Source organism: Candoia aspera, chromosome 17 (genome assembly GCF_035149785.1).
Source record: "Candoia aspera isolate rCanAsp1 chromosome 17, rCanAsp1.hap2, whole genome shotgun sequence".
Taxonomy (NCBI): Eukaryota; Metazoa; Chordata; class Lepidosauria; order Squamata; family Boidae; genus Candoia; species Candoia aspera.
Window position 1 is genome coordinate 2,380,579 of NC_086169.1, and position 135,645 is coordinate 2,516,223.

Genomic DNA, 135,645 nt, shown 5'->3' on the forward strand with positions numbered 1-135,645 from the left:
CCCTTGGGCTGGGCTGGGCCGGGCGGAGGGGGGCAGGGACAAAAGGCCCTTTAATCCCCTTAGGAGCTGGCTTGCTTGCAGCCTCCTGGGCCGCGGGCCACCCCCATCTCCAAGTGAAACTCTGCCAGCGACAATAGCCCTGGGTGGGGGCGGGGAACCCGGGATTGTCCCCTCTGCGGCGACGTCTTGATGGATGCTGCGTTTCAGCCTGGGCTTAGCAACTGGAAGGCGGGCAAGGGAGGCCCCGTGGCGGGGCTGTCGAGAAGCCTCGCGGGGGGTGAAGGGGACGGACAATGCGAGGGGTCAGGAGATGCGAAGGGAGCCTTATTTGTCCCCTCGGTGGCACAATGGAGCCCACCTCCCTCAGCCCATCTGCCCGGCCACGTGACGCGCTCGGGGTGAGGTTCCCATGCCTCGCCCCATCACTCAAGCCCGCTGCCCCCCACCCAGCACCTTCACCTCCAGCCGTCCATCCATCATGATGCCGTTCCTGCCCCCCGGCCGGGCCAAGGGGAGCCGTGACCCCAGACCCCTCTCCCCTCCGCCCCGTCCCTGGGCCGCCTTTGTACTTGGCCCCGGGTTCAGTCGCTGGTGAAACGGAGCCCGGGTCCTGGATGGGGGGACCCAAGCATTTGGCCTGGGTGGAAACCGGGTGACTTGGGGGGCTGAGAACCCCAGCGGGATTCCTTCAGTGGCTGTCCCCAACCCGAAACCCCCTCAAACTCAGGTCCCCAAAGCAGCTTGGGGCAGGAGTTCTCCCTTGCCCAGCCCTGAAGGAGATTTGCAAACAGGCCCCACGGTTGTCTTCCTTCTTTGAAAACCTAGGATGTGGGTCGAGCCACAAGCCAAGTTCGCCTCCCTAGACCCTTTCCAGAGAAACTTCAGATGCTCCAGAAGAAGAGAAGTTCAACTCCAAGGTGCTTCAAGACAAGGAGCAATTCTGAGATCAAAGCATTGCCCTGTCGAACTTTTCCCTTGCAACCCATACTAGGTAGCTGCCTTGTCGGGTAACGAAAGAGGTCCATTCCTTGTCCTCCCCCAAACACCACCCTCTGCCCAATAAAATTCTCCAACAAGGAAACCCTAGGACTTTTCTCCCCAATTCTGTATCTCTCCAACCTCCTTTTCCCTGTCCTTACAGCCCAGGAAACACACCATTGCCAGCCAACATGATTTCCCCAAGCCTCCAGGCTAAATGCAACGAACACCAGTGTTCCTCAGCTTCCCAAGACCACCTAACATCTCCCAAGTGCCCCCAAAGAAGACTGGGGGGGAAAGACTGCCCATTAATTCTTCCTTGGAGAGCAACAGCTAACCCACATAAGGCCACGAGAACCAATGAAGAGAGAACAAAACCATGGTTTCCCTTAAATAGATGTTCTCCCCATCACGGATGGTCCATACCATCTTGACGACCATGCAGGGAAAGCTTGTCACTCGCGTCTTCTGATTTTTTTTATGCCCTACCACTCATGTGGAATGACACCCCCCTGGAGGGATGCCCACAGCCTTATCTCCTGCGTACGGGCCATTCCCTCCTTGGGGAACAATTTTACTGAAAAAGCAGAAGACATTTCTGATGGCTGCTCTCACATGGGGGTGGCATTGAGGACACGACATTTTGGTGCTGGCAAATCTGTGTTGGTGTCCTGGAAGAGGCACATATTAGCCTGAAATGTACATTCCTTTCATGGATTTAGAACTTGACTGGGGCTTCACAAAAAGGTTTGGATCTCCACTCCCCATTATCCTCACTGGGCGGGGATGATGGGAGCTGGAGTCTAACAGATGTCAACTTAATGTTAGCTTGTAATAGGGTTAAAGTTTTTGAGAACTGAGCCCGTTGCACAAATGCAGTCAGCCAGTGGCAAATCCAGAAACTGGGTTTATTGCAACCCTGAGGGGCCAGTAACAATGGCTAGTTTTCTGCAACAACTCCATGCAACTTTCTCTAATTCAGAGTTTGCAAAACTGGCCTAAACCAAAAGCAGGTGCCAATTTTAAGTTATTTTAAATAACTTCTACCTTATTCCATTTATTTATTTGCTTCCTCCCTGCATTTCTATAGTCCCCTTTCTTATTCTCTTGCAGGAAATTGGGGCATCCTTCCGCCATTCATTCCTGTAATGTGTGGTGTGTTTTTTTTAATGTGTATTTATTTTTTCTGGGACGCTGTTTTTTTCCAGTTTTGGAATGGAATAAGAAGTCCATCTATTAAAATTAGGATGGGGCAAAATTTCTTGCATTTCAAAGGCTGGAGTGGGTGGACCTGAGTTCAAGCCATCTCAGCCACGGAAACTCATTCGGTCCAACCTACCTCGCAGGGTCGTTGTGTGGGGCTCGAAAGGAGATCCCAGCATAACTTGGAGTTTCTAAAGAAAACTGACCATATGAATCAGATATTCAGACTACCAGATATTTTAAAAATTAGATTAGTTACACAGGGAGTAAAATAAGTGATTTAAGCATATTCAGCAAAACAAACGATGACAAATCAGTTTTGTTGGAATTGGGCTTCATGTGCGGAATAAACTCAGGGAGTTGTGGCTTACAGCAAACTATGGTTAGTTAAACTGTGGCCTAAAGCAGTGTGCAAACTCAGTCTAACTCCACGTGGACACCAAGAATCCTCGCCCAAATTAATTCTCCCCTGCAACTCTCTACGCTTTGCCGAGCAGACCAGGCATCTGGTCTCCCAAGTCCGTAAAGCCTGAAAGCGACAACCAGGGATGGGATGGGGCTCCCCTTTTTCAAGCCAGCTTTTCGCAGAAACTTTTCCACCGGCGGATTCGTTTATTTTATTTCTTTATTTATGGAACAAATTCGTAGGGCCGCCCAACTCGCACGCGGTGACTCTGGGCGGCTTGCAAAATTAAAATCCGCAATAGAAAAACCCGTCAATTTAGGGGCCAATAAGGAATTGCGGAGAAGGCACCATCTCAGCTTCTGAGATGGAAAGAGGAAGCACCGATGCTTTGCTGTCTTGCTTCCACATTAAAATATCCAAGCAGGCTTGTTTTAAAAGCCCTCCGAAAGGTGATTAAGGGGTTTCTCTTTGGCCTCGTGAGCTATTTGCAGCCTCCTTGGATCGGGCGAGGAACTGCCGACCTGGAAATTGTTTTAAAGAGCTTTGCTGCAGCCAGACCAAATTCTGATTTGATCCCTCTTTCAAAGAGGGTACAAGAATTGGAGTGCGGGAGTTTAACACCCTGGGATATCATCATCAGCTTTATTTTAATTTTTTTCTGCATATTGACGAAATTTCTCAGTTGCTAGGAAGGAAAAGAAAACACATGCAAGAGAAAATCACTCTTTGTTGATGACTGCTAATGGTTTTTTAAAATATAGGGCTTCCCAGATCACCCAGGACACTAAGCCACAGTTCAGCAAATCTTGGTTCCTTGAATAATTTACAAACCCTGATTATAACCTTGATTTCTTGAATAACTTGCCAACCACAATTATGAACGTGCCACCTCCAACAGACAACGCACCAGCTTCATGCTGTAGTTTAAGCCAAATAACTAAGCTAAAAATTCACATTTGTGAATGGCACACACACGTGCAGAAACACACAAATGCAACATTGTCAACTGAAACACACACCGATTTTTATTTTTATTTTTGCTTCTTAGGGCACGCAGCCCAGAATATTCTGAACCTGCCAACTTCAACGGTTCCTCTGGAATTATTCGGGTTGAAAACCCAGAACGAAAAGCCAAACTCCGATCCAAACGGGAGGACAGCCTTCGATTTGAACACTAGGATATTATCCTGCTGGATTTGTTCAAAGCCGGCCCGTCAGTGGATCCCATTGATTCCGAAAACTTCCCCAAAGCAAGATTTTTCGCTTGGGAGCCCATCCCAAAGGGGAATTAGATCTGAGATCTGCCCAGGAATGTTTTTTAATCTTGTCCCGCTGGCTGCCACGTCTTTCGCTCAACTGTATCTCTGGTCAAAACCCGGTTAGAGCACCGTGTCCCTCCCCAAATCCATTAGACCGACATTGATGAACAATAACAGTGTGTCTGAATTGAACTTCTCAATTTTTCTACATTCTGCATTCAGGGTGAGCCAAGATCTCATGCTAGCTCATGATGAAGATGAAGTTGAAGTTGAAGAAGGTGAAGTTGAAGATGAAGATGCACTTACCCCATCCTTGCAGAAACAGCCCTAGGACCATCCAGGATTTCCACGGCAGCATCGCCCGCCAACAGCTGGGCAAAAGCACCCCGAACCCACTCTCAGTTTTGCTTCCCAAACGCAACCAGGACCCCGACTCGCCCTCGCCCACCACCCGCAAACTTTCTGGTGGTCGTCCGGCTAATCCCCCAGAAGAAAAGAGGCCTTTCTCTTTGCCAAGCAGGCCCCCCTCCCCGCCTGCTACTCCCCCAAGACGACAAAAATAATAATTCTTTGGCCTGAACTTTTTTCCCACTCAGCTGTGATCGTGTCCCCCGCTTTTGTGGACACCCTCCCCCCAGTTTGGGGACCCTCCTCAATCCTGCAGGGATCTAAGTTTGCTGGCAGAGAATTCCCATTGTTTGCCCTCTGCGACCGGCCGAGTCATTGATATAATCGGGGTAGGGTGCAAGGAGGTGGGTGGAGGGAGGCCCGGGTGTGTGTGGGAGGGAGGGTGTGAGTGTGTGTGTGTGTGTGTGTGTGAAAGGCAGATGGGAAAAGCTACCCAATTGCATTGGGCTCAGGGGCTGCTCCCTCCCTCCTCTCTCCCTCCCCCTCCCTGGAATTCACTGATGTGTCCAGCAGGTCCTTCTTCTTTCCAACATCGCCAGGCTGGACCAATGAGTCCTGATGTGCAAACTGGGTTCCTTCGCGTCGCACTGCAAAGCTCACCTGGCCTCCCATCTGTGCATTATTCATGCTCAGAAAAAATGGGGGTTCGGGGGCTCGGGCAGCAGAGCAAAGTAGCTCTCAAAACGGGCAACCAGGTCATGACCTGATCCACCCCGACAAAGTTTAGGTTGCTCTTATGCGCAGGCCACTCATGAGGACTATAAGCTTAGGGATGGAACCCCCTTATTTAAATTGTAATTAATCTACTTTATATGAATACATCATCATATTGTGATTAATCTACTTTATATTTACATGATTAAATTGTAAACAACATACCTTATATTAATACGTCATTAAATTGTATTTTTATAGTAATACAGTATTGTAATCAATCCCTATATAAATACCTAATTAAATTTTAATCAATATACTTTACATTAATACATCATCAGATTGTAATTAATCTACTTTACATGAATACATGATTAAATTGTAATTAATCTATATTATACATATTAAACTGTAATCGATATACTTTATATTAATACATTTTAATTATATATATTTACATATATATATATAATTACATTATATATACATATGTATACATATATAATTAAATGTTTTACATATAATTGAATTTTACATATTCATATACTTTATATTAGTGTATCTTTAATGTATGTATAATATGCATACAACTTCCAAGTATCAGATTTTGTTTGACTTGTGCCATCGTTCCCCAAAGGAACCAACTTTTCAGGGAATGAGGAGGGGAATGTAATTTGAATCAGATGGTTGTTATATAAATCAGATAGATAGATAGATATTGATAGACGATAGATATAGATATAGATCAATAATAAACTGTGCTAAGATTGAGGTTGGCTTGTTTCTGGCTGAGCCAAAGAAAAACTACATTGGGTTGGCCATGTTTTCCTGTTTCTATTGATGGTGGTAAGGATAGGAATTGATTTCCCAGTTTTCCAGTTGTTTTCATGAGGACTAGCCTCTTTAAAAAAAAAAAGAAGAGTAACTTAACCTATTCAAAATCCACCCCCCCACCAAACCAAGTCAAAGTAACTCTGGAGGTTTTTAAATCAGCAAAATGAGTGAGGTCTAATTTAATTTGTACCTACAAATCCTTCCTGGATGTATTTTTTTAAGGGCAGCATAAGCTTTACAAGCAATCTCAGATTGGACGAATTGAATTGAAAACAGAACAACCCCCTTTTAAGGTGTCCAGAGATTATGACAATGATGATGATGATGATGATAATAATAATACAGTTTAAAACCAAATAGCCACAAAAAAACACCCATCCATCTGCTCAGTCTTATGGGGTCGTGGGACATTTATTTTAAAAAGGCAAATTGCATCTCCATTCAGTGATCGATTGATCTCAACCTATTGAGCCTTGCAAAGGATTAAAAAACTGGAAACCAATTGGAAGCTGGTATAATTGTATTAAACAGCAGTCTGTTCCTGCTTGCTGCATTTCCAGCACACTCTTCAAGGCCAGCGCCACGCCAAGGGTGCTGAAGCAGTCCAGCAGGATGTTGGACTTTATTAAATCATTATTTTATTAAATGGTTAAATCAAAGAGAAATCTTGCTCCAGCCAAAATTAAATGTGGCTTTTCTTGAATGCTGTTGCAACTACTGAATCCCAACTCTGTGAGGCTGAGCCTGGAAAGACATGGATTTTTCTGTTTGTCGAGCCTTGAGATGGGTTTAAACGCCAAACCAGTTTGTTTATTTATTGAATTTATATTTATCTAAAGCATCAATCAAAACAGGCAACTTTTCAAAGCAAACAACATCAAAATGCCAGACTTTGGGGCCAACTGAATGGAGTAGGTGGTTTGTCAGCAATTCTTTCTTTTATTGATAATTATTTTGATCACCACATTGCTATCTCCGGCAATGCCTTTGTTTGCTGAGGCTTGTGAGCGGCTGAGAGTTGAACGCCGGAAGGGGCAGGAAAGAATTTGTAATAAATAAATATGTCAGCACTTCCATTTTCAGCTAAGTTGCAGGGGAGTCATGAAGATGGGAATTGCTCAATCACCCAAGCGTCTTCGCCAGCTGCCCTGGATTTGCCCAGTGGACACCCCCCATCCAAAAATAATATGCATGTGGAACAGGTTTTTTGATACCCTGATCAGCTCCAGGGCCCTAATTGGGCCATTTTGTCATGAAGCACCAAGCGAGATTAACCCTGGCCCAGCTTTGCAAATTGCAAATAATTGCAAATAATCATTGCAAATAATTGCAAATTGCAAACTTCAGCGGCAAGGTCTTTCGCCAACCTGGGTTAGCGTGTCCTGGGAACACAGCCATTCTTGCTGCCACGTGTTTAAGCTTCTGAACATTTGGGGATAACCCCAGGGGATGGGGAGGCCCCCCCCCCACTTAGCAGGAGGGAGATAACGTAAAGGGGCTGTGATAGATCCCCAAATTTAAGCAGTGGGCAGACCAGGCCCTTCCCATCCCTTCCACCTCGCCTTCCCTGACACCCCCTCCTTTCTTCTTTCAGTTCTTCCTATCCAGTTAACTGCAATTAAAAGCCCCTGTGGTTACCCAGGTTTGGGGGGGGGGGGAAGAGGCTGTGTCCTCTTTTCTGCCTTCCTGAATCCATTCATGGTGTCACTTACACAAGCCGATAGCCCTATTCTCTACGCACAATGGGGCACCCAGCCCCTGCCCTCTCTTTATGGTGAGGGGAGAGGGGGGGTTGGAAGACAATAGCAAAAGAGGGGGAGGCAGGAAGAGACCCAGTTTCTTTCCTTGCACCCCAAAATTGCAAATTGGGGGGGGAGAGAAATGGAGAAGAATGATGTGCCAGGGAGCCACCTCCTGCTTTTAAGCCAGCAAACCAAGTTCATCCTGAAAGGTCTTGATCCCTGCACGCCTGCAAAATTAGGCTACAGCGTGAATAATCAGGGCAAGTTGCAATAATGGGAATCAACCACCGCTTAGCACCGATTTGCACCCAATTTCGAGGGCTGGGAGGCCTGCTGCCTTCAAAATGCCCCCTTTCGGCCAGGCAGCAGACGGCAAATTCGCACCCACGACCCCCCCTTGAAGGTGGGCCCCCCCAAGGGGGGTCAAGCTGGCCCAGATCACCAAGGAATTTTGTCACCTTGTTTTGATCTGGGAGGCCGCCTCCATCTCTTCAATCGATCCATCAGTCAACCGATCGACTGGGTCCCAGAGCGGACTCTTTCGCGGTGTGCCTTTTGCCATCCCCTTGCATTTTTTTTTTTTTTTTTTAAAAAGGCGTTTGGCAGAATTTCTGTTGCACAAAATAAAAATAAAAATAAAATAAAGCATAATAAAAACAACAAAACATGATGTGGCGTATGACATATGATATGCAACGCAAAGGAAAGGGATTCAATGACACATGAAGTATTCCCCAAGCATGCTAGCTGAACGAGATCAGCGTCTCTCAAACTCAAACAAGGTTTTAAGTGTTTGTTTATAGATAAGTGAAGATTGTTGTGTTTTAAGCAAGTGTTGTTAAAATTGTTCGTAGTTGGGATGAAGGGGGAAGTTACTTCTTGATATATTTTTCTTTTCCTTTGCTATATTATTTTTTCCCTTTTCTATTTTTTCGTATTATTCTCTTTTTTTCTGCACTATCTCCTCTTTTCATTCCTTTATTTTTGGCTGCTTGCGTGAGGTTTTTATTTGCATGACTGTAAGGCTTAATAAAACTATCTCGATCCAGAGCTTTAAAAAGAAAAGGGGTTCCTCAAACCTGGCAACCTTTAAGACATGTGGACTTCAACTCCCAGAAATCCCCAGCCAGCAGTGCTGGCTTCTGGGAGTTGAAGTCCACCCATCTTAAAGGTGCCAAGGTTGAGAAACACTGATCTGGATGGCCCATCCACCTGGGTCAAAAGATCCACCCAAGGGATCTATTTTCCAGCCTCTCTGAGCCTAACACCCCAAAACAAGGAAAGGAAGTCAAGAGCTGAAGAACGGGGTCCGCCTTACTCTCCCCAAGAAGAACAGGCACCAGGCTGACAAAACCTTTTTATTGGATCCAAGTACCCCAAAACAAAATAAGAATTCCCAATTTTCACCAGCACCATCCCACCCTCAAAACAGTACAGCTGATTTTCAGGGCCCGATTTCCCCCCAATTCAGGCAGAACGGAAGCCGATTCATCCCCATCCAAGCCGCCACGGCAAGCAGGCTCTGGATCCATTTATCTGGCTTGTCTCTGCAAGAGAAAACTCGCTTTGTGAGGTAGGCCAGGGATGGTTTTTTTGAGGTGGGGGGAGAAAACGGTGGTTGCGTCAGGCCCCAGAGTGCAAAAGCGCTGGTCGCATCAGCCAGATCCCGGGACCGACTCTTGCATAGCTATTAAGAGAAAATAAATCACAGAAAACAAATCCACACACCAAATTATACAGTTGGCTAAGTATGGAACAATCCATCAGCAATAATGGACCCCTTAGCTTATGTCACCTCTCTGGGCCTCAGTTTTCCCAGCCTCTAAAATGGGACCAGCCTTGAGCCAACCGACCCGACCATCGCCTATAATCTGTTTGCTCCCCAAAACTGATTCTTGGGCCCCGCGCCTTTGATCCAAACCATCGGAACATCCCAATCAGGAATTTAATGCGGACAGTGGAATCGAGCGGGTTACGAACCTTCCCGGCTCCTGCTTTAATTTATCGAAACGGGGATTTCCAGCATCCAGAGAGAACCCCCTCCCAAGTCCAGAGGAAGTTCGTGCCCTTTTGGGGCAGATGTGGGGGGGGTCGTACGAAAAAGGAAGATGCATAGATTTTTAAATGCCTTGCAGCAAAAATGAATATATATCAGGGAATAATCCGGCCCTGTGTTGTAAGAAACCTTGCAAGGCACTACAAGGAAGGTATTCCACCGGAGGAGCGTGTGAGAATGGAGGTAGAAGGGTCGAGGAAGGAGTTACACACCGGGCAGAGGGGAGGGGGCCATCTGGGCACGACTACGCCCCCCTCCCCACCACCACCCGGGGCAGCCGAGGCGTGGTTTGACTCTGCAATGGGAGGGAGCGTGTCGGTTACAGCCGGACCTCCCCCGCGATAATCCTCTTCCACACGGCGGGGGTCAAAGGCACGTAGGACTTGGCCACCACATCCAGGAAGAAGAGGGGGTCCGGGATCTGGGTGGGGTCAAACCCTTCGGCCACGAGGCGAAGCCTCTTCCGCTTGAAGGTCTCGGTCATCTCCAGCTGATCCTGAGCAGAAGAAAGTCAGCCCGTGAGCAGGGGCCAAGGTCTGGGCATCTGCTTGGCTGCAAAGCCCGCCCTGGCTTACCTTGCAGGGGTGTTGCGAGGAGCAAAGGGGCTCTTGCAGTCTCATGCTCTTAGGTCTGGGTTTTTGCTTGGCTGCAAAGCCCGCCCTGGCCTACCTCGTAGGGGTGTTGCAAGGAGCAAAGGGACTCTTGTGGTCTCATGCTCTTAGGTCTGGGCATCTGCTTGTCTGCGAAGCCCGCCCTGGCCCACCTCGCAGGGGTGTTGCGAGGAGCAAAGAGGGACTCTTACGTCTCACGCTCTTAGAGAAAAAGCAGAATCAAGCCGGGCCCCTACCTGGACGCGCAGGAAGCGAGGCCAGGCGTAGGGCGGAAGGAACTCGGCCACGTGGTTGAAGACTCGGGTGCCATCGAAGTCCTGGTCCGGCTGCAGGGCCACCGTGGCCATTCCTGCCCGGCCTTCGTGCCCTAGAAGAGGACGGGCAAGGTGGCGATTTAAACCCCCCAGGGCAAAAAGCAGAAAGAGGAAGGCGCCAGCAGAAATAGAATCCGACCATCCAATGAAAGACAAAGCCAAAAATGTGAAATGAAAAATTAAGATTAACACCAGCAACTGGCCTGGGTGTTAATTCGTATTATCCACCCCCTGAAGGGGTAGAAAAGAAGGACGGGAATCTTTTCCATCATAAAAGTAATTCTTTTCCCCTCTCCACAAAGTGACCAAGCTCCTGAATACCTCCAGGAAGCTACTTCATCAAACCCTCACGAATCCCAGGAACGACGAACCGCACATTTTCTTGGAAAAAATGAAAGACAAAACTGAAAAAAAGGCCAATCTGAAAGAGGTTCATAGGGATTATTTTTTTTTAAAGAAGTTTTATGTTTGCGACTTGGCTCTCCAAAGCAAAATTCAAGAGCAAACGCAGGGAAATAGACACTTCACTTAAAGAAACCCTTCTTCAAATATAATTTCAAAATATAATTATATTTTATAATGTAATTATACATATATAATTTTATAATACAATTTACTATAATATTAAAATATAATTATACACGTATATAATTTGATTCACAATTTTCAGAAAGGAGATGAAAAACCAACAGCATCTCATCGAGGCTGAGAAAAAGAAAAGAAGAAAAAAGAATGCAAAGAGCGCGCAGAAAGCTCAAGAAAAAAAAGGAGAAAGAGAAAAGACAGAGAAAAGATCTTCCTTACAGCTGTCTGAAGAACTGGAGAAAGATGGAGAGTGCCGGATCAGGATTCGGAGATGCTTCCTGCCCACGAACCACCCAAACTTTGGCATCTGTCCTTTTTGGCGGCTTACCTGGGACGGCCACTCCGTAAACTGTGACTTCCCGCAGACTGTCCAGCGTGTTCAGGATCTCGCTGACTTCCGTTGTGGCGACATTTTCGCCTTTCCACCTACGGGAGAGGAAGTCAGGGAAGACCTTGCAAAGCCAGGAGGGAAGAAACGATGGTCTAAAGCCGTTTTCTAGTTCTGTACGCTGCCCAGAAGCCACTGGAGGTGGGTGGCCGATCAATTTCTACCCATCGACCAGTCTGTGGGGAGTTTGTGGCTTGCCCCGCCTTTTCCGAAGCAAAGAAAATCTCCCTGAGATCTTTTTGGAAAAATCAAATCGAATCGAATCAAATCAAACCCAGGGAAAACTTTCTTTAGGGAAGGGCGCCCTCGTGTGGTCGATGTGGAGTGTGACGCACGCCAGGAATCAAAAGGGGGAACGGATGACATTTCCACAGGCGCGGCAATGTTTTCCTGGACAAAAAATCTTGTGCCCTCCCTAGGCGCTAGATCACAAAGCCCATCATCCTTGCCCACCAGAAGTCTGAACCATCTTCTGGATGCCGACCGTCCCAATTTCCAATCCAGTAGCTTAATCCTGGTATGTTAACATTCCGGGAAAAAGAAATGTGACCCATCTCTCGCTCCAAAAACACGTTTGTCTGCTGGGGTCCTCCCGGCATGCCATCGGCCCCACTTGGGGCTCAAAGCTCCTCGCAGGCTGAGCGGAGTGGAAATTCTCACATCGGCCCTATTGCAAGTGCTCCGACGCGTTGCCACGCCTTCGCTTACAATCAGTAGTAGCCCAGCCGTACAATCGGGGTGGCTAAGCGCAAAGCAGGATTACGCCTCGCCCGAGCGCAAAGCAGTCATACCGGAAGGTGTCTCCCGTACGGTCCCAGAAGCTGATAAACCCTTCGGCATCTTGCACCATCAAGTCCCCGGAGTTAAAATAAACGTCTCCGTCGGCAAAGACGCCACGCAGCAGCTTCGCCTCGGACAGTTCGCGCCCACCGGCGTATCCGAGGAAGGGGCTTCGAGATGTCACCGGAGCGATCAGAAGTCCGGGTTCCCCTACCAGAAAAAAAAGAAGATTGGTGACTAACTGGAAAACATCAACTGGCGATGCACACGGGGTGGAATGGAGAAATGCCACCCTGGAAAAATTCATTTGTCACCTGGATCCACGCGCTGGCATCGGCCGGCCTTGTCTCTTAGTGGACCCCCTTGGACGGCGTCGAAACGAACCAACTCAAAAGGGCTAAAGCACTGCAGGGAGACAGAAACCACCATTCAGACAATTAAAAAATATTTTTTTCTCTCCCGCCTTTCCTTCCAGGAATGACGTACAAATGAGTTACATTTCATTTTTGCTCTTCTCTTTTTATCAAGTGCCCCTCTTTTCATGATAGTCCTTGCTTAACGACCACAGAATTGGGACCAGAATTTTGGTTGCTAAGCAAAGCAGTCATTAAGTGGATCTGACCTGATTTTATGACCGTTTTTGCAGTGGTTGTTAAGCAAATCACCTGGCCATTAAGTGAATCACGTAGTTCCATTGATTTTGCTTGCCGGAAGCTGGCCAGGAAGGTCGAAAATGGCCATCACATGACCACGAGGACGCTGCAACAGCTGCAAGTGTGAGGATCAGCCGTCACTTTTTTCAGCACTGTCGTAAGTCTGGACCATCACTAAATGAATGGTTGTTAAGCGAGGACTGCCTGTATTTTAATTTCCACCATGCGTGGTCTTTGGTGACTGATGACCAGACGTCCTTTATGATAAAAGACAGTCCGTTCTTTCTAAAAGCCGTCCTGGAGACGCATTTGATTGAATTATTTATTTTCTTGGTTTGGCTCTTGAATATGGAAAGCAAGTTATAAACACAAACAATTTATTCTTTTTCTTTTTTTTTAATCCTTAGGAACCTCTTCCAGGTTTGCTCCTTTTTCAGGTTGGTTCTTGACTTTTTCCCAAGACAATAGGGTCACCGTACCAATGACAGGCTTGGAACAACATAACCCTCGATCCCCACCTTGTAAATCCAAGAGGCACGCCCCACGGCCCCCACGGTGCCAGTGTAGTTGAAGAGGCTGACGTTGCCTTCCGTCATGCCATACGTTTCGACCACCCGCACGTCTCCGAACCGACGGAGGAACGCGCGCCAGACATCTGGACGCATCCCGCTGCCCACGGCCATGCGCAAGCAATGCTCTCGGTCGCCAGGGCTCTGCGGGAAAGAAAGGGAAATGCAGTGGCCCCAACAGGCTTGGCAACGGACGGGCTGCTTCGGCCAGCCAGGCGGAAGGGAAGAGGAACGTCTGGGGAACCGTAAGCATTTGAAGCCCGGGAAATTGTCGCATTATGGAAGCTCAGCCGAGTCATTTCGGGCCACCCGTGGTTAGCAGAAGTCACCCTGGCTTTGGGTGGTGGTAGATCTGCAGGGATTCTGGAGAGGTTTATAGGGGAGATGGACAATGCTGGGGCGGGGGGGGGGGTGTTCCCCTCCCAGCATGGCGCAGAAGCAAATTTGCCTGCAACGGCTGCGTTTTGCTCAGCAAACCGGCGTTCCGCAAAATCAAACAGCACCTTCCAGCTTCGTGCAACCAGGCTTGTAAACTTTATTCAGGAATCTAGCCCAAGGGGGTTTATTCAAAAACCCAGTTTTCTGGTGTGGGGGTGAGGTCCGGATTGAGAAAATTGGGAGGGTAGGAAAAAGCGAATCAGCATCACCGTAAGGGATCGTGGAAAAAGTGGGTTCTCCGCAGAAATTCCAGCGGCAATGCCAGCTGCGGCCACAAGAGGGAGACATACAGACACACCTTCTCCCGCACTTACCTGTGGCTGGTTGACCAGGTAGCGGCAGAGCTCCCCGATGTATTGGAAGATGGTCACCCCGTAAGTCCGACAGTCCGGCCAAAACTGGCTGGCTGAGAACTTTTTCTTCAGCACACAGGTGCCCCCTGGAGAGAAAGAAATGGCAACCCTTTTCCTTTTTCAAGGAAGCTAAGCAAGTTTCTAGTCCTCATGACTGAGCAAGCCACACCTTTTCCTCCCTCCCTGTCAGCAGCCAGGGGGGTTCACATCCTTGGAGGGGACCAACTTGAGATCAGACCTGCCCCTTCCCCAAATAGCAGCACTATTTACTACCGCAAAGTGGGTATTTGCTACGGTGAGAAACGGCAAGGGATGCTGCCCGGGGATGTGACAAAAGCAGCAGTTAGTCAGTGGCTATGAAGCATGAACACTAAGCGGAGCCTCCAAAGTCAAGAGCAGTATACCCCGAATACCAGAGGGGAGAAGCAGCAAGGGAAGGGAGACGCTTCTCTGCTTTGCCTGACGGGGTCTCCTTGGAGGGCTGACTGGGCTCCTTTCGCATCAAGCTGGCAGCAGCGCCCCTGAACCTACCAAGGCCGAACGTGCCAAGGATGCCCAAAAGGCTGCCGGACATGTGATACAGGGGCAGCGCCAGGTAGATGACGTCTGAGCTGGAAGCTCCCACCAGCTTGTAGAATCCTAAGCAGAGGATGGCTTTGAGGTGGCTGATGCGGGCAGCCTTGGGGAGTCCTGGAAGGAAGGAAGGAAGGAAGGAAGGGAGGGAGGGAGGGAGGGAGGGAAGAAAAGATAGAGAAGGGAGGGAGGGAAGGGTGTCATTTTTTCAACATCACTAACTGCTATGTTGTATCTGGACAAATTCAGCGCAAACCACGCCTTAAAGTAGCAGAGCGATCAAGGAAACACAGATGCGATTGTTGCTTTGAAATGTTACTCTTCGGCCTAGACGGATTTCTTCCCGCAGAAGAGCAGCTGAGCTCCTGACCACCCCCCTTCCCACCGATCCTGAAGTCGCTCAGAAACCGGAGACCCCCCCACCAACCGCCCAGCACGGCCAACTCTTAGCTGCCACCTGTAGTCCCCGAAGTGAAGATGTACAGGCAGGTATCCATCAGGTTGCCGGGGGTCGAGAGGTCCTCGGGAACGGGGTCTTCCGAAGCTGCCTCCAGGAGATCCTGAAGGCCGGTCACACCCGGCGGATACGGCCCCTTTCCCATCACCCAGACTGCGACGCCCGTTTCCTCCAGGCTGGGAAGGATCGGCTGCACGGCTTCGAAGAGTTCTGCGGGGACGGGCGGGACGGACGGAGCCGTGAAGCAGCCGGCCTGGCAGCAGGGAGACCGCCTGGGGCAACTCTGGGCGGGTTGTGCTCTTGTTCTCAGGGCTTGGCCTACCTCGCTGGGTTGTTGTGGTAGAGGAGGGAAAAATAGGATGACCGGCCAGGGAATTCTGGGAGTTGAAGGCCCCCCATCTTCAAGTTGCCAAGGCTGAGAAACCGGTTTACGGGAAACGTCGGTGGCAAGATCAGCCCCCCACCATCCCCACTCCCCTCGCTGCTTCTCCCCCACCCGCACCTTTGGCGGGGAACCTGGCCGGACGGGGACACTGGGCAGGGCCGGGGCTGGTCGACGGGTGGAGAGGAGGCCACGAGGAAAGGCGGGGGCCGGAGGGTCGGAGGGCGTCCCCCGAGAACCCACTTCTGCAAACCGCCTGCTGAGCTGCCCTCGAGGCCGTCGGGGCACCTCGGCGCGCGGCAGGGAGATTTGAGCGCAACCCGTGCGCGTCCTTCCGACGATCCCGCTCGCGGCGGCGCCTGCAGAGCGGCGCGGCATCCCGGGGTGCGGGTGGGGGGGGAGGCCCCGGGCCCATCATCCCCTCCCCGCCCCCTCCCTCCCCCCCTCCACTCACCGTCGGAGGCCAGCAGCGCCCGGGCGCCGCACGCGCGCAGGCAGTGGAGCAGCGCCGCCGGGCGCAGCGCGGTGCCCAGGAAGGCCGGGCGGGCGCCCAGCTTGGCCAGCCCGATCCAGGCCCAGACGAAGGCCGGCTCGTTGCCCGCCAGCAGCGCCACCGTCTGCCCGGGCAGCAGCGCGCGCCGGAGCGCCTGGGCCACGCGGTTGCTCTCGCGCTCGGCCCGCCCGTAGCTGAAGCTGCGCCCCTCGAAGCGCAGGAAGGGCCGCCCCGGCCGGGCGGCCGCCAGCCGGCCGAAGCGCTGCGCCACGCTGCGCCGCCCCGCCCGCCCGCGCAGCAGCCGCCCGCCGCAGCCCAGCGCGCGCCCCAGGAAGGCCAGGTCGCTCCGCGCGTGCCGCCACCGCCGCCGCCACCGCGGGGCCGCCAGCAGCGCCAGCAGCGCCAGCAGCAGCAGCAGCGCCAGCCCGGCGGCGGCGGCCCCCATGGCGGAGCGAGGGGCGGGCGCGGCGCCGGAGCGCGCACGGCCGGAGCTCGCCCGCTGCTGCTGCGCGGAGGCGGCGCCGGGGGCGGGGGCGCGAAGGGGGCGTGCAAGACACACGCACGCGCCACACACACGCACACACCCCGCCTTCAGGCCGGCCTGCCAACTTTACGCCCCCTCCAGGGCAGGAGAAGAGCCCCGCCCAGACCGAGCCGGAGAGAGGCAAACTCGGTGCCGACCGAGAAGAGGGGCGCCGGGCGGGGGGGGGTCGGGATGGCACTGCCACCTGGTCCCGATCCGAGGCGGGGCCCGGCGGCTTGGCTGCGCATCCTCGAGGAGCCGCGCACGCCTTGCACCGACCGACCGACCGATCACGGTGGTAGACCAGCACAAGCAGAGTGCTCCGCGGCGATAGGTGGATGATAGGTCAGACAGACAGACCAGATAGACACAGACAGACAGACGAAATAAAACTAAAGACACGCCTCGTGCCGAAACGTGGCTTGTTTTGACCCCGGTGGGGCGAGGAAGGGCCCCTGGCCAGGTTCGGGTCCCCTTCGCCAGCCCGCCTGGGAGTCCGAATAGCGCCGCGCGCCGCGGCTTGCTTTGGATCGCGGCCGGCTGAGCGCCCGGTCCGCTGCGGCTTGAAGCGCTTCGCGTCGGGGCCCTGCGAGGAACCGAGAGGCTCGACTTCTCATTCACAGGCTGGGAGGATTTTGCCTATTTTCTTAGCCTAATTCTCCCGTGCCAGAAAGAGTCCAGAGGGGGCTGTAAATCCCCCGCTTTCCTGGCTAACTTTCCCCTATTTGCCTGATGCGCGAACGCAGCTGCTCCTCAATTCCGGCCAACTCCGCCGCCATCCCAACCTTTTCCCCACTTCGCCTGGCGGGGTTTCCCGTCGCCTATCCAGAGCAGCTTTTCAAGCCTAGGAATCGCAGATGTTTGAGAGAAGAAACGGGAATGGTTGGCAGCCAACCAGCCTTTCCGCCGCCTGCCAGGCGAGGAGGGCTCCGCAGCATTCCTCCCCGGGGCGAGAACAGGATTCCAGAAATGCTCAGGACGGGACCAAAACATGTGGGCTCAACAGCTGAAAAACTCCCTTTTCCCTTCAAATAGTAAAAATCCAGCCTTCAGAGAAAAACATTCTAGATACAGGCAGTCCTCACTTAACAACCGCAAATCGGGACCAGAATTTCCATCGCTAAGCAAAGCAGTCACTAAGCGAACCCAACCTGATTTCATGACCTTTTTTGCAGCGGCTGCTAAGCAAACCACGTGGTCGTTAAGTGAGTCATGCAGTGCCCGGTTGATTTTGCTTGCCATGGGACGCTGCAACAGTCATAAATGTGAACTGGTTGCCAAGCGGCCAAATCACGATCCCGTGACCACGAGGATGCTGTGACGGTTGTAAGTGTAAAGACCAGCCACAAGCTGGTCTTTTCAGCACCCAAGTTTGAAGTGTCACTAAACAAATGGCTGTTAAGCGAGGACTACCTGAACAGCCGCTGGGCTAAACAAGAACAAACCTTAAAGTGATGTTGGTTAGGATGGGGGGGAGGGTTCAGCCTTGCAACAGAACCAAATGTTCTGCAAAGCTAGATTGGCCCCGGGGGAAATCTTGCAAATAAAACACTAGAAGCGATTGATAGTTTAGGGGTAGACTGCCTCTGATGCTAGGTGCTCCATTGATCTCGCCAACTTAGAGCTGTTCCCCAAAAGAGGCAGCCGATCTCAAAGGCCTGAGTTATGCCTCTTATTGGATGGCTGTTAATGTCGCTACGTCCTGTAATTATTAGTAAGCTGGGTTCTCTACAAATCAGCGCCGTTGGCTTCTTTCCCGCAGGGACAGACCTGGAACGTGGCAGTTGGCCTGCACTTCTACTAAGGAATTTTCTCTGTCTAGGACTGCAAATTCACCCCAACAGCGCTTCGCTAGACCGCTCGCCAGCCACTTACAAGATCCCCCTTTTCTTTCCTTCCCAAAAGGTGCACATTTTTTTTCTAATCTGGATTGACTTCCCCAGTTTGATCGCGGTTTCCAACGATGGCTCGTGAAACCTTTCCGGTGGGACTAAGCCCGAGGAGACTGAACTGAATCCTAAGGGAGCCTGTTAAGTTTATTCATTGCCCCCCCGGCAATATTGCTTTTACCTTGATAGCAACATCGTCAATCTGCCCCTTCACTTTTCCCCTTTTGAAAAGACGGTCGCACAGCCAGTTCAATTCATCTTGGGACAGCCGCAGCAGCCCTCAAGCGGTTGCGAAAGAAACAGAAATGGAGCTGAACTAATGATGAAATAATAATAGTAATAATGATAATGATAATGATAATAATAATGATGATGATGATGATGAAAAAAATACCACCAAGCAAAACTCAAAAGGATTTTTTTTTTTTAAAAGGACATCCCACCCGTTTCCAGCCCAGCCTGGTCCACAAACACAAGACGAACCCGGTGGTTTTTACAAAAAAACAAGTTGCCAGTTTTTATTGTCTCTTTTAAAAACCACTTAAAAATGATAATCTCTTGCGGAGCAGACGGGGCATTAAAAATAGGGCTATCTCATTCGCTTCTCCTTCCTCGGCCCGGTTCCTCGGTTCTTCTCAATGGATTTGGGGGCAGGGGCAACCCGATGCGTCGGGAAGGCGGTCAAGGGTCACGAGTTGCACCCGCGAGGCTGGTTTTCTGAGGCCGTGGCGGGGATGGGGGCACTTGGGGGCAACTCGGCTGGTCATCCGCGGCTCAAAGGAAGTGCTGCAGCCGGGCAGGGGAGGGGAGAGCCGGACGCAAGAACGAAACCGACCGGATCTTCGCCCCTTTATTTGGAACCCAGCACGACGTTTGGAAACAATCTGGGGATAGCAGGAAACGCCTGGCCTGGCTGGGGAGACCCCCCCCCCAAGGCCACCCCCGGGTTTTCCTTAGGAGAAGCACCCAGCTGGGGAGCGCAGAAGTTCACACCGTTTATTTACATTTCCGAAACAGGAGAGAGGCGGGTTCCTCTTCTCGTTCTGTGTGCAAAAGCCAGCCGGCAGGCCCGGCGAGGGTGCGATGCCCAGGGGCAGAGTGCCGCTGCTGTGGCAGGGCGCGAGCCCGCCCGGGGGAGCCACCTCCCGTCCAGCATTGCTCCGAGGTTCGTCCTCGCCGGCGGTTGCACCCGCCCGACTGGGCCAGGCCGGATCCGATCCGGGCCTCGGCAGCCCCTCGCCCCGAGGCAGAGCGGTGGCAAGGGGGGGATGCAGCGGTGGGCCATGCCGCAGGGGCCCCCCGCCCCTCTCAGTCGCTGTCTGAGCCAACGGCCGAGGACCCTTTCCGTTTCCGCTTGGTTGGCTTTGGCTTGGCGTCTTCCTCCTCCTACGGGGCAGAGAAAAGGCCGGTATGGGCTGGATCGAAGGGGTCCACGCGGCACCCCCTTCCCCAAAGTCCAATGTCCGCGAAAGAGCCAACCCAGGGTGCTCAGGTGAAGCCAGGGAAAGACCCAGCATCCTTCCGCAAACGGGGGCGTCGGGGATGATGGGAGCTGATGTCCAAGACCCTCGGAGAGGGCCAGATGGGAACCCCCCACCCGTCCCCCAGGCTGTCTTCCCCAACTCACTTCTCTTCCGAGGGGCTCCGCATCTTGGGTCACCAAGCCGAAGGTCCCCTCTCCCGCGCCCCCGCCCCAGCCCCACGCCGCCACCCGTGGCCCTGCACCCCTCGGCCAGGGGGGGGTCTCCGGAGGCCCCCGCTGCCCTCGGCTCACCGAAGCACTGCTGGAGGCCGACTCCTCCTCGTTGGCCGGCTGCTGGGCCGCGTTCTTGCGGCTGCGGGGGCTCGACGCGGCGGCCTTCCGGCGGCTCTTGGGGACCTTGCTGGAGGAGTCTTCGTACTCCTCGGCCAGGGAGAAGAGGTCGCTGAACCTGGACGGGGAGAGGGACACCTGGGTCAGGCCTCCCCAGACCCGCCCCGGGCCTGCTCCGCTGGGGGAGCGCGCGAAAAGCGCTTACTCACTTCATCTTGTGGGCTTCGTCGCAGCTGCACTGGACGTGCTGCAAGGACTGGAGGATCGGGGGCTGGCTGAAAACTACAAGGAGAGCGAAGGTCACGGGGGGGGGACGCCAGGGCGTTCCTGCCATTAACCCCCCCAGGGAGGAAAAGGATGGAATTGCAGAAAATCCCTCTGGAACATCATCCCGCTCCGTCACCACCACCCCGAGATCTGCATGGCTGGTGATGTCCAGAAAGTCCCTGGAAACCCGGCTGTCCTCCCAGGCCTTGCGGTGGGGCCGTTCTCAGACCCCCGCCCAGCATTTTTTAACTGGCTGTGTAGTTGCCCTCTTACACGCATCAAATCTGAGTTCTTCGACTCCCGTTTCTTGCTCTGCGAGCTGCAGGCCGCCCAGAGCCATCCGGCCTCGGGATTACAACAGCAAGCAAGCTCCAGGGAATCTTAGTCCCGGCTTTGAAAGGAAAACACTCTAGTCCTCATGAGGGGGCTGTGGAAGCGGAGGAATTTTTTGGTCTGGTGGACCCCTTTTTTTTGGGGGGGGGGTGTCTTATCACTGCCACCTTGTCCCACTGCTCACTGGCGGAAACCTGGAGGCTAAATTTAGCGTTATCTAGGGGGAGTGGGAGGGGGCTCACTGGCAAAGGATCCAGGTTTAAACTGGGCCACTCCCTGTCCCCAAAGAAAAGGTTCCCCAAAGCCTTGCGTGAACTGTTTGCCAGTGGAACTGGCTGCCACATGAAGCGGGGGGCTCTCCTTCACTGGCGGCCTTCCGGGACTGGGTGGTCAGATGTCAGAGATACGGAACTGGGGTTGGACTGGATGACCTCTCAAGTTCCTCCCAACTCTACGACTCTATGACTCTCCCGAGACAGCCGTGACCCATCCCGGTAAGTCACGCCCCCAGGGGTTGCTGAACTACAACTCCCAGCATCCCTCCCTCCATCGGTGGTTCTCGCTAGGGCTGCTGGGAACTGAAGTTTACTGCACGGCAGGCCCTTTCTCCAAGGTCAGACATCTCCCTAATTTCCGCCGGGGGGGGGTGTCACGTTGAAACCGAGGCCCGGGCGGGGGGCTCGACCTACAGCTTTGCTTGGTGTTGGTCAGATTCAGGCGCAAATTATCAAGGTGTTCCAAAATCTGCTCCAAGGTCAGCTGGGCGAGCTTGCTGCTCGAGCTGCGCAGGCTGAAAGCAGAGGGAGAGACGTGTTACGATTTTAGCATCGCCCCTTCCTTGCTTCCCCCCCACAGCTTCCTGATTTTTTTCTTTTTTTTTAAATACATACGATTTTTATTAAAAGAAATTTTTAAAAGAATAAAAACAATACAAATTAGAAAGGAGAGGAGAGGAGAGGAGAGGAATAAGGGGGGGGGGAAAGTACAAAGAAAGAAGTAGAGAAAAGAAAAAAGAAAAGAAGAAAAGAGAAGAAAAAGTTATAAAGCAGCAGCAGCAGCTCCCAGTCTTCTTAACAGCAGCTGCAAGTACGTTTATATTTTACCCTGTCTCTCTGAGGTTACAACGTAATTCCTGATTTTTTCCCCCCAAAGGCCAAGTATCTAGTCCTCAAGAAGGCATGCATTTAAAATGATGCACCCCCTGCGAACAAGACTAGGGACAGAGGGGAACGAAGCACAGGCACGCAACGGAGTCGAAAGAGACCAAGATGGAGCTGCAGACCAGAAAAAGGTTTACCGCCAGATGTCCTTGCTGTTCTGTTGCTGGAAACGAAGCGCAGACCTGCCAGACCGAGCGACTCCACGCCTGGGGCCTGCCCCCCCCCCGTGTCTGTCCAGCTGGAGATTGGCTCCCTGGCGCTTGGAGAAATTTCTTTGCAAAGGGGAGGGAGCCTGGGAAACTCCCTCGAAGCTTGCTTGGGCATTTCTTGTTTTTCCCACACTGAAGGAATTATACCTCTGGAGGTGACCCACACCCCCCCTTCATCTGGAGCCTGGAAGCGCTGAGCACTGTCGTCATATTAATCACCCCCCCAAATATATATATATATATATATATAAACGCCTCGCCTTTGAAATCTGTCGGGGTCCCTTCCTTCCACTGGCGCTGCTGAAAAGCGAAGCTGGGCACCGGAGTCCTCCAGGCCGTCAAAAAGATAAAAGTCTCTTCCCAGCTCCACAATTCGGGGAAGAGCCAAATTTTGTCTGTCACTCACAGCTCCAGGTTCAAAGGGGGGAGGGGGGAGGGGGAAGCACCCCATTTGCATGTGCGTGCATGCAGAGAGAAGCATTTTTTCCCCCTGCAAGTAGAGCAGGGAAGGGCTGGGATTCCTCTGATGTAATTTTAAAAATCCAGAAAAATTAACCCGCTTCGCTTTATAAGTGGGTAGGCCTGCTGGCCTTCATCCTTATTTATTGGATTTATACCCCTCTTTCCTGCTCTTTCCTATCTAAGGTCTTCCCCGCTTGGCTTTTTAATCCTTGCATGCGGAAATCTAGCTTCTGAGACTCTGCTTGGCCTCCTTTCTTCGCGTGCTAAGTTTCTAGGGGCGGGGAGCTGTGTCTTCGGAGGGTTGTTCTGAACTGCATGCATGAAGCCCAGCCTACAAGAAGGGATGCTATTTGGAAAAAGGATTTTAAATGCCCGATTCTACCTCACCTTTGGCGTTTCCGGGGCAGGCTATTATTCTTGATCAGCAGAGACTTGATGTGCTCTATTAAGTGATTCTCGTGTTTGATGCACCAGTGCCGGAGAATGCTCGTGGTGAACTGGTCGTCCGGATGACACGGCCGGCTCAGCACCATTTTCACCATTTCTTCTGTCGGCCTGTGGCAAATTATGGCTTTGGTTATAGTTTTCAAACCCAAGGAACAAGCAGATGGGGATAGAAGTGGGGGAGAGGGGGAAAAAACCTCTAATAAGACAATCTTAGGTTTAAAGCTCCACCCTCTTCCCCATTTAGCCACGTCTTCCATCTCTGTCCATACCTCATCATGAAAGGAGCCGATATGCTTTTCACCCTCCTCTGCTTTCTCCTTTCATTGCATCTCTAACATTCCTCTGGGCGTGCCTCCTAGCATCAGCCTGTTTTCCGTTAACTCCTGGAATTTCCCCCAGTGACATCCCTCCAACCATCCATCAACCTTCCCCAACAGGGAAGCCTGCAGGGTCCTGGGACTTCAATTCCCATAATCCCCAACCCTACCAGCAAGTGGGGGGGGGGACAACTTAACAACCTCTGCTATTTTGGTCCAAAAGCAGGGATGCAGAAAAAAAAACTTGGCCAGCACAATCGCCGACCACAAGGTGCATAAAAGAAATGGTAAAATTTAGCATGTTGGGCTGAAGAACCGGACCTAAAAGCTGTAGCTGAGCTGCGCAACACCTTAATCACTACACTGCAATAGATAGGCATCACGGCAGGGATGCAGCCCCAGAATGGTGAAAAGCACGCTGGCCTCTCCCCAAGACCATCTGGGAAGCAATTTCTGGGCGGCGCGTTGCAAAAAAACGCCAAGGGGCGAACACAGAAGGATGCGATTCTGCTTGCCGACATCCATTTCTTAACTACCAGAAGTCTCCATTCACTAGCAAAATGGATGCCTTGCCAGCCTGTGGTTTCTCCCCAGCTCCAGGAAGAACGGCAGGCAGAGGATTTCAGACACGTACTTTTCCCGTCTCAGCTGCAACAGTAAGCAGGAAAGGGCCTCAGGGTGTTCTGCAAGGGAAAAGCAAGTTTTTTTAAAAAAAAAATCCAGGCTCTGCACTACCTAGGCCAAGTCAGAGCTCAGAAATAAAAAGGTGTTCTTATGATGCTGGCTGTAAGGAAATGAAATAATAGTAAGAAAACCTGCATGCAGAAAAGCAGCATGTCAGGAAAGAGGAACGGAGAATGGAATCCTTGAGAGGCTAGCTATCCACATGCGTATTTCGGTACATGCACAGGTTTTGAAAAAAATCAAAGCAACGTAAGGATGCCACTGTTTTTTGCCCCCTTTCTGTGCCAGAGCCTAGTGGCTGGCGGGCATCCCTAACCAGCTCACCTTTGTACTTGAGGTGCTGCAGGATGGGGATGATGGTTTCCAAGGGAATGTTGTGTGCCAGAAAGAGCTGCCAGGTGCAGTACTGCTCAAAGGTCTCCCACTCCAGGCTTTGAACTGGGGAAAGAGACCCCCAGAAAGGAAGCCGGTTGCTGAAGACGCAACTCGTCCCAAAATACCCGGCTTCGTCTCTTGGTTCACCCCCCCCGCCGACCCCGCCCATCCGGGGGACTAGAACCACACTTCTTGGGCCAAGAGGGGGACCAAAGGATTCTGGGAGCTGTAGTCCAACACCTCCAAAGGCATCAAATCCCTTCCTCTGCCCCCTTGGAGAAAACGACGCTTTTCCGGCTGACCGCAACTCACTCAGGATATTTAGGACCGAGTCTTTACGAAACATCACCAAATTCCCCATCATGACGTGGCACACCAATTCCTGGAGCTGCAAAAAATAAATAAATAAAGGAAAGTAAATATATAATTAAGAGAAAGAAGAAAGAAAGAAAGAAAGAAAGAAAGAAAGAAAGAAAGAAAGAAAGAGGGGGGAAGGAAGGAAGGAAGGAAGGAAGGAAGGAAGGAAGGAAGGAAGGAAGGAAGGAAGGAAGGAGCAAGCACCAGTGGTAAGAACTTCGCAAGGAAGCCAAACCGTCAATGACGGTTCTACTGCCTTCGGCCAACGTTTCTGAGTTCATTCGTTTAACTACCCCGGTCTTTGACTGTAATTAAAATTGGGAGGAGAGGTGGGGAAACCAGGGGAGTTAGCAGACCCATATTTAAAATTATTGTGATTTGTCTCTGTGCGGAAAGTTAGCATGCCCAGGCAAACTTAAGGAAATCAGCCCTTAATCTGAGTGTCAGATGCACCAGGGAGATTTTATTTATTTATGTATTTACGTATGTACCTATTAAATTCATACACCGCCCCTATAAAAGCCACTCTACAATGCAACTTCTCTGGGGTTTTGGACCCAGGAATAACCCAGTTTTGCAAAGCCTCCGGACACCGGAAGCTCGAGAAAGATTTGCGTGAACCAAAATCTCTTTTTGGCCTTCGCTCCAATCCGGATTTGTAAAAGGAAACCAATCTCGTCTTCCTGGCCCTGATCAACGGGATTCTCCACAAGGAAGGTCTCCCAGAGCCGAGCCCGAGATTTGAAAACGCCCAGGAGAAATACGTTCTCCTCACCCCGATTCCCAACCAGGATAGCGACTGCCGTCGGCTTGGAAAAAACGAGGGGGGAAAGAGAGGGGGTTGAACGGGGACTCTCCACGGTGCATCAAAAGCTGGGCTATTCTTAGCCACGATAGTATCTCGAAGCCGGCCTGCCTGCCAAGGAAAACTCCGGGAGAGGGACCCAGACAGCCCAAATCAGGCGTGGGAAGAGGATGTTTGAGGCATAAGCGGGTTTGATATATGGGGGGAAATGGACAGGTTTATCTGCTAAGCCCCCCCACCTTCCGGCCGACTTGGGGGCTCTGAATTCTCCGGAGGCTCTGCTGGTGGAGACCAAACGGAGGAGAAAGGGCAGAACAGGAGGGGAAGAGAAAGGCCCTCTGCGCATGCTCAAAAGTCCTCCCTTCTTTCGTGTTTTCTAGGGTGCCGAAGTCTGACCCCATTCAGCCCCAAAGGATGACGGTTCCTCTCCGATGGCCTGACGGGAAGCCGCTCGGAAAGGAACTGTTCGCGTGGCGAGGCGGGGGGGGTCTTACCTGAGCCGAGTCGATGACGGCGACAATCATGTTTAACAGCTCCCCACTTCGGAGGGTCTCGTCGGGGAACTGGGAGGGGAGAGGAGGGAAGAGGAGAGTGACGGCAATGCCCACGGGATTTATGTCCGTTTGTCATAAATAAACCCTCAATCTCAGAAATTTGACACGGGGGGGGGGGGGCACAGGTGCTATTTCCTCATTTTGGAGACAAATTTTCTTATTTTCTTAGGAGGAGGAGGAGGAGGAGGAGGAGAAGACAAGAAGGGAGAAGTAAAGATGCGGGAGGAGGAGGAAGATGGTGGTCCAGGAGGAGGAGGAAAGGGGGAGGATGAAGGGGAAGAGGAAGAGGATTCAGGAAGAGGAGGAAGAGAGCACAGAGGAGGCACAGCAGCAGCAGCGTCATCAGAGGTTCAAGCGTGTGCCGGTCCCCCGGACTTGCGCCAGCAGTTGGCACCAAAGCCCAAGGCCGGGCTTCAGCGGGACAGAAACCCCAACCCTCAAAATCGAGACAACAGCTCAGGCGGGGAAGGGACAGACAGAGTGAAGAAGGGCCAGTAGCAATTTGGGGTTCCCCCCCACCCCCGGCTTTCCCTCCGAAGCTGATGGGACCAAAGGAAGTCCTTTTTTCGTCGGGGCAAGCTAAACAATCACAGGGGATTTGTCCCCCTCCCCACCAGCCTAATCCTCCCTTGTCTGGGAGTGGGGTAGGGGCGGGGTGGAGAGACCAAAAACAAAAGAAAAATCAAAGGAAGGTACTTTTTGGATTAAAATCCGTCCAAAGCAAGGTCCCTTGGAAGGGACTGACTCCAAAAGCCAAGGGGGTCATTTGTCCATTAAATTTACAAGAGGGACAAAGAGGACCGATGCTGCACATTTCAAGGACTTATGTCAAGCAGGAAAATGCTGCAGGGTTCCCCCCGCCCCGGGCTTTTTCTGCAAAATTCTAGCCCCCCACCGCCCCCCAGCTGACAGACCCGCCCAGGGGGCTTTTCAGGAGGAGGACAGCCCACCGAGAACGCCACAAAGCCGTGGATGTCCCTTCGTGGGCCGCCCCCAAGCAGTCAAACGTGTCCCCCCCACCCCTGCCCAGTGTGTCAGCTGGCTGAGCTATAGAAGCAATAAAACCTTTCATTAAAGACAAGAGCCGAAAGGCTGGCCGATGTAAGCCTCCCCCAGGCCGGGACGCGGCCAGCAACAGCCCCGCGTCTGTGAGCCAGATGTTATCGCTCCGCAGGGATGTGAGAAAAACAGCGTGGTGGGGGGGAGATGGGAGTAAGGATGCTGCTGGGGCGGGTGGGGGGAAGGCCATTATAATCCTCCTGTTTCTCCCTTGGGCTTGGCAGCTGGAGTGGATCCCCATTAACCAAACATTCCTGCAAGGTGACCTTTCCCTTTAATGAAATCCACTCGATGGGAGGACTGGGGGGGGGCGGGAGGGGGGTGGACATTTCTGCAAGCAGATCCCAGAAGCTGCAAACAAGGACCAACATCTGGTGGGAAGTTCAGCGACCCATCACCGCCTCTTGATTTCCAATACGGATTCTTCCTCCGGAGTCTCAACCAAACAGCCTACTGGCCACGCTTCAACCTTAAGAAAACCCTGATATGGGGGCCGCATCCCCGTTCGCCCTTCTTACGGGTGATAGGAGTATTTGTTGCAGCCCGGCCCCAACGCACAATGTGGAATGAGGGGGGTGGCGTGCAGCCAGAGCGGCGTCGCGCAAAACCCGTAAAGTCGAACGAGACTTGATGGCGTTGGTCTGAAGGCAAGGCTGAAGGTGGAGACTACCGTCTGAAGGCCCAGGGCACTTCGCTTCCTAGTCTGGCCCCCCCAAAAGTCCGCCCCCAAAATGCAGAGGCCCGTAATCCTGTTTGCCCCATTTCGCTCGCTTCCTCTGAACTCCCCTTCAAGGAGAGGGGATGGGGAGCTGAAAATGGGAATCTTGGGGCTCAAGGCCCTCTTCGGGCCCCAAAGCATAGGGTTGTGGTGGGAAAAAAGAGGTACATACCAAGCCATCATCATCACGATCATGCTCATCTCAATCCAACCTGGTTCCGTTGGGGAGTTTCCCAGCCCTCCACCCCACCAAAGGAGGCTCACCTCCGTGTAGATAGAAGGCGTGAGGTAGCAAAGGAGCCGTATGTCATCCTCCTGACAGGCCTTCATGTCCATCATCAAGCAGGTGTGCAGGTCCCCCAGCTGCGTTGCCTGGGCAAAGGACTCGTACAGGTTCATCTTGCCAGCCGCCGCTTTGCTAAAAAGGTGAAGCGTGGGGAGGAACCGTCAGCTCTCGTTCATACGCAAGCAGGGGGCGTCTGACCCGGGGCCAAATGCCTTTCGCGGGACTCTTGTGCAGCCGACGGCCGTGAGACCCGCGCTCTCCCCGTTTCGGACTGCAAGTCCTTCACCGCCAAACCACACAAGCGATGGAGGATTGAGCTCCCTCCTTCCGCAGCCCCCTCACCTGGCTTTTAAATAATAGAGAAGATGGTACCCAATCTTGGGCTGCTTCTGATACAGCTCTGAGAGAAGATCCAGAAGGACGGAGAAGCTGCTGTTATCTTCCTGCATCTGGCAGAGGTTCCTGAAACAGGATGGAGAAAGAGTAAAGTCTGTGCAGGTTCACACATGCCCATAAGCCCCTACACCAGGGTTTCTCAACCAGGGTTCTGCGAGAGCTCACTAGGGGTTCCCTGGGAGATCACGATCTATTTTAAAAAATTAGTTCAAATCCGGGCAACTTCACATTGAAGAGGTAAGTTTCATTCTTTATTTTCAGTTTAAGAACACTGGTTAACGCAGCTATACAGGCCTACCCATGAAACAAACAGAATAATTTTGCAACTTCTGGCCTCTATTTGAGCCTGACTGTGCAGGGGGTCCCCCAGGCCTGGAAAATATTTCAAGGGTTCCTCCAGAGTCGAGAAAAGCTGTCGTACACCTTGCGCCCCAGCAATTTCCCCCCACAGCTTCAGACAAAAAAGGAAGGCGGCAGACGGGAGGGGCGGCTGAGACGTACCTAAATATTAAGTAAAGAGGTTTACCCACAGATTCTTCCAGAGACCTGTACGGAAGTACAAGAAAGAGAGAGAATGCTTAGTTTACACATGCCGCAGAACCGACCTGCAATCTTTGTGGTTTTTGACTAGACTAGCCAGGTTTTCCCCTGGCTTATTCTCAGCAACATAAAGAGGACAATTTGGGGAAACAGGAGAGGGGAGGGGAGCTGGAGGGTGGCGTGCTAAGAGGGGGCTGCGTTCAGACATGCGGTCTTATAGACATCCGGCCTTCATTCGATCCTGATGCAGCTGGACCCAGAAGGGATTCTGGCTGGCATAACCGTCAGGCCTGTAACCGACGTGCACGGCAAGACAGAGGATCGATTCTTCCGCTCTCCATGCGCTTACTCTTCCGTGATTTCTTCCGGCAGAACCTCCCCACGGAAGTGAGCCTTGAACAGCTCCTGTAAGCAGGACGCGAGGACCGATAGCTGCTCCTGATCAAAATCCTCCTGGGGGAGAGGGGGACACAAGCAGTGAGCACGCAGAGCCCCTCGACAGTCCAGAGGGAAGGAATAGCATAGCAGGACTGGGGAACAAACCAAATAATAATAATAATAATAATAATAATAATAATGATGATGATGATGATGATGATGATGATGATGATAATGATGATAATGATATAATCCTAGGCAACATTGCAGGGGATTTACTTGGGGATTTACCTGCTCCTCTTCCCAGCCTCAAATTCACACACACACCCCAAAACCATCCAAAACCGTGCCGCGAAAATTCAGAAACCAGACCGTTACCTCCAAGACTTGATCCACAATTTCCTGCATGACTTCACACTGTGCTTCTGTATCGCTGCAACACGAGGGGGGGGGAAAGGAAATCCAAGTTAGAGAGAGGAAAAGATAAATGGGGGAAGGTAAGGGGGAGGGCCCTGGGGCTTTGTAAGTGGAGCAAGATGGGCAGCCCTGGCACACGAACCCTTTCCAAAAACAGCATGGAAGGCATTCGGAGGGATTCAAACACAGTTCTGCCTTGCCTACTGGATCAAAAGGACAGAGGGGTTTTTTGCTAGGAACGGAAGGCCCAGATTCAAACCTTCAGGAGCGGAGGCATCAGCCTCCAAGAATATTCCAAACCATCAACGTCCCTCTTACTATCAGACAAATTCAAAAGTCGTAAAACACCCTGCAGGCTTTAGGGGGCCGGAAAAACCAAAGAGCTTGCCCTTATTCCATCTACGGTGAGCATCAGTCTAATGAAGACACTGTCCTAAGACAGATTTTGGATTTTCTTTCTTCCTTCGGTCCAACACAGCTGCCCTGGCTCCATTCAAACAATACTTCTCCGTTTTCCAGTCCACAAAGGGAGGCCCAGCAAAGTGGGGGGGACTCCAGCCTCGAATTCCAGCCTTAGAAACGCCAAGTTTGTTTTTTAATGCAACTGCTGAGATGGCCTGAATAACTGTCCCCCTTAAAAAGTTGCCTTGGGAAATTTGGAGGGTGCAGGTATAAAGATATATGCATAAACACTCATATGTAATGCATTTTTTCTCACTGAGGCAGGAAATGCACGTCTTACAAAAATGCTCCATGCAGAAAGCGAGCCTGTTGGGAAGATCTCCCTGGAATGCTAGCTTTCTATCTGCAGGGAACTTTTCATCCATGCAGGATTTATTCCTGTAAAGTCCAGCAAAGTCTGTTTTACTCAGGAGGCGACCTTCAATATTACACAGCATTCTTCTCCACTCCTGGCCCCGAAGTCAGAAAATTCTTACACGGCCACACCAATTTTTGTCTCATTCGTGCAGGTTTTTTTTTTTTTTTTTTTTAAAGTCTCTTGCCATGGGACGGGTGTTTATTTGGGCGCGCTCAGCAGCCTGCCAACCCAGTCAGCTCTGAGTGCCGGCAACAGAGGGCATCCTGGTTTAATCGAGGCTGTTCACAAGCTTTCCCCTTCCTTGCCCCCACCCCCGCCCTCCCAAACTCTGGTTTGCAGGGCCTTTGGAAAAACAAACCCATTAAACGCGCTTAGTCATGACAGCCTCAATTGATGGAAGGCGTCGGGTCTAAAGGCCTCCCCGGAACGTAGAAAGTTGCAAAACTCTGATTGTGTGTGGCTCCGTTCCAGGGAAAGGGAATTGAGGTTTGCAAGGAACCGTGCGCAGGGCGAGGCTCTGGGGGAACAGCCCCTTTGCAATGCTGGTTGCATTTTTTTTTAGCCCTCCCAGCGTTGCCACGGTGGCTCTGGACAAGCCCCATGGGGGGGGGGGCGGCGAAATCCAGGGTTCGGGGGCTCAGCACTGTGGGGAGGAGATGATGGGAGGGGAGGGGGGTCTCTGCAAAAGGAATCTCAGCCTTGGCAAACCGCTTGGGGGCTCGCAAAGCCGGTTGTGAAAACCCGCAGCCTGGCACGCACGAGTCTCACCAACACTGGGTTTCCCAAGGGGACGGATGAAGAATAAGGTGGGGGTGAGTCAAGCCCGGCTCAGCGGTGCCACTGAGCGGTGCCTGCCCCCCCTTTCCCAAATTTTGGGCTCACCAACACACACACACACACACTCACAACACACACAGACACGAGTATCGCCCAAGATTTCTCTGTCATCAGCTGTGATTCCTAACCTCGACTGTGCGGGGGGTTGTAATCAAAAGCGTGGGACCCAATCCAAACCGCTCCCCCGCTGGGCCCCTGAAAGTAAAACCTCCCTATACAGGAGCAGCACTCTTAAGCCACGGGGATCAAGAAGCAGGGGGAAGGAGAATTACGCCCTGCCTTGGGACTTCCTGGGGGAGACCGGACCAGCCCCTGGAGGCCTGGAACTGGAGAAGGAGAAGAAGGGTGGACGCCGCACCCGTACACACCTCCCCTTCTGTAGCAGCAGGATTTTATCTTTCAGGGACTCGTCCAGCTGGACCAAGAATGGGGTGATGTCTATCGCGGCTTCTTTGATGGGGTGGAAACGGAATTCTCTCTTTTTCCCTGCGGGGAGAGAAGAAAAACAGTCAGGCTCGGAGGCAGAGCTCACGCACGCACGCAGGGACAAGCCTGCTTTTGCTGATAAACCCTGATCCGCAAGATGGTCCCTCTGGCTGACCCCTCGGCCGTCCCTCCCTCTCGCCACGCCGCACCGTCAGCCCACGGCACCTTGAGAGCGTTCTTCCTCCCTTCCCCCTGAAACCAGGCAGGTTTTCAAGACTGGGCATATTTGTGCCTTTCTCCAAGCACGAGACGCCTTAAGCCAGCAGGGGCCGGAAGTTTCGGAAGGCTGGATCCTGCAACAGCTGAGGCCTCCCCATCAGCTATCCCGGTCCCCAATCTGAAGATTTAGCGCAATCCACAAAGCCCATAAAGTGTCACTTTTACGCAAGGGCTAAGGCCCACAATCAGGGTTAGCGCTACACAGGGTGAGCGCTACGCCCACTGGCATATTCGGGCAGAGGGAAACACGAGCAGCCGGCTGCGTTGCAGTCCTTCTTCCAAGCCGCTCGCACAGGGTCTGCTTTCTATGTGAAATTCTTCAGGGTGACCGCGATGCGTCGGGAAGGTGCGGACGAGAAGCGCTGCCAGGCCGCCCACATCTTCCTCACCTTTGCTGTTCAGGTCCTCCTCGTCGTCGCTGAAGGCGGCTTCCGCGTGGTCGTAACAGCTGTCGTCTCTGTCGGACATGTGGTTGTCTACCTCCGTGGCCGCAGGCTCCTCGACTTTGACTGTGGGGCGCAAGGCAGAGGCACATGGGTTCAGGGGAAGTCAGCTCTAGCGGGAAGGTTTTTCCCATGACCCACAAGGGCCGGATGAGGTGAGCGCAATGCTGATGGCCCACGAGGGACAGTCTCGGAGGCCGGGAGGGAGAAAACACTGGCCAAGCTCCTCCCGAGGGGCCCCTCTGGCCAGCAGAAGCCACGTGGGCACCGCTTTATGCCTCCTTTTGAATAGAAAGGATGAACACCGGGCCCCCCTCCCCAGGCTGGCTCCCAACAAGACCTCCCGCAGGAACTGTCTGGACCCTGGTCCACCGGTGGGCCGCTCCAAAACGCTCTGCCCCATCCTACCTTCGACCGGAGGCGAGGGGGAAGTGCAGAACTCTGGGAATTTCTCTCTTAGCATGGCCCGGAGTTCCCTGTCAAGCTTCGGATTATCAAAAAGAGGAGCGAGGTGCCTGCAAGGGAGGAAGGAGATGGGGGGGACGTTGACAAACACCCCTCGTAGACCTGCTTTCAAAAAGGCTTTCGGAGGGTCCCCAAACTCCCAACAGGCTAACACGCATATAGGCAGAACCAGGGCCAGGAGGCCTCAATATTCTCCAGACTTTCAGCAAGCGCCGCGATTATTCCCTTTTTAGGGAAGACTGGCATGTCTGCTTATCTGGGCAGGCCAGAAAGGGTCTCCTGCCACGAGCCGCGATGAGCGACCGAGTGTTGCTTCACCGGGCCCGGGGGAAACGTCCCCTGGCCAGGAAGAGGGTAGGCACGCCAGGTGGGAAGCCTGGCCCGAACGCCAAGCGCCTTACGCCAGGACTCGCTTCTCCACAATGTGGGTGAGGGAGTTGAAGACGCCTTGCCGGACGTGGGCCTCCAGAGCCGGGTAAAAGTTCGGAATGATCTGAAAGAGCAAAAAAAGTGGGCTGGGGGGGAGAGGAGAGGAGGGTGGGTCTGCTTGGCAAGCAGGGGGCCGCCCCGTCGGTCTTGGAAGCGGAGGGGGGTGGGGGGGCGGTCTCACCCGACACATGAAGTCCAAAAGGGTAGCCGTGATCGCCGGGTGGGGTTTCATGGAATGGTGCATGACGAGGATGGCGGGCTCTGCAAAAGCCAAGCGTCGCCGTTAGAAAGCCGACCCCCCCGACGTGGAAACGCTCAGCCGAGCGGCCCGCAGAGGGGACGGCGGAAGCTGCCGTGAGCAGACCGCAATTCACGTGCCCTGCCGGGTTCCAGAATCCACGCCTTTCCCTGGGCTGGCGCAGTCTGTTAAGTCCAACGAGGCCCATGCAACAAAAGGGGCGGGTAAGCACAGGGGGGTGGGGGGAAGATTGCAACGTACCGATATTCATGATGCTGTCCTTATCGGGGTTGAAGAAAAGCCAGTCGTAAAACAGGGCGAGTTTGGCGTTGGACGCGGCCACGTTGGACTGGAAGGGAAGCAAAGATGGGGAATGGGTCCACACCCCAAACGCAAAGGAGGTTCCCTGCTGTGCCTCTGCACGAGTCACTGTTCTGGCTTCCTTCCAATCGGTTTCTGACAAGGGCAAGCCGCTCCCTCCCCTCCGCAGGGATGCCGGGACAGTCGTGAGCGCGAGAACTGGCCACAAGTCGCTTTCCCCCAGCGCCGTCATAACTGGACGGCCGCTAAACGAACAGCCATAAGTCGAGGACTACCTGCACAGCGAATGGCTTTGAAGGGGAAGGGGAACTCAGCGGCATTCGGAACCGGAAACTGCCTGAGCCCGATTCCTCAGCGGTCTATGACCGCATCCTCATTTCACCGCAGCGCTTTAAAAAAAAGATTTTTTTTAAAAATAACAAAACGGCGACAACCCCCAAAGCGGGCCGGGCTTACCGTGCAGGTGGTGAGCAGCCACCCGATGATGGCCCAGCGCGGGAGGATATCCGAGCTCAGCACCTCGTTGGATGGGTGGACCACCCCACAGATGTAGCGGATGAGGTCGCAGCGCAGGGACTGGCTATCCGGGGTGGAGAGATACTGCCGCTGGAACCAATCCTGGTATCGCTTTTGTTGGCCAAAACGTACCTGGGAAAGGCAAGGGGGAAGCAGGCTCGGACCAGGTCCAGGCATCTGGACCCGCCTTGCCGCAACAGCCCAAGTTTGGTTCCTCGTGGCAGCCAGAAAAGATCAAAGTTGCATCTGCAAGACTTGGGCGCGAAGGGCGAAGGCACAGTCGCTACCGCGGATCCTGTGTTTCTAAAGAGGTTTTCTGTGCAGAGGGTCACCCCTGAGAAGGCCCAAAGCCAAATTTCTGTGCCAAAGGGAAGCACACAGATTTAAGACGGATTTTTAACTCTCCTCAGTCAACACCGTTCTTTGTTTTTGTAATCGATGAATCTGCCCAACGTTGAAGGCTGAATTTCCTTCCGAAAGTAAAAAAGCTGCAGGCTAATGCAGCCACAAGCCTCTCCGGAAACGTTCGCCCAACGACTTGGGTTAAGCGGCGTGAAGGTCTGTCGGTGGACCCCCGTTGTCCTTTATTTTCAAAACCGTTTGTGGAACGGTCTGTTGGAAGGTGCTTCCGAACAAGCCAGCAAAAAGCCCAAAACGAAAACGAAACCAGGTTACCCGAGACGTCATGAAAAGCAGCTTGGTCTCCATATCCGGGGTGAGGCGACACGCCAGGAATTTGCGGGACGTCCTGGACTGCAGAAGCTGCAACACCCCTGCAATGTGGGACAGAGATGGGAGATCAAAACCAACCAACCAAAAGGAAAAAAAAGAGATCAGAATTGCAGCAGGGCCCACAAATCTTAGGCAACCAGTCAGCGGAACAATCAAATTTCAGGAATATGGGACAAGTGTTTGCACAGGCAAAAAAATAATAATAATAAAATGAGGTAGATTCAGAAGGAAGGAAGGAGGGAGGGAGGAGCAAGCCAGAATCAATTTGCATAGCCCCTCCCACCAGGCAAAGGGGAGGAGCCTTTACCAGCATCTTAACCACCCCATTCTGGTACCTGGCATGGAAGGCCCCCCTCCAAATCGCTCTGGGGGAACCCAAAAGCTGCTTTCTGCACCCCGTGCCCTTGAGAGCATGCTGGCTGGGGAATTCTGGGAGTTGAAGTTCTAACATGTCTGGGGGAGGCAAGACTGAGCTAAGCATTCTGGGAGTGGAAGTTCCAATGTGGATGCCAGATTGAACTAAGAGGTTATGCCACAAGGTTCACTTAGGTAAGATAAGCCTTGAGGATGGGTCAGTAGGAAACAGGAGGTGTCCTATGGGAGGCAGCCACAGGAGCAGCAGGGGAGTATGGGTGATGAGATTCCAGAGGAGGGGACAACTGCAGACGTACACCCAGCAGGGGAATCAATTCCTCTTGCATCGTGATGCGCAGAGGACCGATTACAGCGGGGCGCTTTGAGACCGTCGACCCAAACCCTGCTCAGTGGCAGATGGGAAGATTTTAAATGGCCTTTTGGGAGCTGCCATTTCCAGCCCTTTGACAGTCAAGATCAAAGCGGGTTTCTCCCAGGCCAAGTTTTCTCGCACGTGGGAACCCGGTCTTGATCCACCGAGGCGGTTGCAACCTTCCCAGGCGGAAAACTCACCGCCCAGGATGAGGAATTCTGCACAGGTGTAGCAGCACCAAGGCCAGAGTGTCACCCACTCTAAATTCCAGGAGCTTCAAGCTGTGGGAACCCCCCTTCCCTTCCCTTCCCTTCTTTTCCCCTTCCCTTCCCTTCCTTTTTTCTTCCTTCCTTCCTCCCTTCCTCCCTTTTTTTCTTCCTTCCTTCCTTCCCTTTTCCCCTCCCCTTCCTTTTTTCTTCCCTCCTCCCTCCCTCCCTCCCCTTCCTTTTTCCTTCCTTCCTTCCTTCCTTCCTTCCTTCCTTCCTTCCTTCCTTCCTCCTTTTTTTCTTCCTTCCTTCCTTCCCCTTTCCCCTTCCCTTCCTTTTTTCTTCCTTCCTTCCTTCCCCTTTCTCCTTCCCTTCCCTTCCTTTTTTCTTCCTTCCTTTCTTCCCCTTTCCCCTTCCCTTCCCTTTTTTCCTCCCTCCCTCCCTCCCTCCCCTTCCCTGAGACCAGCCTTGCCAAGACTTCCCCTTTCCCCCCAACAACCGAATCATTGTTTTAGGCGGTCCTACTTGGATTTCCAGCATGAGGGATCAGAAACAAAGTTGAGAAGGAAGAGGGGCATCCGTGGGAAGAAAGAGGGGCTCGAGGGGTTCAGGTTGGGACGTTCAGGCCAGAACGAACACAGAGTGGACCTTTTGCCCATGAATGAGCTGGAGGTCCGGTCTCCCTCGGACCGAGCCCAGCAGCCTCCTCCGCCTACCTGTGAACTGGGGGCTCAGCACCTGCGGGTTATGGATGATGTCCTTCCAAAGCTGCTCGAACTCAGGGATCCTCGCAACGTTCTGCAGGAGCCGCACCAGATCTCGGCCGACCATGAAGCAATCCATAAACTTTGGGGGGGGTGGAGAGAGAAGAAAAAGTCACCAGCAGTCAAGGGAAGGGGAGAAGGCAGAAGGCCCACGTCGAAGCCTTGCTTTCAAAGGGTCATTCCACACCGCCTCCCCATCGCCCGATGCCAAGCGTGCCTTTGAAGATCTAAAGGCCCGGCGTGGCCGTCAAGAAGGCCACGCGGGCTTTTTGATGCTGCCAGACGGCTGCCGCTGTATAAATAAATAAGCCGTCAATTTTGAGGTCTCCCTCTTCTCTCCAGCTTCGAGGGGGCTCCTGAAGCCCAGCGGTCAAGGCTCTGGCCTTGGTCCTCGGCACACCCGTGTCCAACCGGAATGGCGACCCCAGTGGCGGTTTTCACGGCAAGGCTCTGATCCAGCCCACGGTGATGGTGCAATCAGGCCGGGCCAGCTGCCGGGGGTTCGAGCCATTTCTGGGCCCAATTTGCCCTTTCGGCCCAACTGCTGGAGTCATTTCCACCAAAGGATCGTGAGAGCGTGAGCGGGGGAAAGCCGCCAGGCTAGGACAGGCCCCTCGGGAAAGGGGAGCGAATTTGGGCAGTGGGCACCCCAGGCTCGGCCCTCCCAAACAGCAAGCCGGAGGAAATGCGGAAACTGGTGCCCGCAAGGAGGAAGGTTTAGCAGGAAGCATGGCTTAAGGCAAAGATTCTGGGTCTCCTACCCGATCCCGGAGCAGAGCAATGCAAAAATCCACTTCTTTCTGACGGAGCGCCTGCAGGGACGGCGAGCCGTGGTGGTCGACGATGAGGCGCAGGTAGGTGTACACCGACATAGCGATCAGCAGCGCGCTTTTGAGCACCCATTCCCTAGAGGGGAGGACCAACACCGCATTGCCTTCTGCCCGATGCCTGCGCGGACCCAAACGTCCTCGCGGGGCCTCCTCCGTGGTAGCCCCGATCCTACGGAACTGTCTCTAAAACCCCCCGGGAGGCTCTGCTTGTATTGGGAACAGCCCATGGTCCCATCTTTCAAGAAAAGCTGTGCTGGGCACTGTAGGTCTGGGAAAAAGACAGGCGCGAACCCTTCAAAAGCTCACAACGCGATTTGGGGGTAAGTCTGGCGGTTTGTGTGTGCTTTTTTTTCCCTCACAGCCGCAGCCCAGGATAACCAAGGAAGGACCTCGTGATGCCAAACTCCCTTCGTCGAGGGGAAGACGGGCCAGGCCAGGCCAGGATCGGTTTCTGGTTCGGAGAATAGCCCAGGCCCAGAAAAGGGGTCGGTGATGGAGTGAAGCGGCCCTTCCTTTTTGCAGCAGAGAGACAGGCAGAGAAAGGGGGGAAGGCTGTGTTTTCCAGCCCACGGGCAGGGCAGGGACTGATCTGACCAGGGTGGATGTGTGCCCGCCCAGACCGTGAGCAGGAGACGTGGGGAGGGAGGGTCAGGGGTCCAGCGAGATAGTAGCAGGGTTAGGGAACGGGAGGGCAAAGCCTGCGGACTTTGGGACTTTGGCATCTGGGGGAGCAAATGACGCAGCCGGCAGCCTTCAGGGTGCTGGGGAGGAGGTGGGTGGGGAGGTGCCAGGCCACCAACAGTGACAGAAGAGGGCCTGCAGCAGGGCAGGTTCCTCCCCAGCCCCTTGAGAACAGCCCTTCAGCGCTCCATCAACACACGCCTCCGCCAAGGGGCAGGGAGGCTGCTGAGTAATGCAGATCTCGGCCTCCCGTCTTTTTTGCGCCAGTAAAACTCTCTCCGTCCCCAAAGCTCATTTGCGGCTTCTCTGGCTGATGCCACGAATGAGAACGGTGCCTCAGAGGGTGGGCTGGGTTCCTCCCTCCCTCCCTCCCTCCTCTATCTTTTCCTTCCTTCCTTCCCTTTTCCTCCCTCCCTTCCTTCTCTCCTGTTTTGACACACCTCTCCTTCCTTCCTTCCTTCCTTCCTTCCTTCCTTCCTTCCTTCCTTCCTTCTCTTTCCCTCCCTCCCTCCTTCTTTCTCTATTTCCTGATGCACCTCTCCACAGACCAGCCTTACAGTCCAGGTGAAGCCTAAAAATTCAGGGAGATTAAAGACCTCTCCCTGCCTGGATGTTGGAAACAGCCAGTGAAGTACACCATGTTGGGGAAAACTTTCTGAAAAGGCATGCTCATCACTCTTATCCTCCCCAAATTTGTGAAACCTCCTCAGCTTCCTGCTAAACTGAAGTTACGCTGCTGGCTCATGTCATTCCCAACCAAACCATCTCCCAGCTTTTCTGCAACGGCCTCCTTCGCCCGCCACGGCCAGGCGAGCTTCTTACCACCCAGGCTAGCAACCAGCCAGCCTCATCACCTCAGCTTCGTCTAGCGAAAGAAACGCTCCGTCTGTTTTACGAAGAGGGGATTTTCAGGAGGGTATTTCACGTACCGCGTGGAAAGCGGCAGCTGGAAACAGCCAACATCCTGGTAAAAATTTTGCAAGCTTCAAAGCACTTTCCCGGCCCTCGAAATGCCCTTCGCCTCCCAGCGAGCGCTAGATGGCATTGTGGGGCCGGCTGGGGGAGCCGCAAGGAAGGCAAACAGCGGACAGCTCTTAAGAGCACCCCCCTTTTGCTGCTTCAACAGCCTGATTGTATTGCCACAGCAACAGCTGTTTTCAAAGGGAAATTGCTCCTGCCTTAACTAACGCTCTGCGACAAGAACATTAAGATTAGAAATGGCCAGGCTGCAGCGTGCCTGCTTCGGAGCAGTTCTGTTAGCCCCCAGGAAAAGCGGACCAAGACTGCTTAGAGCACCCAATGACCCAAATCAGAAGCCTGGAGAACAGGGCCTGACTCACAGACACGCACACACACCCCAAATTTAACGTCCTTTCAGCCAGCACTATCCTCCCGCTTTGGCTGGATTTTCAAGCCAGATTGTCCAAGGAGTCTCTGCAGCACAAATACTGCAGGGAGGCCCTTCCGATCTCCTTGTAGCTCAGTTTAGCCAGGACGCAAACCGCTTGTTCCGTGCGGTCCTGCAGCTTCGGCACGCCTTCGCGTGGAGAAACCGGCTCACCAAGGCGGAGGGCGAGCCCAGGTGCCTTCGCTCTGCCGTGGGCAGAGGGTAAAAACGCACGCACATTTCCAACCTGCCACCCCCAACCCCAGCCGGGCAGAAGCCGTCGAAACTGGCAAAACGCGTGCCCTGCGGTTAGCTGGACGGGGCCGCCTGGAAAAGCAGTCTGCCAGCTGAGGGCTACTAATGAGGAAATCCGGGAAGGGTAAAGGCAGGCGAAGAACGCGAAAAGGATTCAAGGAACTTGGGGGTCTGGGCTGGATAAGGCCAGGCAGAAGGAAAGGAGGGGGGGAGGCACATCTGATCACGCCACGAGAGCGAGGTCTGGCCGGCTCCGGCTCCCGGGGAGCAGGACGGTTCCTGTATAACCCACCGGGCCTACCTCTGTTCCGTGAGCATGTCGAGAATGTTTTCTGCCAGCCAGATGTTCTTTGAGGTCACATCTCCACCTGCGAGCAGAGAAAAAGCGAGAAAGGAAAGATGCCGCTGGGGTTTGGCTAAGTTGCCCGCTGCCCCTTGGGCAGGGAGAATGGGATGGAGTTTCTGCCCCCCGCCACCCACCCACCCACCCAGACAGGACATCTTCCACGGTCCTCTCTGGGCGGCAGAAGATGTCAGGAGCACTGGTGGCGAGCAGGAGGGGGCCCCGATCCAGGGGGGAAAACGCAGGCGTAGTACTGAGGAGTTGAGCAGCCATTCAGAGAGACACAGAACAGACCCGCCTTGACTTTCGGGGTTTGTCTGTCTGGGTTTTTCCCAGGCTTCTTCAGTTTGTTAGGATTTTCTGTCTATGTAGCAGTAATAAAACACTAGAGACCTATTCCTTGTCTCAGCGTGGTTCCTGACTGTTAGGACAGAAGAAGTGGAATCAAATGGGAAGCTTAGTGATGGAAATTTCTGGACGTGAACAAAAGAGGCTTTTTCAGGCAGGACAAAGGATCTAGGCCAGTGTTTCTCAACGCTGGCAACTTAAAGATGTCTGGACTTCAACTCCCAGAATTCCCCAGCCAGCATGGCTGGCTGGGGAATTCTGGGAGTTGAAGCCCAGACATCTTTAAGTTGCCAGCGTTGAGAAACACTGATCTAGGCCCTCTGGGGCCAAGCTGAACTGCCAAGTTTCAAACACCAGGCCTCCTTTCTTCCCCGTCCATCCCATCATCCACCCACAGATATTTGCTTGCAGGGACGTCTGAATTGCAAGCTCCTGGCCATAGCTCCAGACAGCTCGGAGAAGGTTGCAAGTTGACCACCTCGAGGGAGGACAAGCGAACCCCAGAGATCCCTTGATCAGGGTAGATCCAGGACAGCGATCCTCTGACCCTCTCGATCTTGTGCCCCAAGGACCCCACCACCACAGTCCACGGCAAAGGTTGCAACAGGTCCTAGGCAATATTTGGTCTCTAAAAAGCTGGCCTTTTTGACAAAGCCTCCTGCAAAATTTCACCGTGTTGATTGGTTTAAAAAAAAAAAAGGGGGTGGGGGTTCCTCCAATACTCTTGCAACACAGGCTCCCTATGATAGAGGGAACGATATCTAAACCATCTCTTATTTTTGTCCAGATCACAAAAGGAGCCTCCTCTTTCTTTTTGTTCTTCCAAGTAACAAGGCTGTTTTTTTCTCCCTGGTCGCTCCCTTTCGGCCCGAGCGCGAATCATTCCTCACCGTCATCTTTGCCAAATGCAGAAATTTCAGACCGGGGAACAGGAAGGCTGCAGGTTATAAACAGCCAACCTGGCCACGGGCCTGGCATTCTTTGCTGATAAACACAGAGATGGAGATAAAAAGAGAGGCTGGTGGGTATACATTTTTCTTCCTTTCTTTTGCTTGCTAGATTTACGTCCGCCTTCTATACGGGAGCTCAAGGGGGTGTACTTCTTTCTTCCAATTCTCCCCCACAACAACAGCCCTGCGAGGTGGGTTGGGCTGAGAGCGGGACACTGGCTTAAAGTCACCCAAGAAGCAAAGGTAACTTAACCACTATGCCACGCTGGTTTTTCGGAGACAGCCTTCCTGCCTATACAAATCTGTCTCTAGAGTTACATATCATTCTTTCTCAGGTTTTCCCCACAACAACAACCCTGTGAGGGAGGCTGGGCTGAGAGAGAGAGAGAGAGAGAGAGAGAGAAACTAGCCCAATCAGGGAACATCCATGACTGGGTGGCAGGGGGGACTAGTACCTGTACCCCCCCTTCCTAATCCAGCATCCTCACTCTTATCCTCAAAATCCCTGTCCCTCCCAATTCAGTATATACCAAATCAAAGGAAAATGTGAGGGGGAGGGGGAACCACCCCCCTCCAATTTCATAGACTGCCTTTGAAATAACTAGGCGGTCCGTTTTATAAATGGTTTATAGCTGAATCTCTTTGCAAAACAATTCCCAGATAAGCCGGGTTATAAAATTGGACAACGTTCCTGCCTCAGCGACGGCATAAGCAATTTCGTAACGGCTGCATATTAAATAACTCATCAAACCCTCCTTTACATTTATTTTGTGTTTCTTGTGATTGCTTCGCAGCATAAGCCTCTCACATTATTCTTCGTAAATTAAACCTCCTTAATTTAGGCCGCGCTCAGCACAGCTTCCCCATCAGCTGTTCTTTCTCATCTCTCCCCCACCTGCCCGCCTTGGAGCAGCGAAGGCGAAAAAACGTGTTTTGGGAGCAGCCAGGGGTTTGGCTCCGCAGGAAGCAGGGCTCATTCTGCGAAAGGCTGTGGTGTAACAACAATGAAGACCCTTAAGCTGAGCCCCACATGGCCAGACTTCCAGGACAACCGCAGGGGTGTGCAAAACATTTTGAATTTGAACCATTTCAAGCCTGAGAGCATTCTTCGCAGCTCAGAACAGGGAGTTCCCAACCGTTCTGGATTTTTGGGAACCGACAAGGTTGAAAAGGTTTGGATCCAAAATGCTTTGCACGCCCTAAGAGAAAGGGTCCAAAACTTTGGACGCTATCGCCGCTGTGAACATCCTTCCAGGTCATGAAACTCATACTACAAATGTTGAAGGTTGGACTGCCTGGAAATCAAGAGGGACGATGCTTATTGACAGCCTGGCTTGGTTCGAGCCGGCGTCCGACGTGGGAAAAAGCCACGGTTGATTAGCACAGCCGATGTTTGGAAGGCTCCCGAGAAACCAGCTGCATCACAGAAAGTTAAAAGACTAAAATGTGCAGCGGGCCATGGTATGACTCAGGACATCCCTAGGAAAAAGAGATGCCGGCCCTGATGGCAAGATTGCCCTCTTCAGACACGTGCAAGAACAGCACTGGGCACCACACTGCATCAGCCCTTTGAAGTGAAACTGGACTCTCCAAATTCCAAAGTGACCAGGTTGTGAGGTGTGGAAGGTGGGAATCCAATCATGGCTTGCTTGCTTTTAAAGGAAAACCAAACCTTCTGGCCCAGAGTCACCAGGAGTCGGGCAGCATATAAACTGAATAAATTATTAATTGTTATTATTATTTTCTCTGGCTCTTGCTGCCTTTGAAAGTCTCCCGGTGTCCCCAGACACGTGCATTTGTTAAGATAAACGATCCCCCGCCAGCAAAGGGAGACCAGGATTCCACCCAGCTCAAGAATAAGCAAGGACAACAGACAGGGATCGAGGCTTCAGGTCAGTTTCACCTCTCTGCAGCAGAGGCCTGGCATTCCACAACGGGCACGGGCATCCTGCTGGGGCTGAAACCAGCGCCTCCCCCCAGGACACCCACCTGCAATCTGCTTCATGAACGTCATGCAAATCCCGTCAATGCCGAGAATCCCACTCCGGACCATCTCGCGCAGCAGCCAAACCAGCTAAAGGAGAGAGAAATCGCTCTGCCGTGGCTGTTAGGACAAACTGGGCGCCTAGCTATGACCCCGTGTTTATGCCAGGTCATGGCCGTGCCGCTGGGCCAGAAATACAGAGGCCTAACCAAAAACTAGCCCAGGGTTTCTCAACCAGGGTTGCACGGCACCCTCGGCTTCCACGAGAGGTCCCTGGGAGATCGCCATTTATTTAAAAAATTATTTCAAATTCGAGCCACTTCTCATTCAAGAGGTAAGTTTCATTCTCTATTTTCAGTTTAAGAACACTGTTAATGCATCTATACAGGCCTGTACATGAAACAAATATAATAATTTTGCAACCTCTGGCCTATATTTGAGCCTGAATGGGCAGGGGTTCCCCAAACGGGGCCTGAAAAATATTTCAAGGGTTCCTCCAGGGTCCAAAGGTCGAGAAAGGCTGATCTAGACTATTCTGAAACCAAAACCACAACCCAGAAAAGAGCATCTCTGTAGTGGGTTTTGTATCGCAAAAGAGGTTGTATCTCAGGGGCCACGTCGGGCCATCCCAACTGCCTGGTTCTTCTTCCCCAACTTTTATGGGCCCGTTCCCCATCCTGAAAAACCTCCTTCCTTAAATTTGAACCCACATCTCCCACAATTCAGAAAGGGAAGAATGTCGCGGAAGGGACGTGAATGGAAAGCATTTCTCTCATGACCAAGCTGGGCTCCATCAGCTGCAGGAGCCCAGAAGTGCCTCTACAAGGGCCGTTCCTGAGGCCAAAATCACTTCTGGGCCTAACCTGTCCCTGCACCCCCTCGCCCCCATTTTTAAGCACCCAAAGAAACACAGAAACGCACAGACAGACGCATGCTTCCCACCTGTGTTCGACAGGCGTCTTGCAATTTTAGGTATTTCTCCATGAGAATCTGGTTCATCTTGTTCAACACGGTATTCATCCCGTCTCGGCTCACCAACGCCAGGTCTCGGTAGCACTGCGGCAGCGAAAGAAGACGGAGAAAGAGAAATGCTGTTAGATCAGCTGAATGGAAGGGAACAACAGGGGTCTTTTTAGAAGGTCCAGCCTGTAACGATTAGATGAAGGGCGATGGATGAATTCATGGAAATAGCAATACCAGTAAGAGTAACAACGTCCTTCCTGCTCGGAGAGAGAGGGATGCGGGAAAAGCTGTCACAGAATGGGATGAGAGACCCTGCTGGGTTCTGTTTCTGTTCCTGTTTGCTGGCTGGTTCACACGCCTTCAGACTGGAAGCCTGCAAGAAGCCTCAGAGGTCATCAGGTGGAACATAAGCACAAGAAACGGATTCTCGAGAGCCGCAAGAAGTGAAGCGGACAGCACCGGGAGCGGTCACGGATCCGCTGGGAATCGGCTTCTCCAAAGCGCACTGTGGTGTGCGGGCCAGCACAACTCCTGTTCCATCTGGTGGGCTGGTAGATAGAAAGCTAGAGATGGGTAGATGACTGGATGGATGGATGGATGGATGGATTTCTACCTGGTCGGTTGGTAGAAAGAAAGAGATGGTCTGATGACAGGGTGGATGGATGGATGTTCCCACCTGGTTGGTTGGCAGATTGGTTGGTAGGCAGATGTTGGATAGATGGATAGGCAGGCAGGTAGACATTGATGGATGGATGGATGGATGGATTGGATTGATTCTCACTTGGTTAGTTGGTTGGGAAAGAGGGATGGATGGATGGATGGATGGATGGATTGGATTGATTCTCACTTGGTTAGTTGGTTGGGAAAGAGGGATGGATGGATGGATGGATGCTCCCACCTGGGTGGCAGGTTGGTTGGTAGATGATAGATAGATGATAGACAGCCAGGCAGGCAGGCATTGACTGATTGATTAGATTGCTTCTCATTTGGTTGGTTGGGAAAGAGGGATGGATGGATGGATGGATATTGCCACCTTATAATGGTACATAAACCAACAGATAGACAGAAGCCAATATGCTGGAAGACAGAGCTTGAAAATTTGGGGTGAAAGGGGAGAAGTGAGTGAGGGCTCTTGCCTTTGCCCTGATGCAACTGAAATGCTAGCATGCAGGAGGGGGGGAAGAGGAGGAGGAGGAGAAGAAAATAAAGAGCCGCCGGCTGAATTGCTTCTCCATTAATGCTAATTTGTGTCACTAAATGTCACTCCACGCCGGAAAAACAAGGTTGAGTCTTCCGTATTCCCCTTCAAGAGGTTAACGAGCTTCTGGAAGAGGCTTTTGATTAAATTCCTGCCCTGCAGAGACCCGGTCAAGACCAGGGACCAGCTGCCGTGGCCTCTGGAAATGTTAAAAGCCCAACTCCGAATCCTGAACAAGTCCTGCTGGGCGGCCAGAGGAAGGCCCTTCCCCCTTTGAACCGCTTAGAATTCAAGCAACTTCTTCAACCGCTTAAGGAGGTGATTTTGGAAAAAGTGGGAAAGCTAATGCTAAACCAACTTCTGATCTTATCGAGGTGAAAAGAGAATTGCGCTGCCCAGCTTCTTTTCTCCACTCGTGTGCAAACTGAACGGGTTATCCAAAGGGAATCATGTCCCCTGCGACTACAACCCCCAGGAGGGCTTATCCGGATCTCCTGCTACGATCCGCACAAACACCTCAGCTTATTTCAAACCGGCTGCTTTGTTTTTCGGCGGCCTGCCGTACCTGGCACGCCCAGAAAGCGGACCAGAGCTGCCGCTGCTGCCGCACAAACCCAGCCCTTCTTCTTCGGAAGCGTAAGTGGGCAGATTTGCCCAACCCAGCAGGGTAAAGATGCCCTTGGTGCGTTTCCAGTTCAACGTGTCAAGCAAACGGAGCGAGAAAGGAGCTGAAGGGCCAGCACAGCCCATTTCGTTGGCTGGAAAATACGACAGCCTGGCAGCACATCACTCACTCAAGGAATGCCAGAATAGCAGCCAGTTTGAGTAAAGGGTATAAGATAAAAGCTTAGGAAGGGGGTTTCAGTGGGGGGAGGAAGAGGAGGAGGAGGAAACTCCCTCCCTCCCGTGCAAAGAACTTTAATTAAAAGCAAAACCCGGCCACAAATCCTCTGTGTTACGACAAGGGGGTGGCAGGGCCTCCTTGGGCTGCTCTTGAAGACGATCCAAAAACTGGGTCAGGCACACTCCCACCACACGCAAAACGGGAGCGTCGCGGCGACTCTCACCCTGCACCGCAGACGCGGGTTAAAAGGCCGCCCGGCCTCCCGACTCGCCACCTCAGCGTCCCTGTCTTAAAGCCTTTTTTTGGATTTTTGCAAAACCGGGTAGCTCTTCCCTCTCCCCTGCAAGATGGCCCTGTTTTGACTGCAGGCCCTGCAGTATCGTCAAGGATTACAGTTTGGAAAAGCCGGTGGGAGAATCACGGGGCGCAGGCCGTGCAGGGCATCCCGGCTTCCTTTAGTTCGGGCCCTTGAAAGGCTAAGGATGCTGTAAAATTAAAGGGAACGGGGGGGGTGGAGTTGATTAAGTCACCCCACCCTCTGCACCTGTGTTTCCGCCTCTCCGGCTTTTGCTTCCACAGGACGAGAATCAGGAAGAGAACACTTCTCCGCCCCCATTTCCCATCTTTTCCTACCCCCTTCTGGTTGGACAGCCCAATCCCCACTTCCCCACCCGCACCGCCCCGATCTCTTTGCCTGAGATGCAGCTGTGACTTGCAGCGCCCCAAAGGAGAAACAGAGGCGAGCAAATCAGAACAAACCTCTTACCTTCTGGGCCTGAGCGGGCTCCGTCAGGATCATGGTGAAGAGCCCAAGGCAGACCTCCTCATGCTGTGGTGCTCCTTTGCACACCTGAAGGAGCAAGAAGGAAAGGTAACGCCGCGGCCCGCGCTCAGGGGTGGCGGGGAGGAGGAAGAGGGCACAGAAATTGGCAGATCTCCCTCCCAGAAATTGGCAGATCTCCCTCCCAGAAATTGGCAGATCTCACTTTTCGGAGCCCCTGTGAACGCTTCGCCCTGCTTCCGCTGGACTCTGTCATCCCTGACTGGTGGGAAGTGAAGGTGGGGGAGTCCCTAAAAGCAGCTGGAAGGGTGCAAGTTCTCAGCAACACAGGGTAACTCTCAACAGCAGCATTCAGAGGTCAGGCGTCTTAACGCTCCGCACCGGCCTCAGAAAGGCAGTCCATGCACACCTCAATCTGCGGCCACCTGGCAAGGGCGGTAAAGGAAGCCGGCCGACCAGTCATCTCCAGAAGGAGGTGAAGAACGTCTACAAGATGACTCAGGGCCACTGACGCTGATTTTGGAGCCAGTCCTGCTGCTGCCTCCCAACCGGTTTCATTTCAGTTCCTCCTGGAAATCCTGGACAGCTGGAGGAGACCCTGGGGGGGGGCGAGCAGAGCAGAGGCGACGGCGCGAAAGACACTCACGTGTGCATTAAGGGCGTCGTTGGCTTCTCGCTCGGAGACCCCGCCGGTCAGGGTGGTCACCGTGCCCATGCATCTTTCGAGCCTCTGAAAGGGAAAAAGGAAGACATGGGGCCGACTTGAAAGGGAAGGCGTGACACTCCTTGTCCAGAAGGTGTTCAAACGATGGGCCAAGAGGGCCTTTGGAAGGTCCTCCTCCTTCAAATCCAGCTTCACCCCTTGGCAAAAGGCACGGAAGTGGGTTGCCAGTCCTGTACAAGCACACCGATGGATTTAAAGCAGTGTTTCTCAGCCTTGCAACTTTAAGACGGGTGGACTTCAACTCCCAGAATTCCCCAGCCAGCATGGCTGGCTGGGGAATTCTGGGAGTTGAAGTCCACCCGTCTTAAAGTCGGCAAGGTTGAGAAACATTGCTTTAAAGTATCCTGCAATTTAGGATTTGGAGGGGGGGGCTTCTAACCACAATTAGGAAAGACAGAATAACCCAGGGGGGTCATTCTGTGATTCCTCCTCTCAACCACCCATGCAGGAAGAGCTGCAGGGAGGCACTGACATGACTCAGGCAGTCCTCGCTTAACAACCATTCGTTTAGTGACAGTTCGGACTTACAACGGTGCTGGAAAAACCGACTTGCGGCCAGTCCTCACACTTACGACCATTGCGGCGTCCCCATGGCTGTGAAACTAAGCGGGCGGAAGCTAAGAGGAGGTGTTTTTCTGCTACCTTACGGACTAGGCTTCCTCGAAAGTAAGACCCGCTTGGCTTTCCAGCAACAAATTGAAGCCGGACGGTTCCAAAGAGCTTTCGTTAAGACAACGCCGTAGGAAGGCCATACGATATCGCTGTGGGGTTTTTTACTGTTTCATTGTTGTGCTTCTGTTTGCAGTTTGCGGAGGTTTCCTAACAAATGCCGCAGCAGCATAATCCAGCAAACCAACCAACCAATGAACTTCAGCATTCCAAGCAAGCCGATCCGGTTTCCCCCTCTCCAACCCGGGCCGGCGAAAAGGAAGAAGGACCGCCCTCCCGAGCAGAAACTCAGACAGGGGTGCAACGGGGAATTTCTCTGCATGGGGCTGCAAATGTGGATGCGGGGCCTTTTTCGTTTCTGCATTAGGCCACCCAGGAGCGACCAACCTTCCTAGGCTCGGCCCGTGAGTGCCAATATTTGTTCATCAAGAAAAGGTTCAGGGCAGATTTGATCAAACATTGCAATGCAACCAACAGCAAGCTCCGTCCGAGCGTCTGCATCCGTACAGGAAGTTTGTTGACTCGCGGATCCCTGACAATGGATGAACGTGGATCCCAAACAAAGCCCATAGAAAAGATCCTTGAGAGGACTCAAGAACAGTCATGATGGGGTCCCACCCTCCCCGCAACCAGTTGAGCTTCCGGCTGGGAGTTTCTGCTCTTTTGCAGAAGAGGAGAAGATTCTCACCGGGAGACGGGCAAATCACGGCCACGCTCAGCAATCAGCCGGCAATCTTTCCCTCGCTCGGTTCTGGGGCTACTGAAGTTAATATGGCTGTTTTGGCTGTTTTAACTTCAGTAATAATATAACGAGAATAATAATACTGCAGCTAAAACAGCCAAAACATCGCCTGCGTTGGCTCCTGAGGAGGAACGCTGGAGGTGCCCAGGGTCCTCGAAATATTTCGCTGAACTACAACTCCCAACCTCCCCCTCCTTGGGCTCAGCCAGCTGGAGCTGCTGGGAGTTGAAGTCCGGCCAATCAGGAGGGCTACTGGGTCCCCTCTCCTGGCCAGCCCAGGCCCTTCCGACGCACTTTGCCAAAATATGCAGCATTAGACAGAACATGGGACCCAGCAGGAAGACATCTAGCGAGCGCACCCAGAGATCACCTGCTAAGTGGGGTTGAGAAGCCCTTGGAGGCCAACCATTTTTTATTCAAGCCGCAGAAGTGTTGCCGAGAGGTCGGGGAAAGATTCATCACTCCCTGGCCAAGTCCCTTTGGCGGGGAGTCGATTGGGACACCGCCGTTTCGGCCCACAGCTAACCAGGTGTTTTGGACTTCCAGGCCGGACAGCCCTGCCTGGGTGATCGGTGCTGCGGCAGCGTGGGAGTTTGAATCCCAGAGGGCTTGCCAGGCCGAATACAAAATTCTGACAGCCTGCCACTGCTCGAAGAAGGCAAATGCTTCTCCGGTGGCTTCAAGTTTCCAGCCCCTCAGAAGGTCCAACAGCCTTGACAAGAAGCATGAGCCGAATGCCAAGATAAGCCCCAATTGTCAGAGACTCTAAGGCCAAGTCAACATCTAGAAGAATTTCAGGGGCAGCAAAATAAACCTTCCTTTCTATGTTTCTTTCTCCCCTTCCTTTCCTTTCCCCTGGTCTCTCCTTCCCCCATTCCTTCCTTCCTCCCTCCCTTCCTTTTTTTCCTCTCCTCCCTCTCCTTCCTCCTTCCCTTCCCCTGGTCTCTCCTTCCTTCCTCCCTCCCTCCCTTCTTTCTTCCCTCCCCTCCCTTTTTCTCCTCTCCTCTCCTCCCTCTCCTCCCTCCTTCCCCCCCTGGTCTCTCCTTCCTTCCTCCCTCCCTTCTTTCCTCCCTCCCCTCCCTTTTTCTCCTCTCCTCTCCTCCCTCTCCTTCCTCCTTCCCTTCCCCTGGTCTCTCCTCCCTCCCTCCCTCCCCCCCTCCCTTTTTCTCCTCTCCTCTCCTCCCTCTCCTTCCTCCTTCCCTTCCCTTCCCCTGGTTTCTCCTTCCTTCCTTCCTTCCTTCCTTCCTTCCTTCCTTCCCCTCCCTTTTTCTCCTCTCCTCTCCTCTCCTCCCTCTCCTTCCTCCTTCCCTTCCCCTGGTCCCTCCCTCCTTCCTTCCTTCCTTCCTTCCTTCCTTCCTTCCTTCCTTCTTTCCTTCCTTCCTTCCTTCCCCTCCCTTTTTCTCCTCTCCTCTCCTCCCTCCTTCCCTTCCCCTGGTTCCTCCTTCCTTCCTTCCTTCCTTCTTTCCTTCCTTCCTTCCCCTCCCTTTTTCTCCTCTCCTCTCCTCCCTCTCCTTCCTCCTTCCCTTCGTCAACGACTGTCGATTACGTGCCATCAAGTCCGCATCAACTCTTAGCAATGACATAGATTTTTCTCCGTGGCCATCTGGCCCTACCCTGGTCCTTCAGGTCTTCCAAAGGTGCACTCATCACCCGTCATCATGGTCAATGGCCAGGCTTATAGAGGATGGGGTGACTTATGGCTTCCAGAACAGATGGGAGCCTGTCTTCTAAGTCACTGCATCCTGCTGAAGCGTGGCCCTTGCGCATGATGGCAGGGTGGGCCAGAAGACCATCAAAAGTGCCCTGAGACTGGCCCAGGCGAAAAGGCCCGCTGAATCTAGGATTCATTTCCCTTATGTTTCCGAGAACCACAGGCAAGACACGAGCGCAAGAACACACCTCCTACACACTTGTACGCCACAGAGGCACAATAACCCCCTACGGTCATTCAAAACTCTGTCTTGAAGTACTGCAGGTAAGTCACACCTGGCCAGAAAAAGGAAAGGAGTGGAGAAGACAAGCCCTGAGTACACTAATCCTGGCCAGCTGAGATACTCCTCACAGGCTGGATTTACATAAGCCAGAGTTTGCTTGAATCGTGGTTTATTAAACAAACTACTGGTCACACAATGCAGAGCCATAAAACACAATGGCTAGGATCGGGGAGTGTGCTAAGCCAAGGATAAGCAACCCAGTGCCCTGTGAACATTCCCAACTTGTTCTCCAACCATCTGTGCCAACCGAAGCTGAAGAACAAAGGAAAATAACTGAAGGGCCTCAGGTGCCCACCCTTTTGGGCTAACGCAGAAGTCTATAAGCTGCATTTTGCATAGGGCAACATGTAAATTTATATTCTGTTATTTTTTAACCTCTCTGGAGAGCACCCCCTCCTCTCCACACCGCTGTGCCTTCACCAGGCACCCTTTCCCACACGGGTCCACAAATCTGTTGATTCCCCCTTAGCGGGAGGTGCCGCAACAGGGCGTCCCCAGGACACCTTGGGGCTGAACCAAGCAGATTTCTGAACCTGCTGGGACCCCTCCTGCCCCGCCAGCACAGGGGCCAAGGAGAGACGGCGGAAAAAACCCGCTTTCCTAAGCTAATCTCATACTCCCAGACACTAAACATTTGTTCTGGCAAGCGTGTCTGCCCTTAACGTTACCGTTTACGATCTTATGCTGGCATGCCAGCAAATAGCCTCCCTTGTTTGGTGGCATATCAAGCCGAAGACGCACATTCGGGCCTTACGTGCCCCACCTTTGCTGCTGTTCTACTGTAAAAACGTTTCTCTTTCCAGGGAACACAATCCGTCTCCAAGCAGGGAGGAAAAGAGACCTTTTATCCGGAGATGTGAGAAACCGGGAAAGGGCCAGGAACGGATTAAATTAAGAACAGCTCAGCAGCAAGCGTCAATTTCAGCCAGGGCTCATGGCACTAAGTGTGGGAAAGACGTGTTTCTCAACCGCAACTCCCTGCTGGCTTCCTTGTGGCCCATTTACTGGGTCGTCAGCATACGTGTCTCCTTCGAAACTTTATTTTTTTATCTGCCTTTCCTACTCTTCTGAGGGGAAACAGAACTCAAAGCATCTCAACTTCGCGCAGGTGGTCCTCGCTACCTGCGGCCACAGATCAAGTCCCACTGGAGTGAACCTGGAGACTCCTGTCCAGTAAGGGGCTTTTTTGGCCTGTTTTTAGCATCTGCAGTGCCACTCAAACCAGGGGTCAGGCAGTGTGCAAATTTAGTAAATAAATAAGCAGCGCCCTTCGGGTGCTGTCCCCAGCAGAGCTGCAAAAATGTCCCCTTGTTTTAGTTCGGTCACGAACTAAAGGGACCCGCCGAAAGGGTCCGCCACCCAACGCACGCCTTGGATTTGGAGGAAAAGGAGGGAGGTGGAAGAGGAAAAGGGATTGAATCCGAGGCAGCGGCCCTGGGCACGGCAGTTCTTTAAAAGCTCAACAGCCACCAGTCCCAGCTTCGAGGCCTCACTGCAGCCAAACAGTAGAGCAGTTTAACCACCACGTCACTGTAAAAGAAAATACCTCTCTGCTGTCCTCTAATGGGGGGCAGGGGGGAGAAATGTAAACTACTGGCTTCGTTATCTGCCTGGCATTGCAAAATGAGGGTATGCAGGGAGAAGGTTGTTTGTGACTTGGTAGGAACAGGGCCTGCTTCCAATTTGCCTCGAGCTGGGCAAGTCGCATTGGGCTGGCATGGATCCTTCTGCCTTGTTCCCCCCTCTGGCCCCGTTGCTAGCTCAACAGCCAAGTTTACGAGGCACATGAGGCTGTGCAGAATTGTTGAAGCAGAAGCCCAGGCCTGGCTAATCTGGTCACACAACTTGCCAGAAACAACAGGCCAGAACTAATGGTCCAGGAGATCCTGCGCTCTTGAATTTCTTTCTCTCCAACCCAGGAGAGATGCTGCAAGCCAAGCTCACGTAGACAATATCTATTGGTGATAAGCCCATACAGGTAGTCCTCACTTAACAACCATTCGTTTAGTGAAGGTTCAGACTTACGACGGTGCTGGAAAAACTGACTTGCAACTGGTCCTCACACTTACGACCGTTGCAACATGCCTGTAGTCACGTGATCATGATTTGGGCGCTGGGCAGCCAGTTCACACTGGTGACCATCGCAGCGTCCCATGGTCACACAATCGCCATTTTTGACCTTCCCAGCTGGCTTCTGGCAAGCAAAATCAGTGGGGAACTGCGCGATTTGCTTAACGACTGCGGCAAAAAAGGTCGTAAAATTGGGTTGGATTCGCTAAATGACCCCTTAGCTTAGCAACTGAAATGCCGGTGGTTGTTAAGTGATTACCTGTACTATCAAATTATGCTTCCAATTATGTTTCCTTAAATGAAAAGTAGGAAAGGCAGATAAAAAAATAAAGTTTCGGCAGAGAAATGTATACCAACGAACCAGTAAACCGGCCACAAGGAAGCCAATGCAGCTATGCTGAGATACAATTCAGGCCAAAGCCAGTTGGATCCAGAGCAAGGAAAAGATAACACAGCAACGTCTTCCTCAACCTAGCATCCATCCTGGGGGGAAAACTTGCAGGATTCCTGCTAAATGTTTCAGCAACTTATCTGGAAGGCATCGAGGGAGGGAAAGATGGGGTAAGACGACATGGGGAAGTTGAGCATGAAAAGAAGATGGACTCGCCTTGGGAAACTACTCCTGAACTATCAGGCACACAGACACACATTTTTCAAGCTGCAGAGCCACCGTTCTCCATTTGTGAAGGCAAGGAAAAAGTTTATACGGTCCCCTAGCAGAACAGCTGGAAGCCCCAAGTGCCATGCAAGGTGGCCACTTCCTAACCCGGTCCCCTCCTATTATCACCACCCCCCTGCAAGACAAAAGAAATCATAAAATCCCACACTTGCATGGATTTATATCAGCGTGCATGGCTGCCCCCTCACTCTGGGCAGGCAGCAGGAATTACAGTACGGTCTAAATGCAATGCGTATTAAAAATAAACGAATTTCCCCTGCGGACTAAGGGGAAGCGAAGGGGAGTACCTTGGAGGTGTCTGCAAAGAAAGGCTTAAGGCCAGCCTCGGATTTGTAAAAGAAGCATCAGCTTTCCAGGCTCTGAACTGGGAAAGCTCTCTTCCGATCCCAGCCAGGAGCAAAGAAGCACCTGCCTCCCGCCAGTGACATCCGCGCACGGGCCGCCTATGCCCACCAGTACAACCAAAGAGAACAGCCACCAGCTCGGGAAGGTCTTTCAACCGTGGTTCTTTCCTCCTGCCAGAAGGGCTTTGGGTTCCCATCAGCAGAGAGACCATCGCTCACGGCGGGCAAGGAGCTGAAGGCAGCCCTCCAAACCCACGCAAACTTCTGGCGTAACTTTCTGAACCGTTCCTTGCAAGCTCAAGTAAGCATCATCATCAAACGAGGAAAGGAAAAGGAAGGAGGAGGAGGGAGAAGAAGAACAGACTGGAACAGGAGGAGGAGAGGAATAGAAGACAAGAATGGGGGAGGAGGAGGAAAGCAGGGGAGAAGTAGGAATAATAGTAATAACAATAGTAAAAATAATAATAATGGCAATGGCAATACGAAACACCATGCAAATGTTCCAAGTGGCCTTAGGCCTGAGAACAGATTCAGGTCTTAAAGCTGGGGAGGCCACGCACAGGCTGAAAAGCCCCCTCCTTTCTGGCAAGCCAAAGGAGAGCCCCCCCTGCCCATACCTACCTCCTCTAACTCATCCTTGGCATCCAGGCTGGTGTAGATCAGCAGCTTCCCTCCTCCTCCTCCTCCTCCTCCTCCTCCTCCTCCTCCTCCGCCGCCTCCTCCGCCCGCTGCAGCGGCTGGGCCCCCTTTCCCCTTCTGCATCTCCATGGCAGGTGGGGGGAGGCACCCCCTCCCTCCCTCCCTCCCTCCCTCCCTCCCCCTCCCTCAGCAAGCCTCCCTCTGCCTTCTCCCCCAAGCGGGGCAAGGAAGGGGAGGGGGGGCGAGAAACAGGGAAGCCCCCACTCACCCCCCCAGGGTGTCACTCAATAGCTGGGGGGGGCTAGAAGCACCAGATCGGAGGCTGGCCAGGGGGGTGCAGAGAAGGGGGGACCCAGCCTAACGCCCCCCCTCCCCACATGCACACCCTTATCTCCCTCCTGGGGGGGCAGGCCCACCCTTCAGGCTGGGGGGGTCAAGGAGGCCCTATTTGGGGAGGGGGCTCCAGTTACTACGGGGGGGGCCTCTCCACAGTCTATATCAAGATTGTGTTTAACCACTGAATGGGGGGGCTCTTTGAGGGGGGTGATGGGGCAAAGGGGGGGCTGTCTTGCTCCTAAGGGGCGGGGCGTAGGGGCTGGGGGCTCCTGGGGGCGTGGCTTCCGCCCCAGGAGGCGGGGCTTGAGCAGCGGGGCTCGAGGGGGAGCCTCTCTGGGGAGGCGTTGCTCTCCTCGCCGCCCTTTTTCGGGGTAAATTAAAGGGGGTGTATAGAAAAGAGGGGGGGCTCTGCGCCTATGGGGGGAGGGAGGGGGGAGTGTGCGCCGCCTCGCCCCCCACCCAGCAGCACAAGACCGGAAGTCAGAGCTTGGGGACGAGCGAGTGTGTGAGGGAGCGGGCGAAGGAAGCATCCCCGCCGGAAGCGCCCGCCTCTCCGGCGCGCCCGCCCCCTCCCGCGCTCCGGGCCTATCACAGCTCGAGGGCGGCGGTGAATGACAGGCCCCATCCCGGCGGGCCAATGAGGGGGAGGTGGGCGGGGAAAAGCGGGAGGAGGCTGGCATTCCACCCGGCGGCGGACGTGGACGTAGGAAAAGTGGAGAGGAGCGCCCCTCCTCGTCGGGGAGTCACTTCCGGGTTCCTTGTGCGCCACGCGATCCGTTTTCGAATCCGGATTTAATCCTTGGAGCCCGTCGGGTGAGCCAGGGAGGCTGCCCTGGTTGGGGCATCCAGTTGCCTCGTGGGGGGGGGCGGGCCCCAGAGTCCTACCCCCACATCAGCTTTATTTTTATATGTCCGAATATTCAGCGAAAATATCACCGCCTTGCAGCCCGAGATGTAGTATCAAGAGTGGACGACACTGCAGGTGGTGGCCGTGTGGTGGTAATAATAATAATAAAAAATAATAGAAATGATGATGATGATGATGATGATGATGATGATGATGATAGCAGCAGCGGCAAAATCAACCCGCCAGCTGGGCACGAGCGAGCGCGAGGCTTATCTTCACGTTTCGTAACTCTACGGGGGGAAAAGAACGAGCCCGACGCCTCTCCCGCCCCCTCCCCACGCGCATGCGCTTTGGGCACCCGGATGGCTCGCTTTCTCCCCCTTTCTTTTTGGACCGCCTGGATGGCCTCCTCCCCCAGCGTGCGCCCCGACGCATGCGCCGTCCCGTCCTTTGAGGACAGCCGCCTTAAGGCGGAATTATTCCGCAATAAGGACTCCCGCGGCGGAACTGTAATTCATTCTGCATAAGGGGCAACTTAACACGTCTGCTTCTTGCAACCTGTATCACATCCGCTTTCGTTACTGAACTAGCAACCCTTTCCTAATCGCTGAACGGCTACACGTGTGTGCGTACATGCACAAAGGCTGTGTAATCTACAGATAGACTTGCGCAAGCAGGATATATGTAGAGAAAGATGCACGCACACACAAACAATACTTAAGTATATGCATACATTGTGTGTGTGTGTGTGTGTATATACACACTTACACACTATATATGCAAATATGCACACACACACACAAATACACTACACACATATCCATACACATACATATCAACACAATATATATCTATGTGCAGACTATATATACACACACACACACTCTCTGACACACTATATGCCTATATCCAGATTATATATGCAGGCACACAAATGCACTAAACACACACACACACACATATATCCATACACATACTTTACATATCTACATGTATACAATATATATATATTTATGTATTTATTTAATTTTTATCCTGCCTTTATTATTTTTATAAACAAGGCGGCGAACATACCAAACACTCCTTCTATGTGCGCACATACACCTTACCTATACTCACTCATTATGTGCATCTGTGTACACACACACACACACTCTCTCTCTCTCTCCCCCTCCCTATATATATATGTATATGTAATATTTATGAATACTGTCTCTTTATAGATATAAGGTTTATGTCCCTGCTTTCTTCTCTGTCCAATAAATAACTTCACATAGCTTGGTTCATTTGAACCCTGGTTAATGGGGTAGCCAGTGCGAGCCCATCCCTTTGTGTGAGTGTGCGGTTCGGTGGATTGTGCAACTCTCCTCCCCAATGATTTCACTGGGCAAATCCTTCAGGCATGCGGTGTGACAGTTACGCATTTTTATTTTTGCACCGATCAAATGTTTTTTCTCTCAACCAATCCAACCAACAAAATGTGCAGGCGTGCGTATATCTGTGCAAAGTGGTGGAGTCCTATTTGATTATTATTTTGTTAGCTTTTAATCTGCCTCTTTATGCTTTGTGTTTTATCTCTGACAGTCTTGGACACTCCGTGCCAGACGCTGTTCCCGAAGAGGTAAGATTTACGTTTCAGGTGAACAAATGTTTAGGAAACCATCAAAAAAAAGAAAAAAAAAGAAACTTGAAAGTAATTATTCTTAACGGAGAAATGAAACCAATCAAAATCTGACAGGACGTTTGCGTGAAAAATGTATTAAGGGCTGGTTCCTTCAGAACAAATGGTTTCAAAGTATTTCCAGAATAGCTTCCATGTGATTCTATCGCAGCAAAACCAAAATATCTTGTAGCAATTTGAAGGCTAATAAAAATTTTATTGGTTTGCCTTCAGAGAATATGGTAGAGGCAATTGCCGTTCAAAGTGCCACCAAAATCTTTGTTGTCTAAAAATGAAAACAGAAGGCTGTGCACAAATATCTATCCAAGCTTTTTTTTTTTGAAGCCTGGTTTTTAATGGTTCAAAAATACTGAGGATTGTTTCTACGCACAAGGGAAATAAATCTTCTGTGAGAGGCTAAATAATGCAATTGTGAACAGCCCAGCGGAAATGAAATCCAATCGGTTAATTATCCTTTTTCCTTGGATTCGTAACAGCATCCGTTTTGTTTTGCTTTTAAAGCAGAACACTGGAAATTCGTTTAAAAAGCAAATGCCATTTTCTCCTTGCACACTCGGGCTATTGACCTCACGCTTGAGGCTCTTGAATCATCACCTGATTTGCACACTTTACACCCACAGCCCAGACAGGTGTGGAATGGCTGACCTGCACTGCCATCCCAGATCAGAGGTGTGTTAGTTGAAAGCAGAGGAATTATTAATAAACAGCACTGCTTTTGATCCACTGAAAAGGTTGGTGTGTCTCAACAGCGAGCGAGGGATGGGCAGAGGATGGGCAGAGGGATGAAGTGATGGGCAGAGGATGGGCAGAGGGATGAAGTTGCGATGCCAACACAAAGCTGTGAAAATTGGAAAAGGGCAATACATATTTCTTCCCCGTTCCTGAAATCTACCACCTGCCGCTGTTTCTCTTGGACCGGCGCACTATTTTAGGCCGTTGGATTCAACATTCAATTTTGCAACGTGGCCACCGGCACCTTGACGCACGTACAGAGTGCCACGCAGCCGCGAAACCCAAACGGGCGGAGCCCTTCCAAAGCCAAACCCAAGGAAAAGCCCTCTGCGCCACACTGGGCTTCACATCAGCCAAAAAAGGGGTCAACATATACATTCCTTTTATTGTAAAATCCGCAGCTCCCAGGAACCCGCATGGGCTTGCGCGTACAGATCCACCGTCCTTCCCTCCCTAGCCACGATGCTGACTCGGCAGCAGAAGGTCCAAATGTCCACACCGGAAAGGAAGAGGAGATGGCCCGAAGGAGGACTGGAGCCCAAGCCAGCCTCCCGTAATTCAGGCAGAGAAGAAGGCGGATCGCCTCCTGATCACCTGCAGGTATCCCAACCTTTGGAACTCGAGGCTAGATTTGCAGGGCAATGCAGAAGCAAAAGGAAATTGGGCAGGGGAGCATGGATGGGCCCCTGGAGTCCATCCATGATGCCCTCAACTCCAAGCCAATGGGTTTCCCTGAAGACAGTCTTGGGTGCCTGAGCCAAGAAGGCAGAGCTCCCTGAAGGGAGCAAGATCAAGCTTCTGCGTCTTTCATCACCCTCGGGTGCTGCTGACCCGTTCCCCCATCAGCCAGTATGTCCGGAGTTTTCCCTTGCCCTGCGAGAAGGAAAGAGGTGGAAGAGAGAAGGTCCATCAGGGCACCAGGCAGAAGGTCCCTCCTGAGCCATTGGCCGCCCGGCGACCCAGGAAACCACAAAAACCGCAGAGCCTGGTTGCGACGAGGACCTTCAGCCCAACCCATGTCCTCCCCACCTTCATCTCTATGTCTCCTCGGAGGTCGAGATCGAAGCACCCAAACTCTTCCAGGATGGATTTGGTGGCCGCTGACAAGTGGATCTTCAATGCTGGAATGACCAGAGAGGTGCATTAGAACATCTGCACAGAACATCTGCATTAGAACGGCTGAACTGGAGAAAGGAAGCAGAGATGGGGACTAGAAGGACACCCTAGGGCTTGTAAGCAAGACCAGGAAGTCAAAAAACTCCTGGAGGACCGTTGTTTTGCTCCACGGATGCAACCCTGAAGGAGCTGAGCTTAATTTGTCCCTTTCAAGATGTCCTCGCTTCCCATGGCCCTCGTAGGGGGACCTTACAGCAGCAGCTTTAGCCGAAATTGTCCCCAACCAAGTACCTCACCATCTTCTCCTTGGTCAGCCATTCTTGGCCATTCAACCATCTCCTTAAAACTGTGTTCAAGCATCCAGCTGGTGTGGAAAACTCTAAACATCCATTCCTCACCCCGTCTCTCCTTCTCCCAGACAATTTACCTTCGCCGTTGGATTCCATGCGCGAAGCTGTGTTCACTGTGTCCCCGAAGAGGCAGTAACGTGGCATCTTCAGGCCTACAACTCCTGCACAAACAGGACCTTGGAGAAGATAATATGGCGGGTCAGGAGGGCAAACAAGATGGGAGTGGGTTTGGTCTAGTGGTTAAGGCGCTGGGCTAGAAACCAGGAGTCTGTGAGTTCTAGTCCCGCCTTAGGCACGAAAGCCGGCTGGGTGACCTTTTGGGCCAGTCGCTCTCTCTCAGCCCAACCCACCTCACAGGGTTGCTGTTGTGGGGAAAATAGAAGGAGGAAGGCGTATTAGGTATGTTCGCTGCCATGAGTTATTTATAAAAATAATAAAGGCGGGATAACAATTAAATAAATATAAATAAATAACCTTTTTAGCTACCGTCCCCTGGCCTGACTATAAGGACTGGTCCTGAACCAACAATATTCAGATCTAATCAAGAATCACTGTCGATTTTTTTTAGTACCCTGGCCTTCTTCCCTTCTTTGGAACCCAAGTGAAGGATATCAGCGCAAGCAAATCAAAAGCTGGCTCCAAAGGCTGATTTCAGAGGTTGAGCTGAATCAGGGCTTATGGGAAGTGAAGCGCTGACTCTAAACCATGGTTGAGATCTCTGGGATGCCGCCAAGCCCGTTTGTGGGGATTTCCCCCTTCCACCTCTCGTCCCTGAGAATCCTAGAACCTGTTTTGTAGACACCCCACAGCACCGTCTGTCTGTGCAGGAGAAACCACAATGGGCAAACCATAGTTTGGGGTGATTCCGTGGTCGACCTCCGTGGTTTTGTCAAAGCACAGCAATGCTGAGACACTGCAAGAAACTGGGTTTACATCTTGATCGTGTAAGTCAGATCCACCGGGTTCTGAAGAGTCATGATGGCCTATCATGGTTCATGGTTGTCTATCTTCTGGTCTCTCGCACACCCTTTCCCGCACCACCCCGCGAGTTCGGGGTAAAGACCTCGGCCAGCTCCTCACCACTGTGGATCCCAATCCGCAGCTTGAGCTGCTGTTCAGGCCGGTGGTGAATTTTGAAGTTGCGGACCGCTTCCAGCAGCGCCAGGGACATGCGGGAAATCTCACGGGCGTGCAGTCGGCCGTTGCGAACTGGTAAACCGGACACCACCATGTACGCATCCCCAATAGTCTCCACCTGCACAGAGAGGCACATCTAATAGAGCATAGGTACACCATACATACACGCCCAGAATAATACAGGTAGTCCTCAAGTTACGACTACAATTGGGACCGGCACTTCCATCACTAAGCGAGGCGGTTGTTAAGTGAGTCAAGCCCAACGTTACGACCTTTTCTGCCACAGTCGTTAAGCGAATCACATCGTTAAGTGAATCCAGCTTCCCCCATTGATTTTGCTTGTTGGAAGCTGGCTGGGAAGGTCACAAATGGTGATCATGTGACCCCAGGATGCCACAACTGTTGTGAATAGATGCCAGTTGCCAAGTGCCTGAATTTTGATCACATGACCGCAGGGAGGCTGCAATAGTCGTAAGTGCAAGGACTGGTCGTAAGTCACTTTTTTCAGCATCGTCGTAACTTCGAACGGTCGCTAAACAAATGGTCGTAAGTCGAGGACTACCTGTATTTCTTTTTTTAAAATATTCTGTATATTTATTGGTGAGTATACCAACCAGAAAATATGATGAGGTACAACAGTAAATAGAACAGTACTAATAAAATCAGAAAAAAATATAGAATAATGAATAAACAAGTGACATTTGTAAAAACTAAAAGTATACCCATAAAATGTTAATGTAGAACCAGCTCAATCCTTTACCGTGTTATTAAATCTAGCCATGTAAACCATCTGTTGCTCCCTCTTCTCAGTTTTAGTACAATATGTTATGTCAGTACAATAATACTTGTCTGATCAGTTTAGATTCTTATTACCACGTAAGTTCCTTAGAGTATTAAATGTAGAGAAAAGAGAAGGCAAGAAAAAAGGGGGGAATTTCTCTCAATATCAGTTGGTTGTGAGTATTCACGTTACAAGCATCACAACTAGTTGACATTCTTCAAACTGAAACATGTCGAATATGTAATAAAATGAAAAAAGGAAGGAGAAGATATTATTGATGTAATAATATCTTACATCAAGATATTTGTTTTACAATGATAGTTCCGATCTTAAGGAAAATTACAAGATAGATAGATAGATAGATAGATAGATAGATAGATAGATAGATAGATAGATAGATAGATAGATAGATAAAGAGAGAGGATGGATGGATGGATGGATGGATGGATAGATAGAAATAGAGAGGATAGAGGATAGATAGAGATAGATAGATAGAGAGAGAGAGAGAGAGAGGATGGATGGATGGATGGATAGATAGAAATAGAGAGGATAGATAGATAGAGATAGATAGATATAGATAGATGGATAGATAGATAGAGAGGATGGATGGATGGATGGATGGATGGATGGATAGATAGAAATAGAGAGGATAGAGGATAGAGATAGATAGATATAGATATAGATAGATAGATAGATAGATAGATAGAGAGAGAGAGAGAGAGAGAGAGAGAGAGAGAGGATGGATGGATGGATAGATAGAAATAGAGAGGATAGAGGATAGATAGATAGATGGATGATGGATGGATGATGGATGGATGATAGGACAGAGATAGGTAGATGACAGACAGACAGACAGACAGACAGGTATGCTATGACTTCCTCACCTTGTAGACATCAAAATTATCAATGATTGCATCAAAGCAGGTGTATAGGTCGTTCAGCAAGGCCACCACCTGGGAAAATAAAGGGGCAATCTTATTAACCTGGCTCTCTCTCTTCTGTACGAGCCCAGATTCCGCAAAGTGTGTGTGTGGGGGGGGGGGTGTAACCCAAATTCTGCCACCTGCATCGTTTCTGCAGGTCAAGCCCGTTGGCTCCACATAAGGTGCCAAGCTTATTCTGCAGCTTGAGGACCTGCACAATTCATTCTATTTTTGGAAAATCCAAGCAAAAAGAACTATTTTGGGGCGTCCTCGAATTCTACTCAACCTTCTCTGCAGCTTGCAAGATTTACTAGCCTCGGGCTACTTACCTCCCCCTTCCTTTGCAAAGAAACCTACTGCTCCAAAGGGCAATAAATCAAAAAGTTGGGCCAAAGCAGGTCGCAAGGCCTGAGCGTGGCCAGAGGGGGGGCTTTTTTAAGGAATGTGACTTTCTTTGAACACCACCTCCAGGCGTCTTACGGATCCGCGAGCTAAAATAATTTTTAACCGCAGATGCCCTAATTCCTGCGGATTAAACGCGCCACCTATGCTTCTGGCAAAAGTCACCCTTGAAAACGGGGCGGGGGCCGAAAGACAATTTGGCAATGCCTCCACGCGCCCCAGGATGCGCCATCTGCAGCCACTTGCATTAGCCACTTTTCGGGGGAGATGGGCGGTGATGGAAATTTGAAGAATGAATGAATGAATGAATGAATGAATGAATGAATGAATGAATGAACGAATGAGCAGCCTGAACAGGTGAGAAGCCCGTTCCCCATCTGACATGCTCAATGGCCCAGCTGTCTCTCCTGATCCTTGGCGTTGTTCTCAGCCACCCACATTTCCTATCCCAGGTCACCGGGGGGCCAGAACCATGCGGCAAAAAATGGGTAGCCCCCATTTTTTCAGCTGGCCCGCTTACCTGCATGGGGGTGCTCTCTGCCGACAAGGCAGTGAACCCCACAATGTCACTGAAGTAGATGGTGACACTGTCGAAGGCCTCTGCCTGGACCGTCTCTCCACGTTTCAGCTGCTCTGCCACCGAGCTAGTAGGCAGGAAGGGCACAACGTCAGGCAGGGGCCAGCCTTAACTGCGTGCGACATCCTGGCTCGGCTGGGGCTAACCAGGTTCCAGGCTTGGAGGGACGGGGTTCGGGGCAAAAGGTGCGGCGTGAATCAGTTTGATGCCCCTCGTGCAAAGCCACCCCATCTCCCCCTCTTGGCATTGCCGGGCATTCCCTTCCCTTATTCCACCGGCTCCTATTCCGACAATCGACCAGTTGGGCGTGGAAAATCAAGAAAGCAGAGAGGGGTCCCCTTGTGATCCAGGGAACGGAGCTGGGGAGTTCTGGGAGTTGACGTCCACCCATCTGAAAGTCGCCAAGGTTGGGAAATACTGCTGTAGGAAGTCAGAATCCTCTGGCATTTGGAGATAGACTGCTCCTGCCCAGGGAAGTTCCATCTGGTGGCGACGGGCAACGGCTCTTTACAGGGGCGTGGGGAGAAGCGGACTCACTGGGGTAAAATCTGGTACAGCAGGGCCTCTGCTTTGCGCTTCTCCTCCAAGTAGGCCTGCGTGCGCTCCTCCACCAGCTCCTCCAGGTTGTTGGCGTACTGCTCCATGCGCGACAGCAGCGTATCCAAAAGGTTACAGCTGTTCTCCCTGCCAGAGACATTCAAAGGCTGAAGCAATCAAAGCTGCTTCCCCGTCAAAAACATCCCCGGTCCTTTCCAGCTTGCGTGTGACAATAAAACCAAACCAAGTTTCTAGTCCTGTCTGTCAAAGGCCTGGAAGTTGGGCCAACCCCGCCTCCCGCCTCGCCTTTTCAACCTGGCCTCCTCCCACGACTTCCGGTCCTCGAAGCCTGCTGGGGAATCCACCCCATCCTGCCCCCCCCCGGGCCGCAGACCGATGGGCTGTACCTGTTGAACTTCCGCAGCATGCCTTTAATGTGCTGAAAGTCCGGGCGCTCCTGCGGGTCCTCGGCCCAGCACCTCTGCATGAGATGCACCACCTCCTCCAGGTTGGAGGGCAAATTCGACGAGGGGCGGAAGGGAGGATGTTCCGGATTCGTGACATGCTCAATAATCTCTGGAAAGTGCAAGAAGATGTGGGGAGGAGCGGGGGGGGGCATTAGAAGATGCCTGGGGGGCTGTGGGGGGGGGGAGATGATGCAGGGACATTGCCCAGACTAAAAACATTTGCATGGGGTGCGCCCACCACCAGGAGCTTCAAAACAGGCACGGCTTTCCGTGAGGAACGAGGACAGATTATGCTAGTGCGGTGCTTCTCAACCTTGGGGACTTTAAGATGTGTGGACTCCAACTCCCAGAATTCCCCAGCCAGCTGGGGAATTCTGGGAGTTGGAGTCCACACATCTTAAAGTCCCCAAGGTTGAGAAACACTGTGCTAGTGAGATAAACATCTTTTTTACAGATGCTTTTGTCCAGGGAAATGGGGATTTTCCTCCCCCTTCTCACCTTTGGGACTCAGATCGACCCCTTCCACGTAAAAGACGCTGTTGCGCAGGGCAATTTCTTGCAGGATGATGCCAAAACTGTAAACGTCCCCTTTCTGAGTACCCAGGCACTGGGTGGTGCCCAGCCGCAAGAGCTCGGGAGCCGTCCAGAGTTTCTCTGAGGAAATGGGGAAACAGGGTCAGTTGGCACTAAGGGGGCTTCGATCCCGCACGCAAGGCTGTGGAAGGCGAAGCAGAAGTGTCCCCTATTTGCAAATTCTGCCCAAACAGAGCTTTGGGCCATCAGGGAGGGGTTGCGACCGCCGGCAGAGTCCCTCAACCCGCATTCGAGTGCTGGTTTGTTCCTCGGACCAGCTGGGTTCTGCACGCCGCCAAAATCCTAAGTGCTGATTTCCAAACCGCAGCAGGTGGCTGAAAAAACCACTCACACAAGGTCCAGCCGGCGAAGTAAGCCGAGGGCCCTTTTCTCAGAGGGGCTTATTTGCAAAGAAGGGACGCCCACCCTGTTTCGTGGTGAAGCAACATCTCAGCCATGCCCGCTTCAAGGTTGAGCAACTCTAAACGGAGTTATAGATTCAGGTGCTTCCATAACGCCATAGATAAATAGATATGAATGACAGATAGAGATAGAGGCGATAGCAAAATATAGATGATAGATAGAAGGTAGAAATAGAAGATAGAGGGAGAGAGACCGAGAGACAGAAATAGATAGATACAGAGATAGAAAACAGAGATGATAGATAGAAAATAGAGATGATTGTGATAGGTAGGTAGGTAGGTAGGTAGGTAGATAGGTAGGTAGGTAGGTAGGTAGATAGGTAGGTAGGTAGATATTTAACTGATATGCTGCCTGCCCCCCCCTTCCGCCCCCCCCGCTCCCTCCTGGCGCAACCCACTGGCAAAGAGGGCGTGCGAGTCGTCCGTCTCGGGCGCCTGGCGGAAACTCCCCAGCCCGTAATCGGTGATCTTCAGCACGAAGCGGCTGTCCACCACGCAGTTGGACGACTTCAGGTTGCCGTGATAGGCGATCACGCTGTTGTGCAGGAACAGCATCCCCTTGAGGCCGAGGGAAGATGGAGAGGAGAGGAAGGGGCATCAGGGGAACTCCCCGCTCCAGGATCCCGTGCCAGATCCCGGCGTCAACCAGAACTCGAGGAATCCTAGAAAACTCACACCCGCCCACTTGTGTTCTCAACAGCACAGCAAGGTTTATCCACTCTCCAGCTGAGTCTCTGATCCACTTTCCATCCTACCAGCTCCGGAGCACCACTTTCAGCCTGGCGTCCCACCATCGTGGCCCCCATCTTGACTTTTTTGACACACGTCCCACCACCCGCACCCCTCAGGCACCCTTTGGTCCTTCTCTGGCCTATTCCAAACTCCATCCACCTGCAGACCGAACAAAATCATTGTCGGGGACCAAAAAATTCATTCCCACCCTCTTTGGGGGCTTTCTGGAATTGGGTTGGCCATCGCAGGACACAAGGAGAACTGGGAGCCCTCCTGTCTGAACCTAAAAAAGCTCTTTTTTCATCTTCTGTTACCTTGACAATGTCATTGGTGAGCGAATAGCGAAACATCCAGTCCAAAGTGATGCTGTCATTTTCCAAAATATCCTAAAAGGATGGGGAAAGGAACGTGGATTTGCAAGCAATTTCAAAGCATATCTCCTTCCCTTCTACCCACTATTTCTTTTTACTTCCAATCCCCATGGTTATATTTTACCTACTTGACTATTAATATGCCACCTGTTTAAACATTTATATTCTGCCTCTCTCGAGGCTTAAAAACAGTCAGATCCCAAAGAGCAAATCCAGAAAACCCAGAGAAATACAATTTTAACCCTCCATTTCTCCCAGCTCCTGACAGCCTCTAGTCAGCCTTGCCCGGGCTAAGCAGGGTCAACCTCGGTTAGCGCTCGGATGGGAGACCACAAAGAAATCCCAGTGTTGAAGGAAGACGTTCTTGGGAGAAGACGTTGACACTCGGTAGCCATGAAAATGGATGATGGGTGCCCACGAGGAGGCATATTTTTTTTCTTTTTCACCTTGTTCTCTGCTTTCAGAAGTGAGCAGCTCTGGGGCGGGAAGATTTAATTTGCTTGTACTTGTGGCAAGGAAGATTGGGGGTCACTTCTTTAAATCTTCTTTATTTACTTCTTTATTAAATTTATACACTGCCCATCTCACTATAAACGTGACTCTGGGCAGCTTACAATTTTTTTTTTTAAATGAAGGGATTTTTCTACCCCTTTTCTTTCTTCTGTCTCTCTCTGTGTTATTTTCTTTTTTCTTTAGCACTTTGGCTTTGATTTCTGATTTTAATTTGTATTACCCTTTAGCCTTGTAAAATTCTTCAGTGGAAAGGATTTGAGGAGGAGGAGGAGGAGGAGGAGGGGAAGAAGAAAAAGAAATAATGAGCAATTCTGGTAAAGAGGCATAATTAAACCTGCCAGATTTGATTCCCCAAGGAGGCTTCAGTGATATTATTGTCCAGCTTCGGCCTCTCAAAATCCAATATTCTCTTTTCTGCGCTGCAAAGCCATCTAGGGATCCATTCTCTGCCCTCCCTGTTCGTTGAGCATCTTATTAATTTTCTTCTTAATTCTTCTTTTTCCCTGTTTCTTTATATTTTATCTCTTGGTGAAATTTAATAAAGTTTTATTTTAATTTTTTTTCTTTCTTTCCCTGGCTTTCCCCCCATCCCTCCCACCCTGCATCTCTTTTATAGTGTTTCTCTGCAGCAAGCAGCCAGAAATCTCAGCATGTAGAGATCACTGTTGTTCCACACACTCACACACACACACACCTCGCTCATCCGACATGCCATAAATCAACTCTCTGGAACTCTGTTTTAATTAAAAGTCCTCGCCTGCTCTCGCTTTGGCCTTGGGCCCAGCTGGGCTCGAGATGTTGCTGCCCCATCAAAGGCAGAAGAAAAGCCATCGGAGGCTTTGTCCTAAGCTTATTTCAATGCCCGAGTTCGCATGTGCGCATGGAAAGAAACAGGCACGCCCTCAAAGGAAGTTTGCTCCCTGCTGGGCATCGCACAGGCAGACTAGACGGAGCTTGGCACAGGGGGCTTCTCGGGAGCTACAACTTGGCCCGGTTTTTTGCCCCATCGGAGGCTCTCGTGCAAGCGGGCGAGGTGGTTACCTTCGTGCCAAGATGGAGCCCAGTTGGTGGCAGAGGCTGGGCAAGGCCAAATCCTCCTCTGGCTGAGAGGGTTTCCCCCATCAGCCAGAAAAAGCTGGCCCTCGGCTGCTTGGGGCGTGGTGTCAGCCGAGGAACCCTAAGCCAGTTTGCTAATCAAGCCACAGATAAACAGCACTTCCAGGTCAAACGTAGCTTTGATTAACCGGCCACCAGCTTGGCCTCGTGGGCAACTCCCACTCGGCCATCGTCTAACCCTTCCAGGAATGAACATAATTTTCAAAAAGGGCGGACAAGGAGGAGAAGGAGGAGGAGGAGAGAAACGCAAGAATGCTTGGCTTCGGGCCCTTCCCCGCTTCTCTAACACATCCCCCCCACCCTGGCATTTTTTCTTTTCTTCCTCCATTCCTCCTTCTCTGCCACCTTGTCCACCCCTGGGCACCTGCAAGCTTCCCCGGGTGCAATACTCCGTCAAGACGCAGATGTTCGGCGGATCGATGCAGACGCCAATGAAACGCGTCAGGTGCTTGTTCTGGACATCCCGCATCTGGGGAGGAAAAAGGAGGGTGAAGGTGGGGGACCAAACCCCCTTAGTCTGGCTGGCTTCCCCCCCTTTCCCCCCAAGCTTGCAAATCCCATTCTGGGACGTTCCAGCCCCCGTTCGAAAATTTGAATAGCTTCTGCCCTGCTAGGAAACGTGCTTTGCACTCTGCACGTGGGCAGAGTTGTTCTAATCAGCTGAGCAACAGAGAGCCAAAGGGGATGGGGGGGGAGGCAATGAATTAAGAAGGGGGCGGCCCAGGTTCTACAAAAGGCAGGGTACAATTGAATCAAGAAACCCATAACACGGCATCCGTCCCCATCGGATCACCAGCCTATTTCTCCAGGGAGGGCACAGAAGCGTCCCAATCTCTAGGAAAGCAGAGGGTGGGGCTAGATGACCTCTAAGACCCCTCCCCATTCTACCATCTTAGGACCGAAGGGGGAAGTTTCGTGTTTTTTCTCCACTCTAACTTCCTGCCCAAAAATAATTTTAAAAAAATTTTTTTTTAAAGAAAAGTAGTGGAAGAAGAGTCAACCAGGAACAGAACAGGCTTAAACGGAATATTTCTGCGATCTGGCCCTGGCTGGAAATGACTTCCTCAGAGATTTCTGGAAGGGTGAGAAAAACCAGAATTGCAGTTTTGTGCCGCAGATGGTGGAGCTCAGCTCAACCTTTTCTCAGCCGACTTCAAAAAAGCCCACATCAAATTGCGAAAGGGACATCCCACCCGCTGCCCCCCTTCTGAGCACGGATGAGGACATTCAGGAATTTAATTCAGGATCTACGCAAAACCTCGTGGGCCGACCGGGGAATCAGAATGTAAACGTTGCTTCTTGCGGGGGATCAAATCAAATCAAATCAAATCTTTATCATGGTTTATAGACCAGCGTACGCTGGGTGAAAAAAGCGAAGTTGCTTGCACCTCACCTGGAGAAACCCAGTTTTCAAACCCAGTTTTGCGTGCCACCTGGCAGAAACCTGGCACATTCCCTTGGCGCTTAACTCAACCCAGAGCAAAACGTGATCGATGCCAGAGGCCAAATCAAGAGAGCCAGATGGGAGGGAAAGCTCTGGCATGCTAGCTTGTTCGTGGCATGAAACCATCAATGTTGGGCCTTGGGGAAGTTTTATTGCAGATTGAAAGAACGATCAGCGGAAACATCCTGTGCATCTTCTCCACCGATGCCGAAGGGCTCTGGATTCCTGCCAACGGCATCAGGCCATTGAAGGCCACCCAATCTGAACGAGGAAGGGCTGTCCTCCTTCTTGGTCACGTCGCTGGTGGACCCTGGGTCCCCAAAGCCAGCCAGCGCGAGACTCCATTTCCCCTTCCACCCACCCGCTAATCCCCAGCCATTGTCTCTGCCGGCTCAGCCCAGGTCCCCTCCGCGGCTTATCTCCTTCCTTGCTGGCGGCCGGCTGGGCTCCTCTACTTCCCAGCAGAGACACTCTGGCTGTTAATTAAGGGAGGAGCAGATGGCTATCGCCCTCCTGCTTCCTCGCTAATGAGTCATGCCTGCGCCCTCGTGCAGGGGCAGTCCAGGTGCCAGCCCACCCACCCCCTGGCCCTCCACCCCCTCCCGGGCCCTTTCCTTTCTGCTAATGAGCTGGTTGATGCTGCCCAGTGGCACCAGGACCTTGTTCACATGCTGTAGGATCACCAGGGAGGGAGGGAGGGAGGGAGGGAGGGAGGAAGGAAGGAAGGAAGGAAGGAAGGAAGGAAAAGGGGAGGAAGGGAAGGGAAGAGAAGGGAGAGGGAGGGAGGGAGGAAAGGAAGGAAGGAAGGAGAAAGGGAGGAAAGAAAGAAAGAGGGAGGGAGGGAGGGGGAGAAGGGAGGAAAAGAGGAAAAGAGGAAGGAAAGAAGGAAAGAAGGAAGAAGAAGAGGAGGAAGGAGAAGGAGAAAGGAGAAAGAAAGAAAGAAAGAAAGAAAGAGAGAGAGAGAGAGAGAGAGAGAGAGAGAAAGAAAGAAAGAAAGAAAGAAAGAAAGAAAGAAAGAAAGAAAGAAAGGGAGGGAGGGAGGGAGGGAGAACGACTGGCAGCCATCTGCAGTGATGGAGCCAGGCGGGCTTTCCCTGGACGGAGTGCGCGGGGTGGGAGGGAATAAAATATACTTACGTGTTTCAGCTCAAACAAGACGTCCCGCGTCAGGTCGATGCGCTTCCGACTCACATGCTTCACGGCCACGAGGTTCCCCTAGAAAAAAGGGATGGTGACCCGGCGTTGCGGAAGGAAGGGATGGGACCCAAGTCCGCGCACGTCCAACGAGCAGACCCACGGCGCGTTTCCAGGGTGCCTCCCCAACTCCCCCACCCTTCTCTGCTTGGGTGGAAACAAACCAGGCTCACGCCGGGGGGGGGGGGCATGCCAAAACAGCAAGAGGCAAAGGGTGTCTCCCCCCTCTAAAGACCCCCAAATGGAGGGGGTTGCCCAAAGGCCCTTGCCCTCAAGTGCAGGGCCTCCCCGCTTTCCGAGAACAGAGATGAAGCTTACCTTGTAATAAGCCGTCTTTGCGTAAACCTGGAATTGTCCTTCGGTGGTAAGCAAAGACCCGTAATTTGAACCTCTCTAGAGGAGGGGGAGGAAAGCGGTGAGGACCACCCCTTTTTGCAGGAGACCCCCCAACATGATCCAGCTTTTACTTCTCTCTGAGCTGTTGAGAACGGATTCCACCCCTCTGGACATTTGGGCTTTGACCTCGCCTTGGCCACAAGCTGCTGCAAGCAACGGTGGTTGCACGGGCCTACTTCGAAGAGGTGGCGTTTGCATTTCGCCAAGGGAACGCGCACGGAAAGAGCTATCCCCGCAGGGAGGGGGCCCAGGACAGAGTTCAAAAGCAGGTGCTTTTTCACTGAAATCCACCAAGAAAACACAGTCCTTCTCTGGGGGTGTACAGAGCGACCGGTGCGGGGTTTGGGAGAGTAGAGGATGAGGGTACGCACCAGCGAGAGCGTGAGTTTGCTGCCCATGCTTCGTAAATTTTTCTCCAAGTTGCTCGACTGCACGTCCTCCCAGCAGACACGCCAGAATTCTGACGCCAGCTCCTTTTCCAGCTTCATTTTCCTAACGGCCGTGGGAACACGCCAAAGCAGAAGGTAGGGTTGGCCCATTCCTCAATTGCAAGTTGATTAGCTGCTCAGAATTGGCTTTGCTTTAACTGCACTGCTCGGAATTGGCTTTGCGTGACTATCCCGCTCTGAACTGGCTTTGCTTTAACTGCACTGCTCAGAACTGACTTGGCAAGATGTGGCAAAGGTGGCTTTAAAAGGGAGGGAATGGGCAATCTTTGATTAAGAATTCTTCAAATAATTTATGATTGTCATCAGAGCACATCAGTGGACGTTGATTACGAAGTAACTGACCAGGGGAAGAAGCTTTGGCACACACTTCATCAGGAATTTAGCACTACCACACAAAAGGTTGTGTGGGGGGGGGGGCGGATAGCTGTGGTTTCCAAGGATTTGAGACAAATCTTTGCAGGAGGGAAGACCTGGGCGCAGTGGCAGTCTACCTTAATGTGGCTAGACAGGGAACAAAGACAGGGGGGACCGAGGATCAACCAGCTGCTCAGGGCATCATGCCTGGAAATCAAATGGATCCCAGACCTGAAGCAGAAGAGCTGGCTTTCCATTGGGTGGGATCAATCCTGCAAACTCACCGGTGTGCAAAGAAGGCGACGATGACGATGCCAAACAGGAGCAACGTCATTGCCAGCGACAAGATCTCTAGCGAGGAGAAAGAGGCTGCGTGGAAGGAGGAGGAGGAGGGAAGAGGAAGACAACGCGGGAAGGAGATTCTTAATGAAACTGATCCCCATCAACAGGCGATTCATTACTGGGTAACTTCCGTTCAAACCTTAAAGCCCATCACTGAAAAGCAAATCCCAAACTCCTCCAATCCGGCTCCATCAAGTCCCCAAATATTTCTTTGCCCCCAGCAGATCAGCCGAGAGGGAGGCAGCCCAAGGGCGTTCCAGAGTCTAGCACCCCTCTCCCGCATTTGGGATCTGCTCGTTTCCCGACCTTGTCCTAAACCGGACCCACTTCGTGTGCTGCTTCTCCCCGCTTTGCCGCAACCCGTACCTTTCTGACAAAGGGGGTTGTCATTCTCAAAACCACAGAAGGGCACATCTCTGGGAATGGCGTTGCCCGGCCAGTGGATGCTTTTTCCCGGAACCATTTCAATCTTCTTGGTTGTCCCATTGTAATTCGCAACGATCTGCGGAAAGGCAAAGGCGGGCAGGGGGGGAGATTAAAACGTGGCATAGTCCTTAACCAAATAGGGAATTGACCTTTGGAACTCCCTGCCACAAGGACAGGGAGCGATTTAGAGACTTATGAAAAGGGATCATAGCTTTCTCTGGGGCAGAGGAGTCTGCCGGGGATACAGTTCTTATAATTGCTGAGCAAAGCCTCCATTTACAGAGGCAGGCTACCTTAGAGCCCTGCTACAAAGGGGGCAGCTCGGGCGCTTGGTGCATCTGCCGGGCTCCCTGGAAGCTTATTCTGCTAGAACAGGGTGGACATTGATTTGGTTTGAACAAAATGAGCCGTCGCAACCTGGCAGATCTCTTGAATTGGAAGCCAAGTTTTCTCGCGGCTCAACTCACCTCAAAATCTCCCGTCGCTGGATCCAGGTCCCAGAGAGAATAGTCCGTTTCCCGGTCTCCGTTCTCGTCAATCCGCAAGGGCCCCGTGATCCCTGCACGGCAGAAGATATATATATATTTTTAAAACCCCCAACGTCAGCATTTCCACATGCAAGGAGACCGTATCTCCCCCAGCTTCCCTGGGGGTCCCCAAAACCCTTCCAGGGGCCCCACAAACTCGAATAAACCTATATTTTTAGACGTCTCCATGGTAATTTCTAATGCCGTAAATATTAATAGGTGTACCCCAGATAAACCCAAGCTCTTGGGGGCCCTCAATCGTTTTAAGAAGGTAAAGAGGTCCTGGGGCCTAAAACGAGAACCAAACGTTGCTCAAATGGATGGCACCATCTGCAGAGGGTGGGACTGGATGACCTTTAAGGCCCCTTCCGACTCTGATTCTAAGCCTGCCTGCATCGGGATTATTTTTCCCACCTGTCTTAAGGACGGATATTCGACGTGGGCCGCTCCGCAGGGACTTGGCCCCCAAAGCAAGCCCCCTCCTCAGCAAAATCACACTCCCCAGCTGAAAAAACAGGGACTGACCGTAGAAAGTCCGGTTACGCATCTGGAGCGTGATGGCGGTGGTGTTGGCAAGAGACCCGCCCTGCTCCAGTGTCTCGTTCACAGCGTGGGCGTAAAGCATCACCCCATCGTGAAACGCAGCCGCAATGAAGTTCTCCTGAAGATGGGGAGAGGGGCAGTGGGGATCAAGGGGACGGGCGGGGGGTTCGGACCCCCAGACGGTTTCTGCACTGATGGACAGGCGGGTGGGTGGCGAGTCAGGCCGGGGATGGGCTCGCTTTTCCAACAGGGCCACAAGCCCCCCACAGGGGTGGAAAAGTGCCGGTGGGCAGGGCAGCTTAGCCACAGCAAGGCTCGGGGGGCTGCCTGAAGCTCAAACCCCCCAGCCCGGCTTAAACCTTTTGCCCCTTGCGGGTAGAGGGTGCTGCAACTGATCTCGCCCAGTTTATGTGCATTCGGTGAAATTCCCCACCGCTTCATTGCAGCGTTGCAACACGGGCCCGAAATATTGTGCATTTGCAGCAAAAGGAAACATTCGGCTGGCCAAGGGCCCGAGAGCCTCCGTTTTGAGGCCGTTCGTCCCCTTTAGCTTAGCGACACGCACTCACGCCACCCGCGTTTTGCGCTGGTCTGAGAAGCCCAGGTTTTCTCCTCTCCAATTAGCACAGGCATCACAACACACACCCTGCGCACTTGGACTCCAGTTATCTGACGCACTGCAAAGGTGAGTCGGTGCGCGCCAAGCCAGCAGATGGGGCTTAAGCAGCCTGCAGATGCAGACCACGTGGGAACCAGGTGCCCAGGCTGGAAACCAAGCCCAGCGTTGGGGCAGCACCCAGATCCCTGTTTCTCCACCAGATATGTGCGTGTGTGTGTGTGTATAGTTTAATGTTTGTATCATTTATACAATGTTTGGATGGATGGAGATGGATGGATGGATGGATGGATAGATAGACAGATAGACAGATAGACAGATAGACAGATAGACAGACAGACAGACAGATAGATAGATAGATAGATAGATATTCCCCCTGCCATCATCACAACAGGTCAACTCCCTCCCCATCTTACCAGCCCGTCCTCCATGGTGTAGTTAAACTGCTCCTTGGCGGTGCGCTTGACCTCCTGCAGGAACAGCCGGTATTCTGGGTTTCTGGGCTCCATGTAAGTGATCATCATCACGGCCTGAGGGTGGGGGGAGCACAGAGTGACTTAGCCCAAACTTCATGGGGAGGTTTCGAGGGTCACGAACAGGCACCCCGAGCCAACAAGCCTATTTCAGGGAAGGGGAGCCGAAAGGGATTTGTTGGGTATGAGGTGGACGGCAGAGAACTCTGATGAGTGAGTAAATAAATAAAAAGGGGAGCCAAGAAGAGCAGGAACAGAGAACGCCTCCCTTCTGCAGGAGAGATCAGGGCTTGGACTACAACACCCATCCTCCCTTCCCAACTGCCCAGCCAGCAGGTGTTTAAAAACCCCAAATGTTTGGAAAAACTCTAGCTGCCCGACTTTGATTTACGCAACTCATAAAATTCTTTCAACTGTCTTCCCCCACCCCAAAACTCCATGGTGTCAGGTAGACATTTCCTACACATGGAGTTTCCACTGAGCTATGTGGCTGACCAGATCTTTCATAGAAAGGAGGGAACCTAAGATCATCAGGGCCAACACCCTGCCTGGGTTAGAAATCCACCATGACAGCATTGCCGACACCCAACCTCGGTTGGATGCCTCCGGCGAAGTTTAAAAGCCTCTTTTCCTTCCAGGAGATGGTGAGTTGGACACCCTGAACCATGCTGCAGTGCAAAGGATGGGATTCCCCCCACTTTGGGTCCTGGAAGCCAAGCTAAAACCTACACATAAATGAAGCCGGGCTTTCCAAGGACTGCTTGGGCAATTTTTTTTCTCTCTAAAGAGCAGCCAACACAAGATAACTCGGAGGTGGGAGAGAAAGTGGCCCAAATTTAAGACCTCTGCTCCTCGCGGGATTGCAAACTAGCCTCATTTTCTCTGTTTTTCCATAATTGCCTCTTGCTGGGGCCTCAAGACTTAGCATGGTATACTGCCTTTGAACCTGGAGGTTCTACTGAGGGGGGATGGAAAACAGCCCTGGATTAGCCTTTCTAGAAAACTGTCCAGTCCAGTGTTTCTCAACCTTGGCGACTTGAAGACGTGTGGACTTCAACTCCCACAATTCCCCAGCCAGCTTGGCTGGCTGGGGAATTCTGGGAGTTGAAGTCCACACGTCTTCAAGTCGCCAAGGTTGAGAAACACTGGATTAGTCTCTTTTTAAGCTCTTTTCAGCTTCTTGGGCAGTGGGATCCTGTCCCTCCCATCCCCAGCAACTATTCCCTTTTAGTTTGAAAGAGTGGATTTTGGGGGTTATTAATAGCTCCAACCAGTCGGCTTCTCCATCCGGGGAATTATCTCGCTTCCTTCCTCCCTTTCAGGCCAGGCTGGGCGAAAGAAAAGCAGGCCGGTCTGGCTGAACGCAAGCCCCTTCCACCTGCTTTCCCCAACACCTCCTCGTCGGCCCAGGGGCCCGCTCGGAATCAGAATCCGAACCCAAGACAGCTCCATGGCCCCGTTTCGACCTTTGCAGGGACTGAACTTCAGCAGAGTTTCCCTGCAGCATTCGTGGGCGCCAGAGGGATGGGGAGCACCCGACACCAGCATCCCCCTCCCCGAGCTATTTTTGCACTTCCAATCTCCCATCTGGGGCCGCACGGGCCCTTTAATCCATTCGGGCCCTTCTTGATGGGGTTGCTAAGGGCCCACGCCGACCGGGCACCGCATCCTCAACCCAAGTGGCGTCATTGCAGGGATGTTTCCTTCCCCTCTAGAGCTTCCTCGGGCAGATCAGCTTCCCCCAACTGGAGGACCTGCTGCTAAAGCTGCAGTTTTCACAAGACCGAGAAGGACAACCGGGGCTCAAAGAGAGAGCTGCGCTGTTAGCAGAAACAGCCACAGAAAGGGTCCACAACCACCCTTATTTATATATTCATTTGTTTGTTTTTCACATTTCTATCACCGCCCATCTCCCCCCAAAAGGGGGACTCTGGGCCGTTTACAATAAGATATACCACTTCTGGGGTTCCTAAGCTGGCCGTTTCCAGCCAATAGGAAGAGGCCTCCCCAACCCGCCTGGCCACCACAGACACCATGGTCCCCTGCCAGCCCGACCATGGTCCCCGGGAAGGAGAGGGGTGCAACGTGGGGGCCATCACAACTCCCCTTCGGCCTTTATACATGGTTGATCTGTAATAATCGAAAGGGATATAACCGCCCAGGGTTGCTGGGAATCAGGCATGTATTATTATTGTTGTTGTTGTTGTTGTTATTTCTGTGAGGATTTTATTTTGAGCGGGAAGGATAGAGAGTTTCAGCAGGCCAAAGGCTGGACTCCAAGGTCAACCAGCCACAGCAGAGTGGTGGGCGTAGGGAGGAGGGCAGGGGTGCCACGCTTGCCCTTATATACCGACTCCGGGGCTCCAAGACCGGCCCTTTCCAGCCAATAGGAAGGGGCCTCCCCGAACCCGCCTGGCCATTGGCCTCTTTGAGCGGGCCTCGGGGCCAATGGAAGGGCCCGGCCGGGAGCCAATTAAAATCTGGGCTCGAAGTTGGGCCACCAATCAGCCAAGGAGGGAAGGGGTATAAAAAGGGGTGCAGCAGAGGCAGCTACCCAGATTGCCAGGAGGGGCTGCCAGGAGGTGCCTGAGGCTGAAGGGCTGAAGTCACCCACCCTCGGGGCCAAAGCAGGGCAGAGCTGAAGCTGGGGAGGAGAAGCAGCCCCTGAGGGGAAAAGAGCTGAAGCTTGATGGAAAGGAGGCCACCTGGAGAGCAGGGCCAGGAAGAGCACCTTAAAGAGCTGAAGCTGCTACCAGCCTCATGTGGAAAAGAGGCCACCCAGAGAGCGGGGCCAGGAAGAGCACCTTAAAGAGCTGAAGCTGCTACTGGCCTCAGGTGGAAAGGAGGCCACCAGGAGAACAGCCAGGAAGAGGCACTCAGGAAGCAGAAAGAGCTGCTGCCCACAAGAAGCCAATGCAAAGCTGCCTGCTGGTTTTGGTGGGGGGCAGCCAAGCTTGGGATCTCTGCTTGGGCCCTGATCCCAGAGGCAGGAAGAGCATCCCCAAGACCCCCCTGAGAAGAAACACCTGCCTGCCTGTGTGAATCTCCCACCAGGGAAGGCCTGAAGCTGCCCTTTTCCTGGCCTGGCAGAAGCCAGGATGGGATGCCAAGAGTCACGGTGCTGAGTCACAAACCAGTTTTGTTGAAAAACCTGCCTTCAATAAAAAGCTTCCCTCTGGAAGGAGGCTTGGCTTCCCTTTCTGCCAACAGGCTGGTTGAGGCTGCCCCCTGGCACCAGGCCCCCCTGCCCCCCTCCTCTTTCCTGGGTGTTTCCTGCTTCAAGGGTGGTAGGTTGTGGGGATGGTGGCCTCATCCAGGCTCACTGAAAAGTTAAAAGGCAGGAAGGCCCCAGTGAGGCAAACAACACTGGATCTTTGGCTCTTCCCTCCAAACACAAGGTTTAGGAACCAAACCAAAACTGCAAACTGATGACATATTTCAATTAATATGTTAGAATTACATATGGTTATAATATATATATATATATATATATGTATGTGTGTATATATACATAAATTATATATACTGTATATAATTTATATATATATATATGAATTATAATCCCCCTTGGGAGTTCAGCCTCCCTACTGAGGTCAACTAAACATCCTCTTCAGGGAGGACAAGGGGCCTTCCTGATGGAACTAACTACAAGACCCATCCTCCTCAACCAAGCTAGGAGTTTTAGATGGGCAAACTGCAAACGGGCCATGTTGGGCGAGAGGGAGGCAACGAAGCCTCACCTGGCTGCCAGCTGAACCCCCCCAACAGCTGCCCGGCTGGGACAAAGGCCCCGTTGTTGGGCCGCGTTGCTCAGAAGCTGGCCAAGCACCAGGCGCTTCTGGCAGCCGCCACCCCCGTCTCTGGTGCCATCTGTGCCCTGGGCAAGTCTCCCCCATCTCCTAATACCTCGCGTGGATGCAGACCCCTTCTGGGCCACCCCTGCCTTCCCGGTTGAGTGTCTGCCTGCCGCTCAGTGGGGCGATGCCTAAGCATCCTGCCAGGCTGAGAGAGGCCATCCGGCCCCTCCCCAGAAGGGCAGACGTCCAAGATAATAAAACATTCAGAGGTTTTTAACCCCGTCTGCGAAAGGACCGCGTGGTGAATTTTAACCTTGGCCAGCTTTTGCACAGATGCGGGCTAAACCACCTGTGTGTGTGAATTAGCACGCGATACACACCACTGAGTCGCTCGTGGCACAGCGTATTGTGCAAGTCTCCCCAAACAGCGTCACTCAACGGGTAGCTGTGCAAACACAGGCCGCCCCAAAAGCCCCATTTGGCTGAATCAGTTTTAACTGGAGTTTAAAAAGGTTTCCCGCCTGAAAGTCTCTTCTCTGCATCTTCGTTTTGCCTGGCCTCTAACGCAACCCTCCAGTGCCGATTTTTTTTTACCGCGGCGATAAACCATGGCCAATCGTGTCGGTTGGCCTGGAATGGTAGGTAGCGATCCCTGCGATGGGACGGCTGCCAAGTGGCGTTTCGGGGGCGGGAGCAGCGTCATCCTAGCGGAAGCGTCTGGCCATCACAAAGGTACCACTTCTCTGTTTTGCACAAAGCAGGACAGGAGGCTGTACAGCAGCAACGAAGGCCAATCAAGATAGTTTGGCTCAAACCGCATCCGGGCAGATGTTCCAACGAGGATGGATCCCCGAAGGTTGTGCCGAGCGCTCACCTTATAAGCCTCCCGGGCCGCATCATCGTTCCCGTCTCCGTGTTGCCAGGGAAGTTTCCGGTCAGGGAATCTGGAGCCCCGCATGCTTGTCCCGAAGAGGTCGATGTAGAAAAAGGCGTAGTCGCCTGCGGTGAGCCCTTCGCGGTGCGCGTGGAGCATAAATTCACGGAAGGTGTCAGGGGCGCAGCAGACGTACACAACTGCGGGGCAGAGAGGGAGGCACAAATGCTCACAACTTGCACAAGCCACTTGGCAACCAAGTGCACAACCCGAAGAGTCCGGGATGGGGCAGCAAACGGGCACGTGGATCTTTAAAATCCCACCGGAACAAATGTGTTTTATTTCTCAGATGCTTTTCCCCAACCGCGTGCCTTTCAGAGGTTGGGCGATAAAGCCCATCATCCCCAGCCCCCCAACACATCCAGAAAGAAGACTAAGTTGGGAATCTGATCTGGTTTCCGGCCTCTCTCCCAAGTCACAGTCCCTCTAACTCACTTGGCACCAGCTCCGTATCCCATAAAAAGATTTTTTTTAGCTGGTTTCTGAGCCTGGACCTATCACAAAGAATTTTGAATCCGAGTAGCAAAAGGCATCATTTCTTTTTGTAAAATGATGGCAGTTGGATGCTCTCTGGAAACCCTGTTTCTGAACAGAAAAGGTTTGGTAATCACAGGCAACAGGGCCCAGAGAGTGAGGATGGGAGACCACCAGGAAATCCCAGGGGCCAGAGAGACAGCAGCACCCAGCTGAGCTTTAAAAAGCTATCCAGGGTCAGAGTGAGGATGGGAGACCACCAGGAAGTCCCAGGGGCCAGAGAGACAGCAGCAACCAGCTGATCTTTAAAAAACTAACCAGGGTCAGAACAAGGATAGGAGACCACCAGGAAATCCCTACCTGTGCAGGTGGCAACAATCCCATACCTTGGCCAAGGAAACTCACATGGGCACAGAATCGCAAGAAGCCAGAGAGAGACTTCCTCAGCCATGACACCAAAGTGCCATCACACCCATCCTTTGGGGTGAGCCAAGAGGAAAAACCAGCAAGGCCACTAACAAAAAAATCAACAAACACGCAGAGATGCTTCCTAGCCTGGCTTTGCTGCCCACCTGGCCCTGGTTCCCCTGCTTGTGCCAAGCCAAAGCCTGGGCACTGGGCTGGCACTCATGTTCCCCCTTGCTTTGCACCCCTGCTTGGAAATCTGGGACCCTCCTGGGGGCAGAGCCTGGGTGCCTCCCAAGGAAGCCTGTTTGCCTCCACCTCTCTCTCTGCAGTGCCCCAACGGGTGTGTCTAAAGGCAAGAAGCTGCCCCCAAAGGAAAGAAACGGGACCCGTGGCTTTCTCTCCCCCCCAGGTTTCTCCCTTTCCCCGAGTTCAGCCCACCGGGCGCTGCCTCCAACGCGTCTCCTTAGTTTCCAAGTTGGAATGGGGAACTCACTGGGGCCTCTCCCCCCTGCTCCCTGCAAAGGCCCACGCTCCGCTGCCATATTGCGAAATTGGTTCTGCGTGGCCTGGGCCCCCTTCCCTGGCCCAGATGATCATCTGCAGACCCAAGCGGGGAATCCAAGCGGCCCCCTCTGGCCTCCCCGTCCCGGCGGAGAGGCACACGGAGGGAGGCCGGTGCTGTCACGCCACCCAATCTGACAAGGATGCCCCCAGAAATGGAAGGAAAACGCCTCCCGCAGTCCAGGGAGCCGGCTGGCTGAATTTTACCAGAGCGCCGACCCCTTCCTGCAGGAAGATGCAATCTGAGCTGAGAGTAACGCTCGCTGGAAGAGGGAAAGCCGCCTCTCTGCATGAGTCCCGGTTCACATAAACAAACAAACAAACGAACAAAACCTCTGTTGGCATTAAAAGAACAAGAAGTGCAAAACACATCAACATATCTTGAGATGGACGGAAGGGAAAGCCGTACTCAGTCAGAGATTTGTTTACATTTATATGTACCCGGTTCGGTTGGGTTACAGCTGGGGGAGAAAGGTGGCAACGGTGCCCGCCTCCCCTTGGGAGAATCAAGCAGGCAACGAGAGTAAGGGAGCCGACTCGGACCTTATCCAGAGCAGATCCCTGCTCATCTTTGCAGTCAAGTGGCAGTTGGTTTCATCCAAGTCCCCTCGCCGAATTGCACGGTGCCCTACTCAATATCTGCATGAGTCCCCGATCTAATCTTGAATAATGAACAGGTCCGCAGAACGCTGCCTGGAGCAACAAGTCTGCAAAGGAGGCTGGCGGGGTCCAAATGGCTCTCTCAGATCAGCGTTTTTCAAAATTGGCAACTTTAAGAGGGGTGGGCTTCAACTCCCAGAATTCCCCAGCCAGCACGCTTGAAGATGGGGGGGGGACAACTCAACTCCCAGAATTCCCCAGCCACCACGCTTGAAGACGGGGGGGGGGACTCACCTGGGAGTTGAAGCCCGCCCCTCTTAAAGTTGCCAAGTTTGAAAAACACTGTCCTAGATGCTTTAAATTAGAACTTTCCCCATGAAAAGGAGAAAGCGTGCTTTCTGGCTCGCGCCTCTAATTTATTTGGAAAAAGAACAACCCCTTCAGAAGTTTTGGGGAAACCATCTCGGCTGCCCAACTCTTTGGCTGCTCCCCTACGGCGAGCTAAAACGATCCCCAGGCGACCAGTCAGTCCAGTACGTTGCAATACATCCCCCCTCCCCTTTTCTCTTCTCTTTTCCTGGGCATGTCACCTTTGACAAATACCTCTGCATAACTGTTTTGAAGGAGCAGCGAAGGCCGAGCAGCCAAGCATGATAAAAACCTAGCAACCTGCCCTCGCCCGTCAGTGCCGACCCCCCGCTTGGCAAAGCGCTGGGCACAAAAGAGAAAACTTCGGCTTGGACCTGCCCTGCTGTGAAGTGGAGGAGGAGCAGCACTGTGGGTGCCAAGAAGGAAATTTTAACAAGCTCCATTTTGCTACGACAAGCAGTATTCCCACACACAAAAATGAAAACCAAAAAGGAGAGAGAAAAAAAAATGAAACTCCAAATGTATGTCTGAAAGGAGAGCATCCTGTCTCCCTTTCACACTGGGGGTTCGTATCGTACCCTGGGGAAGAAAAACCCTTCAGGTTTTGTCCAATTATTACCACCTGTTTATCTAGATCGAAAAGCAGAGTATGTTTTAATCCTAAACAATGAACACGATTCAGATCTGGTGGGGAGGAGGAACCAGGCTGGCCTCTCCGGAGCTCAACAAAATCGACCTGCCGATGGAGCAGGCAGCCCAAAGCTTCTTTCCGCGGGGCGGAATTTCCCTCTGGAACTCCCTGCCACAGGAATAAATTTCTCCACCCTCCGCCTGGAATCCAGGGCCTGATTGCAACGTCTGCAGCAGAAGCAAATTCATTGGCATGAAGAAAAGGAGCAGAGAGAGTCGAATGCAAATGGACGTTGCACCCCGGAAAGACCCGGCTGACCATCGCTGGGCACCGGATGCCGGGCCAGGCCACGCACCCCTCTCGGCCTGATATGTCCGTGCAGGTGGACTGCTCCCCGCTGCCCTCAGACCTCGGCTGGCATTGCCGCCGTTCCCAGAGGGGCGAAAAAGAGCCGGAGCGTTGCGCAGGAAAGGCTGGCACCCCCTTGCGCCCACTGCACGCCTGGCCAACCAAGGCAGGCCAGCTTCTCCTTCTCTTCCCCTCTCTTCCCAGCCACTCGCTCTCCACTGGGCCTCCAGCCGAGAGACATCCTGTTGTTTTCCTGCTGAGCGTCCTTCCCACCACCGGCAACCGAGGTCAAGGGACACGTTCTGTCCGCCGGGCGGGTTGCAGCAAGCGCGCTCCCCCCCAGCCAGCTTTTTCCTGTTTTGCTGACTTGCAAGACGGGGAGGAAGAGCAGCGGACCATTTTTCAGCCCTTCCCTGAATGCGGACTTGGGGCCCGGCTCTCTCCACGTGGAGCTGCCCGTTCAAAGCCAAGGAGTGCCTTAGCGTGCTTCAGCCTTTAAAATGTATATGTGCATTTTCTGCTCTGTTGCTGGCACCCCCCCACCCCCGGTTCTGAATTTTTGTGAAACCTGAGGACCTTTAAAAGCTCTTTATAACGGATGCCTGCCTTCCCTGCCTGCCTTCCCTGACAACTTCAAACCGGAGGGGATCCCTTGGGAATACCTGGTGGGCAAAGAGGCGGCTCTGAACCTTAGCAACAACGTTGCTTTCTCATTCCGTGTTAATTGGAGACCGCTCAGCCAGAGGGGACGGATCAGGGACATCGGCTGTTACAGTTCAATCTCTTTCGTGCAAATGCGTGCCAACGTGCGCACACGTCCCGGCACACTTGGGGGAGTGCAACTGGACACACGTCACCTTGGGAAAACACTCGACCCCATTTTCATCCGCATCCCGGGCCTATCTTTCCATACCTGTTTGCAACCGTGGGCGAGACGCATTGATTTCCTTCTATTTTGAAAAAAATCCTTCCTATTTTCTTCTAGTTTTGCAAACCTGAGTTTAAAATTCTTCCTATTTGCTTCTCTTTTTTTAAACCCGTTTGTTAACCTTTGGATCGCTCTTCGGATCTGTGCAGCTCCCGCTTAGCCTTCTTCAAAGGCCCCCTTAAAATCTGGCTTTATCCCCAGACTTTGGGTTCGGGTGGGCGATAGACCCTTTATTTTGGCTTTTTAAGCTGTCGTAGACTTTTCCCGACTTTCCCAATATACGCTCTGCGTCTTTCTTGTTGTATTTTGTCAGCCGCCCCCGAGGATCGTAACGGACTGGGGCAGTATATAAATCTAAGCAAATAAATCAATGATAACCTGCCAGAAACATAAGCCCTGGGAGGAATGATTGGACCGGGGGACACATTTCTGCGAAGGTACGACCATCTGCATTCGGTCTCTGAAGAGCCATTACATGAAACAGGACAACAGATTTGCTTGGTCCAAGGAGCGAATGTTGCAAAGAATGTTGGATTTTGGCTATTACGAGATACGTCAGCTGATCTGTGGCGGGGAAGATGTTTCTCCAGAGGTGGCAAATGCTCCATCGTTGGAAATCAGGAAACAGAAGCTGGATAACCATCGGTCACCACATCTTGCATTGAATAGAGGGTTGGGACAGGTGACCTTGCGGGACCCTCCCCTTCTGTGATCCTATTGCAAGACAATCGCTTATCGCCCGGCTTTTAAAATCAGCAGGAAACAGTCAGAGGCAAAGTACATGGCTTGGAGAAAGGGAGGGGGCCTTTACGCACATCCATGCCTCCACACACAGGCGCGCGCACACCCACACACCCACACCCAATTCCCCTCTTAAATTGTGCAACTGTGCGAAGGAAGGGCATGTCCAGCAGAGCAGAGTTCCTTGGTTTGGGAACTGCATTTTGTGGTTCATTAGAGCAATCGATCATTTTTTTAAAAAAAAAAAGCCTATTCCATGCATTTTTTAAAGAATATGTTTTTCAGCACTGATCTGGGACGATTCCATCACAGTGTCCTGTCTGCTTGGATCGGATTGACCCCGACAGATGGAGAGATTGCAAACGCCCTAAGGCCAATCCTGTAGTTGCTCGGCTAATAAATTGACTTTCCAGCATTTCCATGTCACGAAGATCAGCTGCCAGCTTTAATGCATACACACACGCACACATTTTGCAAAAATACCCAGCGCAGCAATCCAGTTTTGCATGTTATTCCTCTCAACTTAGATTTACTGGTTTTGTGCCTCCCTTTTTTTGGGGGGGGGCGTGTTGAATGTCTGGGAACATTCCTGAGAGGCAGATCCCGAAATAACAACCTTGCAGACCATGACAAAACTCACACCAGGCTAAGAGAACAAGTTTGATGAGGCAGGGGGGAGCGTGCCCCTGAAATTTTCGCTCAAGCCTCCCTAATACTGAAAGAGTTTCAATTTGGACAGCGAGCTTCAAATGCTACTGGGAGAAATAAGAACGACAGGGAAAATCCAGCTTATAGTTTGGGAGGCCAGAATGGAGCCATTGCGGGAAAAGATTGATCGGAGTTAGCATCTTTGTCCACTCCAGATGTTCTGGACTTCAGCTCCCATCATCCTTTTGGACATGCTAATGAAGGCAGGTGGATTTACGCCACTGATCGCCTACGGCGAGTCAAGTGCTCCTCCAGGATACCAAGAGCATTAATTCTTTAAAAGAATTAAAGAGCACCAGCCTAGGTAATTTTTTTTGGTTGGAGAGCAAAGAGACCCCTCCCCTTGGCTTCTTGCAAGGAGGGGGCCTGAAATCGGAACCTGGGGTGGGTCGGAAAAGTGGGCCTTTCCCCATTTTGGGGAACCCACCGGTCCCAGGATGGACACAGCACCCCTTCCAAAGCGGGCCAGCCCATTCAACCAAACGTCCTCCCTACCGGCGTTGGTCGACCCCCCCCAAATTGCGAACCGTATGGCGCTGAAGAAGGCCCAGCCTGCAGCGGGTGGGATCGAAGCAAAAAACTAAACAGGCCTTGAGAAACGCAGGAAGGAAGCTTCAAACTCAAGACTGGCCTCTGCTGTAGGCTAATTTGAAAGGTTTCTTCGCTTGGGCAACACCCCGAGCCCAGCGGCAAGGGGGCAAAACTTAACAGCCCGCTCCGCACGACCGGCGACGCGCAGATCAAGAACCGGGGTTGCCCCTGACCCCGAGGATCTGCTTCATCCTATCGCTAAGGCAGCAGCACTTCAACGGTTTGCCCCAGTTATCCCTTTCCCCGAATAACGTCAGGACCCCACAAAACCCCCCACAACTTTTACACACGCTTCTCAGCAGCGCCAGTCCCAAACTGGACCCCCGACTCACAGACGAGCATTGCAAATTGATCCATTACCCCCAGGACGTGTCCAAATTACCCCCGGTTTAAAATCCACCAGGCTACAGTGATCCGTATGGACAGACTCTCCGGATCCGTTTTCATTGTCCTGGTTTGTAATTGTAAGGCCAAATCTACCCCCCCACCTTTCCCGAAAGCCAGACCCCGCCGCAGAGACCACCCTGTTCCTCCCCCAGGGCTATCAGGCAGACTCGGATTAACCCCGTTTAAGGTCGGGACCCTCGTTTGCTCTCGGAAGCCAACTCGTCCCACAATCCGTGGATCGACACCACACAGGTTGCCCGCCAATGCCAGGCCACTGGTCTTTTAATGGGCAGCTGTTTCCTGAGCATGTGCAAGAGGCCCTGTTTTTTCCTCCTCTGCTTTGGGAATCCTGGGGGGATGAGGTGGGATTTCTATGCAGTTTCCAAAGTCCAGACCTTCAGCCACCTCCTGGCACCTTGTGCAACTGCAGCAGAAGCAGCCAAGCACAGACTTGGGTTTGAATTTCGCCTCCACTCTGCATTTGGTCAAGAAGATCAAACCAGCCCATCCTCCAGGAAATAAAGCCAGACTGCTCACTTGAGGGAATGATATTAAAGGCAAAACTGAAGTACTTTGGCCACCTAATGAGAAGACAGGACACCCTGGAGAAGATGCTGATGCTGGGGAGAGTGGAGGGCAAAAGGAAGAGGGGCTGACCAAGGGCAAGGTGGATGGATGACATTCTGGAGGGGACGGACTCGTCCCTGGGGGAGCTGGGGGTGTTGACGACCGACAGGAAGCTCCGGCGTGGGCTGGTCCATGGAGTCAGGAAGAGTCGGAAGCGACTGAACGAATAAACAACAACAAAAAGTTCTTCTCCACTTGTAATAATGGAGGATTTGTTCCGTTCCGATTTGGGGTTAGGGAGGCTTTCCCGCAGAACCATCCAAAGGTCACATCGGCTGTAATTGGATTACTCCTTTACGGCCTGCATTCCCACCCCCGGTCTCTGCAACACAGGGCTACGCAGCTGCATTGGCCCACCTCGCAGGGCCATTGCAAGGATGCAACGCATTTTAGGGAGCCGCGCAGACTGTTTCCACGGGTCAGGAAAAGGTGGAGAAATTCCTACGCTACCGGAGCAAGCTTCCCCACGTGCAATTTCTTGGAAGCAAGCAGTTTTCATCTGAGGGTCTTGCAAAATGTTGGGGGCCCTGTGTGGGCGGAGCTAAGGGAAAGTGGGTGGGGCCAACACAGAAAGAAGATGCGCTGGGCACTAAAAAGTTTGTTTTCCTTCCACCACACCCCATTTCCTTTCAATAGAGTTGCCTAAAGTTGGGATCACTCAGGAGGAGGCTGGGAATCAGTCCCCCCCTCCAAATCTAGAACAGTATTTCTCAACCTTGGCAATTTTAAGATGTGTGGACTTCAACTCCCAGAATTCCCCAGCCAGCAGTTTTCCTTGGCTCGGAAACATCCTGCAGTGCAAGTCTGCCCCTCTGCCCCCGTTAAGCATTTACTCCAATAAACCCCCCCCCCCCTATATAAGAAGCCACTCTAAAGGTCAGGGCCTCCAGCTTCAACTCCCCCACCTGGAGATAAGAAATGGAAAAAGTCTTTGCGTGCAGCTGCTTGCTTAACAGCGAAAGGGGCAGGAAGGAAACACACTCTGCGCATGCTCAGAGGTGCAACCCTCCCAAATTTCCCTTGATTTCAAGTTTAAGAAATTTCCAAGCCACCTCTTTCGTTGTCTTCCTCTTGCAATTGAATGCCACCAACTTCGCCCTCTGCCAGCCTCCCGGCCCCGACGACGCAAGGAGAAAAAGGCTTATCTATCAGGGAGCCTGGTATCAGCGCTCAACAGCCATCTCCCCCCAACCTTTGTTGGTTGCCTGACTTCCAACAAGCCAGGACAGGAAAAGGGGATTTTGAGATCAGGCACCAGAATGGGTTGTAGGCTGGCGTGGCACAAAATGGGGCACAGGAAGGGCTGGGGATGTGAGCTGCACCTGGGGGTCGAACAGCCAGCCAGCTACGGGGACAGAAACGCGGTCCTTCGTCTCTCAACCAGAATTAATCCAGGGGTCCAACCCCAGAGAGCAGGTCCTCCCTTGACTGTCTTCTCATTCCATCCAATTCTTTGCAAGGGAAGCGGGATTTTAACCCAACCAGCTCCCCAGGGCAGCCAGCAGAAGCCTTTCTCCCCATGCTCAGAGGCACTCATTTCAGCAGGACTTCATCCCTGCGCCACACCAACCAGGCTTTGAAAACAGGCTTCTGGGTCAAAGGAAGACCCTGGATGGGGGATCTTCGAGGTCCCGCCCCAACAGAGATGGGGGCGGCTCCCATCCAGAACAGGGCACGGCTTCTCCAGGGTCCCCCCTAGCCCTGGAGGCTGTGCCTCTGAGAACACCAAGAGTGCTCTTCCCTGCCGCCCACCCATCCGCCTCCGAGCAGAAAAGGGGCCCCCTCTCCTTTTCCGCAGAGGCGAATCGGCGAAGGATGCCCAAGCCGGGGGACTTACTGCGAGCGTTCTGCTTGATGTCCCGGATCAGGGCCGTGTAGTTGGTGGACATGAAGGGGATGTCCTCAATGGTCATATTTTGCAGCAAAGGCAGCTGCTCGTAGAGACCCTCCACGGCGAAAAAGCAGGGCCGGTCGTCCATCTTGTCCACCTTATCCCGGTACAGCAGCATGACGCGGTTGGTCCAGTTGAAATGCTTGCTCAAGTGGAGGCCAAACTCGCCCAGCTTGCCGTGGCTGGGGCCGGTGCGGGTGGTCAAGGCGTACTCGTCCTCCTTCATGCCGAAGCCGACGGCCTCGGCCGCCGCCGTCACCAGGGGAAGCCCCCAGTGCCGGGTGTACCGAGCCACGGGGGCCGTGCTGTACACGCAGCCCGGCCCCACGAAGGCGTGCGGGTCGTAGCCCATCTTCAGGTCCACGGCCGAGAGCGGGGCCATGAGGTCCGAGCAGATCCCGCCGCTGTTCTCGCTGGTGCCAAACACCTTCTGCACCATGTAGCCAGGCAGCAGGTCCGGCTGGGCGTTGACCTTCCGGATGGCCAGCTCGATGCCCGGACCGACCCGCGGCCAGGCCCACGGGTAGGTCGTGTTGTGCCTCGGCAAGACCACGGCCAGGGTGAGGTTGGCGCCGGCCGCCGGCTCCAGCTGAGCCAGGGTGAGCAGGATCCCCCATGCCAGCCCGACGGCCGAGCCCGGCTCCCCCGTGGGCACGGCGCCCCAGCCCCTTCCTCGGTGCCCCCCTGGCCTCATCGGTGGTGCCCGTCACTCCCTTGAAGGAACTCCACCTATCCGTGGAGCAGCCGTAAAGCTACCCCGAGCAGCCCAAACGCCTGGGGCTTGCTCAAAAGTGGGTGGGGGACACAGAGCACTCCCCCCACTCTAATCCCTCACCTCCAAAGATCCCTTCCTAAATGCGCCCAGCTGAGCGGTGGCATGCAGCCAGGGAGTCCAGAGGTGGGCACCACACCCCTCGCTCGCCCCGGGCTGCTGCCCTGGTTTGCCCGCTCCCCTGCATTTCTGGATCCCCCCTTCCTGGCCACCCCAACCCGTTTCTCCAGCTGCCCACCGATCTGGCAACTTTGCCCACCGTCCACTGGGGTCCCTAGCCGGAGTTCTCCAACGCCCGCCTTCTCCTTCCTCCCCGGAGCCCAGCCAGAGCTGGAATGAGTAAAATCTCAAACTGCAGCCTTGTTTTACACTTTTTCCTTCCCATTCAATGACAAAAGAGCTTTGCAATCACCAGCAGGGCAGCTTAACTCCTTCCTGCCCAGGATGCCCCTCCTCCCAATCCGGGCAGAAATAGCGGGGTGGGGTAGGGGGTGGAGCAAGGTTTGTCCCCAGATAACACCCTCCCCCCCAAAAAAACCCTCTGGATTATGATTGGGACCCTAAACTATGCCCGATTCCTCTCTGCTGCAATCTCAGGAGCAGATTAAAACCACAGCTGCTGGCCTGAACCATTGTACGAACGGTGCATCCATTGCCCAGCAGCAGCCTAAAGCTAACCCTGGTTTCCCCGCAGTGCCAAGGGCTTTCTAATGGGGAGGGGGGAGGAAATGGCAATCCCCCACCAATTACTTCAAGCAACTTGCTCTTTGAAAAAAAATCTCAGATTACCAATCCGGTGAATTTATTCATTCTGCTACACGCCCCTCCCCATTTCCAAATTATTCTAAAGAAATCCTGCCTGCTAGATGCTGTGTGTGTGTATGAAGTATCTACCCCAAGTCTTTCAAATCTTCTGAAATGTTAAATGGCACTCCCCTGGCATTTTGTTCCAGGATATTGTTTTCTTCTTTCCTTTTCCTCCGAAGAGCTTCACGCTGCAAACATTGTCCCCACTTTAAAAAAAAAAAAAAGTTATTCACAACAGCCCTACAAGGTAGACCAGGCTAAAAGAGAATAGCCGGAACTGGAAAAATTGTTCATTTGATCTTTGCAAGGCAGTGGCTGAATTCGAACCACTGCTGGAAAATGGGGAAGGTTTTGAAAGAAAAGACAATGGGGGGAGGAATTAAAGGCAAATAGAAGTGTCCATGCACAGATTAAAAAGCACAATGCAGTTCTTAGCGCTGCAAATAATACAAAAGGGCTGTGAAAATCTCTTCTCGTGCACGCCGGATTCCCAGCCAAATCTGGGTTGATTTTTTAAAATTCTTTTAATTAAGAAAAAAGGAAACGGGCAGGTGTGTTGCAAAGTAACATGGTCCAAGGCCATTTTTGGCTCCCCCCCATAGGCACTTTGAGCCTATTGAGCAAGTGCTTCTCAACCTTGGCCACTTTAAGATTAATTGATTAATTAATTAGGAAATTAATTAGGAAATTCAAGGCACTACAATCCCCAAACAGCTTTGAAAAACGGCTAGAGTTCAACCCACTTTTTGAAAACTTACCTGATTGCCTGGGGCGAGCAGGGATTTCATACAGGCAAGCAAAGAAATAGGTTGGCCAGAAAGAACGGCTCTAAATTGCCACTCTCCAGATTTTGTTTAAACGTAAGGAAATAGGATGAGCGAGTTGTCCATTCCACGTCTCGAGCGCTGAGTTGCTTTTTCTGCCCATGGCAGAGGGCTCGACTAGATGATCCTTAGGTTTCCTTCCAACTGCACAATTCTACAAAATGCCTTTTTGTTTGTTTGTTTCAAAACCTCCTATAAAAAGCTGGAACCAGGAAATCGATTTTCTGTTCCTTTGCAACCAGCAAAGAAATCATTATAAAATCATTCGCAATCATGTAATATTAGTGGTTTCCTTTTAGGCGTTTCCTAGAGCAACCATGCATTTGGGATTATGGTTGATTATTAATCCAGCACCCTGCTGACATTTTTTTTTTAGTTAAACAGACTTCTTTGAAAATGTAAAAGGAGTCAAAATATCAAGGCTGACTGATTTTTCCAGGACTTTAACCCTCCCCAATCTGATTAATACCTACCCTGCAACAGAACTTTTAAATCATTTTTATTCCTGGGGGCTGCTTACAAGTAATTATCGGTCAAAGAAAAGTGATGCATTTTCAGCTGCTCCTTTCAATCCTATTTAACTGCAGTTTTCAAACTGCTTTGAAAGGCAGTCTGATTTATTTTAAAATGTTAGGATCATCACCCTAACCCTAACCCTTGATTCAAGAAAGCTTTTTTTTTTTTTGACAAGAGCAGAAAAAAAACCATTTACCTAATAAATAAATTCCAAGCCTGTTTTCAAGTTAGTTTTCCATAAATCTTCACCTGACCCTGCTAAGTTTCAACTGCAGCTCAAATGGGATTTTAAATACCCTTAGCGGGAAATAAATGGGATGGATGATTTACTTCTGAGTAAATATGCAGAGCAGCCCCAGTGCACATTGATGAACTAAAACGGGTGGTAAACACACTTGCTTGCTTCCTAGGAAACAGGCACAATTTTGCTTTTTTTAAACTACTTTAAGGAGCCAGGTGGAATAATGGAATTTAGGAATTTCATTATTTGGAAAGGACTTAATCCAACCAGGTGCATAATGTTTAACTGCATAATCCCAGGATGGGCTCCAGGTTTAACCAACAGAGATAACGCTGGGCATCCTGTTCCTGAAAAAAGTGCAGAATGAATCCACGGCATTTTTGAGGCACATGACAGGGAAGATGTCAAACCATCACCAGCCCAAGTTTGAGGGGGATCCATCCTTCCCTTTGAGCACCACGGCCCAGTTCCTGCGATGGGAGAATACGAAGGGATACGTCAGGTCCCACCAGGTCCTCCGTCCAGCCTGTTAGGAGATGGTGGGAAGAACATAAGTGCCATCTTCAGGACAGCAGCTTCCCTGCACCGATTTCATCGAGAAGATGAAAATAAAGAAAAACAGGAATCTCTGGATAGATTATGCACCCCGGCACCAGCAGGAGAGCTGCAAACAGATCCAGCCCATCTGAAGCACAGGAGATCCTGCAGAGATCTAGCCCGGGGTGGAGCCAGCTTCTGGGTTCAACCGAGTTCTTCCTTCGGCTGCATGGCAAGTCCCAGCAGAAGAAAGCCACGTGCATGAGGTGGGAAAAGAGAAAAGGAAGATGGTTCCCATTTTCCCATTTCTCTCCCACTTTGCAAATTCTCTCCCCCAGCCGCAAAACAATTTTCCCAGCCTGGTTGTGAGTCTGTACCCATCATTCCCACACAACACAAATGCTCACCTGATTTTTATTTCATTCCTGTATTGGTCTATTACAATGATTCTCAACCTTGGCAACTTTAAGATGTGTGGACTTCAACTCCCAGAATTCCCCAGCCAGCCAGGTTGGCTGGCTGGGGAATTCTGGGAGTTGAAGTCCACACATCTTAAAGTTGCCAAGGTTGAGAATCACTGGTCTATTACACATCCAATTTATCTCCTACCTTTTGTTCAGAGGCCCCCAGCAGCCCTCCGAGCATCCTTCCTGTTCCCCCCAACAACACCCCTGCGAGGTTGATTCCAGTAAGAGTCTTCAAAGGGCCCAGTGGATATACCTGAAAGGGAGATGTTCTCCAGGCTACAGAAAAGCAGAAACATTTCGGTGGAAAACCTTGTTTCACCTCTCCCATCTTGGAGGGGTCAGTTTCAACCCCCGGCTGGAAGCGTTCTGTCGAACTCCAAAGCTTGCACATTTCTTTGCTTTTAACCAAGAAGCAAACTTCGATAGCTCCTTGGAAATTTTTTTTAAAAAAGAATATAGATGGGTGCCTCTCTCTAGGAGATGTGACCACATCTCTCCTCCCAGATGAAGATTTAAAAAAGGCTTGGTGCAGAAATGTCCGATTCCACTCCCATCATCCTGGCAGGGGACGATGGGAGCAGCAGTCCAACCCTTTGGGAGGGCCTCAGGTTGGGGGTGACAGCATTCCATTTAGCCAAGCCCGTGGCACAAGATCTGCCCACTTTTAAGCCTCCAATGGTGGCTTATTTAACAAACCATGATTCCACAAAGGCGTAGAGCGACGTGCGAACCCAGTTTTGGTGCCAACATCATTGAAAAGCTCATTCCAGCTTGCAAAAACTATTGTCTGTTTTCCTAATTGATTTGACTGGCTTATCATTATTATATTTCCTAAATATTTGTCGCATTTGTTTTGCTGGCTGGCCTACGGACGTCTTTGATAAGAGTTGCAAAGGGGGAACTTTTCCTACACCAGGAAAGACACCCAATTCGTGTTTTTTTTTTAATTTCTGCTACTGCGTCTCAAGGCCACTCCTTTTCCCCCCAAGTTCCAGAAGCTGCCAATAATGCAAAAGTCAAAGACTTAAATACGACAATAATTAGCAAGTCAAGCACTGACGAAAGAGATGCGTTTGTTCCTCTGAGCTTAGGCTGAACATTTTGGAGAATTTAGGGAGGGGGAAAAAAAATGCAGGCTAGCAGAGGATGGTTTCGATCCATCGACCTCTGGGTTATGGGCCCAGCACGCTTCCGCTGCGCCACTCTGCTGCTCACGGGCAACATTCCTCTTTCGTCGCGCTATGAAGAAGCGCAAGCCGTACGCACATGCGCACTAACGGACACCACCTAGTCTGTATTCTCGCTTTGACTGCACCTCTGCTCTCCGAAGCGCATGCGCCCATCGTTCGGAACGTCCCGCCCACGCCTCCGCTCCCGATTGGTCACCCTTCCCGCTGCCCGCCTTCCCATTGGCTACCCTTCCTCCGACGCCCCTCGCTCCAGGAGCGACGTTCCGCGGAACGGACGGGGGGAGCCAACCAGTAGCAGCCAAGCAGAGGGCGGGAAAAGCCCGGCCCGCTCACCCGATTGGCCGAAACGAGGGCAGCCAATCGCGAGCCCGCTTCCTCCGCCGCGGAGCCAACCGCGGCGCGGCTTGTTGCGAGGTGGGCGCAGCGGCGGGTGCTCGAGGAGGCCGGGTGGCTTTTCTTTCAGGTTTCGCTCCCGCAGGTCGCCCGCTGGGATCTTTTTTCCCCGCCTCAGCCGGAGCGGAGACGGTTCGTTCTCTACGGAGACATGAGGTGAGGCGGGAGAAGAAGAGCTCCCCCTCCCTCGACGGGGGGGGGAAGAGGAGAGAGAGCACGTGACGGGGCGAGGGGCGGCGGCCGGCCTGACTACAACTCCCATCGCCCTGAGAGTCCCCGGCCGGCGGGCGATGGGACTTGCAGTCCCGGGGGAGGGCGGCGCCCCGCGCGGAGCAGGAAGGTGGAACCTCCCCAAACTGCAGCAGTCTATCCTGGAGAGGCGCTGGTGCTTTGACGGCGGTTGTGGTTCAGCTCCCCCAGGAGAAGGGCGCGGCCGGCCCCTCCCCTCCCCACCCAGCTCACCTTCTTGGCTCTGGGGACCCCACCCATTTTCCCTCCCCCCTACAACCCCCCTGCCAGGTAGGCTTCCTGCCCCCAAGGCTGCCCTGCTTGGCTTTCCCGCCCCCCTGGCAGCTCAGCGCAGAGGCGTGGACTCCCCTTCCCAGAATCCCCCGCCGCAGCTGGAAGCCCGCACTTCTGGCAGGAGAAGGTACAGGCTGCCCCCCCCCCCCGCTCCACACACACACACACACACAAACACAGAGAGCAACCCAGCCCCAGATGCCCTTCAGGGCCAGGCTGGAGGCATCGGCTACTGCAGCCGCGCTCCCTCGGGGGAGACCCCCAACCCCCAGGGCCCCAGCCTCTTCGCCTTCACTCCCCCCCCCCCCGGCGTTCGGCCCAACCGGACTCCCCAGCCGGCTTTCCCCACCCCTGCGCGGGAGGCACCCCGCTGCGTCTGCTTTGGGGTGGCCGGAAGGGGGCGGGACGCCTCAGCTCCCCCGGGGAAGCCCGCAGAGGGTTCTCGTGGCGGCTTGCGGGGGCTCTCTGTCGTCTCCCCCCGACCCGGGGAGGGGCGGGGCATCCCGGGGCAGCGGGGAACGTATGTTGGGATGAAGAGAGCAGGGAATGGAAGCTCTGCGGACAAGACGGAGTCTACCCTCTAAAACTGCCAGATGCTGGGACCCTGATACATCCAGAGGACAACCCGCGTCTCCTTGCCCCGTTTGAGCTCGAAGAGGCATTGGATTAGCTGAATGCAATGGACCCTTCACCTGAGCTTGCAAGGTTCTGTGTGTAAGGCAAGGGGGCATTTGGGTCTGGGGATGACTAGCCCGGTTACAGCCTCGTACGTCGGTCCTCCGGAGGCCCCGGGAAGTTGGTTAGAGCCTTCCAGGATCTGGGCTGGGGCGGAGCTGAGGGGGGCCGAGTTACAGACGGGACGGTTGACCTCAAGGAAAGAAAAAAAGGCATTTAGCTGCGCTGTGGGGAATCGGTGCCAGCAGAGACCCATCCTGTGGGCTGCGAAAGCCCTGAAGGTTTGAAGCTCTCCCACCCAGCAGGGGCTCCCCAACTTTTAGGTAAATGAATGATGCGCAGAAGACCACCTGTCACAGCACCTGCTTCTGCTTAATTTTTCTTCCCTCCTCCTCTGTTTCTTTTAGGGGCGACCGAGGCCGTGGCCGTGGCGGACGCTTTGGGTCTCGGGGAGGCCCTGGCAGCGGGTAAATCCCACGGGGGGTTGCTTATCATAGGGGTTCCTCCCCAAGAGCAGGAAGCCCAGCCGTGGGGAGAACGGTGCATGGTTTGTCCCAACCCCGTGGCTTCAGAACCTCCCAGCCCTAAAGCCATCAAACGCTTTGCAGCAAAGGCGATTTCACTATGCTGGCATGTAACCACTGGGCCTACCTTTCTGCTGTTTCCTCTGCAGCCTGTTGGGAAGGAGATGGAGGCAGGTGAATCTGCTGCAGTACAGCTTCCCCGGGCTTCCTTCTTGCATGAGATCCCTGGCTAAGTCTGCACAAGGCCTGATGCTTCAGAGGGCTCCTATATATAACATTTTTCAGCTGTGCTGATCAGTCACTTAAGAGCCTGCTCACCTGGTGCAAGGCCTCATCCTGACAATACTCAATCCCTGGCTGCCCCAGGGAGTCTTAACCTAGCATGGGTTTCTAGCTGAGAAGCCCGTATCTTCTGCCAGCAAAGTAGAAATCTGCTGGGTGCCAGGGGAGGAACTCCTGTTCCCGTTTAAGCTTCCAGAAATGGGGTTTTCCCAACCCTGGGCCCTTCGGTCCCAGTTTGCACATTCCAAATTGTGAAGCTGATCAGGCACCAGTCTCCCACAGCTTCATAATCATACAAGATCTCAAAACTGAGTAACTGGAGAAGCGCTTGATGCCGCCGCAACCCCACTGGTGGGAGGAAATCGCTCTTAAGGGCCATCTGAATCAGTCATCCAGTCTCACAAGCTGGCCCTTGGGAGCAACGGTTTCACCCACAGGCAGAAAAGAGAGGACCTACGATCTGTGAACAGATAAACCTGCTGGATTTCGTTCTACTGCAGGCATGGGAGCCTGTCTCCCTTCAGACCCAATATGGCCCACGATAAAAGTTGCTGAGAGTTTCAGCTTCACAGCATCTGGTAGATGGCAATAGTCTGCTTGTGATACACTGCCCAGTTCTAACCAAATTACTTGGGGGCCACCCTTATTTCTGCCAAACTGAGGGTATCTGCTCCAAATCTTAAAGATCAGTGTTTTTTTTTTTCTTTTCCCTCCAAACTGCTCCAACTTGGTGGCCTGCCTAACACATTGGGCCCGTGACTCCCATTACCATCCGCATGACCCTTCTGGCTAGACTCCGAATCCCACTCATCTGAAAGACATCAAGTTGGGGCAGAAGACCTTGCCTTCCCTGTCTCAAAAGCCAGCATAGGCCATCAAATGTGGGTCAGGCAGGTGTGAAACCTCACCTCTCTCCTTTGCTGCGTTCCAGGTTCCGACCTTTTGTGCCTCACATCCCTTTTGACTTCTACGTGGTAAGTAGGCTCGGCTGCCTCTTCAAATATGCCCAGCGTTCATGGTTCAAGGATGGCTTCCCCCACAGGAACCTTTAAAACAGTAAATTGTTGAACTGAACAGCCTGAGAACACGCAGAGAAAATAAGGCCTGATCTTTTCAGGCTGTGCGTAAACCGGCAACTGAGCACGTGCTGATTATAGACATTTAGGGAAAAAAAACCTTTGCAGGAGAATTGAGGTTTTAGACTCAGTTCTAGACAAAGAACTAGAGCAGACACATTATAGCTGGTCAGTGTTCTTGGTTTCCCAGGCCTGTTTATTTGATATTACCAATTTCCATAGCAAGTTTGCATGCGTAGAACGACATTTAGCCTTGCTGAGCAATAAGGGCTTTCTCTGGTGACATGGGAGGGCAGGGAGCAATAACCCCCTCCACAAACAGGACTGTCTGTCTTCAGTGCGAGATGGCTTTCCCCCGGGTGAAGCCGGCCCCCGACGAAACTGCTTTCAGCGAAGCCTTGCTGAAGAGAAACCAGGACTTGGCTCCAACATCTGCTGAACAGGTGCGTCCCGAGCCGTCAGGAGCTTAAAACCGAGTAGAAGTCTAATTTCCGTATTTTAAGCCTGCTGGGAGATGGAGAATTCAGCCTTTCAATGCTCCTCTTTTCCTCTCTCTCCCCCAAATCAGGCTTCTATCCTCTCGCTGGTAACTAAGATCAACAACGTGATTGACAACTTGATTGTGGCACCAGGAACGTTCGAAGTGGTGAGGCCCTTTTTTCCCCCAGTAGCGGGGAGTGGGGAACGGAAGTGGGAATATTGGTGTTTCCGCCAGCCGAGGGTTAAGCTAGTCAGATTTAGGGGGCTGGAACTGGACTTCTTGGCTTGAGTTTTTATTTATTTTATTATTCGGGTTTTAATACCGCCCATCTCCCCCAAAAGAGGGACTCTGGGCAGCTTACAATAAAACCAAGCTACAACCATAAACGTTAAAATCCCATAAAAGTCAAGCACGTCACAAATATAAAATGCAGTAAATAAATATAAAATCCAAGAGTTCTCTCCAGCGCAGTTCCGTTTGCACAGTAGCTGTGTTTGATTGGTTGCGACCCTTCTTGGCACACTTAGCCCAGCATGCAAACTGAACCAGATAGGTCCGTTGATGGCTGGGCATATTCTGCAAACCCAGAACTCAGTAACTGGGTTACGTGTGTGAACTCAGCCTTGGCCCTTGCTGGGCAGCGTGCCATTTACCAACTTCCTACAGCCAGCCAGCCAGCGCAGACCTTAACCACCGGCCTAGTTCCCGATGGTTCTTAAATCCAAAGGCAACACCTTCCTGAAATCCTGACGCTGTTTCCATTTTTTTTCGTGTCTCTGCTCCCTCTCCTCCCCAGCAAATCGAAGAAGTTCGCCAGGTGGGCTCATACAAGAAGGGCACCATGATGACGGGCCACAACGTGGCGGATCTCGTCGTGATCCTAAAGATCTTGCCCACGCGTAGGTGCCGGGGCTCGCTCGTGGGGAGGAGGGTGGGGTGGGGGGTGGCGGCATCCCCTGTTGAACACTGCTTTCTCCCGCAGTGGAAGCCGTCGCCGCCTTGGGGAACAAAGTTGTGGAGAGTCTGCGGACCCAAGACCCCGCGGAAGGTAAGGGACGGGCCCCGCCGAGTTGCACAGCCTCCGGCTGGGAGAATTCCCCCCTCCCCTCAATATGGGATCAGCAACGCCATGAAATAATTGCCTTTTCCTTCCCCTTCCTGCCGGCACCCACTTTTTAACCTTTCAGTGCTGACCATGCTCACCAACGAGACCGGCTTTGAGATCAGTTCCGCTGATGCGACGGTGAAGATCCTGATCACCACCGTGCCGCCCAATCTGCGCAAGCTGGACCCCGAGCTGCACTGTAAGGATATCTGGCTGCTGCCATTTTCCCCCCCTCTTGGGGACGGGAGCGGGCTGGAGAGGTTGTGAGGGAGGAAAAAGGGATATCATGCGCCAGGTTGGCAGCGAGAAACCGGCCTGTTTTCGGCCTGCTTTGGGATCGTTTTGAACAGTGGATGTGGAGGGGGGCAAACAGCACAAGGGAGTAATAGAACATTTCCCCCCCAGTGGATATTAAAGTGCTGCAGAGCGCCCTGGCCGCGATCAGGCACGCCCGCTGGTTTGAAGAAAACGCCTCCCAGTCCACGTAAGTTTTTTTCTGGGCTTTTTTTTTGTTTTGTTTTGGATTGGGGAACTGACTTCTGGCCTTGCAAAACAGGAGCCTTTTTGTGTTTTGCCAGCTGTTTAAGCTTCTGCCGATGGTGGTTTTGGGCTGCTGTTTTGAGCCAAGCTGTCCTGAGGGCTGTAATGTTGCAGCTTTGTCTGCTGGCCAGCTGTTTCTCAGCCTGGCAGTCTCACGTTGCCACCATATATTCATGGCCGAACAGGCAAGCGTGGCCTGAACACCAGTGAAACCCCCTGACCTTTACTCCCATTGCCTCCTGGTGTTGGAAGTGTGCGTTACCTGAGGAAATTTGATGTGGGGCCTAACCAACACTCAGCTTCCTTGCCAAAAGTCTTGCATCAGAGAGGACACAACTGCACCCTTTTTTCTTTCAGGGTGAAAGTCCTGATTCGCCTATTAAAGGACCTCAGGATGCGGTTTCCGGGCTTCGAGCCTCTCACACCGTGGATTCTCGACTTGCTTGTACGTTTCAAAACTGGGGGGGGATTTTCTTTGCTTTCAAATGACCGGGCTTCCACGCACAGACTGCAAATTCCATTGATTGCGCCAAGACTTTTATTCCCAAGTTAACCCGGATAGGTTTGGGCTACCAGCCACAGGGACCTGAAAACTCAAAGCTTTCTTGTTGCTGAAACCAAGGACTCTCTTCTCTTAACTCCAGGGACACTATGCAGTTATGAACAATCCCAGCCGGCAGCCGTTGGCCCTCAACGTCGCCTACAGGTATGGTTGAAAGCGATGCCGCACTCTCAGGAGTTTGTGTTTGAAGGAACAGGTGCTTCCTTGAGGGTGAAAGGGTTTGGCGGCTTCTTGTCATCGTGAGCACCACCTCGAGTGCTTCAGATTCCGCAGGATCGGGGAGTGCCCCCCATCCTTCCTGCCCTGCCAGACTCGCACTCGCTTTTCGGAATTAAAACACCAGCGACTCGAACACCAGTTCAAGGGCAGCCATGGAGATAACAGCCTCGCTGCTCTCTTCCAGGCGTTGCCTCCAGATCTTGGCCGCAGGGCTGTTCCTTCCCGGCTCGGTCGGCATCACTGACCCTTGTGAGAGTGGGAACTTCCGAGTCCATACCGTTATGACCTTGGAGCAGCAGGTAGCGTCCCCCGTGGTCATCTGCCTTAAATTTGGTCAGCCGCAGTTAAAAATCAAAGCCAGAGGCCCCCCCAGTTCACCTCGACTGCAGCCAAGTTCAGCCTGGACGTCCCACCATTAGACAGAACCTCACTGCACAATTATGGCCACAAACTAGAGTTTCTGGTTTCTCTGCGTCTCTTGCAGCCTTGTGTTAGAATCTCTCGTTTGTGAGCATGGCCCAGCTTCCCTGTGTGGGTTGCTAAATTTATGCCGAAGAGATTCCGTGCTGGGGGGAAGCAGTAGCGATGCTGTGAAAGGTGGGCTTAAGCTCTCCCAGGTCTTAAGCCCACTGCCCAGGACGGCCTCCGTCTTTTCCTCCTAGGACATGGTCTGCTACACGGCTCAAACCCTCGTTCGCATCCTCTCTCACGGGGGGTACCGGAAGATCCTCGGCCAGGAGGGAGACGCCAACTGTAAGTGCAGAAGCGTTCAGGGAAGCAGCAGAGGGAGGGAGGGAGAGGCTGCCGATCCGAGCCCATACTAAGAAATGTGCCCGAAGGGGCGCCCGGCCCACGTGGCTGCCAAGTTGCTGGTCCCTGCATGCATCCCTCCAAGATAAAACGCAGCTGTGAAGAGGAGGGGAGAGGAGGGTGGCATGTTCCCCTTCCTGTCCTCAGAAGGTCCTTGCTTTGCAGACCTCGCGACTGAAATGTCTACCTGGGAAGGCGTGATTGTGACTCCGTCGGAGAAGGCTTACGAGAAGCCGCCAGAGAAGAAGGAAGGGGAGGAAGAGGAAGAGAACCAGGAGGAGACGCCCACTGGGGAGGAAGAGGAAAACATGGAAACTCAAGAGTGACTTGGGCCCTCAGGTATCTCTCGGCCTCCGCCGCCTTTCCGTTACGCCTCTGGAGGCGGGAGAGGCGCCCTTCCGGCGGGCTCAGGCTGAATCAGCTGGCCTGGCTCTCTGGGCGAAATGTTTGCAAACTCAGCATCCGTTGCGGGAGCCGAAGAGCCAAAGTCGGCCTGCTTCTGTCTTTCAGGGGAATTCTCCATGCCAGAACCACGATGGGCAAACCAGCCGTCGGACATGACCAAGCCCCGTCCTTCCTGTTACTTCTTACGTCTTCGTTTTTATAACTCTTGCCATTAAAATGGTGTGTTCCTTATAAAAGGCGGTGTTTTGTCTCCATGGGGAATCAGAAGTTTTATAATTCTTTGTTACTGTATTTCATCCAAGCGACCTGCATGCTACCCTTAACAAAAAAAGAAAAAATACACATTTCCTCAACAGGACCCCCTCCACTCCCTTTTACAATCCTCTTGACTACAGGAGTGTGTGGGGGGAGAAACCTGCCCTCTGCGCTAAACTTTCCGCGATCTGGGTTATTTTTCTGACTTTTTCACGGTTTTCTTCAATCTTCCTGGTCCTGTATTCCGAAGCTGTCAGAAGCTGCTCCTTGTTTGAACCGCATGCCTTACACTTTTTCAATGAATTCACCAGGAAGTAGGAGCAAATTTAACTCTGACCAGATAGCACTGGGAGAGGAAGTTGGAAAGAACGCTAAATCCCAGTTTGTCCCAAGGGATATGTACAGAGGGTGCTCGTAACTGCTCCCTAGCTTAAAAGACGCTCAGCTAGAACTCGCCTCTTCCTGGCCATTTTCCATTTGCCCATTTCCTCCACCCCCAATTTTTTAAAAGCAGCCTACGAGACAGTTTGTTTTCGCTGAACTTTATTTCATTCCAAAAGAAAAAAAGAAACGCGGTCCACTTTGCTGCTGCTGTTCCAGACCTATTAAGGGAGTTGTCATTCCAGACTAAGCGTGCTCCAGCAATCTGACTTGAGACGCTTCTACTCTTCGTCTCTGAGCAAGTCCCAAACGGACCTGCCAAATTCCTTCCTCCGGGCTGTATCCAAAGCCCAATTTTGTCCCTTTCCAGACTGGCTCAGGAGTCCGCGGGGCCTGCAAAAACGCAACGGGCTCAGCATTTCGCCTTCCTCACTTGCTGGGAGAGCCGTGGGGGTAGCTGCTGCTCGCATCCAGGACGGCCTTCCTCCGGGCGGTCTCCTTCCCCACGCTGTGATTCAGCCTTCTCAGGCGTTCCTGCGGGAAGACGCCGGGCAGCTTACGCCAAACGCTCAGCCCTCAAAGCAACGGAAATAATTGTGCAAGAACTCGAGGGACGGTCTGGAGTCTCCCCTCGAATTTCAGTTCCTCCACGTCACAGAGGACTAGCAACTTAGCTGAGCGCTTTAACTAAGCTGCTTGGCAAAGCCCTCGGCTAAGTCGCTAGTCCTTTACAAAGGAAAGCAAAAGGCGGCCGCCTGAGTTCTTGCGCCCTCGCTGCAGAAGCTGGCGGGAAAGGGGAGTTTTAAAACGCCCCCCTTCTGCAAAACCTCTCAAAGGCCCCGAGCTGAAAGGAGATGAGCTAACAAACCAAGGGGCCGAACCGCCGCAGCCTGCGCCTCTAAGGCGGGGCGCCTTTCCGCCGTGCTCGACCACGAACCCCATCGTCCCCAGCCGCAAGCCAGCCCCGCTAACGCACCTGCGCGTTCTGCAGGATGTTGTTCACCAGGACGACCCTGCGCCGGGCGTTGAGCAGCTTCTTGACGTAGGGGTCCAGGTCGAGGGCAACTTTCTGGTCCTCGTTGATCCGGCAGAGCTCTGCGAGGGGGGGAAAACAGTGGTGGGGGGGGGGCTCGGGGGCGGGGGCCGCCCAGGAGCCTCCGCCGCCGCCCTCGCTTACCCGCCGCCAGGCTGTCGATGTGCTCCCGCAGCTCCACCTGGCTCTCCCTGCCGGAGAGAGACGAACAGGCCTCGCAAAGCCGCCCCGCGCTGGCCAGCCGCACCTGGCCGACTCCCGCCCGCGGGGCCCTGAAAGCGGGCGCCCCCCCCCGCCTGGCCAGCACTGGCCGGAGCGGAGGGCCGCACCGGACGGACGCCCGCCCGCCCGCGCCCCCAGCCGCCCGCCCGCCCTACCGGACGGCGTGGACGTGCGTGTCCAGCTGCCGCACGGCCGGCCGCAGGAACTCGAGCAGCCCCTCGGCGAAGACGTCCCGGGCGGCCGCTCCCGCCGCCGGGCTGGCCAGCCCCGAAGCCGTCGCCGCCGCCGCCGCCATCGCGCTCGCCGCCAAGCCTGCCGGGAGTCGTCGCGCGCGCACAGCCCGCCGGGAAGGCGGCGGGGCGGTCTCCGGACTCCTGGCGAGGGGCGCGCTGGGAAATGGAGTCCTTCCGGAATCGACGGCCCGCCCCTCGCCCTCTTGCATCTCCACCCAAAAACGAGTCGAAAAGCTGCAATGATGTTATTTAGGAGAGGCTTTCCCACGCGGCCCTCTTCCTCCTCGCGGGCTCAAGGCTCCAAAGCGGCCGCCTGGGGGGGGGAGTGAGTTGGGGAGAAACTCCCCAAGCGAAGCAACTTTTTAAAGACGCCCCCCCCCCCGCATTAAGCCAGGAAGCTTTCAAGCCCAGGAAGGGGAGCGGAATTTCCCTCTGCGGCTGCCTGCCAGCGCAGGCTGCACCCTCCAGAGACCAGTATTAAGTCTGGCCAAGCCCAAATAAAGAATTTGGGGGGGGGGGCCTCCGACCCCGCCCACCTCCCTCCTCGCCAGCAGACGGCCAGGGCACGGTCCGGCCGAAAAGGCGGCTCCCCACGCCTCGGTCCGCCGAATCTCGGCCCAGCAGGAAGCCAGAAACAAAACCTCAGCACGAAGCTGCTGCCCGGCTGGCACGGCGCACCGCCCACCACTTGGGCTTGGTCGCATCGACGAAGCCTGGCACGGAACGCGGCGGCCCCAGCCCAAAGCCACAACGGGGCCCGGGGGCCAATCCTCAGCAGGTCCCCAAGTCTCCCCCAGAATGGCAGCAGCCAATCCAGGCCTGGGCACCATTAAGGAAAGGGAGACCTTGGAAAGCGGGCCCTGCTCTGTAAGGAGGAAAGCTAGGGAGGTCAAGCACAATACAGACTTCCCCCCCTATTTAAGAGGTCAAGATGCGAAGCAGCGTTTCTCAGCCTGGGCAACTTTAAGCTGCGTGGACTTCAACTCCCAGAATTGATATAATTCTGGATATAAAGGCTATAGATAGCACAGGAAATTTAAGGAGAAAACTAGGGAGGGGGATCTCAGCAGATATTTGCCAGCAGGGAAAGGAATTGGGCTGAAGGCACCAACACAACACAACACAACCCGCTTTGTGGATCTCCAACCCCGCGGTTCATCGTTTGGAACCACCAAACCTTTGGCGGCAGCGTTCCAAAAGAAATAACACAGACACACACAGCCCGCATTTTCGTTTCCCTGCAATTGTTTCTTACAGTAAACCAGGAAATACAAGATGCCGTGCCAAACAGGTGAGTTCACAAAACCGCAGAAGGCGGGGGGGGGGGGGGGAGAAAGAGCAACTGTCTCCTTGGCATCTCACACACACACACACACGCGCGCGCGCAACACCCCCCACCCCCGCAACCCTATGACTAAGGAGTTTGTCGCAATTAAAAAAAACGAAACACCCCTCGGCTTCTTCTAGCAATGTCAGGTCTGGAGAATCGGATGCAGGTTGGGCCTGATTTTATTTTCTCCCGGGGAGGGGAGGGAACGATCTGGCCCCAAAGCCAGAGAGTGACACGTTCCGCGGGAAAGTGCGGGAGGGTCTGGGATTCAGCACAACCCTGCGGGCTGAGCCCCCCTCTCAACCTCCCTACAACAACATGCGGCGTGCCTCCACTGCAGGGCAGAGGGGAGCTGAGGACGCCGCACTGCCGCGCTGCTAATAGCGGGGGCCCTCGGGGACCGGCCAGCCACGCTGCCTTGACGGGTGCTTTAGAAATACGTGGCGGCGTGCAAATCTATCCCCCTCCTCCTCAGGATCTCACACAGCCAGGAGCATCAAAACATAAAAGGAAAACATTTAAAGGGACTGGCTCCTGACTCTCTGCGTTTCTTGCTTGTGGGTCCTCCCCAGCATGATGAGCTGGTGGTGTTCTCGGCTTCCATGAGGAAAGGGGCCAATCTACAGACACACGCACACCGTCCCCCCCCCCCCCAGCAAGGCTCTACAGCAAGAAGCCTCAGTCATTGGTCTCAGGGTCCGTCTGAGCCATGTAAGCATCCAGCTCGGCGTCGAGGTGTCCTTTTGTTTTCGACATGTACGCATCCAGCTGGTTGTCCAACTGCTCCTTGGTCAGTGCGGGGCGAGCGGTGCCTCTGCCCCGGCCCCGGCCTCTTCCGCGGCCACCGAAGCCGCCTCGGGCCCGGCCAGCCATGCCACGACCTTGGGGCGGAAAAGCCGGAAGTGGATGGTTAGAAGGCTGCAAGGGGGAAGAGATGCCCAGCGCCGGAGGCCCACCCCCAACGATCCCCCTTCTGCCCCCGCAAAGAGTGTATCAACTGGGACAGTCTGAGAGGTTAGCCTGGAGTAAAGCGGCTGGGAGTACAAGCCAGCCTAGCTGCTTAAGTTACAAGCACCCTCTGAAAATAGGGATTTCCATTCTTACAAGGCAGGAGGTAGGGGAGGGTGAGAGATTCAGACCTCCTGGAAAATACCCCACATGGAGGAGACTGGATTGCAGAACTAGCCTGGTTATCTATCTAGGTAAAGGTAAAGGTTTCCCTCGACGTAAAGTCCAGTCGTGTCCGACTCTAGGGGGCGGTGCTCATCTCCGTTTCTAAGCCTTGGAGCCGGCGTTGTCATAGACACTTCCGGGTCATGTGGCCAGCATGACTCACGGAACGCCGTTACCTTCCCGCCGAAGCGGTACCAATTAATCTACTCACATTTGCATGTTTTCGAACTGCTTGGTGTGCAGAAGCTGGGACTAGCAACGGGAGCTCACCCCGCCACGCGGTTTCGAACCGCCGACCTTCCGATCGGCAGCTCAGCGGTTTAACCCGCAGCGCCACCGCGTCCCTAGTGGTTATCTATCTACACCCCTACAATTAAGGGGTGTCAGTCAGAGCAGGGGTCCCCAACCCCCGGACCGGTCCGTGGCCTGTTAGGAACTGGGCCGCGCAGCAGGAGGTGAGCGGTTGGCGAGCGAGTGGATTTACAGCCTGAGTGTTTACAGCCGCTCCCCATCGCGCACATGACCGCCTGAGCTCTGCCTCCTGTCAGAGAAAGCAAGCCCATTGGCTGCTATCTCCAAATGGTGAGAAGAAGAAAGAATAAAAGGTTGGGAAAAAGAAAAAGTGCTTGAATCATCCCGAAACCGCCACCAACACCTGGTCCGTGGAAAAATTGTCTTCCACGAAACTGGTCCCTGGTGCCAAAAAGGTGGGGAACCGCTACATTAGAGGCAAGAAGACTCGTTCCTAGCCTTGTTTTTTGGAAAAGCGGTCTGCACGAAATCAAGTCAACACAGGGGTCTCGTTCGGCTCCATTCCACTCACCTCTGCCGCCCATTCCACCACGCCCCATGGCTCCCCGGCCGAGGCCTCCCCTGCCAGGCCCCACACGGCCTCTCATGCCTCCTCTTCTCAGGCCCATCCGGGGGGCCATCCCGCGGCCGCCCCGAAGCAAACTCTGCCCTGCAAGAGGGAGAGGAGAAGATTCAAGCACAGCGGACCTCTTTTAAGATCACAGCCCCGCCAGTACACTCAAGCCAGCTCGACACACCCAAGCCTCATCCCGTAACAGTTCACACCTTCTGCAAGGCAAAAAAGAAAAAAGAAAAGGATCTCATGCCAGACCCCCGCTCCTGGGGCTGCCTCCAGAAAAAGCACACAGTCGAAGAATTTCCAAGGGCTAGTCTGCTCCCTAGTGATGTGGTCGGAAGCCCAGCCCAGCTCCAGCATACAGGCTTGGCTTCTCTCTGCCCTCCACAGGGACTAGGAACGGGAAGACAAACTGGACCCTATGTAGACACCAAGCAGCGTTTCTTGCTAATTCGCAAGGCAAACAAAGAACTGGGCCAGGAAGGGCCCGCCTCACACGCTCGCTGCCTGCCACTTCACCCACCACACCCTCAAGGTTGTGATTTGCTCCTCAGGTGTTTTCTTTTTCTTTTTCTTTTAATCCGTTCAATCGTGTCCGATTCTCGGAGACGGCCTGGACAGGTCCCTGCAGTTTTCCGGGCAGGTTTTTCAGAAGGGGTTTGCCATTGCCTCCTTCCAGGGGCTGAGAGAGAGGGGCTGGCCCAGCAGCACCCAGCTGGCTCGGTGCCTAAGGCAGGACTCGAACTCACAGCCTCCCGGTTTCTAGCCTGGTGCCTCGACCACCTGGCTCTCCCTCAGGTACTAAGTCGCCGCATATTGCCGGCGCAGAAAACCACAAGCAAATTGCAGCCTTGCTGGGAAAGCGCGTTGAGTGTCTCCTTTTGAGCCGGAGCGTGCTCACCTCGCAGGGGGATTCCTCCACGCAGCAGCGCCCGTGCTCCACGGCCCCCGCGCATGGCGCCTCGGGGCAAGCCTCTCTGCCCCATTGGCAGCCCCCGTCCTCCTAGCGCGCCACGAACCAGGGGTCCCACTGGCCGGCCTAAGCGTGCCTGGATGTTGCTTTTTCCCAGACGTTGTTTGAGGCTCTTCTGGAAGAAGGGAGGGTTAGAAAAGGGAAAGGCAGCACAGACAAGCAGGGCACGCAACGGCACCCGGTGGCACGAACTACGTTACATAACCTATGAGGCGGAAATGTGCGTTATTAGCAGCATCACGAAAAATCACACGGTTCTCCAGCGTTCGCAGCTGGAACAGGGCAGCTCCTAAAACCTTCGTTCAGCAGCTGAGCGACACTGTCTTAATTCAGTTCAAGGGCAACGGGAGAGCGAGCAACTTGTTCCTCTGATACAGGCTTTGCGGGCAGAATTCCCGGCTTCGGTTCCCGAGCATCCCGCTCCAAAAGGGTAGAGAAAACAGGAAGGGACCTCAGACAGAAGAGCTATGAATATGAAACTCAGCTTCACCCAAAAGGGAAGAGAAGACCCCAGGGGACATCCTGGACCTTCAAACTGCCTCTCCGCAGGCAGGGTGGAAAAGCTGGAACTCGGCCGAGCAGCCGCCACCCTGGAGGGAACTCTAACGGGATCTGCCCCCAAGAGGAGTTTTTCGGTGCCATGTGACAAACAAGCCCAGAATGACGAGAACAACACTAACGGTCACAATCAAGCAAGGGAGATGCTACGTGGGCTCGGCCGATGCTGTTTCAAATGCAAAGGCGGCAAAATCCAGCTTGTTTCGAGATAGGCTTCCGACTCTCTTGCTGGGCCCTTTTTATTTCATTTTGCTTCCATCAACCGCAGCGTCCCCACAAGAGGGGACCAAGCACAGCCCTTAATGACAGCGGCCACTTTCATTCACACCATAATTAACACTACACGCTCCCCGGAGTGCCTGTGATCAATTTGGAGGCCACGCACATTTAAAGAGAAGAACAATTACAGTGTATCAAACATACCACTCTGCTGCACGCCAGGACTTTTGCCAGATTCACCCAATTATTTTTCGAGGGAGAGGGGGACACGGCCCAAACTCGGCCTCCACGTTTGGCCCACCCCATCCAGCCACTGACAGTCCCAGCTGGCTCTTCTGCACTGGCCTCACCTGCTTGAGTTTCAAGGCAGCCTGGACAGAAGGCCGGTTTTCCATCTGCTGGGCCAGCCTCCGGTTTCGGGCACTGGCCAATTGCTGCTGCTGCATAGTGGCACGAATGTTCACCGGGATCGGCTGTTTGTTCTTCAGCATATTAGTAAAGCTTCAAGGTCGAACAAAACGGGTGTTTAAACAAAAGTTTCATTATAAACCCATTTCAACCGGCATTTCACAGCCCTGAGAGCGGGGCAGCCGCATCCCACGAATTTTACGTAATAAGGTGGTACACACTTAAGATCCCGTTTAAAGCGTAATGGGACTTTTTTTTTTTTTCCTCATTTTTCCACAAAGCGTGCAGGGACAGAACATTCAAAAGGTGTTGATCAGTGCAGGAGATTAAAACCAGAGACGGATGTCTGAATTAAATCAAGCAAAGGTGGAGACGTACACAGCACGAAGCAGAAATGGGGTTAAAGATGGAGAGAGAAGGGCTGAGGAGGAAAGAAAAGGGCTCGCCGGGTTGTAAGCAGACGAGAAAGGAAGATTTGGGGGATATTAAGAATAGAGCTATTAGGTTACTCACAAAGCCACAACACTCTAGACTTGGACAAATGAAGATCGAAATTAAAGAACGGCCAACCCTAGAGCCCGCTAAAAGCCACCATCCCAGGGGCCCAAAACTGAAGTCTCGTGAGATGGGAGAAATGTCCAAAACCATAAGCCTAGCTCACTCTTCTTTTTCTGTTCAAACTGGTGAGAAACCATTGCCGTCAATGATGCAGGGTTAAAAAAATAAATCTGGATCAGCTATCACCATACAAGAAGCGTTCTCTATACTTCCGACATAACCTCAAGTTACGACGACCCAACTGGACAGGTTTCAAAAGGGAATGGAAATCATGAGGGGCTGCAAGTCATAACGAATGTTTATTTTCTCCAGTTTGCTTCACAATACTAGCAGAAGCGTTAATAAGCTCCTGGCCTACTTGGGGCTGTTCCCTGAGCTTTGTCACAGCTGGAACAGAAAACTGGGTTTGAGGGCCCTTTGGGTGAATCAAGCACTGCTGGTTACACCCAGAAGACGACAAATAGCTTCTTCCAGGGGAGAAAGGATGCTGTTAACACATCCCAACGTTCATACAGATAAGTTACGAAACAACCGAGTTACAGAAAAGAGGGCAACCCTCTCCTGCGGTACATTTAGGCTTATTAACCCAGGAATAAAATCTGACACAGAGGAGGAAAACGGCATAAGCTTCAGCCATCAGTCAGACATCTGAACTTACAAGCTCAATGAAGAGGAGGAGGAGGAGGAGGAGGAGAAAAAAGGCATGCGGGGGAGAGGGAGCAGACGATGGAGCAAAGCGCTTGCCTCTTACAAGGCCCCAAGTCGTCGCCAAGGGGCCTCCGGGCTGATCAGAGTGGCCAGCTGCCTGCCTCTTACAGAACAGACCACACGAGTCATGCGTCTGCCTCGGGCATAGCAGGAAGCCTCCCACAGCTCAGGTAACATGCTACCGCGCTGCAGGGTCATCTCTATAATATGAACACATGTGGAAGGAAAAAAGGAGGGCGCGAGGTTTCCTCAGAACACATCCCACCACTCGACCGTTTGCAAGTTAGCCTCAGGCCGACATTTCTGCCCTTTCAACCTGGTGCACCGCTGTGGGCTGTGGGATTTCGGGCAGCAGGGAGCGGCCCGCTGCTCGGGTGCCTCTGGGTAGGTTACAAGCATCGCAAAGGCCGCGTTGTTCTGGATACCGAACAGAGTGACCAAACTAAAAAGACCAACCAAAAAAAAAAAAAAAAATCTTATGAGCTGAAGTTGGCCGTTGGGTTCCTCACCGCTCGTTAAGAGACATCTTGCTGGTGCTCTTAAGCACGACTTTCGGCGCTGACTGCGCGGCCATCTCGGGTCCCCAGAACCTGCGCGGAAAAGAGAAGGTCGTTCAAAAGGCCCCGGCCGGTTTCACACCGACACCCCCGGCGTGGCCCGCTGGATCGAGCGACCGGTTACGGGCCGTCCAGGGCGCCCAGGAGAACCTCCGACCGGCCAGTCTCCGGATTCCCCGGCAGAGGGCCAGCCGCCCTGGCTCGGCCACAGAAGCTGCTCAGGCGACCCTCTGCTCCCCGCCCGGCCTACCCCGCAGGGGTGTTGTGGGGGGGTCCTCAGGAACCAGCGCTACAGAGGCCCATGTAGGTTTCTAGAGGCGGGAGGGCCGATTGCTGGGCAAAGCAGGCGGGGCTGTGGGTTGCTGGGGGGCAAAATAGGTCCCCCGCGGTGACACCCCCGAACACCGAGGCCCCTCCCAGCCTGGGGTCCCCGCACAGCCCAGCCTCCCCCGGCGAGGCCGGGCTGCGGCCCCCATCAGCCCCAGGCCACCCTCGGCTACCCGGGAGAGGGGAAGGGCCGCCGTCCCCATGAGGCCCGGCCACCCGAGGGGAGCTGCAGCCCGAAGGACCCCGCGGGCGCCAGGTTGGGGGAACGCGAGCGCGTGGAGGAGCCGCCCCGCCCTCCCCTCCCCTCCCCCGGAAGTGCCCGCCCGCCCTTCCGGCGGCCCGCGTTCCGAGCCGGTCACGTGGGGCAACGGTCCCCCAGGCCGGCCCCGCCCCCCCGCGACGCGCGGCCCTCACCGTCGGGGGCGAGGCTCGCCCTGCTTGGCCTGCGACTCTGCCGGCGGCTGCGACGGGAGGCTCCGTTCAGGCCTCGCCCGGCCGGCCCCGTCGGACGCCCTGAACGCCAAGATGGTGGCGGTGGCTGCTCTTCCTTCACTGTCCGCCTCCCAGCGGCGGCGGCGGCGACGCGCTCTGCGCTCCGGCGTTCGGCCTCCCCTCAGAAAGAGCCCGGCAAAATGGCGCCGCCCTGGCTTTTCTTTTTCGGGCTCGCGCATGCGCCGGCAGGGCGGGCCCCGCCCCCGCTGGGCGCAGGCGCAGAGGGGGAGGGGCGGGGCCACGCGTGGCGTCGAACGATCGGCAGCCCCCGCTTGGGGAGCGAAGGGGCGGGGCTTCGCTTCCGCCGCGGGGCGGCCCATTCATCTCCCGGCGCGTGGCGGCTGTGGGCGGGGCGCTGCGTTTTAATGAATGGGCCATTCTTCCCGAGCCAAAACTTTAACGGGACTTTCCGTTCAGCGGCCCTGCTTTCAGGCGTACAGCTTGGCTCCCATTCCCAGAGCGTGGAAGACGTTTCAACGCACGCTTGGCTGGTTGTGTCTTATATCTGGCAAAGACCATTGGGGGGCGCCCCCGCAAGACCCCCCCAAATGCCCGCTGTGCCCGCTGTGCCCAGCCCCCTGCCCCGCCCAGGCCCCTCTCCTGCGTTCAGAGCCCCGGCCTGCCTCCCGCCCCGCTCGTCCAAGCCCCCCGAAGCCCGCCCGCTCCCCGACCCCCCAAGAGACCAGACCAGGCGAAGAGCAGGCTAGTCGGCTTTAATAGGCAGCGCTGTCTCAGCAGGCGGGTTACATGGCCCCAGAAGGTGCTCCCTCGCGTCCCAGCCGGGCAGAGAGGCCGCGAGAGCAGAAAAGGTGTCGGAAAGGGGCAGCGAAGAGCCGCCGAGCCCCCAAGGCTTGAGCCCCCCCCTCTGGCTCAGGTGTTCTCCCAGAAGAACGTGTTGCTGGCCACTGTCAGGACAGCCACCAGGACCACGAACTCTTGAAAGTCCACCTCGCCGTCGCCGTTCTCGTCCAGGTCGTGCATGATCTTGTCCACGGCTTCCGTGTCCCTCTGGGCCTGGAACAAGAAACCAGACAAGAGTTTGGGGTGCGGTTCATCCTGGAGTCGGTGGGTTCAGCCCCGCCTCGGCACTCATCCGGCTCCCTGCCGCCTCTTCTGGATTCTGGCTCGTAAAGGGTTATTTTACTTTGTGGGGGGGGGGAATGGGAAGCTGGCATGCTGCAAGCCCCATCTTCATTCCCCCAAATTCCTTGCTCCCTGCAACGAGAGCTTTATTAAGTTCCTGTGTTAGGCCAACCACTGCATTTGCACAAGGCGTTGAATGCCATCAGCCAACAGGCCAGGTTTGCACAGACCGCTAAGCCAGCCAAAAAAAGAAAGGAAAAAAGAAAACCGAGGTTCACCAACATTAAACCGCTGTGCAAAAACTGGGGCTTTTACTGATTCGGTTCAGTCTTTCCTGACCAGTCCTGTCCAGTTAAAGAATGGCCAAAGATGGAGGCAGAACCTTGTTATCTAAACTAGACCCATCCCGTAAAGAAAGTAAACGGGGGAAAATGAAAGCGGGGGCCGGGGGGGGTGGTTGTCAGTCTGCAGCTGGAGACAGGCATGCATGAAAGGAAAGGCAGCTTTCCAACTGCAGAACGCTCCCCTTTTCCCATAAATTAAAACTAGTGTTTTAACGAAAAAAGGACATCCGTGTGCTGGTTCCTCACAACCCACTCCCATAAACTAATCAGTGTAGTAACGCCGCCGTCTGTGGTCAAGCCACACTGTGGTCCTCGGCTTCCTCAGCTCGATTCTTTTCATTCCTTTTCCTCCCACGCTAACCGACGCACCATCAAGCTCTGCAAACTTTCTTTGAAAAACTGCACGTCTGAAAGGAATTGGGCAGGGAGAAAACCAGAAGAATCGCGGACGCCGGGCCGCCGTACCCCCAAGAAGCAGCTGAGCTCGTTCTGCAGCAATTCCTTCAATTCTTTTTTGCTCAGCTTATACTTATCGCCTTCCTTGCCGGAGTAGCTGTGGAAGACAGCAATAAGGGCTTCCATCGCGTTCTCTAACTGCGACGTCATCCCGGCGGCCGCAGGAGCAGGAACGGAGCCTGCGGAGGAAGGCAGAGGGTGGTGAAGGCGCTCAAAAGCCAGGCCAGCCGATGCCGTCTTCGGCCCTCATCGCGAGGATCAAACCCACCCCCAGGGAAACGCCACCCCGGAGCAAGACTCTTCCAGACAGGTGCTCAAACTTCCAGAAGAGCAAAGGTGAAATGGAGACGCCGCCCCAAGCACCAGCCCTGCGGAGCATCTCTGAGGCTTAAGTTTGCAGGCGGGTGGGGAGCATTAAAGGACCGTTCTGCAGCGACGTGAATTCTGAAGAGGAAGGAAACAGGTCTCTCCATCTTGGCACTTGTTGCCAAGGAGAAGCCGGTGGAGAAACAGACAGCCGAAAGGGAAAACTCGGATCCCCGTTTCGGTTATACAACTGAGGAACGACCGCAGCCTACGTCTCAAAAGTCTCCTCTGCGGGGGTACAGTCAGGCTCAGATGGAAGAGGATACCGAGGCGTGAGGCCGACCCGCTTTCTCCCAAGCCTGCCCCCCCCAGTGGCATCGACGTTGCCCCCTTACTCAGCCTCACCTGGACCGACCCCCTCGCCTCTCTCCTCCTGAGGATCGCTGTGGGGCAGCCGCTGAACGCAGCTGACCTCTGCCCAACCAAATCCCAAATAGCCACCCAGGGGCCTTAAATAAACCCGGCGCGCCCTCCCTCTTCTCCTCCAGGAGAATCAGATGTCGGCAGCTGGACAGTCTGCCCGGGACGAGGGTGTCTGAATTTAAAGAGACAGAATTGCAAAATCTTTGTATTGCCCATTTAAAGACAGGCCACTTTGGAGAGAGAAACCATGCAACGGAGGATTCCCCGCAATGCTTTCCCACTGGATGGGCGAGGACGAGGAGATCCCTGTTTTCCAAGATGGATGCAAGTCACTTATCTCCAATAATCAGGGAAATAATGCTTGGAATCCACAACCCAGAAGGCCGAGTTCGGCGACCATGCGGAGGGATGTGCATGAAATCATTATGCATGAGGGCTAATGTCTGGTGGCACACACACCTATGGTTAGGCTGGACCGCTTCAGACCACAATAGGCTGCTATTGTTCGCCAAGGCCCCAGCTTCTCTTTCGCCCACGCTTGTCCAGCTGGCCTGTTTGCTCACCCGGCAGAATATTGCATAAAATAAGGATGACATCTACCAGTCCCTGCATATGGAGAGCTAGCGTGTCAAGGAGCAGGGTTCCAGCCTGTCTTGCTGTGCCGATGCCCTCCATGCAAGGGACTGCATATGATTTGGGATGGGGGAATCTGAAGTGGTATGGCCTGAACGTGAGCATAACAGTAACTAAGTCAGTATTAGTCATACCAAGGAGGACCTTAATCCTAAACCACAATGTAGAGTTCAGTTCCAGCTGACTGCCAGCCTGCCAGCCATGCCCTCAGCAAGCCTATTCCATTACATCCTACCGGCCCCTTTTTCGCTTCCCCGCTAGCAGTGCCACGGAGCTGAACTAAGATGTCAGATCTAACCTTTGCAGACAGAGAACTGGCCTCCCACCTTCCTAAGCCCTTCGAAAGGGCCCTTCCGTTGTTTTTTTTTTGCCAGAGCCGCCCTCTCTCCAGCCAAGAAATCTGGGCACAGCCGTGTGGATATGAGTCATGGAACCTCAACGGGGTTAGGGCTAGGCAGCTCGCCCGCTATTAATACCTCCAGGGTGGTTTCAGCCGCCAAGGCAGGCTTTCTCGGGGAAGGTGTAACCCATCCTTCCGATAAGAGATGGGGGATCAGGTGTCTCCCCCCAGCTCCAAACAGACAATGGGGACCATCCTGGGAGGCTACTCGGATGACGGGAATGAAAGGGGGCCTTTGTGGGAGGAAAACCTTCCACCCTGTACGGGAACAGAGGTGCTGCGAAACCAGATCCCAGGGTGAGCAAAGGAACTCGGGTCGCGTTACGGGCCTGGGACTTGAAGGATGTCCAAAGTGTTCCAGCATGAATGATGCAAGGGGTCGAATGAATTATGCAGTGGGCCATTGACCTTTTCCTGGGCTAAACAGGGCCAAAATCGGCTCGGGCCAGGCGGGCCAATGGTATCCGCTTCCATGCGTGGGAAGGAATCTCGGAAAGGAGTCCCAGGGGGGATGAGGCGGAGCTGCGCGGGCCGGTCGGAGGATCAGTTTGCTTGCAGACCAAAGGGACCAGGGTCCCAGGGACAGGTTGGGAGGCGGAGCCAAGAGGAAAAGCTGGCTCAGGGTTGGGGCTAGGAGCAAACAGGCAGCTCGGGAGGCGGGGCCAATGAACGATAGTATCTTGGGCAGAAGTACTTGGGTACCCGCATAAGATCCCCCTAATTTTGTAGCATGAGGGGGTGGGAAAGACAGCTCTCTTTTTTTTTATTATCCCAACCTGGTTAAACAAATTGGCAAAAATATTTCCCCAGTTCTACCCCTCGTGCAGTCACAGAGAAGGGAGAAAAATGTCAAATATTAATTCTCCAACTATCTGCAGAGCTGACTTGCCATTAACAACACAGCGGCAACATCTTTATTTCTCTATTTTTAAAAAAAAAAATAGGCTAATGCGAACGGCCTCATCGCAGCTGTGCTTTTGAACTGGCAGCCCGCCTGCCGTTCCAGGGGTCCCCCGCTTTTGGACGATGCAAAGCTAGTTGGTGCATGGATGGGAGACCACTAGGAAATGCCAATGCTGGAAGCTAGGCCGGGAAGTGGAAAATTCCTGGAAGATCGTCAGCTGTTTTTTATACTGCCCAACCATTCCCCCGAAACAGCTTCGTTTTGGCAAGCTGTGGATGTCGCCGGCCAAGAAAAAAAAAGATGAAGCATCTTCCGCAATTATCCTACAAAACTGTCCCCCCCCTTTTTTTTTTTTGGCAAGGGTGTGTTTGTGAAGGCAGGCGTGCTCCAAAAAAAGGGCATTCCCCCACATTGGAGACACGGCCAAGCCATGCCATGCAGCACCCACCATACCCCAGCAGGGGGCACTATGCTCTGCCACCTCTCCTGGCCCTAATCAGATTTTGCAAGACCCAAGTTATGACTCTCAGGTATTTGCAAGGGCCAGGCCCTCATTCCATCTGGCTGAATTCTGCTGGGGTTTCATTTTTCTTTCTCATTTCCTGTCCCCAAACAGTTGAGCAATTGTGCCAAGCTCTTACAGAATAACCCGGTCATTTTTCCAGGATGGATGGAATCCCGCGCTGGAATGTTCCCGTTGCCACCCACCTTACCACAAGCACTTGATTTATTTACTTTACAAAATAAACCCAGAAGTTGGGGGGTGGGGAGAGCGTCCAGGCCAGCAAAACACACCTCTTTGGAATTCGGCTGGTAATCTCCTTCCATGGACGCATCGTAACGCACGCTCCCATCACCGTGATCATTTTATCGTTCGGAAAGGCGGAGAGGAAGCCCGCATTTTGAGAGCAGTTGTCTTTAAAAATATCCCAAAAGTTGGGTTGAAGGCACGGCATTCCACAGGCCACGCATTCAACCCTTGCCCCTCTCAGCAGAGAGTTGTGCCCCATTTGTGCCACGTGCCACAGTTCTTCTCACTGGGCACAATGCCCCATCCCACGATACAGGCCCAACCTTTAATCCCTTTAAAGAGCAAGTTCAATCAACGAAAGCTTGAGCTGATTAACCTAGTCCAGAAAACAAACCCCAAAGGGCGTTTTCATCGTGGGCATGCTAGTGGGGGATGATGGGCATCCGAAGGTGACGCCTCTCAATGCCATTAGGGTGGGCTGATATCAAGGATTCCAAGGTTAGTCCTGGTGGGTTTTTAAAATATCTCTTTCCTTCAATCTGGAATATCTGTTTTCCAATATATCGGACCCCAGTGACTTATTCTCCTCTTCTTTTTTTAATCTCACTGGCCACGCTGGGATCCAAACAGGAGGGAGGGAGGGAAAGGCACAACACACACACAGACACATATCCAAAAGCTGTTTACAGCATTTTCCTCTTTGCCCAGACAAAGCAGCCATTGAGGGTTGTGGCCGGTGGCCCCGACGTTGCCAGCCTCCAGCCTTCTGTTCCTAAGAGCGTTAAAAGCCCCCTTTGAAGATGGAGAAACAGCAGTAGAAGGACCAAATTAATGGCAAGACCGAGAATGGGATATGGAATCCCAGAAGGATGGACTCCCGCTGGAGTGCAGGGCTGGATTGCAGCTCAGGCAAAATTGCTAAGGGCCAGGAGTCCCAGCAGGTTTTTCAAAAATTTTCAAACTTGGCAAAGGAAATGGATCAAGCCCTTTCAGTCCTCTAAAACCCAGCCCACCCCAACGGGCTTTACAATCCAGATTAAAACAGCCGCCAACGTCCAGTTTCATCCAAAGGGTTGTCAATTTCATGCCCGGACTTTTGACACAGCAGAATCTTCTGCCTGAGATGTGAGTTTGGGCCATTTTAAAATGGGATTTGGGGATTTCCCCCCCCCCTCCAGCCCTCGCTTCCAACAAAACAGGCATCCCTCTGGAGTTTTACGACACTGGCTTAATTATTTTCTTTTCCAACAAGTGGAAAATTGTGCAAGATCCTGGGTCACTGGCAGCCAGATTCCAGCAGTTCATTCTTAAGGCTTGCAAAGCAGAAAATTAAAATTAAAAGTGGAGGTCTGATGTGACATAAGCAGCTTGCAGATTGCCCACTCTGATTATTATTGATTATTATTTCAATTTCTGCTCCATTGAACCAACCGGGAATCACTTCAGCGCCTAGCAACTTATTTCTTGGGTGTTGGCCCAATTGTTTACTGTGATATTTTTCATGTTTTTGTAAGCTTGGAGGAGACACGCGGCTTTATTATTATTATTTCTGTTACCTGCTTATATTGTGACACACTGATGAATGGAAATTTTCAAACCCCTGCATGCATCAGCTGATAGATGATAAATAAATCATGCATACCAGTCATGCCTGGGAATGGCGAAATGGACTACTGAGGCCATCGGTTAAAAAGGAAGAAAAAATAACAAGTGATTCAACAAACAGCTGAACAAATCTGGAGATAATCTGCTGCCGATGGTTGGCTGGGAGAGTAAGAAATCCATTGAGCCATTAATCTCCAAATAATCTGGTTTTCACACCCTGGGCTCCCAACTCATTTGCAGAAGCTTCGAACTGGATTGGGACAAATTGGGGTGAATTCAAGAGCACTGAATTCCGTGCAGCAGGTGTTATGCAATGCTCCTGTCCATGCGCAGAGGGCTTTACTCACTTGCTGGAGAAACTGCAACTGTCTCTCACACACACACACACACAAACCTATTTTCCCCCATATTATCAGCAAAGACAGGGAAAGAAACAATGAACAGAGTAGCACCCCTCCTGGGCCTGGATTTGAATCCTGTTCAGCCAAGATGGGTCATTAGCTGGAAGATGGATGCCTAGCCGTAAAAATGGGTTCAGGCACCCCCCAGCCTCCTTTAACAACCCGAGCATTCGTTCCCAGCCAGTCCAAAGCCCAATGTCTCAATTTTGCAAACCTCACCCCCCTTGGTGAGGCTTACTCGCAGGTAAGTACGCAGAGAAAGACACTGCACATTTTCCTCCTTCCACCCACTTGTCTTGGCCAGCTTCTGCCCCAGACGGGCAGACGAAAAATTCTCCTGGCGTTAGATCTGAAATTTCGCTTTCTCCCTTGTGTTTTTGCAAAACAGCCAACCCATTTTCTCCGGCAGGAAATCTTTCCCACAACTTTGCCCCAGCAAGAAGAATTCTCATTTAAAGCCAGTTGATGTCTCCTAAAAAGTATCCTTATTATTATTATTATTATTATTGTTATTATTATAGAAGCAAAGCACAGTCCTAAAACCACACAACCTGACCAAGCAGCAGGAAAATGCGATTGAAACAAAAATCAACAAAGCCAAGTTTGCATGCATGGACTAGTGATTTCTTCTGCCTTGCCAGGTTTACATCCTGCCCTAAATGGCGCAGTGAAAAACCAAGGAACTGCGTCTGCCCAGCAGGCTAACCCTGGTTAGCCTAAACCTCAGTTAAGCTTTGTTTTTGGCGGCTGGGCACAGGATGCTAACTCCGCTATCTTTGGTTTAGTGGATTATCCAGGGGATCTTACGCAACCTCGCTCCCCAAACCGGTTAATTCAGCAACCAGGTGAAACAGTTGTGTGAACGCAGCCCTGCTGAATCGGCTGACCTTCTCCTCCCCCCTTGCATATCCCTGCTCATCTTGGAAAGGGAAGTGCGCTTGAAGTCCAACCCTGTCTAGGTTTTAGTTCAGCTGAAAATGTCATTTTTTGCTGCTCTTGGGGACAAAGATTCCCCCCCCCCATTATCTTTTGTAAAGTTTGCATTGGTCAATAAAATAAGCTTCTTCCTAGACTCAGCACCCAGCGAGAAAATCAGGCGGGGTGGGGGAACATGCCAGGGAGAGCAAATTCTAACCAGTAGGCAAGCCCACCCTCCCTACCATTTACACTGAAAGGACTTACTGAACGGGAGTGCGGTTGCTGGCCCAATTGAGGGAATGGCTTGAGTTCTGCCCTAAATCTAAGCCATGGACCACCCCCCCAGACCCACCCCACTGGGACAACCAATAGGGAGGATTTGGCAAGCGGGCAGCGAAGACAGATGCTGGTTTGTTTGGCCTCCCGTGGCCGGGCTGGAAGAAGGATGGAGAAAACAAAGCGTGTTTGTGCTGTGGTCCCCAAAGGCCACTGGTCAACCTGTTTCCTAAAATACGGGGGGGCGGGGCAGCTTTCTGCATCGCGCAGAGCTGAAAAATAAGCAGGGCTGTCTGTCCTTCGCACCGTGGACCAAGCCGACCCCAAATCTTGGTTGAGGGGGCTCTTGAAAGCACAGGGCCAATCAGCCCCAGCTTCAGGAAGGAGGTTCCCATTGAGGAAGGACCCAGCTGTGTTTTAGCAGGGTGGGCAACTGCGGCCCTTAGGCCGGGCCTGGCTGCGGGCCCGAGACTCTGCCCTATTTCTGGCAGCTTGCGCCAGGAAAAGTTTGCAACAATCAAAGATTAAAACGCTACTCACAGGCCCTAAGATAATAACACAGTGAGTTAATAAGGCAGCAAATAGTTCATTTTTGGGAAACGTCTTCTCAACGGAAGACCCCTGCGTGATCGATCCAAGGAGTGTTTTGCGATCACCCCTTCCTGCTGCCCCAAAAGCAGATTTGAAAAGGAAAAAGGCTGCAGGAAGCCTGTCTCGTCGGAGCCCTGGCAACTGAATCTCCTTCTGCAGAAGAGGCTAGCCCCTTCCTTCTCCCCCGCATCCCCGCCCACTTGCTCACCAGCCCGGCCAAGGTCCTCCCACCAGGCCACGGAACCGCTTCTCCAAGGAGTAAATGCTGCCCAGGATTTCAGAATGGGTGAGAGGAGGGATCCAGGAAGAGCCTGGCTGGATCAGCCAGATGCCCTTTGGGGATCCCCGTAACAGTGGGCTCCTCTGGCCAGCAACCGGCATTCATAGATTGTCTCTAAGCACTACACCGCACTGCCTCTTGATAATCCAGGCCGGATTTATTTATTTATTTTTGTTTTACTTATTTCTCAAATTTCTAACACTGCCCATCTCCCCCCGAAAGTGGGACTCTGGGTGGCTTACGATAAATTTCCTCCTGTAAGCTTGCTGGGGCTTGTCGTGGTTGTCTGGCTGGTGCACAGCCTGGGAAAACCAGTGGCGGGGAGGCCAGGCGTGTCGACAGGGAGCAACGTGCCTGAACGAGCACCAGGGCTCCTCTGGGAGGGGACGCCAGCCCCAACATCTGGGAACCCAGAAATGCGCAGTCTCTCTGCGGCGGCTGGCCACGATGCAGGAGAAACCAGTTCCGCTTGCCAGTCTAAGCTGGGTGTGGCAGAACCTGGCCTGGTGCTGCGTTTCGGGTCTCTGCTGCCCCTGTGAAAACGGGTGGGAAGGGGAGGGGCTGGGCTCATCTGCTGAAGGACGTGGGGCTTAGTCCAGATTTAATGTGGCTGGGCGTGTGGCTTTTTGTAGATGGGGAGGGAGAGTTGAGGGTAGGCTTGTGAGTGGTCGGAGCCTGTTGTATTTGAGGGCTCTGCTAAGATCTATCTATCCATCTATCTATTACATCTCTCCATCCATACATCCATTACATCCATTACATCTATCTATCCATCTATTACATCTATCTATCCACCCATCCATTACATCTATCTATCCATCCATCCATCCATTACATCTATCTATCCATCCATCCATCCATTACATCTGTTACATCTATCTATCTATCTATCTATCTATCTATCTATCTATCTATCTATCTATCTATCTCATCCATCCATCTGATACCTCTGTCTGTCTGAAGCCAGCCCATCACAATTTGGCCAACCAATAGCAACGTACCAAAATACATTTAATCACTGCTTTTTTTTTTAAGGGAGAAACCAGACTGTTTTACACCAAAACTACCAGCCAGCAGCAGCTAACCCAGGTTGCTCATATGCCTCCCTTCCAATTTTGCCCTTAAAGCAGAGGCAAACCAGTTCTGAGCCAGGATCCAGATAGGTTCAGATCACTCCCATCCGCCCCACTCTATGGCAAGGGACTATGGGGTCTGGGGTCCAACCCCTTTGGCAGGCCTCAGACGGCTGCTCTGCTGGGGTTCCATGGTCCGGTAACGTTTCCAGTGTTTCCCTCAAAGCTCAGCCTTGACGGTGCCCCAGGCAGGTCAGTGGAGAGCCAGCTACCCCAACCTGGTGCCCTCCAAATGGGCCAGGGTGCAGCCCAGGCCTCCATCTCATCTCTCTGGAAAGGAGGAACATGGATAAACCTCAACAGGCTTCTGTGGGGAGTCGGGGCCAATTAGAAAGTAGTTACAGGAGAGAGAAAACCAAGTCTGGCGGCTTTGATCCCTGGCAAATGCCACGCCTCCGGCAGCAAAGTTTATTTTGCAGCGGACGCCTGGCACAGCGCCCCATTGCCCAAATCCAACAGGAGCGGATTATCAGCACCATCATTATTAATTTTCTTTTCCTCCAGTAACTAATCTCCCCAACGACTTTCTCCGCCCAGGGCGAAAATCCCCCAAACTTCTCTGCAAAAGGGGAGCGAGCTTGGCACCTGTGGGTGTCAAGAGTGACACTGCAGACGTTGGGGGCATTTAGACTTTTCATTTCCCCCTTTGCTCGTTCACCCGGGGAGTTTCTGGAGCAGGGCAGAGATCCCTGGGCTGGATGTTTCAAGGAGAAGGGGGGAAAAAAACACTTTCACTCCAGAAAAGGCATTTGTTTCTTTGCCGGACGGGATCTACTATACCATCCCCAGCCAGTTGAATATATACACCCCAAACAAGGGGCGCCGCATTCTTCCAGCCACCAGGCCCCGCCTCTCACCTTCGCCTATGGCAATCTTTGAGAAGCCCCCAGGCAACAACCTGCTTGTGCAGAGCAGCAAGTGCCACTGGGGTGACCGTGCCTGTCCCCAAAGCCACCCGCCTCACACTGTGTGCCACCATTCAATGGCTGCTCCTTGGGATATCAGAAATGCAGACTGTCTGCTTTGCAAACCGCGTGGGCGCCCTGCCTTGGGGTGCAGAGAGGTGGGATGACGTAGAGGTGCATTCCTTTGCAGGTGGCATCACATCCTTCCGAGATGGCTAGCTTGCTTGCTCGCTCGCTCGTGATGCGTTCGTTTCATTTTGAGCATGTCGGGGAGGAGAGGAGACCCCTCCACCGCTGGAACTGAGGCAGGGGAGCAAGAAAGCTGTTCGCAGATGGGGGACCCCAGTGTTTCACCAGCCACGGTGGGGGGAAGGACCAGGGACAGGAAAGAGGGGACGATCTCCCGACTGCTCATTTGTCTCGGCAATGGCACCACAGAGTGGAAGAGGAAAATAAAATATATAGCATATAAATTAGCCAGAAATATTTGTGTGTGGGTGCAGAGACAGAAAGAGAACAGGCCTGGCTGGTGGGGCTGCTTAATGTGCTCCCAGGGTTCCAGGTCATCTGAAATGTGTTGGGGCCTGGCCGGGCAGGAATACGAGAGTTCGCAGAACTGCCTCGCCACTGTTCTTGCAAGTGAAGGAACGAGTCTGTTGCTCTAAAACCAGGAAGCCAAGGTGCAGAGGATAAGAGTGCCCCTGAGCATGTGCAGAAGGCCCTCCCCTCTCTCCCTCCAGACATCTTGGCATAAACTCTGAAGATTTAGCATCTCTTGAATCTGCTAAAGCAGTGTTTCTCAGCCTTGCCAACTTGAAAATGGGTGGACTTCATCTCCCAGCTATGCTGGCTGGGGAATTCTGGGAGATGAAGTCCACCCATTTTCAAGTTGGCAAGGCTGAGAAACATCTAAAGGATCAGAGTAAGAAGGACTGAAAAACGACATGCTACTTTTTCATTTCATAAGCGGTTTTCTTATTAAGTTGTAGCTTACTTCGTCTGGATTTTGTCAAAGTGTCCCCCTGTATCGTGGGAGAGGCAGACCGGGGTTTAAAATAAATGGGCAGACGCTTATTTTAAAGTTTACCACAAAGCCCCCGTTATTGCAGCTTTCTAAGAAGATGGAGAATTCGTATTTCTTCAAATTTTGCAAGAGAGTTCTTCCCGTTTTCCTTCCAGAAATGTGCACCCATCCAAAAAGACATGCCCTTCCTTTTTTTAAAAAAGTGCATCTGGCTAAAGGAGATGTTTTTAAAATAAGCATACTTGCAAAATTGCACTCAGGCACATCTGTTAGAAGAAACACAAAGGGAATTACGTCCTTCCTGGTGAAACTGATGCTGAAACAAGGGGGGGGGGGGGAAACGGGTGGAAAAATTAGAAAACGGAGCCCGGATGAAATGACGCACAGCTGCCCTGATGCAAAACCTCTGCAGCTGAAGAATATTTTCAAATGCGACGCACCAATACAAGTTGCATCAAACTCAACAGGCCCCCGCTGCATGTTTTCGGAAGGCCGATTTTTAAAAAAGTTTCTTTGCTGTCGGATGCAACATTTCAGGTTGTTTTTTTTTAAATCAACCTTGATTTGATTCTGCAGAAGGACCGCAAAGAATCTTTCCCGTAATTCCTAACAGGTAATTTGAGCTGTTTATTGCTGTCCAAATAAAACAGCAGCAGCAGCTTTGACCAAATCAGGCTCTCCTCTCATTTCTGTCAGAGCAGTCAAAAAGTGAACAAAAACCTCCCTTGAGGGGCAAACAGCCCCCGCTTTATTACAGATGACTGATTCGGAGGTAGACTGCGCCTGAAACTGGAGGCTCCCCTGATCTGCCATCGCTTCCCTCCGAATAAAAGAGAAATTCATGCTAATCTTACCAAGCAGCGTCTTTGACCCACTGCTTCAAATTGCAGGTTGCAAATAGCACCGGGGCTGAGCCACTTTTTAAAACATGCAGGTGGCCCCAACTGGATTGCAAAGCCAGACCTCCCTTTGGTTGATCAACCCTCCCCAACCCTGCCCCAAACCTTTTCCTTCCGTCTTCCAGCCCCCCATTAGATCTGAGCATACAAAACCAGAGATGTACCCCCCCATCTTATTTTCCAAATTCGACTGCCCAACACAGTTCAACCCCCATTTCCTCTCCTTCGCTGCTTAAGCCATGTTTAAGCCAGGATGGATCAGGTCCCGCTTTGTGCATTTTCTGCTTTCCAAACGGACTGAAATAGAACTTTATGGCCATCTGGATTTTATTGCGTTTTATATTTTTACCTTCTATTTGTATTTACATTTAATGTATTATTTATAGTTCGTACTGAATTTTTAAATTTTATTTTTTACTGTAAACGGCCCAGAGTCCCTCCTTGGGGGGGAGATGGGCAGAGACAGAAATTTCATAAATAAATAAATGTCAGGAAGCGCCCTTGGCTTGGCCGGGAGGGGCCAGATAGGCAATGTTGTGGGGTTTTCGACAATGCAGAAAATATAATCCGGGCCGGGGGGTGCTGATCAAACACCACCGGGGCCAGAACATCCTGTTTCCCTGCTCAGGCTGAGCCACAAGCCCTATTTCCCCTCCTCGTTTCCCAGCCAGAAGAGAATTCTGATCTCTTTGGCGGAATGAAACAGACTTTCCTGCAGGGCGTCTATCTGGCACTTCGTGCCAGGGTTGGAAGACCCAGGCACAAAGGCCCCCTTATGCGCCTGCCTTCCCTGCCCTGGCACACAAGGTCTGATTCTGTTTTGCATGGTGTTTTTGGGGTTTTCCCCTCCGCATTCTGAGTCAGGGTTTCTAAAGAAAACTTTGCGAGTGAAAAGGCATTGAGAGTGTTTGCAGGGCGGAGAGGAGAGAGGGCAGTGCACATCCGTCTGTGGAAAGAGAAACCAAATACTTCAGCCAACGGGCCCTGCTGCTTCGGACCATCCCTTCCCCACCTCCCGAGTCTGCCCGTATAAAACGCTCCCCTCGTTTCCATCTTGACATTTTTCCTTGCGAGGGACAGCTGTTGGGGTAAGTGGCGATGTGGCCCAGAGAAGGGGGCTGCCGTGCCAATTCTTTCCCTTTTCTGCCAAGTTTTCCTTTGTTTGCAGGGGGCACAGGGCCTGGGGGTGCCTTGGCTTCGCCCAACCTTGAAATGAGCTTTCAGAGACAGTTATACTTTTCCTGGTGCTTGAGAGAGACAGACAGACAGACGGTGGGTGGGTGGGTGGGTGGATGGGGTAGGTAGGCAGGTAGACAGACAGACACAGTAGACAGATGTGTACAATGGATAGATGCGATGGATGGAAGGAAGGAAGGAAGGAAGGAAGGAAGGAAGGAAGGAAGGATAGAGATTAGAAGATAGACAATGAAAGATAGATTAATAGACAGATGGAAGGAAGGAAGGAAGGAAGGAAGGAAGGAAGGAAGGAAGGAAGGAAGGAAGGAAGGAAGGATAGAGATTAGAAGATAGACAATGAAAGATAGATTAATAGATGGATGGAAGGAAGGCAGGCAGGCAGGCAGGCAGGCAGGATAGAGATTAGAAGATAGACAATGAAAGATAGATTAATAGATGGATGGATGGATGGATGGAAGGAAGGAAGGAAGGAAGGAAGGAAGGAAGGAAGGAAGGAAGGCAGGCAGGCAGGCAGGCAGGCAGGCAGGCAGGATAGAGATTAGAAGATAGACAATGAAAGATAGATTAATAGATGGATGGATGGATGGATGGATGGATGGAAGGAAGGAAGGAAGGAAGGAAGGAAGGAAGGAAGGAAGGCAGGCAGGCAGGCAGGCAGGCAGGCAGGCAGGCAGGCAGGATAGAGATTAGAAGATAGACAATGAAAGATAGATTAATAGACGGATGGATGGATGGATGGATGGAAGGAAGGAAGGAAGGAAGGATAGAGATTAGAAGATAGATAATTAGAGGATGGATGGATGGATGGGGTAGGTTGGTAGGTAGACAGACAGACAGACAGGCACAATGGATGGATGGAGAGAGAGAGAAAATGCATGAACTGCTGAACTGCATCGATTGGCACATTAATCCAAAGCCTCGCTCTTTGGATCTGCTTTAGAAATTAGAAGGTGTATAAAGCCATGCAGTTCAATGCAAGTGGGACCCTCTTTGCTGCAGAATAAACTGCAGACTGACTTCGGAGTAAATATATTTAGGGCCCTATCGGCAATCTGTGAGTGGCTCTCTGAAGCTTCCCTGTAAATCTACCATTTTTCGCCCCCCATCCTTGCCTCATACCATTCCACAAACGCAGCAGAAGGCACAATTATCCCCAAGATGTGATTCTTCAAAAAAGAGAGAGAGAGAGATAAAAATGCACAGAGGCAGCTTGTTCTCTAGGCGATGATGGTAGGTAGAACCTCCACCCCCAGGGGCAGTCTACCGCCTAGAAACCAGGATGCCAAAGCAAGCAGAAGGGCTTCCTTCACACCTTGCTTAGGGACATCTGTGAGATTTCAGGCAAGCCACCACAGCCCCCATCCTCTGGAGCTCTATCAGCTCAGGATTGTGCATCCTTCGACGTAAATTTTCGTAAAAGACTGAGGCTGGTTTCGAGGAGGCGTGACATTTTTTACTGCCAAATATCGGGAGGAGCTCTACTCTGCAGGGCTGTGGAGCCCCCAGCAAACCTCTCTCTCCGCCCCCCAGAACAACACCCCCCACCCCACAGAGCATTTCTCTTCCTCATTTTTGCAGCCTTCGGTTCGTTCCGCATCCATGCATCTGCTTTTCCGCGCAGGCTCGCTCCAACAAAACTCACCCCCGTGTGAAACTGAACACCATTAGGGTATTTTTCCTAGAGGTGTCCAAGAATGGCCGAGGTTCCTTTTCGTGGAAAGGTGTGGGATGTCTTGGGGCGGGGGGTGCGGATTGCGTTTCTCATTTCAAGGGACAAACGGCTTCCCAAAGCCATTTTTCACTTGATGCAAGCTCGGCAGCTTTGCATGAGTTCCGCACACCCACCACCACCACCACCTCTCCTCCTCTTACCTTGGCAGCCATTTTCCCCTGCCTGGCCCTCCTCCGACCGAAGACCGAAAATCTCTTTTCCCCGTCCTTTAACGCCATGGCCAGCAGCGAACTGACGGAGTTGGAGATGTCCATTGAAAAAATCGTGAGAACCTTTTTCACCTACGCCGATCGTGAGGGCAAGAAGCACACGCTCACCTCTGGCGAGTTTAAAGAACTGGTCGCCCTCCAACTCCCCAACCTCATGAAGGTGGGCACGCCGAGGGGGGCACCCGGGGTGGGGGCGGGGGCGAGCAACGGCTTTCCCCAAACAGATGGGGCAGGGGAAACTCCAGAGGCCGCCATCCCGAAGCCAACCGAGCCAACGTGGGGGCTCCCAAGACCCCTTCTGCTTTGGGGCGGAGCAGCAGGGTGGACAGGCTGGGCCCTGAGTCTGCCTTGCCCCTGTGCCGTGTCTTTACGCAAAATCCCCCCCCCCCAAGTTGCTAGTGCTCTTCGAAGACTGTGCAGGAGGAGGGAAACCCACCGTCACGGGTACCGTGTGTTGATGTTGACGCCATTCCTCACAGAGCGGAAAACGTAAATCCGTTTGCGCCAAGAGCTCAGCTGCATCTTAGAATAGGAACTGGAATGGAATGGAGTAATTCAGGACGGGCAAGGTTGGGTGGCCGGCACCCCCAATTTCTCTACAAGTAGTCCTCGACTTACGAGCACAATTGGGACTGGAACAGCCATTGCTGAGCAAGGCAGTCGCTAAGTGAGTAGTGCTCAATTTTACGACTTTTGCCATGGCTGTTAAGTGAGTCGTGTGGTTGTTAAGCGAGTCATGTGGTCGTTAAGTGAATCCGGCTTCCCCCGCTGAACTTTGCTTGTCGGAAGCCAGCAGGGAAGTAGCGATCGTGTGACCCCGGGATGCTACTGTCATAAATCCATGCCGGTTGCCAAGCCAAGCACCTGAAATTTGATCACATGGCCGCAGGGATGCTGCAACGGTCATAAGTGCAAGTTCCCAGCTACAAATCACTTTCTTCAGCACCGTCGTAACTCCGAACGGTCGCTAAACGAATGGTTGTAAGTCGAGGACTACCTGTGTTACAGTCCATGCATTGAAACAGGGCTCCCCAATCTGATGGCCTTCTAGATGGGCTGGATAAACCCGACAAATCAATCAATCAATCCATCACAGCTCCCATTATTTCCAGCCAGGATGGCTACCACCACCACCCACCATCTCCATTCCGCCATTTTCTCCCTTGAAGTTATCAACCAGAGCGTTGTCCTCTTCTCTCCCCGGATCTAACATCTGCAGCGTAGGTGTTCCTTGGTGAGAGAAAGGATTTTGCCAATCTGTACCCCGCAAGTGACCTTCCTTCCCTCCCATGTCTTTTCTGAAGAACGTCGGGGACCTCGACGAGAAGATGAGAGCCCTCGACGTCAACAACGACGAAGAGCTGAAGTTTGGAGAATATTGGCGGCTCATCGGGGAGCTGGCGAAGGAGATCAAGAGGGAGAAAGTGGGGAAGAAGTAGTGATGGGTGTGTGTGCGGGTGTGTGTGGATGTGAAAGTGTGTGTCAAGGAGGGGGGGATTCCAGATGGAGGGACGGGACCAGGAAATCATCACCATGCGCATCAGCAGGAGAAGAAACACACCAGAGTGTCAAGAGTCCTATACCACCCACTGCTTTCCAACATTCAAATAAAGCTCTTCATTCCAGAACGGTGGCTTTCAGGATTCGATGGGCAGACCGGAAGGAAAGGTGTGGGCGGGCGTGTGAGCACATGCGTGTGCAAGAGGAACAGGTTGCAGAGAGCTGCTGAAGGGAACCCAAGACGTGGGGTCCAGGAACGCTGCCGTCCTGTTTTGGGTTTCCAACTTGCATACAAACAGTTGCTCGGTGGGAATCTCAATTTACTCAAGGCCGAGTAGATGAGGACAGGAACGTAAATCAAAGCAGAGTCTCTTGGAAAGAAAGCTGGCCTGGATAGCTAAACCAGGCTGCAGCCAGCTATCTTAAGACAGTTACTCCCTTGCTTAGCAAGGAGCCTCATTGAACGCCTTTGCTCTGCTCTCTGCTTTGCTAGCTGAGTCCATGGCCTTGAAGGCCATGCCTCACCGTCTGGCTGCTCCGGCTGTTCTGATGGTGCCTGCGATGGATCAACCTCAGGTGATTCCTGGCTTGGTGTCTCCTGAGGCTGACGTTCCACTGGTTCAGCTGGGGCAGCTCCTTCTAAATCAGTTTTGGGCCTTGAAGCAGCAGACTCTAACTCAACCTGGAAGATCTTTCCAGTGGTCTTCTCAACATCTGTGAGACCTCCAGGCCCTAACGAGTCACCTGATGTTCTGTATGAAGGTCATTCCCACACCTACCTAAATCCTGTTGGCCCCCAAAATGCTCCAGTTGGCTGTGTCAATGTCTGCCTACCTGGGTTAGGACCTTATAGGCTTCTGCTACAAAATCCTGGCAGCTCTTGATAAACTACACGGCTACGCTTTAATTCTGTAATTTCTCCTCTGGGGTCACGCGAGGCCACCTCCAGCAGATGGGCCTGGAGGGGGAAAAGGAATTTAGTGCAGTTCATTGCAGAGGTTGCAAAATAGTGGTACACCTGGTAGCAAGGGTTATTTTTTGAAGCCACGTCTTCCAAGTAGGACTCAACCAAGTCAAGAACGTCCTTGAATGTCTCAATGCATCTCTCCTTCTCCTTGTCTTGACCACCTTTCTTCTAGGCTCATCCAAGCCTAGAGGGTTGGGTCCTATCTCTGCAGGGCTACCCTGTCATGACTTTTGGTCCTGGTGATATCCCTTCTGAGTCTTTCTCCTGATGTCGATCCATCCTGGAGATCCATCCTGGCCAAGAAGGACCTTTTATTCTCTGGGAGCTCTCCCTGGTCCTGAAATGGTTGTCCCCGGACAGCCATCATAACCAAGCAGCATAGACAACCCCAGGCAGATGGAACCAGAGATGGTGGTGAGATAAGCCAGGTTCCTTTGGAATCCTTCCACCAAGGGAACTCATGAGACCTTGAACGTTGCTTTCTTTTTAAGAAAAATAACCTCCTTTCCTCCTCAGATGGATCCCTGGCATGTCCTGGAAGCCCCCCACGCTTGCCAAGACCCTTAGATGAAACCCGTAAGATATAAACCCAACCACTTTTAGCAGGACAGGGTGGGAAGGACCAACCAGATGCCCCAGGAGAAACTAGGTCCTCATCTTCACTGCGTTTGGCCCCAGAAAAGTCTTGCCTTGGCCCTCGAGAGTGTGTGTTTTTCAGCGCTAGCCTGGGAACAGAGCAACCCCTCCCACTGGGCTGGGCAGGCGGGCGGGGCACCCCATAATACTCCAACTCCTGGAAGGCTGCTGAGATGCCTCCACCCCTTGGGAGAGCAGCTAAGTGAGAGACCAGCTCAACGAGTTATAAGGTGAGGATCTGGCCCAATCCAGGAATGAGAGCCGTCCCTGTAAACTAAGCTGGAAATGAAGCATCTCAGTTCCTACGGCGTGTGTTGGATACGCAGAGCGACTCTGGCAGGGTGAATTATGCGCCCAGGAATTTAGTCCGCAGGGTGTTGATCTGTCACAGCCGGTGACTATGGAGATGGGATTAGCTGCTAAATTGACACTGCATTCAATCTGAGACTCCGTGTGGGAGAGACAGAGAGAGAAAAAGCAGAGAAGGAAATGCATCAAATCCCTACGTAAATAACGTGTCTTGCGAAGCCACCCTCCCATGGTCTTAAATGATGGCTCATGATGTATCCCACGGTTACACGGTGGGCTGTTTGCGGTGACCCCTAGCAGCTTGGGTTATGCAACAGGGCTGAACCACGGTTTAACACCACGGTTTAACACAGTTTAAGCCACGGTTTAACACTTCAGGAGCTGGCCTCAAACGCCGCACAAGGCCGAACGGAAAGGGACTCGCAAGGGGGGCCAGGGACTTGGCTTGGAGAAGGAGCACATGCTCACTTGGTAACTTTCAGTCACAGAATTGAGGTTTGGAAGGGCTGGGAGGATCCACAGAGATCATCTAGTCCAACCCCCTGCCCAGAGCAGGAATCTGCTACTACGGCATCCCCGAGAGAGGGCCGCCTGTCCAGAGAAGACAGATCCCATCCCTTCTTTGTGCTTCACATACAAAGCCTTCACAATATTGGCAAGGGGTTCCTACATGCTTAAGCTCCTTCCGCACACATGGGAAGATCCATGCGCCTGACGGAGGTGATAAAAGCTTAGTTCACTAAACTGGACTTCACACAATGGTCCTGAGAACACGCCTGACCTCCATTGCCCTCACAGCTGGGCCCTGCTGAATTCTTTTAGTGAACCATTCTACTCCAAAGCTAAAGCTGGGGGTGGGGGAGATTTAGTGGACCCCCCAAAGGCTCAGTGAGGGGGCAGAGAGTCCGAACAGAAGTGTTACACTGGAAAGTGGACACTGGAAGTAGAATAACTATCCAGAGAAGACAGATCTTCACCTGGTCAGTTCACACCAAAGTCCAAAAGTCCAGCTCAGACTCCCATAAAGACTGCTGGACAAACAAAGCCAGAGACCTGATAAACAAATATTATTTAGGCCTTTAGGACAGTGTGGAGTGGAGAGCTTTCAACGCTGGGCTCTCCAAACATTGCTTACGGCCCAGGTACCAGAAGCTGGAGATGCCCTTCTATAAGCAGGACCTTCTTGAGAACTTCCAAGAAGGGCAGCTTTTCAGACAGAGACCTCTTTGCCCCGGGACCAGATCCCACTCCTTCATTTGTCAGAGCTCCTGAGGGATCTCCCTGCCACCCTCAAAGCTCAGAGACATCTCTAATGGAGCCTTGTCCAATCTTAACCATTCTAGGAGTCGCAAACATCTCCTAGAAGCTTCCTCCAAAGGTTTTGGAAGGGCGAGGAGAGGGTCCAGCTGTCCCGGAATCCTGAACTCAGACGTTCCATGGGGGAAAGGTAGTGGCAGGTACCCCACAGCAGTGGGAGGGAAAGGGCCCTTCCCCTCAATTAATCAGCACCTCAGAAGCCAAGACAAAGAAGTCAACAAGGAGAACCGGTGAACCTGGACAATGGTGGGAGGGAGGAAGATCCCTTCCAAACAGGCCATCCGGATGGCTCATCGACCAGCTGTGACTGAGAAATGGGTGGCGCCTGAGCATTCCTTCTGGCAGAGGGCCAGCCGGTGCAACGAGAACCATTGCACCACAGCTGCAATCTCCTGCTGCTTCCATAAGGTGTCTCTCGGACACACCTTCCGGAGGTATAAAACAGTGGCAGGGACACAACCCACATCAGCACGTCCAATTCCTCGGAGCAGGTAAGCCAGCCTTCCGTCTTGCAGTCCCTTCCCCAAACCGAGGGGGAAAATTGCGGGGAGGGGAATGCCTTCCCTTCCCTTCCCTTCCCTTCCCAATCTTCTTTGCAACCTCCCCTCCCTTCCTTATTCACCGAACCCTCCTTGGTTGGACAAGTTCGGGCAGCTGGCAAGCCCTTGCTTTTCCAAACTTGCTGCAGCAGCCCCGGGAAGATCATAGAGGGTGGGAAGGGTTGGTTTCGAAAGCCAAGACAGAAGCAGACGGAGCTTTTTTTTTTTTTAAAGACCTTTTTGGCTCTTCCAAAAAGTCGCCTGTGATAGGACCCCTGAGCCTCTGAATCTGGGAACCGCTCAAGGGACCGGCCGCCATCGAACCACCTGAAGGGGGAATTTTGCCAAGACACCGAGGAACCGACCAGTTTGAAGAGAGATGGGTTGTCGATGTTGCAAGAAGCGAAAGGTGAGTGGGAAATGGGGTGGGGGGTTGGTTTTTTTCTCCCTGGAGAAGGGCGAGGAAATGCAAAGAAGCCCTCTGGATGGAGGAGAATGTGCATGATCTGAGGAAGGTCTTGAGATGCAATGGGGGGGTG

At 52.8% G+C, this 135,645-nt stretch overlaps 10 protein-coding genes and 1 non-coding gene across 16 annotated transcripts in view; 3 read left to right on the plus strand and 8 right to left on the minus strand.

Annotated features, from left to right (window-relative positions):
- The window catches only part of LOC134506829 (immunoglobulin superfamily DCC subclass member 3-like), a 14,728-nt gene extending 13,064 nt beyond the window's left edge, over positions 1 to 1,664 (minus strand). Inside the window, exons 1-2 of the mRNA XM_063317190.1 lie at positions 1,594 to 1,664; positions 447 to 610 (exon numbers count right to left, since the gene is read on the minus strand). Coding sequence (XP_063173260.1) covers positions 447 to 610; positions 1,594 to 1,664 — 235 coding nt within the window. The remainder of the gene's footprint in view (positions 1 to 446; positions 611 to 1,593) is intronic.
- Positions 1,665 to 9,084: 7,420 nt separating this feature from the next.
- On the minus strand, positions 9,085 to 16,581 carry SLC27A3 (solute carrier family 27 member 3). Its single transcript, XM_063317191.1, has 10 exons — positions 16,098 to 16,581; positions 15,262 to 15,471; positions 14,763 to 14,921; positions 14,193 to 14,317; positions 13,390 to 13,584; positions 12,533 to 12,623; positions 12,230 to 12,428; positions 11,379 to 11,476; positions 10,388 to 10,518; positions 9,085 to 10,036 (listed from the first exon to the last, which is right to left on the minus strand). Exons 1-10 carry the CDS (start codon positions 16,579 to 16,581, stop codon positions 9,860 to 9,862), a joined length of 1,869 nt encoding a protein of 622 aa, XP_063173261.1. The 3' UTR covers positions 9,085 to 9,859.
- Positions 16,582 to 19,038: 2,457 nt separating this feature from the next.
- INTS3 (integrator complex subunit 3) lies at positions 19,039 to 55,882 on the minus strand. The gene is made up of 30 exons (XM_063316621.1): positions 55,736 to 55,882; positions 48,539 to 48,622; positions 47,878 to 47,961; positions 45,049 to 45,162; positions 44,112 to 44,196; positions 40,783 to 40,849; positions 38,090 to 38,234; positions 37,281 to 37,410; positions 35,575 to 35,672; positions 34,840 to 35,031; positions 34,324 to 34,411; positions 34,006 to 34,085; positions 33,797 to 33,888; positions 33,339 to 33,445; positions 32,877 to 32,996; positions 32,151 to 32,268; positions 30,087 to 30,141; positions 29,680 to 29,783; positions 29,292 to 29,336; positions 28,737 to 28,856; positions 28,373 to 28,526; positions 26,272 to 26,340; positions 24,928 to 25,003; positions 24,565 to 24,678; positions 24,191 to 24,239; positions 23,180 to 23,347; positions 21,651 to 21,751; positions 20,571 to 20,643; positions 20,323 to 20,479; positions 19,039 to 19,934 (listed from the first exon to the last, which is right to left on the minus strand). The coding sequence occupies exons 1-30, from the start codon at positions 55,880 to 55,882 to the stop codon at positions 19,857 to 19,859; spliced, it is 3,114 nt and encodes a 1,037-aa protein (XP_063172691.1). The 3' UTR covers positions 19,039 to 19,856.
- A 3,832-nt stretch (positions 55,883 to 59,714) lies between these two features.
- NPR1 (natriuretic peptide receptor 1) lies at positions 59,715 to 91,033 on the minus strand. The gene is made up of 22 exons (XM_063316620.1): positions 90,072 to 91,033; positions 80,802 to 81,001; positions 76,074 to 76,187; positions 75,024 to 75,159; positions 74,439 to 74,530; positions 73,912 to 74,047; positions 73,488 to 73,572; positions 72,772 to 72,892; positions 72,323 to 72,397; positions 71,948 to 72,025; positions 69,731 to 69,835; positions 67,681 to 67,752; positions 67,033 to 67,192; positions 66,138 to 66,293; positions 65,580 to 65,748; positions 65,173 to 65,319; positions 64,579 to 64,702; positions 63,618 to 63,686; positions 61,896 to 62,070; positions 60,893 to 60,991; positions 60,379 to 60,470; positions 59,715 to 60,222 (listed from the first exon to the last, which is right to left on the minus strand). Exons 1-22 carry the CDS (start codon positions 90,817 to 90,819, stop codon positions 60,160 to 60,162), a joined length of 3,216 nt encoding a protein of 1,071 aa, XP_063172690.1. The 5' UTR covers positions 90,820 to 91,033; the 3' UTR covers positions 59,715 to 60,159.
- Positions 91,034 to 95,426: 4,393 nt separating this feature from the next.
- On the minus strand, positions 95,427 to 95,498 carry TRNAM-CAU (transfer RNA methionine (anticodon CAU)). Its single transcript has one exon. It is a non-coding gene; the product is annotated as a tRNA-Met (tRNA).
- A 386-nt stretch (positions 95,499 to 95,884) lies between these two features.
- ILF2 (interleukin enhancer binding factor 2) lies at positions 95,885 to 103,309 on the plus strand. 3 transcript variants are annotated; one of them, XM_063316624.1, is made up of 16 exons: positions 95,909 to 96,028; positions 96,988 to 97,099; positions 97,477 to 97,536; positions 98,807 to 98,849; positions 99,290 to 99,394; positions 99,520 to 99,597; positions 100,229 to 100,331; positions 100,415 to 100,480; positions 100,620 to 100,736; positions 100,943 to 101,021; positions 101,435 to 101,522; positions 101,722 to 101,783; positions 102,043 to 102,157; positions 102,521 to 102,611; positions 102,834 to 103,007; positions 103,179 to 103,309. In XM_063316624.1, exons 2-15 carry the CDS (start codon positions 97,074 to 97,076, stop codon positions 102,992 to 102,994), a joined length of 1,194 nt encoding a protein of 397 aa, XP_063172694.1. In that variant the 5' UTR covers positions 95,909 to 96,028; positions 96,988 to 97,073; the 3' UTR covers positions 102,995 to 103,007; positions 103,179 to 103,309. The 3 variants fall into 3 exon arrangements, with proteins under 3 accessions (XP_063172695.1, XP_063172694.1, XP_063172693.1); XM_063316625.1 differs by lacking the exon at positions 96,988 to 97,099 and having other exon boundaries at positions 95,885 to 96,028; XM_063316623.1 differs by lacking the exon at positions 95,909 to 96,028 and having other exon boundaries at positions 96,929 to 97,099.
- Positions 103,310 to 103,923: 614 nt separating this feature from the next.
- Positions 103,924 to 105,421, minus strand: SNAPIN (SNAP associated protein). The gene is made up of 4 exons (XM_063316652.1): positions 105,120 to 105,421; positions 104,887 to 104,933; positions 104,686 to 104,804; positions 103,924 to 104,243 (listed from the first exon to the last, which is right to left on the minus strand). Exons 1-4 carry the CDS (start codon positions 105,404 to 105,406, stop codon positions 104,139 to 104,141), a joined length of 558 nt encoding a protein of 185 aa, XP_063172722.1. The 5' UTR covers positions 105,407 to 105,421; the 3' UTR covers positions 103,924 to 104,138.
- A 1,003-nt stretch (positions 105,422 to 106,424) lies between these two features.
- Positions 106,425 to 113,450, minus strand: CHTOP (chromatin target of PRMT1). Of its 2 annotated transcripts, none has more exons than XM_063316650.1 (6): positions 113,291 to 113,450; positions 112,502 to 112,582; positions 110,669 to 110,819; positions 109,470 to 109,653; positions 108,524 to 108,661; positions 106,425 to 107,408 (listed from the first exon to the last, which is right to left on the minus strand). In XM_063316650.1, the coding sequence occupies exons 2-6, from the start codon at positions 112,564 to 112,566 to the stop codon at positions 107,206 to 107,208; spliced, it is 741 nt and encodes a 246-aa protein (XP_063172720.1). In that variant the 5' UTR covers positions 112,567 to 112,582; positions 113,291 to 113,450; the 3' UTR covers positions 106,425 to 107,205. The 2 variants fall into 2 exon arrangements, with proteins under 2 accessions (XP_063172720.1, XP_063172719.1); XM_063316649.1 differs by having other exon boundaries at positions 109,470 to 109,656; positions 113,291 to 113,448.
- A 630-nt stretch (positions 113,451 to 114,080) lies between these two features.
- S100A1 (S100 calcium binding protein A1) lies at positions 114,081 to 126,381 on the minus strand. Of its 3 annotated transcripts, none has more exons than XM_063316699.1 (3): positions 126,360 to 126,381; positions 115,261 to 115,430; positions 114,081 to 114,382 (listed from the first exon to the last, which is right to left on the minus strand). In XM_063316699.1, the coding sequence occupies exons 2-3, from the start codon at positions 115,399 to 115,401 to the stop codon at positions 114,239 to 114,241; spliced, it is 285 nt and encodes a 94-aa protein (XP_063172769.1). In that variant the 5' UTR covers positions 115,402 to 115,430; positions 126,360 to 126,381; the 3' UTR covers positions 114,081 to 114,238. The 3 variants fall into 3 exon arrangements, with proteins under 3 accessions (XP_063172769.1, XP_063172767.1, XP_063172768.1); XM_063316697.1 differs by lacking the exon at positions 126,360 to 126,381 and adding an exon at positions 121,857 to 121,885; XM_063316698.1 differs by lacking the exon at positions 126,360 to 126,381 and adding an exon at positions 118,713 to 118,734.
- A 3,419-nt stretch (positions 126,382 to 129,800) lies between these two features.
- Positions 129,801 to 131,466, plus strand: S100A13 (S100 calcium binding protein A13). Its single transcript, XM_063316666.1, has 2 exons — positions 129,801 to 129,998; positions 131,143 to 131,466. The coding sequence occupies exons 1-2, from the start codon at positions 129,846 to 129,848 to the stop codon at positions 131,275 to 131,277; spliced, it is 288 nt and encodes a 95-aa protein (XP_063172736.1). The 5' UTR covers positions 129,801 to 129,845; the 3' UTR covers positions 131,278 to 131,466.
- Positions 131,467 to 135,369: 3,903 nt separating this feature from the next.
- Positions 135,370 to 135,645, plus strand: part of LOC134506606 (protein S100-A14-like) — a 4,645-nt gene continuing 4,369 nt past the window's right edge. The window contains exon 1 of the mRNA XM_063316851.1: positions 135,370 to 135,515. Within this exon, the coding sequence (XP_063172921.1) occupies positions 135,486 to 135,515 (30 nt within the window). The 5' untranslated portion in view covers positions 135,370 to 135,485. The remainder of the gene's footprint in view (positions 135,516 to 135,645) is intronic.

What these genes read in the sequence shown, in the direction of transcription:
- S100A1 (XM_063316699.1), bottom strand. Translation starts at nt 115,401, where the DNA reads ATGACGTCGCAGTTAGAGAACGCGATGGAAGCCCTTATTGCTGTCTTC. An exon ending in AGCTCAGCTGCTTCTTGGGG is followed by an intron (nt 114,383 to 115,260) that starts GTACGGCGGCCC and finishes TTCTTGTTCCAG; the next exon opens with GCCCAGAGGGACACGGAAGC.
- CHTOP (XM_063316649.1), bottom strand. Translation starts at nt 112,566, where the DNA reads ATGGCCGCGCAGTCAGCGCCGAAAGTCGTGCTTAAGAGCACCAGCAAG. An exon ending in AAGATGTCTCTTAACGAGCG is followed by an intron (nt 110,820 to 112,501) that starts GTGAGGAACCCA and finishes TCGACCTTGAAG; the next exon opens with CTTTACTAATATGCTGAAGA. An exon ending in TGGAGGAATCCCCCTGCGAG is followed by an intron (nt 108,662 to 109,469) that starts GTGAGCACGCTC and finishes TCCCTCTTGCAG; the next exon opens with GGCAGAGTTTGCTTCGGGGC.
- S100A13 (XM_063316666.1), top strand. Translation starts at nt 129,846, where the DNA reads ATGGCCAGCAGCGAACTGACGGAGTTGGAGATGTCCATTGAAAAAATC. An exon ending in AACTCCCCAACCTCATGAAG is followed by an intron (nt 129,999 to 131,142) that starts GTGGGCACGCCG and finishes TCTTTTCTGAAG; the next exon opens with AACGTCGGGGACCTCGACGA.
- ILF2 (XM_063316624.1), top strand. Translation starts at nt 97,074, where the DNA reads ATGGACCCTTCACCTGAGCTTGCAAG. An exon ending in CCTAAAGATCTTGCCCACGC is followed by an intron (nt 100,332 to 100,414) that starts GTAGGTGCCGGG and finishes TTTCTCCCGCAG; the next exon opens with TGGAAGCCGTCGCCGCCTTG. An exon ending in TTATGACCTTGGAGCAGCAG is followed by an intron (nt 102,158 to 102,520) that starts GTAGCGTCCCCC and finishes TTTTCCTCCTAG; the next exon opens with GACATGGTCTGCTACACGGC.
- INTS3 (XM_063316621.1), bottom strand. Translation starts at nt 55,882, where the DNA reads ATGGAGATGCAGAAGGGGAAAGGGGGCCCAGCCGCTGCAGCGGGCGGA. An exon ending in GTGGAGAAGCGAGTCCTGGC is followed by an intron (nt 33,446 to 33,796) that starts GTAAGGCGCTTG and finishes CCTCCCTTGCAG; the next exon opens with GCACCTCGCTCCTCTTTTTG. An exon ending in CTGCCCCGGAAACGCCAAAG is followed by an intron (nt 21,752 to 23,179) that starts GTGAGGTAGAAT and finishes CTCTGCTTTCAG; the next exon opens with CCTGCGCAGCTCGAGCAGCA.
- SLC27A3 (XM_063317191.1), bottom strand. Translation starts at nt 16,581, where the DNA reads ATGGGGGCCGCCGCCGCCGGGCTGGCGCTGCTGCTGCTGCTGGCGCTG. An exon ending in GTGCCTCTTGGATTTACAAG is followed by an intron (nt 12,624 to 13,389) that starts GTGGGGATCGAG and finishes GTCTCCCTGCAG; the next exon opens with TGCTTTAGCCCTTTTGAGTT. An exon ending in CGTACGGGAGACACCTTCCG is followed by an intron (nt 11,477 to 12,229) that starts GTATGACTGCTT and finishes CCTCTCCCGTAG; the next exon opens with GTGGAAAGGCGAAAATGTCG.
- NPR1 (XM_063316620.1), bottom strand. Translation starts at nt 90,819, where the DNA reads ATGAGGCCAGGGGGGCACCGAGGAAGGGGCTGGGGCGCCGTGCCCACG. An exon ending in GTCGCCTTCTTTGCACACCG is followed by an intron (nt 72,893 to 73,487) that starts GTGAGTTTGCAG and finishes CACGGCCGTTAG; the next exon opens with GAAAATGAAGCTGGAAAAGG. An exon ending in TCACCAATGACATTGTCAAG is followed by an intron (nt 67,193 to 67,680) that starts GTAACAGAAGAT and finishes CTCGGCCTCAAG; the next exon opens with GGGATGCTGTTCCTGCACAA.
- SNAPIN (XM_063316652.1), bottom strand. Translation starts at nt 105,406, where the DNA reads ATGCAAGAGGGCGAGGGGCGGGCCGTCGATTCCGGAAGGACTCCATTT. An exon ending in CATCGACAGCCTGGCGGCGG is followed by an intron (nt 104,805 to 104,886) that starts GTAAGCGAGGGC and finishes CCCCCCTCGCAG; the next exon opens with AGCTCTGCCGGATCAACGAG. An exon ending in ACATCCTGCAGAACGCGCAG is followed by an intron (nt 104,244 to 104,685) that starts GTGCGTTAGCGG and finishes GTCTTCCCGCAG; the next exon opens with GAACGCCTGAGAAGGCTGAA.